The sequence below is a fragment of the Chiloscyllium plagiosum genome, unplaced genomic scaffold (genome assembly GCF_037043375.1).
Source record: "Chiloscyllium plagiosum isolate Xiang-an unplaced genomic scaffold, Cpla_swu_hap1 HiC_scaffold_15, whole genome shotgun sequence".
Lineage (NCBI taxonomy): Eukaryota > Metazoa > Chordata > Chondrichthyes > Orectolobiformes > Hemiscylliidae > Chiloscyllium > Chiloscyllium plagiosum.
The window spans coordinates 44,775,111-44,897,006 of NW_028270153.1; the positions used below are offsets into that span (position 1 = coordinate 44,775,111).

The window sequence follows — 121,896 nt, forward strand, 5'->3', positions numbered from 1 at the left end:
GCCCTTCTTCAAGAATGAGGAAAGTGTGCCAAGCAGGCTAAGATAAAAGGTAGGGAGGATGGACTTGGGGGAAGGCCGTTGGAAATGCGATAGGTGGAAGGAGGTTAAGATGAGGGTGATAGGCCGGAGTGGGGTTGGGGGCGGAGAGGTCAGGAAGAAGATTGCAGGTTAGGAAGGTGGTGCTGAGTTTGAGAGTTGGGACTGAGACAAGGTGGGGGAAGGGGAAATGAGGAAACTGGAGAAATCTGAGTTCATCCCTTGTGGTTGGAGGGTTCCTAGGCGGAAGATGAGGCGCTCTTCCTCCAGCCGTCGTGTTGCTATGGTCTGGCGATGGAGGAGTCCAAGGACCTGCATGTCCTTGGTGGAGTGGGAGTTGAAGTGTTGAGCCACGGAGTGGTTGAGTTGGTTGGTCCGGGTGCCCCAGAGGTGTTCTCTGAAACGTTCCGCAAGTAGGCGGCCTGTTTCCCCAATATAGAGGAGGCCACATCGGGTGCAGCGGATGCAGTAAATGATGTGTGTGGAGGTGCAGGTGAATTTGTGGCGGAAATGGAAGGATCCCTTGGGGCCTTGGAGGGAAGTAAAGGGGGAGGTGTGGGCGCAAGTTTTGCATTTCTTGCGGTTGCAGGGAAAGGTGCCGGGAGTTGAGGTTGGGTTGGTGGGGGGTGTGGACCTGACAAGGGAGTCATGGAGGGAGTGGTCTTTTTGGAACCCTGATAGGGGAGGGGAGGGAAATATATCCCTGGTGGTGGGGTCCGTTTGGAGGTGGCGGAAATGACAACAGATGATACGATGTATATGGAGGTTAGTGGGGAGGTAGGTGAGGACCAGTGGGGTTCTGTCCTGGTGGCGATTGTAGGGATGGGGCTTAACGGTGTAGGAGTGGGAAGTGGAGGAGATGCGGTGGAGAGCATCGTCGATCACGTCTGGGGGGAAATTGCGGTCTTTGAAGAAGGAGGCCATCTGGGTTGTTCGGTATTGGAACTGGTCCTCCTGGGAGCAGATGCGGCGGACACGAAGGAATTGGGAATACGGGATGGCATTTTTACAGGGGGCAGGGTGGGAGGAGGTGTCGTCTAGGTAGCTGTAGGATTCGGTCGGTTTATAGTAAATGTCCGTGTTGATTCAGTCGCCCGAGATAGAAATGGAGAGGTCGAGGAAGGGGAGGGAGGAGTCTGAGACAGTCCAGGTAAATTTGAGGTCGGGGTGGAAGGTGTTGGTAAAGTGGATGAACTGTTCAACCTTCTCGTGGGAGCACGAGGCTTGCAAGTATATTTCTGGAAGGTAGCAACAAATCTAGTAAACAGGATCTCAAAGGTAAAATCCCCCCACTCATTCCGGTACTGTGTAGAAAGTCAGAGGAAGTGAATGCATGGCTGACTGAATGAATGGTGCAGGAGGGAACCTTTTAGATCCCTTGGACAGTGGGGTCAGTTTTGAAGGAGATAAGACCCATGTACATTGGATGGGTCACACCTGCATGAACCAGTATTGTTGTGGGGAAAACTGCTTTCCCACTTATGCTCCACAGGCATGCACTTATACTCAACCCAGCATTAAACGTTGGCCCGGTCTGACTCTTCCCGTTTGCAGATTCAAAGTGTCTCTTACCCTGGCTCCTGTTCATAGCCTTTGACCAGAGCACCAGGAATAGGAGACCTTGCTTGCAGTGACAATTGTTGTGGGAAAAATCACCAGTTTTGGAGTCAGAATCAGGATTCAATGACAGAGTTTATTGTACAAAGAAACCGGAGCTCCAGGGAGAGAGAGAGAGAGAGATGTCCGGCAGCACGGCTGTCAGCTGCAAGCCTGCTCTTACCCTTGGAGCACATGTCATGATATTTTATACATTTCATGGCATAATGGTCCAAATATTGAGTCTTTGTTTATATAGCATGGTTTATATAGCATGGGCAGTAGACGTTACTGATGTGTATTTTCTCCCCCACCCGCCTTAAACTAATTATCTATGTTCTGTGTCTATTGTCCTGGTATTCTGTTGGCCTCAGGCTGTATCTGTGTGTGCTTTGCTGCACTTTTCCATGTAATGCTCAGCGGCCATCTTGTGTGCTCAGTGACCAACTTATGGCTCAGCAGCCATCTTGTGTCTCTGTGCCCCATGTCAGCATGCCCCATGACAACTCCCACTTCAGTATCAATTCCATTCTGGGTGACTCACAAGTTCTATTGGGGAGGGTTTAAGCTAATTCGGCAGAGGAACCTGAAGAAGGACGGATAAACAAGATGCACGAAGAAGAGCAAGGAGCAGATTAACACTGCATTAAAAAGTAGCAAAATCACCATATTCTTCCCAGGCTATAGTTTTACCTCTCATTTGAGAAAGACAACTGGTGATGGTTTAACCTGAGGGTCACCATGCCTCAGGCGAAGGGAGAAGTTGAGAAGGAGAGTCCTTCATGGTAACCTCAGCTGGTACTGAAATTGAACCCACTGTTGGAATCAGCTGCATTGCAAATTGACTGTCCAGCCCACTGAGCTAACCAACAATAGTAAGATGGAATTAAATAAAGTAATTTAGACTCAAAACATTAGCTTGCTTTCTCTCCAAGGATGCTATCTGATCCGTTGTGATTTCCAGCATTTTTTTGTTTTCAAATAAAGAATAATTGCACTAAGGCCAACATTTGGCTTACAATCCAGAGACATATGTGCAAAAGATATGGACATAATGAATTTCAGGTGTATACAGGCACAGGGGAAGATAATGTCATGACAATAATGGAGATCTGGCTCATAAAAGGGCAGCAGGTTCCTGGATGCAATGCTTTCAAGATAGTGGGGAAAGGGAAGAAATAATGGAGGAGAATGTACTGGAGAGAGAGGATATCCTGAAGAGGTCAAGGACAGAACCTGCTCAAGTAGAACCAAAAACAAAATAGGTACCATTGCATTACTGGAACACTTTATAGGCCACCAACTAGTGAGAAAGATAAAGAAGAGCAAATTTATGGAAATTACACAGAAGTAGGAAAACTATGGAGCTCATGCTAATAGGAGTTCTAAACCGAAAGATTAACTCTGTTACCCTTTCCACAGATATTGCCTAACTTGCTGAGTACTTCCAGCAGTTGCTGTTTTAATTTCAGATTTCCAGGATCTACAATGTCTTACTCTTGTACTAAATTGGAATGAAGATTGGTAGACAAATCTGTAATAGGCTACCTTGAAAGAAAACATTGTTTTGTTCCTGCCAAGGTACATTTTCAAGAAAGATAAAGCTAGGAAAGCTCCCTTGATAAAGAAGGAGTTAGGAGTAATGTGAATCAGAAAAAGGTAGCATACAACAGATTGAGAGATTGCCAAAGGCATAGGGTATAGACTGGACAAGTCTGTAGAGATCTGATAGAAGGCAGTGATTGATGAATTTTGAGTAAAGTAACAGTGATTGGTGGAGATTGACAAGGTCAGAATGATGTATGGATGGAAGAAGTTGCGGCCTGAGAGTTTTGGAAGAGTTTTAATTTAGCAAAGTGGTGCTTAGAGGGATTGCAAGCATACTTTTGGATTTCTCTGTCTTTCCCTTCACACCACTTGTCTTTCTGTTTTAGATTTGTCTTTGGACATCACCATTAAGCTACCAGAATGCAGTCTGTTGTTTTGTAACCTTGGTTTGTCCTGCGAAGCACTGAGAGGCTGCTTGCAATTGTTCTAGGAAATCATATCTTCAGTATTGTTTTGTCGAAGCAGCCCTGGCAAAGTTGTTGCTCCGATCCAATGGCCTGGACGTGGCTGTCAAATACGGCCAGCTTTATTCAATTCCAGTTTTCCGAAATTGAGATGAAAATTTGCCAGCTTGATTGTGAGCTGCTTTAGGAACTCCTCTTCTAGGTCGAGCTGCTTTTGGACTGAGACATTGATTCTCCTTTTTTTGGACTAGGCGTATTTCCATCACCAATTGAGTAAGTCATTGATCTACCCAGCAAGCATCAGTATCTTACATGGATCGAGTGATAGGCATCATTCTGATCTTTGATTCAAACAGTTACCTAATCCAGGGGTGCCAGTCCTTTCCAGATTCCACTACCTCGTGTAATGACCTGCTTGATTTGCTCAAACATCCGTGATTGAGTATAAGCCTGTTCAGTCACATGAAGACCCATGGCAGTAACTCACAACCCTGAGGAGGCATCATCCTCAAATTGAAGGTCAGCCACAATGGCTCAGGAAGCTAATGAAGGAAAGAGTATTGGAAGATTTGATTCATAATTCAAGAGTTGAGAGAAGTGAACACATGGGTTATATTGTGGAAGTGGAAGTAATTAAGATAACATTTCAATTAAATGTATTGAAGCTATGTGAATACACTGAACAGATATTTAGTGTACTACTTCTAAATAAATAAAGACTTCCTTTTATTTTAAATTTTGCATGCCCTCAGGACATCCCTCATTGTCAGTGAACTGTTCTGATATATAGTCACTCTGTAGTACAGGTACTGGGTGTTTAGCATGCAAGAGATTTCTCTATCGGTGATAAAACACTACCATGACTACATAATCAATGAATGAATCAATGTTAGCCTCATGTTTCTGATTTTATCATATATTACAGTAGCATTGATTTATTTTATTCAAATAAGATTTTAAATTTAATACAATGTTTTTCAAAATCCTCTTTCTCATTTGTTTATTTCACGATTGCCAGAAATTCAACTCTGCTAAGCTACCAATTTCATAAATGCTGAAGCCACAAAAATAGGTTCAGATTTTCCAGAGTTTATAGTGAAAGGCAATCTTCAAAAAATACTTTTGCTGCTTCCAAATTCCTAACAGACGTATTTATGGCAATCTGCTTTGAATTTTAAACATTGTCCCCGAAAAGTTAGCTTCTCTCCGCGTAGAATGAGCACATTCCAGATAGATGCTCATTTCACAAAACTATTTGAATTTAGCAAAAAAAAGCTGTCCCATTCTCTTCTCCACTGTTCTTTGATTCCTGATACCAGAAAAGAAACGTTTACAGAGGTATCACAGTGTCTTCTGACCTTTTAGAAAGCCTTATCTTAGAGGAGGTCATGCAGATACATCAAACTCTAAGCACTGACCTCTGATTGCCATCTCATCACAGGACTTCATTCACCAGCTGTGCATTACCAACATCTTGCTTCGACTTGTCACACAGCCTGACAAATGAGGCAGGATATCTCCACTAGCAAAACCGTCTCCAATTAAAGAAAGAGTTTTTATCCTGAGACTGAGAATGAAGATGGCCGGAGGTGGGATAGCTTTATTTCAAACATGAAAATATATGTTACAATTTGACTATGAGTTCCATTGCTGAAGAATCGGAGAGTTTGGAACCAATAGAATAGCAAAAACTGTATGAAGAACTCCTGTTTTACAGCTGGAAGACAGGCAGAAAACATATCAATTTAACAGAAAGATGTTGGAAAGGTCTCACTCATAAATTTATGGAGACCCTTATTTGAGACATCTTGAATTCCTCTTTAATATACTCACGAGGAGTGAAATTGTATTTGGAAGAGCCTCTAAAAATTAATTATCATTGACCATGGCCTTAGAATCCCTACAGTATAGAAAGAAGATATTAGGACCATCAAGTCCACACTGACCCTCTGAAGAGCATCCCACCCCAACACCAACCTGCCATCCTATCCTTGTTACCCCATATTGCTAATCCACTTAGCCTGCACATTCTGGACACCATAGGGCAATTTAGCATGGCCAATCCACCTACTCTACACATCTGTAGGCTGTGGGAGGAAAGTGGAGCACCGCGTGGAAACCCATGCAGATACAGGGAAAACATGCAAACTCCCCGCAGCTTTGTCAAATCAAAGTTTTTCAGTTGTTTTCAAATAAAGGTAAGCAAATGTGCCTTTTTCAACTTGCACTCTTGGTGTAGTAGAAGGAGCAGTGTGTTCCCTGACTCTGCAATCCAGGCAATGGCTCCCAAATTATCCAATGCGATCCTGATCTGGAAGTTATCTAAGAGCTGCTGAACGTTCTCTGTGACCAGGAATGAAACAGCTTATCCATTGAATTGCTATTAGGAATAGTTAATACACATCAGAGATACTATATCTCCTCCGTAGTGGTTTAGCTTTGCAAACCTTCTTCAGTTTACGTTGTCAATCATGCCTCACAAAATATAGCCCTTTGCTTTTTCACATATAGGACCTGGTTTTGAATCATTGAAATCTCCATGGAGAAATTGTAAACCAAAATAATCAAATTTACAGAATGATGCGCAAAGAAGAATTTACCAATAAGGTTATACTTTCTGTCATTTTTATTTTAAGACAAATCAGAGTAATGAAAATTAAACATGAATTAATAGACATTTGATAGTTAAAACATAAAAGTAGATTCCACTATAAAAAGCCAATACAACAAAGATACATCTTACATGGCCTGTAGCGTTCCTAACACTCACCACTCAAACATGAGACCTAATACTGACTTAGGTGCATAATATGCTGCTCTTGATTCACATGGGGTAGGTCAGGAGCCCTAACCAATAACAGCTCTACCTGTGAATTTCATAGCTATGATTATTATCAACTTCTCTAAAAACTCTCTTAACATTCTTGATGGAGTAGCTTTCCAGAGTTTCTTTTCAATTGACCAGCTAATAACACCCACTAAGTACATGGTTTGCCCACTTTTGGGAAAACACCCAGCTTTTCACACATATTTCCAGCCTTTAGATCTTTTTAATCAGCTCACCCACTGCCTCCAAGAACTCTTGACTCATTCTTTGCCAAACAGTAAAACTGAAACCTTCCTGAGAGTGATTTGTTTCTTTTCTTCCAGTCTAATTCTACTTCATAGTTATGCCTACATCTAATGTGCTGACCACCTTCCTCCTACACTCTGCTGCTTGTAGCTCTTCTTTTATGGTTCTGCAGCTCTCCTTTGTGTCTGCCAGCCGGACAACTTCTGGTCTTAATTTCCTTCCTTTTGTCACAGCTTCCAGGTCAAGGGTCACCAGGTCATGTGAACCAGCATTTCATATCATGCAAGAAAGATACAATTGATCCTTTCACAATTCTTGGAAACTCTTAAACATCCTTTTCAAACATTCTTAAAACAATTACAGATAGCACAAATATTCTAAACAAATCAAACATTTTCCCCACTGTACTACATCCAGGTCCAAAGTAATCAAATGAAGCAAGATCTCAGGTAAACATTTCCTCACTCTGACAACTGCAACAATTCTAAGGGAAACTGATTTAGCCAAGTTCAAGTATGTTTCTATAATAGCTGCAGAATGGATAATTTAGTTCCAACTTTGCAACCCCAGTCAGAATGGAAAATGGAACTAACGTCAAGGAATCACTAATTTATTGCAGTCAATAGAGAATGGGAGAAAGGTTTAAAGATTTTATTTTAATAAATGGGATTGATGGAACATGAAATGTTTTTTGCAAAGCAGCATCTGAGGAAGAAACCTATGGCAACAATCAAGTTACAAGCAGTGCACAAACATCACACCTTTATCAATACATCATAGCATTATTTCAGTTTCTTCATCAGAATTATTTTTCAACTGAGCTCACGTTAGCATTGTGATAGTGAAATCTCATCATTGATGAAAACAATCTGCTTGCAATATTCACCTGAGAAAGAAATCAACAGTATAGTGGAACACTGAAAGATGTGAGGTAGTTTGGCGGAGCAGTCAATTGGTGCTTCATTGCAGAATGCTGGTATGGTCTTCAATTTCACATATTGTCAACCTCCTTCAGGTTGTCAAGTGTGCCACAATTAAATGTCATGGGCTTTTCCTACAGTGAGACATTGTTCCTTGATTCCATTTTTGCTACTCACTTGTAACTCACAACAGGATCAAGAGCTACAGAGACTAAACGGGGATAAAGATGCTGATGCAATATTTTTATTAGTTAGAGGTGAATCTATTAGAAGACCTAGATTAGTCAAACATAGCCACATATTTAATCTTACCCCCGCCTTGGAAAATGTTCTTTAGGAAGGAATACATATAAAATTACTGAATGAAAACACATTGTGGCTATATGTGAAGATCAACATTTTTTCCTACTGACCTTAATTTGAGGCAATGCCATGTAAAATGCAAGATACGCTAATATCAGTGCGTTACTGCAAGCATAACATAGAAGCAGACATCACACACTACCAAAACTAATCCTAGACTATATTTGTGCTTCTGAATAAAATAAGATACAGTATTTACTTTGGATTAGGCCCAATGAACTATTATTGGAATTTTAGAAGTCTGCAAAATGTAATCAAAGTTCAATGTGCATAGACAGTTTGTCTGCAACAGCATGTGCAACTCTAATAGACTGGAGAAGTTCTAAAGTCATTCTCAACAGCGCAAAAATATTATTCACTTACTCCTCTGAAAAGGAGTCTGTTCAAAGGGCTGCCACCAGTTTGGGGGTCTGGATAAAAAATGTTTTGTCCTTTAATTTGTTGTGAGGTCAATGACCTCAACACCAGCTCAGTAGGAACCCAGGAGACAAGCTGCTGTCCTGGTGATCAGACCTAGTGGCTTGTACAATCAGTAACACAGTTTGAAGCTAATCCTTTCACTATTATGTGCTGGATGCATACTAAAGCAAAGCTGCATCCTTAACACTTCTATTAACATCAGCACTTATTATAAACAATGAGAAATGGACGTCAAGACTTTCATCTCAGTAGAAAGACACTGTAATCATTTTTCTTCCAAAATAATGCCTGCCCCACATAATACAGCAGCTGCTCTAATTTGTGTGTGGACCTACATTAGCAACAAACAACAAACTATTGTGTTGTACGAGGATTCCAAAACGTTCCAGTGTAAAAGTCTCACTGAATAAAAGCTGTGAATGAATTGACTCAACAATGCTGCTCAAGATCTAACAGATTCCTTTCAAGTATTCAGATGAAAACATTTGCTTCGGGATGAAAAGGATTAATGTAAATACAGCACTTAGCAATCTTAAAAAGTCACTGACATACCTAAGCAAACTACTAAATACATCCACTTGCACAACTAATTCATTAAAACTTTAATACCATACACAAACAATGAATTAATTGGGTTAGACAAAAGCCTATATCCAAGGTGTGTAAATAGATTAAATAATCAATCAATCTGAGATTTCACATAGGAATATGCAATTTCCGATTGCTCTGCTAAGGTGTAATATGATATCTAGGCCAACATTTATCAGAGCCAACAAGAGTCCAACTGCCAGGGTGAAAAGTTCTGGCTAAGCCTACTTCAACTGCAATGGGACTTGGGCAGTCGTTTACTATGCCAGCATGATGAGAATACAACTGTGGCATTGCACCTAAAAAACCATGTGTGTGGATTCTGGTGGCACTAGGGCCAGTCAGGCAGGCTCGGATATGGGATGGGGGGAGTAATGGGGAGGTGGAGAGTGGACATTGCCACCTGCAAGTGGTGCCATTGCTGCAAGAGCCGCCATTTTGTGTGGGAAACCCCTCCATAACTGTGGAGTGTCTGGGAAGGAGGCCTCTCATTCCAGATCCTGCTGGGAGACCACGAGGGTTCACTTGGTTATCTCTGCTCAGGGTGACAGGTTCAACCCAACATGCTCCCCCCTTCCCCACTGCTGGTAAAATGGATTCCTGGTGAGCAGTTGATCTGCTTGCTCGCTCACCTCTCACAAAATTACTTGGCAGTGAGAAGATGTAAGTTATCCCATCTCCACCTTGATATTTTGCCAGTCCTCCCATCTCCCAGACCTAATTTTTGCAGCTTCTGTCAAATATGGAATGTGTCACCGTTTTGTTTCTGCTTACTCTATTTCAACTACAAAATAAGTAACTTTGTTTTATCCCAGCCTTGAAACAACTTAAAATCCCCTTTGTCTTTTGCACTGGGCCCCAGGCTTCCTCAAAAACTGTAAAATGAAACATTTTCCAAACCCTTAACTTGAAGCATTAACTCTGTTTCTTTCTCCACAGATGCTGCCAGACATGCTGAGTTTTTCCAGGATGCTCTGTGCTTGTTTCAGGTTTCTAGCTTCTGTGTATTTTGACTTTAATTCCTTATATCAATTTTCCATCTTTTGTTTACCACACTTCCTTCCAGGTTTCAGGGAGTATGAAAAGAAAAGTCAGGGTAACTGAACACTGAGGTGTGCTTTGAAAGTAGAACCAATAATGATAATTCTGCTTTCCAAACTGACTTCAATCAGTTACTGTTCAGGTCTTTCTGCACTTGTGGTTTCCACTTCACTGGTGCAGTATTCCTTTTCCTAATGTATTTGTAAACTCATGTCACAAATAAGAAGGCTGAATATTGCAAGTGATTGGCATGCCAGGGATGGAATGCAAAAGGGTGTTAAGGTAAGGGATGGCAAGGATTGTCAAAGGGGCTTTGGAACAAGTCAAAAGAGATAATGGAAGGGGTGGGGAGGCAGATTGAGTGTGATGTGAAAACGTAGCGAATGGGATGGGATGGGGACAAGAAAGCATGTCACAATGAATCAAAGGCATCCCAGTATTTCTTGAACGCAACAAGAAACATTTAAATTACAATCTTTAAAATAAACATGTTTTGCTCCATAGCTTTATGCTCTCCAGTCTATATATTAGGAAGAACTGCTCATATAATTAATGAGTAAATTGGGGATGATTTTTATTACAGCATTTACTTCCAATCCCTGTGATGAAATGACACAGGTGGGGGGCGAGAGAGTAGCATGTCCATCTGAAGTAGGCAGGAACCAATGTACAATTGGAGAGGGTGCGCACTTGCCAGTCTCATAGATATTTTCTATTTGCCTTCCCTGTCTCTTTAGGGCCCCAGTGCTAGTTCAGCTAGTGAAGAAGATGTTAGCTTTCTAACTTTCTAGCACTGGCATCTCATCAAATGTATTTAACTGGTAGAGGATTGTATTGATTCTATTGGTCTCCTGCTTGATGGAATTAAATGCATAAAAATGATTCCATTATCTCAAGAAAGCTCTACAAATTGATATTGTTTGAAACCCTAAAGATTAGTACCTTATGTCTGTTCTTGTCTTTTGATCCTTAGAATGAGATTAAATTCCATAAAGCTTTCCTCAGGTTAATTGAATAAGTGCACCAAATTATCTTGAGTTACACTTTCCCACTTGTTCAGAAAATGTTTCTTTCTCTCATAAGGAAATGTTGATAATAGATAGGTACAACTGAGACAATCATGTATTGTCATGGTTACTATAATTTAGAAAGAGGTTGTGTGAAAGAACATTCATTTCACGCGTTAGAGAAAAAAAACTATGTTCTTCATTATGTGCTTGAAGATAAACCAGACTGCAAAATCACTATTTAAAGAGTTAAAAATTCAATATTGTAACAAGTCATATGACAATCAACTGGATTAAGAAATTCCACAGCATAAAGGGCTCGAGTCCTGTTCCCTTTCTCCTCACCACAGGAAGGATCTTAGGGCAGAGCAGAGGCTAATCAGCTCAGCAGGATACAGGACAGTGCCGTGACAGCTCAAGAACAAGCTGGAAAAATTCCTTCTCAGTATTTGTCTACACATGATGTATCCATTTCTGTTGAATGCCAGTATACAAGTAAAATGAAAAGGTTTGAATCTTTAAGAAATATTATCATTCCTCAAAGAATCCTTCAGATGGCTATCCATTCATCTCTAGGCTGCAAATCTTTTTGTTTGCTTAGTCAACCATGAACCTTCCTCTCACCAATATTTCAAGAAGATTTATTATTTCAGGAGAGCTTAAAAAAAAGAAAATCAGGTCGTCATACCTGTGATCAAAGGATCCGAAGACTTTTGGCAAAATTTTCAAGAAACTGCCGTGCAGTCACTAACTGAGACAGCAACAATTTCCCTGTCCCTCTAAGGACATAACCACTCTGTTCACTCTCTTGTTATCCCCACCAAGTTCCCAGTGTCCTTCCAAAAAATAAATATTTTGTGTTCTTACTAAAATGCTCAGGGGGATAAGTTGAATAGCAACCAAAAACCAGCAACTGGAGTTAATGACACATTATTAGCTAACTTCAATTCACGCAAACTTTGCTGTTTTGCTGAGCAGCATTGTAAGTGCTCATAAGATATAAAACTAACTTGCACAATTTAAGGCTAATATGCATTATTCAAAAGGGAGGTGGAGCAAGTCCTTGTATAAGTTGCTTGTGAACCGCAAAATGGCTGAAAGATGATACAATGCAGGAGTGAGCACGGTCCAAGGATGGAGCAGGAAAAAAGTGCTGTATCCACAAGGAATCAGGATGCCCTCGAAATAATACTTGGAGCCAAATTTCTTGAAAAACTACTGGACTCTGCCAATCAGCAAAATTATTCACCAGCCAGTGGTTATTTCAGAGGTTGCCTTCTAATTGGACATTTCTGAGCTTACCATCCAAATAGGGAAAGTGGGCTTGAGCAGAAACTGTTGACCAATCAGAGGGCCAGTAGCCCTGGATCCTTCAAAGTGCCCTTGGGAGGAGTGGTGACAGCTGAGGAAAATAGAAGATCATAAGTTCACTTCAAATAGAGATGTTCTTGGAGCTGTCAGTTAAGTATTTAGGAGACCTCTCCAATTGGAATGTAAATTACTCCAGCAGTGAGTTTTGGATGATCTATCCTCTTTGAAGGAAGGATTCTCTGCCTTAATGGACTGTCTAATGACTGCAGAAAGGATGCCTCTCCTTTCAGCTGGCAGTCTCTACATGGAGAGACTGAGGGTATATTCCATCGCCAGCACAGACCCAGTGGCTGTGACTAATTGTCTCTCATATGGGTCTTTACACTTCATTTGTCTCTGCCTCTGTTTGTTAGATGTTCATTTGCAACTGGGAAGTTCTGGGAATGTGTCAAAGATATCCCAAGGCAAATTCCTGCTATTTGCCACCCTCAGCTGCCCCCCACATCTCTGGGTTGGGAAGATTCAGCCCTTACTTGTTATGGTGGCAGGAATGAAGCACTTGGATGCAGTGTCACAAGAAGCTTCAGTGAGTTCACATGAATGAATAAGATTGATGAATCTTATTTGCCATCTTGAGAAGGCAAATCCTATCAACTGCCCGACTGGGCTCACACTCAGCACAATAGATCACACCCCATCAATCACTGACCAACAATCTTGACCGTAATGAGTAGTAGTGAACATTCAGAACTGCATTATAAACTCACACGCTTGGTGCAACAGCAGGTCGCAGGTCTCACATCTCACATACACTGTCAGCTGGTCAACCATGACAGCCATATCACCCAAATACACTCACTCCCTTGCAAACAAACTGACATAGGCTTGGAGACAGCAGGATCTAACAAAAAGGGAGCTAGTACATCCAAATGTCTTAATTTCAAAAGAGGAAATTGAAGAGGCCATTGTTGTGGCTATGGTCAATAGTGGGGTGAATATCTTAAAGGATTTTGACATCATCATTCACATACCCCATTTGCCCCACACTCAGTTATGATTTCAACGTGCAAACGTTGAGACCATTCATCTCATACTTACTCTACCAGCCATCCCTCTCCACACTATTATTCCTGTGCCTTTCTTCTTTGAAATATCTGAGAATTTCAACCTGGTCAGGCAGTGAGGAAGAACAAGAAGCCACAATGATGCACCATCATTTAAATTCACCCTCACAGCCATCAGCTCAGATACTGGCATTGTGAGTAATTTGGAAGATAGACTTGATGCAGGAACTGCACATGTTGAGATCATGGGCATTAGTGATCTGGAGCCAGGAGAGGGGTCAAGGAAAGCACAAGTGCCATTCATCAGAGGAGAATCAGAGAATTTGGGTTGCATTTCTTGATATCACAATTGGATGAGTGATTCATAGTTGGCTCAGCCTACATATTGCTCCAAAACTATTCTGTATATTTCTACAATGTTTCTAAGGTGGGTGACTTCTTCTAATGGTTCTCTCAATGTTTCCTTCTGGAGTCAGGACCACTTGATAGGTTTTAGTACCACAGATACTGATGACTCTGGTTAAGTGTCAATTTTTCCTGTGCAAATTGGAATGCTGAGTGGCAGTTTAACCACCAAGATTGTTCCAACTCATTCCAATCCTGTCTCATGCCCATTTCTGATGGAATCCCTAAGGAGAGGTCCACAGCAGTAAACTTGGATTGGTCAGGTTATGTCTGATCTGAACTGGTCTGGTTTACACAAGATATTCCATGCAAGCTAGTGAACTGCTTTTGATTTTGTTCCTTTATACATTAAAAGCTATACCATTATGTACTAATGTGGTGTGCCATCAGGCCAGTGTAGCTTTTAAAATCAGAAATGCCTATTATGCAGGAGGAGAAACACAAAAGTGAATTACATTTTTAAAACCTTAACTGAAAAAAAACCACGAATAACAAATATATTCAGTATTTTATACTATACATTAGGGAATCACTCAATTGTGTTTTGGCAGGGTGAAAGCTGAAGCATCACAATAATTCTACAATGCCCACAGAACTTCAACCATTGATTTGAAAGAGAAACACATTGACACACAGAGAGAGTAGACTAAGCAGTGGAGACTTGGGATGGATGCTCAGTTTTAAATGTACTGTCATTTTTCTTAGAAATTGACAGCATTGACACTATGATAGTATAATGTTATTATCTTTCATTCTCAGAGTTATGATGCACTCTTAACATGAAATTGTGGCACAATTAAATAAGATGAGATACTTGTTTATCTACCTTGTAATTATCTATTAGATTTGATGGTCCATGGCAAATAAGTAAACACGTGTTGTTGTAATAAGGAAATATTGTTTGTTTACTGAGTGGACCATTAAGTCAACTTGATCTTTGCCATTAATTGCAATGTTTTTATTTGGCAGTACATCTTTCTATTTGCTTGTGGTACTGTGTGTGACAAATAAACATTATGTAAGTTAATTACATAGAGTTATTACCAACCTGTATTAATCTGACCATTAATGAACACCATTTATGACACCAAAATACAAACTTCTTTCTTTGAGCTAAGCATGTTTCTTTTAAGGAATGAAACTACTGAACCAAACAAAATACAAAGCTAGACATTAAGTAAACCTGAATCTTTTGTCGCCATTATCAGAATGCTGTAAAATTGACTACTTTTATTGTGATAAAAAAGCAATCTTTTTGAAGTGCATTGCATCAGTAAAACTGTATTCTAGCTGAGTTGAATGGGACAAGCAGCATGATAATGACCTAAAGCATTAAAGTATGCTTGACTAGAAACTAAGAATTCTTCATTGTCACTTTGTAGTCACAGGGGTGTCCTTTACACACTGTGATTTTATTGCAGTTACTGAGCCAGAATGGCTTCAGACCAAAAGTCAAAATGCAGGCATGGAGCCACTTACAAGATGTAGTGTGAAAATCAAGTCTTACACCTGCACAGCCAAATGAAGGTGGATTGGAAAAGAGCCAAAGACAGCCTTATCTAACTAGAAAATGCCCAAAATATGTATTTCTAAAGCTAATCACCGGCGACTAATATAATTTTAATAAGTTGTCATATTATTTCAAAGTGGAATATTAATTCATAATTATGTTTTGCCGCATTTAGAATAAATAAAATGATCACACAAAATAATGAGAGGTAGAATTAATGGTTTTATTTACTCCTGTTTATCTTCCTTTGCTTCATGATATTAATGAATATAATTTGAAGAGGAAACTGAGAACTTATATGCTGAATGAAAAGTCTAAGAACAAATTGATACTTTTGGAGGAATCATACCCAAGTCAAAGTGACGTGAGGTATGGCGAGATTTGTAGCAAAATCAGACATGAGGTCCGTCAAGATCTAACACATTGTTGGGAGCATTTCACGCCATCTCTTTATGCTTTGTTGAACTCTGAAATGAGTTTCCCACTAAGCAGAAGCTAGTAGCTAAGTAAGGGGGATAACAGTCCTGATGAACAGTCACCGGACTCAAAACCCTGCTTTCTTCCAGTAGATGCTGCCAGACCTGCTGTTTTATTTTAATTAAGGGGGATTATAGTTTGTTAACACTGCTACTCACCTCATTAATATTCAGCTTCTAATCTTAACAAAATGGCCGGGTAAACTAGATGTCAAGAAATCTTGGCATGGAAGTCAGAACAGGTACCTGGAGACTTCAGCTCACAGATGGCTATGAACAGCACCACCCCAACAACCCCCGGATTTCTCAGCACCAAATAGCAGCTTAGGGTGCAAGCCATGGACCCAGCTGTATACACCCTCACTGGCATTGGACATCTGACTCCTCACAGCCGTCATGGAACCTCTACTATATACCAGAATTGAGGTGGCACAGGAATGAAGAAATTGTTTGTTATGCTTGCCTTTATTGGTCAATGCATTGAGTATAGGAGTAGGGACGTCATGTTGTGGCTGTGCAGGACATTAGTTAGGCCACTTTTGGAATATTGCTTTCAGTTCTGGTCTCCGTACTATAGGAAGGAAGTTGTAAAACTTGAAGGGGTTAAGAAAAGATATACAAGGATTTTGCTTGGTTGGAGGGTTTAAGCTAAAGGGGGAGGCTGAATAGGCTGAGGCTATTTTCCCTGGAGCATCGGAGTCTGAGGGGTGACCTTATAGAGGCTTATAAAATCATGAGGGGCATGAATAGGATAACCAAGGTCTTTTCTCCTGGGCAGGGGAGTCCAGAATTAGAGGGCATAGGTTTAAGGTGAGAGGGGAAAGGTAGCGTCCTAAGGGGCAACTTCTTTCACATAGAGAGTGGTGTGTGTATGGAATAAGTTGCCAGAGGAAGTGGTAGAGGTGGGTACAATTACAATATTTAAAAAGCACCTGGATAGGTGTACAAATAGGAAGGGTTTAGAGGAATATGAGCCAAATGCTGGGCAAATGGGGCTAGATTAATTTAAGATAGCTGGTTGGCGTGGACAAGTTGGTCTGTACATGCTGTACATCTCTATGACTCTATGACCTGCATTGAAAGGCTACAGCAAGGACACTTTGTAATCAGGGACAGATGCCCAACTGATGGATTGGACCAGGCTGCATCTCAGGGTGGCTCACTTGCTCTCTTAACACCTACCTGCATGGTCACAGCAACCAGGGTTTGTCCCCAGTTCTGAGTTCCATGTGGAGAATTCTCGATATCCAGGTTGTTCAGCTGTTAGATAGAAAGAGAAATACTAATGAAACAAGTTGCAGCATTCTTAAGGCACTTAATAAGCATTAATTCCCCCTCAATTAATTCATGCCCTTGCCTTGCCATGCCTATTAGTTTGTGCTTCAACCAGAGCTAACGGCAATCAGTACTGTCATATTTTCATGTTTTTTGTGCAGATACCCAGACAGGCTGCGGGTCATGCTTGGCAGTCAAACTCTGTTCAGGGAAATGTCTTGATGTGCTGCACAATGAGCATGTCAGTTTAACACCTATAGAATGTGCCAGCTGGCTGCATGTCAAAAACAATGCACATGTATGCAACTAATTGGCCATGGCAGAAAGTGGGTGGGGGTAGTCTTCAGTCCATTCAAGAGGAGGCCAGTATCGGTCACAGGATCACAGTGCAAACAATCAGAGGCTCAGTTCACATGGAGGCCATGGTCAGTTGACCACTTGGGATACTTACTGTCTCAGATATGTCTTACTGCAGTCCAGGGAGTGGGCAACAGGTTCTTCTGTGATGCCAGTAACAGCAAAGAGTGGAATTAGGTATCACCAGTTTCAGGCTTGCAAACACTGTAGTCAGGGATCTGTCAGATCAGTTGTTCACCAAAATCACCCTTAATTCTGGGGTAAATACAGTCCAGGGGGTCTGTCCTTCGATCATTACGGAGGATTCAAGGAGTGCCTGTAGGTGGAAAGGGGAGCTCACTGCCAAAGAAGGTGGGAGAGACAAACTTAGAAGGTAAAGCAAAAGCATTTATAAGTTCAAGGACAGTAATGGGTAATACTCAAGGTTAATGAAGAGGTATGTATGAACAGCATTAGAAGGCATGCTAGCTATGAAGAGGGTTTATTGACAGTGACCACCATTGTACCCTCCATAGGGGGTGCATAGAAGAATAGAAAGGGCATCATTGAGGTGTAATGTCAAGATTCAGGGGCACAGAGGATAGCTGAAAGTGATGTTCTCCATATGTGAGTGATGGATAGAAATGGGCAGTCAGGGTAGGGGAAGGTAAAAAGGGACAAAGAAGTTTTGGGGGGGATTATTGGTTTGAGGGGTAAAAATGCAGGATCCATGTCTCCTGCATGTTAGAACATTGAAGGGACAAATACATGAAGCTTGCACTTGCAAACTTCAGCTACATTCCATTTTCAAACTTTTCTTCATACATATGCATTGCATGCAGTGAACACACTTATCATCAAATGTTGGTCCAAAGGAGGGTTACACCATGCCATTGGTGCTAGTTAAATTACCATTGCTATCTCAGAAGTTAGCAGCAATAACTAAATTGGGGGTGAATGCTGGGCAAAAGTGCCCCACTACATGTGAAACTGTCAGGTGCACTGTGGGCCAAGGGGGGCATCTCTGCATTATGTGGCAAACATATATGCTAATGGTTTCTAATAAATGCAATGGAAAGTGGAATGGATGATGTAGGTCTGAGTTGGGAAGGGAGTCAGGGCACAGCAGGCACTCCCTTTTAGATACAATGTGTTGGGGACTCAGTTGGTGTAGCATCTTCACCAAGCTGGGTATATGCTGCAAACAGAATCAAGGTGAATCAGAGATTGGGGCTGTTAAAGATATGATTGTGCTGTTTAGAGCTGCCTCAGGGGTCCTCCAGTCCAATCCAGACAGTGTGTCACATCATCCTGGCATGCTGCGCTCTGCACAATTGGAGTAAGCAACAAGAGAATGCTGAGGAGCCAGAAGAAATGGGAAGAGGGAAAAACATTAGGAAAACCAGAGGAATGCCTCTTGAGCATCCCAGGCTTTAATTCTTCACCACTGGTTACCTTGCTTTCAGCCTTAAACTTTGGAATACACTTAATCCTGAAATTCTTCATCTCTCTAACTTGCTTTCATAATTTAAGATACACTATTAAACCTAGCACTTTGACCACGTTTATGCCCATTAGACCAAATACCTTCTTTAGTGGCTTAGTGTCATACCACGTTTTATAATATTCCTGTGAAGTATTTTGGGATATAAAATTTATATAGTACGTTATATGATAAAAGTTGTTCTTGGTTTAGGAACAGACACCGATCAGTACCATGGGGACTATAAAGCAGGAGAACAAGTCAATAGCTTCAGGAGAAACAAGGAGGAAAAATTGGAAACAAAAGAAAAAAGTGCAAGGATATTCTTTGGTTTAATGGAGAATAATTTCAAAAAGGTTGAGTAACTAAGGATATTTCCAAAGACCAATCAAATAAAGCAGGGACCAACCTATAAAAATAAATACATTTGATGAGTCTACCTTACTCTCATAACTTATTTTTCTTCCATGCTAAATATTTTTTCAATTTAACTTTTTGCTGCTTACTGTGAGCTCGTAATGGTTTTAAATGTAGGCCTAGTGTATAAAATTACTGAAGCAATATCAAGGGAAGGCTGTAATTTTCTCCCCTTAGAGTTATGTATATTGGCTTCCACTCTAAAATACTCTCAGGTTGTTACCTGTCAGTAATTCTTTCCACAAAGCAATGTAGAATCTACATTAACTTAATTTCAACGCAATCAGAACTAAACAGGAAGTGTAAACTCTATGCAAAATTGTCAGAAGTCTATTGAAATGATTGAATTAATCTGGTATCCCCTTAAAGACTACATAAACACCACAGTCTCTCATAGCAACAGACAAAAATAATCTCCTCACACAAAATGTGAACACAATTTGGAAAGAAATGGAGAAGAGGGAGCCATAAAAGTAGCTTTTGTTGAAGAGTGTTACGAGGTACAGGCAGCTTTGGCACATGTGTCTGCTGGGCTAAATTATCTGCTAACACAAATAATCACATTGCAGGGACCACACTGCTCTGGCGCCAGAGAAATGAGGGGGAGGACCAGTCATACTCTGCAATAGCAGGTGGCAACCCAACACTGGCCCACGCAGGATATGGAAGTGTGCTACAGAAAACATCAATGATCCCCTGTTTTACAAAGAAAAATAACTGAGTTGCCAATGATTGTAGTACATTTTGAAGGGATTTCTGAAGATTAGAATTTAAGATTTAATGCTACCAATGGTGTGCATACACTCATTTTTTTTTTAAAAAAAGACTTCTTTAAGTAAACCTTATCACTTGGTGTGTTGATCAGACAACCTGAAAAAGCATCCAAAGAACATCTGGCAAACAACCTGAAAAAACATAATAAATTTCACTTAATCTGGTGCCCAGGAGTTTTTTTCTTAAACAGCCATCATTGTTAGTTAAGTTCTTCATTAAGCCTTTTTAAGGGCTATAAAACCTGAAGAGGATTACATGGATTACTCTGTCTATCTGTCAAACCAATAGCTCAGTGACTTTTCATATCTATTATCATAAATCTGTCTTTGCTGGAAAAAGTAATTGAAAAGCTTGCTCATCATTTATTAGGATTCGCCAATTTAGAACAATAAAATTCTACGTTTTACAGTAAGTTCAAAGATTGGTCTAAAATGTAAAGTTGGTAAGTATGCAAGTAGCAAGCCCTTAGTCAGCATGTTAAAAACTGCAATGTACAATTAGTTACAGGGTTTCAACTTTCTGAAACAGTCCTGAGGCAGCTATAAGAAAGGTTATGCACTTCAATCAGAAGCTCTCAGGAGAGAACATTTCATTTATTTTAAAATACTCTAAAATATGGAAATGTCTAAACACATGTCAGGTAGCTCTCCTGGAGATACAATCACAAGGCACACAATGCTTAGTTTGCCCCTTGTAATATGAATACAGGCAAGACAGTTTTCTTTTTAAGAAATTGTAATGACTCTATGCGTAGGTATTGTATACATAAGCAATTTCTACCTACTTTTAGCATTTATCTTCTAGGAAAGATCAGAATTAACAATGGCATAGCACTGAGTGATAGAACAGAGAGTACCTTGGTCAGGAAGTGCCTATTATTGTACGTGGTACACATATGCTACTAATTGACAGACATAAACTTGCTTCAACATAAGCTTAAATTACAGAGTAACTTATTTTAATGTTTTTTAAAAAATGTTAGTTTGGTTCCTGTTGGTAAAACATATACTTATATAATCTGTGAACCTGAAAATTTTATATGTACTAGTAATTTGTCTGTGGTACTGCTTATAGTTAGTTGGTGAATATAAGGCTTTTATACACAAGATAACAATGGATTTGAAGAGAGATTTCAGAAACTCATTTCATAGAACCACCTACTGGAGAAAGCCACATTGCTGCAAGTATCTTTACTTCCAGAAATCCATTCATGGAGATTATATAGGTAGTTTCAAGACTAGGTATTAATATTACAAGTTGTGACAACATGAAATGTAGCTATACAACCGATCTTTAATAACAGAAGGAGGCAAACGAGCAGGAAAAAAAACAATAATCACTTGAATTATTTACATATAATATCATCATTGAAGTCACAAGCACAAACTTTTGAGTTGTTCAGTTTGAATTTTTATTTCAGCTGTGCTTCATGCTTTCCTGGTATTGCACAATACTAAATAATACATGCCTTTTAAGAATCAGTTTAGTATAGTGATTTAGCTCTCACTGAAGATTTTCTTTCATATTCAACACCAGCCCAAATGAATCATTATTAATATAACACATCATAAATAATTTTAATGAATTCATTCAAGTTTTGCGAGATGTTATATTCCTGTCAAAACTTAGTCATAAATTATATACTCATGTACTTTGCAGTGCTTTCAGACTATCATCAATTTGCTTGTGTTTCAAGATGAACTTTACAGTATGTGCCTTGAAAATTCTATTTTTGTGTTTTAATTGTTGTAATAAGCCTGAAAAGTTCTTGCTATTTAACAAAAATATGTAATTTATGAAATTGTTAAGAATGCCCTGCATTCTGTTCCTTGAGTCAAGTAGCCCACCTGCTTTTATCTTTGATATACATCACACTAAAACACTGACGGCACTGTAAACAACAGAATTTATGACATAATCCTCTCTGCAGTCTTCAGAATGGATGTGCCCAATACTCCTGAGTAAATAATGCACACAGTTCATTCCAGACTATACAAAGGCAGCAGTGACCCCTGCTGTCTAGAACCAACAATATTTAAAACTGTCAACTTCCACTGATTTGGAGCTGCCGGTGTTGGACTGGGGTGTACAAAGTTAAAAATCACACAACACCAAGTTATAGTCCAACAGGTTTAATTGGAAGCACTAGCTTTCGGAGCGACGCTCCTTCATCCTGATGAAGGAGCGTCGCTCCGAAAGCTAGTGTGCTTCTAATTAAACCTGTTGGACTATAACCTGGTGTTGTGTGATTTTTAACTTCCACTGAATTCAGCTTTGGTTTGAAATACTCAAGGAGTTCATTCAAAGAGATGAAATAAGTTGCAGGGTGATTTACTGATATGCCCTGTTGTAGCTATTTGGTTCAATAAGTTGTAATAAATTGTATTATTTTTCAAAACTTCCACCTCCAAGATGCTATTAAGAAATGTATTGATCTGTTGTCAAGATTAGCACTTAAATCCTAATTTCAATGCAAGGACTGTAACTATGGTGTAGTGAGAGATACCTGTCCTGCAAAGAATTTTAAAACTAAAATGGAGAACAAGGCACAGTAAAACAAAGCGTAGAAGGTTCTAAAACATACATAGGTTAATCAATGTTGTTAAAAGCTAACAAACTGCCCCATGCAAAAATAAAACTCCACTCAATTCTTGTTGTTTCTTGCTTCTTTCTATTGGTTGAATATTTCTTACTATTACCTGTTACATTGGTTAAATATTCCAGAGCTTTCTACTTTTTTACTTTCAGGTTCAGTTTCTTAGAACGTTTGGTCTGAAATTCACACAAAATTGGTAAAGTTTAATGTTGGCAAATTTCACAGAGCGTGAAACGTCCTTGAAACCTAGTGAGATTTCTCATGCTATTTCCCCAACTTACATTATTATCTGTGCACTACAGCTCAGTGATACCCACACGTTGTATCTTCCCTCTTACCACAGGTGGAAATGTTCAGTACAGCAGGACCTCCTGCTATTCCGGGTGCCATAAACATATTTAAAGTGTGTGTTGTGCAGCTGGTCAAGTGCTGTTGTCCTGAGTTTGCCTGCACAGTTTTTCTGAATTGTCTTGCAAATGACAATTAGAGGGAAATAGGCATCCAACCTTCCAAAATGGACCTGAAGGTCCCGGAGGCTGGGTTGGCGCAAAGGAGGGATGTACTCCTCCTCCAGGACTGGCAGGGGAGGCCATGCCACCAGATATGCCAGCTTGGTCTGAGGATGCCACCCAGGCCAAGCTATTTCCATAGTCTAGAGGAGCACTCAGCAATGCAGGAAGAAGCTCAATAACCATTTTCACATCACTGCCATCTTCTCTCTGCTACCTCACACTCACTGTTGGGATAGAATCTGAACAGTGATGAAATGTGTCACAGAATTGAGTAGGATGATCAGTGAGGTCCAGCTCAGCATTCAGACCACCCCATCTTTTATGCTTTTCCCAGTGGTGAGACAAATTTCTCTCTAGGCAGTGGCAAGTTCCCAATTGATGCTCATTATTGTTTGTTAAATGCCTTGTCATGAGATAGCTAATTTGCTACATGAATTTTCCAAATGTGATCTTACCAAACTCACCAAACAAACTAGCTATCAAGAAAACTCAGCATGGAAAACAGAGTGGGTTCTTGGTGAGTTGAACTCGCCACTTGTTTCAAAGGACTTCCATTCAGCTCCAGGCACCAATATGTCAGGGTACATACATCCCATGTTCATGAACATTGGCACCCGATACATGCCTGACTCTGAGAACTCTCATGGCACATCTCCAGTCCTCTTACAGGATAATTCTGCACTTTATTGATGCAATTTACTCACACTCATTTCTCAGATAATCAACCCTGAATGGCCTCTGCACTGACGACTTACTCACTCTGGGCATCTCAATATCTTTCTCACAACTGCTTCAGCACTAAGAGCTGTGCTAGCAAATTTCATCTCCCACAATCTTTCCCTGTCTCTCATTCCAGGGGATCACGGTGCACAACAGGGCAGACAGACCCAGAACGGATGGTGAGGTAATCAACATCTTGCTCCTCATCTCAAAGAGGAAAGGGTTCTAAATTGGAGAAAGGCCAAATTTTTTTTGTAAATATATTTATTAGCAATTTTTTTTAACTTTACAAACATATAAAATTATTGAAAAAACAATCAATCACAAATAACAGTATAATAAAAAGAAAAAAAACACAAATTACAACACAACTACTATCTACTAACTACTAATCTACTCTATAATACAAAGCAAACCCTAACACTGTGCAAAGCAACACCAACAAAAGAAAAAAAAGAAAAAAAACCCAAAAAAACCCCCACAAAATACAGAACAGCTACGCTCAGCGCAAGGCTCCCAAACAAAGGAACGGGAGCATTGTATACAGACCCGTATTAACTCGGAAGACCCCCTCCAGGGTCCAGGGCTTAACAAATCTAATCATCCTGGTTAAACAAACGCCCTAGTTAAGATAACTGACAAATCCATATCCAAATAACTCAAGTAGGGCTGCCATGTCTTATAAAAATTGTCTGTTGTGTGGTGCACTATGTTGTGAAAAAGTCCAAGGGAATGTGCTCCATAACTAACTTCTGCCATCCCAGCAAGCCTGGCGGGTTCTCAGACACCCAGTTCATCAGAATATTCTTCCGTGCACAGGGTGGAAGAATATTAATTAGTTTCTTCCCATGCCCGTCTAAAGATGGTAAATTCGGTAGACCTAAGAGGAGAGATATCGGGTCTACTTTGACTTCAGTCCTCAATACCCTCCCTATCTCTCCCGCTACAGTGCTCCAGTAAACACGGAGCCTGTGGCATGTCCAGAAGCAATGGGTAAGAGTACCTACACTTATTTTACATTTGGGGCACATTGAAGATGCCCCTTTTTTAAACTTCGCCAGACGGTCTGATGCCAGATGAGCCCTGTGCAGAACTTTTAACTGTGTAGCGCATATCCTGTTACAGATTGAGATCTTTCGAGTATTCTCCCATGTGTTCTCCCATGTTTCAGAAGAGATCTCCATTCCCAGCTCTTGCTCCCAGACCTCACATAACTGGTTAATATCCTACCAGGCCCTGCCACCCAGCAGGCGATAGAGGGCACTAACTGAAAGGGTGCTTGTGGAGCTTATAGGGCTTAGTGAGAAGCGTAGTCTTCTTCTGGATGAAATCCCTAACCTGAAAAAAATGGAAAAGGTCTCTGCTGGGCAACCCGTATTTGCGGCTCAGTTGCTCAAAAGACATCATAACCTCCCCCTCAAACAAGTCTCCCAAACTAGAAACTCCCTTCGCTGCCCATAGTTTGAACCCTGAGTCCATCATCCCTGGTCGGAACCCTGGCATGCCAACTATAGCGTAAGTGGCGAAGTCTTGGATAAACAACCTTCACTCTGATGCATCGTCCTCTATGCCTTGACTGTACTAATGACAATGGGGTTCCGGCAGTGGTCCATAACTGTCCTCATCTTATCCATGAACAATAGGTTAATAAGACGGCACTTTGCTTGGGAGGCCTCAATATCCAGCCATATTGAGTTTGGATCGTTACCTACACAATCACAGACATAGGACAGCAGGGAACTCAATTGATACCTTCTGATGTCTGGGAAATCAACTCCTCTCCCTTCTTGAGGCAACTGCAATTTAGTAAGTTCGATGAGGGGCCGCCCGCGATGCCAGACAAAGGAACCAAATCATCCCATAAGCTTCCGCAGCGTTGACCTGGGAAACATTATAGGGAGAAAGTGAGGGCTGCAGATGCTGGAGATCAGAGCTGAAAATGTGTTGCTGGAAAAGCGCAGCAGGTCAGGCAGCATCCAAGTAACAGGAGAATCGACGTTTCGGGCATAAGCCCTTCTTCAGAAACATTATAGGGAGCATACGCATGGGATAAAGCAAGCAAGGAAGAACATTCATCTTAATGAGAGATAATCGGCCTAGCCATGAAATTGGAAGAGCCTCCCATCTCTGGAGATCTCGCCTAATATTGTCGAGCAAATGAGCAAAGTTAGTCCGAAGTAACAGATCAAACTTGGGGGTAATAAAAATGCCTAGGTACCAGAATCCTGCCCGTGACCATTTAAAAGGGAACTTAGAGCCACCTTCAACTTCTGGCGCATCCTTAAGGTTCCCCAAAGGCATAGCCTCCGATTTTGCAAAGTTAATTTTATATCCTGAAATAGCCCCAAATGAATTGATACATTGTATCAAATGGGGTACAGAGGTCACCGGGTTCGATAAAAACAGAAGGACATCATCCACATACAGTGTAATCTTGTGTGCCCTCGAACCCACTTCCGGAGCGGTTATGTGGACGTTCTAACGAATGGCCTCTGCCAGCGGGTCTATCACCAATGTAAACAACAATGGTGAGAGGGGCAGCCCTGCCGACTACTCCTACCAATTGTAAAATTCCCAGACTTCACCCCGTTGGTAATGACCGCGGCCAGAAGGTGGCGGTATAAAACCTCCATCCACCTAGCAAAGACTCTACCCAATCTGAACTGTTCTAAGACATAAAAACGATACGACCATTCCACCTGGTCGAATGCTTTCTCTGCATCTAAGGAAATCACCAACCCCTGAATCGATCGTTGCTGACAAACTTGGACCACATTCAGCAACCTTTTAATATTATTAGAGCACCTATGGCCCCTTATAAAGCCTGTCTGGTCCTCTTTAATAATATGGGGCAACACCCTTTCCCATCTCAGCACCAGGATCTTGGACAGAATCTTGAAGTTTGAATTTAATAGAGAGATGGGCCTGTATGAAGCATAATCCTCAGGAACCTTCCCCTTCTTAAGAATTAAGGAAATATTAGCTTCTTTCAAAGATGGTGTTAGGCGTTCATGCATATAGGAGTGATTGTACATCTCCAACATCGGCCCTGACAGAATCCCTATAAACACCTTATAAAACTCACCTGGGAGACCATCAGGGCCAGCCGCTTTCCCACTCTGAAGTTGCCTAACTGCCTCCTCTATTTCCTGAACTGTCAAGGGGGCATTAAGGAGAGAGGCCTGTTCCAAGGTTACCCCTGAGAGGTCCAGGTTCTTAAAAAAGTCTCCATTATAGCCCTCCTGTCTTTGCAACCTTCAGACCGATACAATTCAGAGTGAAAGCTCCGAAAAGCCTCATTAATCTTTTTAGCATCGTACGTAAGGACCCTGGCCCTGTCTCTGATTGCAGTAATGGTTTGGGGAGCACGCTTTTTCCTAGTCAGGTATGCTAAATATTTCCCTGGCCTATCGCCATATTTGAACAGCCTCTGTCTAGCAAAAGCAAGTTCTTTCTTTGTGCTTTGTGTCAGTATTGAGGCAACCTGAAGGGCTGTGATCCACTGTAACTTAGTCACCGAAGGCCGCGCAAAATGTGCTGCCTCTGCGGCTTTCAACCACATCTCAAGTAGACGCTGCTGTTCCTCCTTCTGTCGTTTCCAGCTAGCCGAATAGGAAATAGCTAATCGCCTAACAAAGGCCTTAGCAATCTCCCATAGCATGGACGGACTACTAGCCGTGCCTGAGTTGATAGTCAAGAATTCCTGAGACTCCTTCAAAACGTATTCCACAAATTTGGAATCCTTAAGGAGAAAGGGGTCCAAACGCCAGTGCCGCAAACCTAGCCCTTCACTCTTGGCCTTAACCTCCAAATATACTGCCGCACGATCAGAGATAGCTATATTCCCAATTTTATAATCCATAATCGAATCCAGAAGGGCCGAGGGAGCCATAAAGAGGTCAATCCTCGTGTGACATTTATGTGGGTTTGAATAAAAGGTGAAGTCCCTGCCGGTAGGGTGAAAACACCTCCAAATATCCACCAGCCTCAACTCCTTGCATAAATCAACCACCTGCTTGGCCTGTGAAGAAATAGTTGGGGGCCCAGAAGGCATCCTGTCCACTGTTGGATCCAAAAGACAATTAAAATCTCCCCCCCTATAATAATGTGCCGTGTTCCAAAAGCAGTCAACTTCGAGAAAGCACTAATCAAAAATTTGAGGGGATGCGCCAAAGGACAGTAGACGTTTAAAATGCCATATTCCTCCCCATGTATCAGGGCTTTAAGTATCACAACCTTCCCTGCTCATCTTTCACCTGTTCTAATAATGTGAGCGGAAGATTTTTCTGGATAAATACCGCCACTCCCCTAATTTTAGTAGCAAAGCATGAAAAGAATACCCAGTTGTAATTTCAGGTGTTCCCCATCATCAAGATGGGTTTCCTGCAACAAAGCGATATCAACCCTTTCCCTCTTAAGGCTAGAAAGCACTTTTATTTCCTTTTAATAGGCAAATGACTTCCCTTAATGTTCCAGGTGCACCATTTAATAAGACACTTAGCGATATCCCCTTTCAGACACCCTTGAACCCCTTGGAGGGAGAACCCTGCTTACAAAGCGCCGAGCATAAGTAAATAAAGACTGATAGAATCAAAAAACTATATATACAAAATCTATTCTATCATAACTATAAAAAACTATTACTACCAAAAAACTACAAAGAAAACCAACTATAGAACCTTGAATGGAAGACTCTTCCCCCTGCCCATAGGGGGCTCTTACCCTACCCATCCCCTCCTTCACAGCTCCTTCAAACCTGGACTGTGCCCCAGCCTTAGGCCAGAAAAGAAAACAAGAAGATGATCCTTAAATCAAAAGACAAAGTCAGGATGAGCAGTCCACCCCATCCCTGGCTTCATGACACCCCTACTTGTGACTAAGAGAAGCATAACAAACAAAAAAACAGGGAGAGATACAACAAAGAACATCCACAAAATTTCTCATTAGAAAATCCAGTTATTAAAAAAAATAGGAACAACTTATTCCAAAGTCTTTTCCCCTCTTTCCAAAAAGGAAATTATTAGGGAGAAAGAAAGGAATAAAGAAAAGGAAGAGAAAACATGGGGGAAAATAGAAAAGAGAACAAGCATTATCCATATTCTTCAGGCCAATCCATCTATTTTAAAGTGTCCACAAAGATTTTAGCCTTTGTATAAACTGAGTCCTCATGGCTGAAACGAAGTACTGTGGGGTATCTCATGGAGTACTGGATGCCCAGGTTCCTCAGCCTCTTTTTAACTTCATCGAAGGACTTCCCCTTTTGGATTACAGCTGCTGAAAAATCCTGGAAAAATATGATTTTTGACCCCTTGTACAGGAGCACCTGCGGATCTTTTCCCAGGGATCTGGAAGCTTCTATGACTTTTTGCTTGTCCATATATGAGTGGAAGTGCACTAGGACTGGGCAGGGATGCTGCACCAGCCCTGACCTGTGCACTGTAACCCGATATGCCATTTCAATCTGCAGCCTGCTGGACTCGATGTGAAGGCCCAAAAACTTCAGCAGCCTGTTTTCAAAGAAATTAACTGGCTGCTCACCTTCCTCAACTTCAGGGAGCCCGACAATTCAGAGATTTTCGAGGTTGTCGATATGGTTTTGCAAGGCCCGCACCTCTCGCTCCAGCACCTGGATTCGACTGGATGAGGATTCCATTGCAGCTTCCGAGGCCTTAGTTCGACCCTCCACCCTCTTCAGCCTCTCCCCGAGGCCCTGGATCTCCTGCTTGTGCTTCTGCAGTATGGATGCAATAGGTTGCACCTGGGCATGAATCTCCCCACGGATTTCCTCAATCGCAGCGGCATCTTTCAAGGTAAGTCTCTCCATCGCTGCAGCCAATTCCTGTGAGTCTGTCGGGTCCCTGGGCGGTTCAGGAGAGGCTGCTGCTGCTGCAGTCTCTGGTGTTGTAGGTGTTGCAGGAGAGTGTCCTCCCTGCTGCTGTTTGCTTGCTCCTTTTCCCTTTGGCATCCTTCCTACTCCCAAATATTAACAAATGTGTGTTCTGTAAGGTTTTAAACTAATATTTCCCCCACATAAGTTGGCCAGGGATGGCAAAAAACACCGGTATGCCTTGGCTGTTAGGCAGAGCTGTCCACAGTAGTCCTACAGAACCGCCGCCATCTTGCCGAGTCTGAAAGGCCAATTTTGACGGTAGTAGGCAAGAACGTTCGAAAGCTGACTGGGGGCAGATGTTCACAGGTAAAGGGATGGCTGAAAAATGGGAAGCCTTCAGAAATGAGATAATGAGAATCCAGAGAAAATATATTCCTGACAGGGTGAAAGGGAAGGCTGGTAGGTATAGGGAATACTGGATGACTAAAGAAATTGAGGGTTTGGTTAAGAAAAAGAAGGAAGCATATTAGATTAGACTACATTACTTACAGTGTGGAAACAGGCCCTTCGGCCCAACAAGTCCACACTGATCCGCCGAAGCGCGATCCACCCCCCTACATTTACATCTACCCCGGGTCTCTGGCATCTGTGAGGCAGCAGTGCTAACCGCTGTGCCACCGTGCTGCCCACATGTTAGGTATAAACGGGATAGATCGAGTGAATTCTTAGAAGAGTATAAAGACAGTAGCAGTATACTTGAGAGAGAAATCAGGAGGGCAGAAAGGGAACATGAGATAGCTTTGGCAAATAGAATTAAGGAGAATCCAAAGGGTTTTTACACATACATTAAGGACAAACGGTAACTAGGGAAAGAATTGGGCCCCTCAAAGATCAGCAAAGTGGCTTTTGTATGGAGTCGCAGAAAACGGAGGAGATATTAAATGAGTATTTTGCATCAGTATATACTGTGAAAAAGGATATGGAAATTATAGATTTTAGGGAAATAGATGGTGACACCTTGAAAAATGTCCATATTACAGATGGGAAGTGCTGGATGTCTTGATCAGGTGTACCCTAGAACTCTGTGGGAAGCTAGAGAAGTGATTGCTGGGCCTCTTACTGAGATATTTGTATCACTGATAGTCACAGGTGAGGTGCCGGAAGACTGGAGGTTGGCTAATGTGGTGCCACTGTTTAAGAAGGATGGTAAGGACAAGCCAGGGAACTATACACCAGTGCGCCTGACGTCGGTGGTGGGCACGTTGTTGGAGGGAATCCTGAGGGACAGGATGTACGTGTATTTGGAAAGGCAAGGACTGATTAGGGATAGTCAACATGGCTTTGTGCATGGGAAATCATGTCTCACAAACTTGATTGAGATTTTTGAAGTAACAAAGAGGGTTGATGAGGGCAGAGCGGTAGATGTGATCCATATGGACTTCAGTAAGGCGTTCGACAAGGTTCCCCAAGGGAGACTGATTAGCAACGTTAGATCTCACGGAATACAGGGAGAACTAACCATTTGGGTACAAAACTGGCTCAAAGGTACAAGACAGAGGGTGATGGTGGAGGGTTGTTTTTCAGACTGGAGGCCTGTGACCAGTTGAGTGCCACAAGGATCGGTGCTGGGTCCTATACTTTTTCTCATTTACATAAATAACTTGGATGCGAGCATAAGAGGTACAGTTAGTAAGTTTGCAGATGACACCAAAATTGGAGGTGTAGTGGACCGTGAAGAGGGTTACCTCAGATTACAACAGGAGCTTGATCAGATGGGCCAATGGGCAGATGGAGTTTAATTCAGATAAATGCAAGGTGCTGCATTTTGAGAAAGCAAATCTTAGCAGGACTTATACACTTAATGGATGCTGAAAGAGCACAGCAGTTCAGGCACCATCTGAGGAGCAGTAAAATCGATGTTTTGGGCAAAAGCCCTGCATCAGGAATACAGGAAGAGTGCCTGAAGGGTGGAGAGATAAGTGAGAGGAGAGTGGGGTTGGGGAGAAAGTAGCATAGAGTACAATAGGTGAGTGGGGGAGGGGATGAAGGTGATAGGTCAGGGGGGGAAGCTGGAGTGGATAGGTGGAAAAGAAGATAGGCAGGTAGGACAAGTCATGGGGACAGTGCTGAGCTGGAAGTTTGGAACTGGGGTGAGGTGGGGAAGGGGAAATGAGGAAACTGTTGAAGTCCATATCGATGCCCTGCAATTGAAGTGTTCCGAGGCGGAAGATGAGGCGTTCTTCCTCCAGGTGTCTGGTGGTGAGGGAGCGGCAGTGAAGGAGGGCCAGGACCTCCATGTCCTCGGCAGAGTGGGAGGGGAGTTGAAATGTTGGGCCATAGGGCGGTGTGGTTGATTGGTGCGGGTGTCACGGAGATGTTCCCTAAAGCCCTCCAATGCAGCTCATCCACATCCTGCACCTCTGCCCTCAGACCCCAGCCCTCCAACCATAACAAGGACAGAATGCCCCTGGTGCTCACCTTCCACCCTACCAACCTTCGCATAAACCAAATCATCTGCTGACATTTCCGCCACCTCCAAACAGACCCCGCCACCAGAGATATATTCCTTTCCCCACCCCTTTCCGCCTTCCGCAAAGATCGTTCCCTCCGTGACTACCTGGTCAGGTCCACGCCCCCCTACAACCCACCTTCCCATCCTGGCACCTTCCCCTGCCACCACAGGAATTGCAAAACCTGCACCCACACCTCCTCCCTCACCTCCATCCAAGGCCCTAAAGGAGCCTTCCACATCCATCAAAGTTTTACCTGCACATCCATCAATATCATTTATTGTATCCGTTGCTCCCGATGCGGTCTCCTCTACGTTGGGGAGACTGGACGCCTCCTAGCAGAGCGCTTTAGGGAACATCTCCGGGACACCCGCACCAATCAACCACACAACCCTGTGGTCCAACATTTCAACTCCCCATCCCACTTTGCCGAGGATATGGAAGTCCTGGGCCTCCTTCACTGCTGCTCCCGCACCACCAGATGCCTGGAGGAAGAATGCCTCATCTTCCACCTCGGAACACTTCAACCCCAGGGCATCAATATGGACTTCAACAGTTTCCTCATTTCCCCTTCCCCCACCACACCCCAGTTCCAAACTTCCAGCTCAGCACTGTCCCCTTGACTTGTCCTACCTGCCTAGCTTCTTTTCCACCAACCCACTCCACCCTCCTCCCCGACCTATCACCTTCATCCCCTCCCCCACTCACCTATTGTACTCTATGTTACTTTCTCCCCACCCCCACCCTCCTCTCACTTATCTCTCCACCCTTCAGGCACTCTGCCTGTATTCCGAAACGTCAATTTTACTGCTCCTCGGATGGTGCCTGAACTGCTGTGCTCTTCCAGCACCACTAATCCAGAATCTGGTTTCCAGCATCTGCAGTCATTGTTTTTACCTTATACACTTAATGGCAAAGTCCTCGGGAGTGTTGCTGAACAAAGAGACCTTGGATTGCAGGTTCATAGTCCTTGAAAGTGGAGTCGCAGGTAGATAGTGAAGAAGGCGTTTGGTATTCTTTCCTTTATTGGTCAGAGTATTGAGTAGGGGGGTTGAGAGGTCATGTTGCGGCTGTACAGGACATTGGTTAGGCCACTGTTGGAATATTCCTATCGGAAAGATGTTGTGAAACTTGAAAGGGTTCAGAAAAGATTTACAAGAATGTTGCCAGGGTTGGAGGATTTGAGCTAAAGGGAGAGGCTGAACAAGCTGGAGCTGTTTTCCCTGGAGCGTCGGAGGCTAAGGGGTGACCTTATAGAGGTTTACAAAATTATGAGGGGCATGGATAGGGTAAATAGACAAACTCTTTTCCCTGGGATCGGGGAGTCCAGAACTAGAGGGCATAGGTTTAGGGTGAGAGGGGAAAGATATAAAAGAGACCTAAGGGGCATCCTTTTCACGCAGAGGGTGGTATGTGTATGGAATGAGCTGCCAGAGGATGTGGTGGAGGCTGGTACAATTGCAACATTTAAGAGATTTTTGGATGGGTATATGAATAGGAAGTGTTTGGAGGGATATGGGCTGGATACTGGCAGGTGGTACTAGATTGGGTTGGGATATCTGGTCGGCATGGACGGGTTGGACTGTAGGGTCTGTTTCCATGCTGTACATCTCTATGACTCTATGACTTTATCTTGGCCCTGGCTGATGTCAATATCCTCATGTCCTCGCAACCAAGTATAAAGGTTCATTGGCCTTGAAACATTTCGCTTTCCACAGATGCTGCCTGATGAGTTCCTCCAGTACTTTCCATTTTTAAGATTTCCAGCATCCACAGTCCTTTGTTTTATATATAAGTCATTGTCCATTGCTGTGCTGTTCTCCCATTAACATCATTGTGATTGGATTCTTAGCTGGTCCAAACTTCTACCCCTTACTTGTGATGTATTCTCTCTTTTCATTCCTGCAGGTGCCAATGGAATCTGCACAGTCTCCACCATCAAGAGGGTGGGCCCACAATATTTTCTCCCCTACAGGTTGGGTGCTGGAGCCCTGAGTTACCTGCTCTGATTTTCATGTCGTGAATTGTCACTAAATGGTTTCTATCTGACAGGTGGGAGAATGGAGAACTGCACATAAATGAGGCAAGATTAATTAATAATGAGATGTCAATGGATGCATATAGACCTCTCAGCCATCATTAGTGAGATTTTTATCTCACCATTCAAAACCTGGTTAGAGAATTGTACCTTATACTCCTGACGTCAAGAATCACATTACTGCCTCTCACATGATTTTCCCAGCTTTCTTGCCATTGTTCAGGGGCTGGGAAGATTCTGCCCTTTATAGCTCTAAATAATTCTAATAATTAAGAGAACTATATACACTTTTGAAGGTATTAAGAGGCATAAACCACAAACAGAACTGTATGCGCTGAATGCTTTGCATACAAATAAGTCCCCAAAGATTTTTCAAAAGTACGTTTCATTTGTTACAATTATGTGATATATGGGTCATACCTTAGCTCTTTTAGCTTTATGGTAGGAGACAAAGGGTGTTGGTGGAGAGTTATTTTTTGAACTGTAAGCCTGTGACCAGTGATGTTGCACAGGGACAGTACTAGGTCCACTTTTAGTTGTCATTTTTATCCATGATTTGGATAAGAATGTAGGAAGCATGGTTAGTAAATTTGTGGATGACGCCAAAATTAGTAGTACATTGGACAGTGAAGAAGATTATTTAACATTATGAAGAGATCTTGATCAATTGGACCAATAGGCTGAGGAGTGGCAGATGGAGTTTAATTTGGATAATTGCCAGGTATTGTATTTTGGTAAAACAAACAAGAGCAGGACTTATACAATTAATGGTAGAACCCTAAGTAGTGTTGTAGAACAGAGACACCTAGGGTTCAGCTACATACTTCATTGAAACTTGCGTGACACGTAAACAGAGTGGTTAAGAAGGCATTTCATATGCTTGTTTTCATTGCTCAGCCCTTTGAGTATATGAGTTGGGATGTTATGTTGAGGTTGTATAGAACGTTGGTGAGGCTTCTTCTGGAGTACTGTGTCCACTTCTGGTCGCCCTGTTATAAGAAAGATATTATTAAATTAGAGAGGGCTCAGAAAAGATTTACCAGGTTGTTGCCAAGAATGGAGGGTTTGAGTTGAGGAGAGGTTGGAAATGCTGGAACATTTTCACTGGAATGAAGGAGGTTGAGGAGTGACCTTACAGAGGTTAATAAAACCATGATGGGCATAGATAAGGTGAATAGCACAGGTCTTTTTCGTTGGGTGGGGCAAGTTCAAAACTAGGGGCATATTTTTAAAGTGAGAGGAGAAAGATTTAAAAAGGACATGAGGGACACTTTTTTACACAGGGAGTGGTTAGTCTGTGGAATCAACAGCCAGAGGAAGTGATGGATGCAGGTATAGTTACAATGTTTAAAAGACATTTGGATAAGTACGTGAATAAGAAAGGTTTGGAGGGCTATAGACCAAATGAAGTCAGGTGGGACTAGTTTACTTTGGGAAAATGGCAGCGTGGACTAGTTGGACCAAAGGGTCTGTTTCCATGCAGTATGATCTATGATTGTGCCTTTAAATTTAGTATATAAAAGGCTCATGTGAGCTGTGCTACAGTTTATCTGAAGGTGAGTCTGGGTGGGATGCTCTTCAGAGAGTTGGTGTGAACTTGCTGGACCGAATGGACTATTTCCAAACTGTAGGGATTCTATGATCTATGAAAGTCAAAATGACAAGTTTGTAAGCAGTTAAAATGGTGCTGAGGGGTTCTTGTGGTACAGTGTTAGTGTCCGTACTTCTGAGCCAGAAGACCTGGGTTCAAGTCCCATGCTCCAGTAACATCTTTGCAACAGGTTGATTAAAATATTAAAGTGGGCTGGAAGGGTTAAATCAAAGGTTATCAGAGGTAGATGGGAACGTGAAACCCAAAAAGATTAGACATGATCTTACTTATAATACAAAGTAATGAATATATTATGTTGCTGCACAAATGGCTTGTTTTTCTTAATTAAATAATGGCCCAGATTTTGTTTCTGCAGCGAAGAGATGCTGCATGATGCTACTCTTGAACAAGATTTGGAGATGGGGTGTACAAAGTTAAAAATCACACAACACCAGGTTATAGTCCAACAGGTTTAATTAGAAGCACACTAGCTTTCGGAGCGATGCTCCTTCATCAGGTGATAGTTCCCAACTTTAGAGCCTGATTCCATCCTTCCTTGTTTTTTATCCAATCCCGTTATGACATAGAAGAAACTCAAAGAACTATAGATGCTGGAAATCAGAAACAAAAACAAACTGCTGGAAAAACTGCTCAGCAAGTCTGAAGAAGGGTCACCAGATCTGATACATTAACACTGCTTTTTCTCCACAAATGCCACCTGCTACATTTTTCCAGCAATTTTGTTTTTGTTTCTGTTACAACATTAGTTGCTCCTGAGCACAGCCAAACCTCATGATCGGTTTAAGTATCCAGTTTTTTCTAGTTGCTATCAGTTCTGATGAAGCATTGCCAGACTCGAAATGGTAACTCTGTTTTCTTCCCAAAGGTGCTGCCAGACCTGCTGAGTTTTGGTAGCAATTTCTATTTCTGTTTCATATTTCTAGCATCCACAGTTCTTGGTTTTATATTTGTAAAATATACTTGTTTTCTTTCACTTACAAATATTAGATAATATGAAATAAATTGTTGGGGAATATGCATTTAAGGTTGAAATATAAACTTTAAAACTTAAAGGCTAAGTTCGACAGACTTTTGTTTACAAGGGAGTCAACTATATGGGAGGCAGATGGGAAGGTGACATGAAGGCCACATTCAGAACATCAATGGTTTTATGAAGTGGGAGAGCAGGCTAATGGATCTATTTCTTATGTTCTTAAAATATAGAATACTTTGAATATTTTATCATGATGGAAGTGTTGATATTCCCCAAATATCCAAATATTACATCTGGAGATGTACTTCAGGTGTAGTTATGCAGTAACAGCGTCGATAGATTTTTAATGGCATACCAACAAAACATAACCTTTCAGGAATTTGTTTAATAGTTGTATCACAGTGTAAAGATCAGTTCAAGTTAATTCTATTTGATTATAGTGCATTCTGACCTCATTGTACGCTGTAGAGACGTATAGAATCAATTTCAGCAACTTTTGGATTTGAGTGTTTAACTGTGTATTTTATAACGATCCCAGATGATGGTAATACTGAGCAAGTCAGAGCGAGACCTGGCTTGATCAGCCATAAGTTTTAAATCTGCTGTTTATATACTGTGGTGGTTTACTGATCATATTCATGAAAAGCTGCTAAAATACTTCTCATGAAAGAACATCAAACCTTATTACACACAAAAGGAAAAACTATTGTACAGTATATGAATGATATGATACAGCTTTATTCTGTATATCAGAAATCAAGATTCAACCATTTTACCATCAAAAGCATCCTGGCAGCTACTCACACCTCAGGGTTCACCCTTCCAGTTAAAAAAAAGTTGACACAGATTGAATTAGTTTCTTTTAAGCAAACTTATGATTTCACAATATTGGTTCTTTATTTAAGGGACTTAGGAAGGGATATTAATAAAGCTGATAAAATACTTCTTGACGTGGTAAGGTCCCGGGGAATGTTGCTGAACAAAGAGACCTTGGAGTGCAGGTTCATAGCTCCTTGAAAGTAGAATCACAGGTAGATAGGGTAGTGAAGAAGGCATTTGGTATGCTTTCTTTTATTAGTCAGAGTATTGAGTACAGGAGTTGGGACATCATGTTGTGGCTGTACAGGACATTGGTTAGGCCACTTTTGGAATATTGTGTGCAATTCTGGTCTCCTTCCTATTGGAAGGATGTTGTGAAACTTGAAAGGATGCTGTCAGGGTTGGAGGATTTGATCTATAGGGAGAGGTTGAATACGCTAGGGTTGTTTGCGCTGGAATGTTGGAGGCTGAGGGGTGACCTTATAAAGGTTTATATAAATCATGAGGGGCATGGAAAGACAAAGTCTTTTCCCTAGGGTGGGGGGAGTCCAGAACTAGAGGGCATAGGTTTAGGGTGAGAGGGGAAAGATATAAAAGAGACCCAAGGGGCAACTTTTTAACACAGAGGGTGGTACGTGTATGGAGCTGGTACAATTGCAACATTTAAGAGGCATTTGGATGGGTATATGAATAGGAAGGGTTTGGAGGGATATGAGCCAGGTGCTGGCAGGTGGGACTAGATTGGGTTGGGATATCTGGTTGGCATGGACGAGTTGGACCAAAGGGTCTGTTTCCATGCTGTACATCTCTATGACTCTATGAGTAGTGGAGAAGGCATTAAATGCTGTATGGTCTACTTCAGCTTCTACTTCATAAATGTCTGTGCCACCAAGTCTGGGTTAGAGAAAGACTCTTCACTGTGAAAGTCAATCAAAAGATTGCAGATTATCAGGCTGAGAAAAGAAAAGGAATAAACTAAGATTCTCTTTGGACTGATTCTGGAAATGTTGCATATTTCCATGAAAGACTATGTTAATCTGTTGTATATATTTACTTTCCTAACTTAAGCATTTTAGAACCATTGTTCTTAGTTTTAGGAATGAGAGCTTTGAATGTAAGATAAATAGAAACATCTGATTGAGAAAATGGCAAACAATTCACCAGTTGTCTCTCTCAACTTTTTCATTCTTCTCATAACTTGCCTTTCAACTCATTTTTGTGCTGGTACAAACTTGTCTAAAATACATTTGCTTCCACCCTTCAAGCCATTAATATATATTGTCAATGGTTGTTGTCCCGTCACTGATCCCTGTGGAATTCCAAAATAGAAAAAATAACCCTTATATCCACTTGTTGTTTCTAGCCCATTAGACAATTCTCTATCCACACCAACACTGCTTTTGCTGTTTGAATTCATGTATCGCTGGACATTGGAGTGCGTCTCAGAAAATTAACAAATAGTGAAATTCACAACTGATCTTGGAGAAACGTGTTTGGGAGAGGTCACAGCACAGAAACAGGTAAGTAAATAGTTATAAGTATAGCCTTGCTGTAAATCTACAAAAGTGAGTACAGTGGGTTCTTTCTTGATTATATGTTTATTGAGATATGTCTCTTGATTAAACTTAAAAATATCAGCCACAAGTTTTAAGTTAGCCTGGAGCTGTGTTTTGTAGAGGAATAAGACGGTGCAATTTTCTGGTTCTGAAATTACAAGAAGCAAAAATGGCCCTTAGTAGGGAAAGTTTACATGTTACTGAGGACTATACCTGCAATATAATCCTTAGTACCATTGGTTACGAATCCTATCAGATCGAATGGATTAATTGGAGCAACAATTAGAGGCAATGAGAAACTTACAACAACATGGGGGTGTGATGGATAGCAGTTATAGGAAGGGAGAAAAACTGCAGATCCAGTCACATAGATGGGTTAACTCCAGGAAAGGTAAGAGAGGTAGTCAGGTAATGCAGGAGTCTTCTGTGGCTATCCCCATTTCAAACAAGTATGCTGTTTTAAAAAATGGAGGGGATGATGGATTCTCGGAGGAATGTAGCATGAACAGCCAAGTTTCTGGTATCAAGACTGGCTCTAATGCAATGAGGAATATGTCAGATTCCAAGAGATCAATTGTGCAGGGTACTCTCTAGTCTGAGGCGCAGACAGACGTTTCTGTGGCCAGCAGTGAAAAATCAGAATGGTGTGTTGCCTCCCTGGTGCCAGGATCAAGGGTGTCTTAGAGAGGGTGAAGAATGTTCTCACAGGGGGATGGACCAGTAGGAGATAATTGTACACATTGGAACCAATGACATAGGAAGGAAAAAGGATGAGATTCTGAAGGGAGATTAGAGAGAGTTAGGCAGGAATTTAAAAAGGAAATCCTCAACAGTAGTAATATCTGGATTACTCCAGTGCTACGAGCTACTGAAGATTGGAATAGGAGGATAGTGTAGATAAATGAATGGCTGAGGAGCTGGTTTATTTGAGAAGGATTCACATTTTTGTATCATTGGGATCTCTTCTGGGATAGAAGTGACCTGTACAAGAAGGACAGTTTGCACCTAAATTGGAAGGGGACTAATATACTGGCAGGGAAATTTACAAGAGCTGCTCAGGAGGATTTAAACTCGTAAGGGGGGTGGGACCCAGGGAGATAGTGAGGAAAGAGAGCAATCTGAGACTGGTACAGTTGAGAAAAGAAGCAAGTCAAAGAGTCAGGGACAAAGTAGAGAACAAGGTAGGACTGATAAATTAAACTGCATTTATTTCAATGCAAGAGGTCTACAGGGAAGGTAGATGAACTCAGGGCATGGTTAGGAACATGGGACTGGGATATCATTGCAATTACGGAAACGTGGCTCAGGGATGGACAGGACTGGCAGCTTAATGTTCCAGGATATGAATACGACAGGAAGGACAGAAAAGAGGCAAGAGAGGAGACGGAGTGGTGTTTTTGATAAGGGATAGCATTGCAGCTGTACTGAGAGTGGATATTCCTGGAAATAAATCCAGGGAAGTTATTTGGGTGGAACTGAGAAATAAGAAAATGATGATCAACTTATTGGGATTGTATTATAGACTCCCTAATAGACAGCGGGAAATTGAGAAACAAATTTGTAAGGAGATCTCAGTTATCTGTAAGAATAATATGGTGGTTATGGTAGGGAATTTTAACTTTCCAAACATAGACTGGGACTGCCATAGTGTTAAGGGCTGAGTTGGAGAGAAATTTGTTAAGTGTGTACAAGAAAATTTTCTGATTCAGGGTGTGGATGTACCAACTACAGAAGGTGCAAAACTTGACCTACTCTTGGGAAATAAGGCAGGGCAGGTGACTGAGGTGACAGTGTGGGAGCACTTTGGGGTCAACCACCATAATTCTATTAGTTTTAAAAATAGTGATGGAAAAGGATAGACGAGATCTAAAAGTTGAAGTTCTAAATTGGAGAAAGGCCAATTTTAACAGTATTAGGCAAGAACTTTCAAAAGCTGATTGGGGGCAGATGTTCACAGGTAAAGGGATGCCTGAAAAATGGGAAGCCTTCAGAAATGACATAACAAGAGTGCAGAGACATTATATTCCTTCAAGGCTGAAAGGAAAGGCGGGTAGATGTAGTGAATGCTGGATAACTAAAGAAATTGAGGATTAAGAAAAAGAAGGAAGTATATGACAGGTATAGACAAGATAGATCAAATGAGTTCTTCGAAGTGTATAAAGGCAGTAGGATTATACTTAAGAGGGAAATCAGGAGGGCAAAAAGGGGACATGAGATAGCTTTGGCAAATAGAGTTAAGGAGAATCCAAAGGGTTTTTACAAATACAGAAAGGACAACTAGGGAGAGAATAGAGCCACTCAAAGATTAGATTACTTACAGTGTGGAAACAGGCCCTTCGGCCCAACAAGTCCACACCAACCCGCCGAAGTGCACCCACCCAGACCCATTCCCCTACACTTCCCCCGGAACCTAACACTATAGGCAATTTAGCATGGCCAATTCACCTATCTGCACATTTTTTTGGACTGTGGGAGGAAACTGGAGCACCCGGAGGAAACCCACGCAGACACGGGGAGAATGTGCAAACTCCACACAGTCGTCGCCAGAGGTGGGAATTGAACCCGGGTGTCTGGCGCTGTGAAGCAGCAGTGCTAACCACTGTGCCACCATGCCGCCTTTTTGTGGAGGCGCAGGACATGGGGCAGATACTAAACGAGTATTTTGCATTAGTATTTACTGTGGAAAGGGACATAGAAGATATAGAATGTCGGGAAATAGATGGTGATATCTTGAAAAATGTCCAATATATAGAGAAGGCTGTGCTGGATGTCTTGAAATGCATAAAAGTGGATAAATCCCCAGGACCTGCTCAGGTGTACCCTAGAACTCTGTGGGAAGCTAGGGAAGTGATTGCTAGGCCCCTAGCTGAGATATTTGTATTGTCAATAGTCACAGGTGAGATGCCAGAAGACTGCAGGTTGGCTAACATGGTACCACTACTTAAGAAAGATGGTAAGGACAAGCCAGGGAACTAGAGACTGGTGAGCCTAATGTCAGTGGTGGGCAAGTTGTTGGAGGGAATCCTGAGGGACAGGATGTACATGTATTTGGAAAGGCAAGGATTAATTAGGGATAGTCAACATGACTTTGTGCATGGGAAATCATGTCTCACGAATTTGATTTGAAGACGTAACAAAGAGGATCGATGAAGGCATAGTGGTACACGTGATGTATACGACCTTCAGTAAGGTGTTTATAGAGTCATAGAGATGTACAGCATGGAAACAGACCTTTCGGTCCAACCTGACCATGCTGACCAGGTATCCAATCCCAATCTAGTCCCACCTGCCAGCACCTGGCCCATATCCCTCCAAACCCTTCCTATTCATATACCCATCCAAATGTCTCTTAAATTTGCAATTGTACCAGCCTCGACCACATCCTCTGGCAGCTCATTCCATACACGTAGCACCCTCTGCGTGAAAAAGATGCCCCTTAGGTCTCTTTTATATCTTTCCCCTCTCACTCTAAACCTATGCCCTTTAGTTCTGGACTCCCTGATCCCAGGGAAAAGACTTTGTCTATTTATCCTATCCATGTCCCTCATAATTTTGTAAACCTCGATAAGGTCACCCCTCAGCCTCCGACCCTCCAGGGAAAACAGCCCCAGCTTGTTCAGCCTCTCCACATAGCTCAAATCCTCCCACCCTGGCAACATCCTTGTAAATGTTTTCTGAACCCTTTCAAGTTTCACAACATTTTTCTGATAGGAAGGAGACCAGAATTGCACGCAATGTTCCAACAGTGGCCTAATCAATGTCCTGTACAGCCGCAACATGACCTCACAACTCCTGTACTCAATACTCTGACCAATAAAAGAAAGCATTCAAAAAACCTTCTTCAGTATTCTACCTACCTGCGACTCTACTTTCAAGGAACTGTGAACCTGCACTCCAAGGTCTCTTTGTTCAGCAACACTTCCTAGGACTTTACCATTAAGTGTATAAGTCCGGCTAAGATTTGCTTTCCCAAAGTGCAGCACCTCTCATTTATCTGAATTAAACTCCATCTGCCACTTCTCAGCCCACTGGCCCATCTGATCCAGATCCTGTTGTAATCTGAGGTAACCCTCTTCGCTGTCCACTACACCCCCAATTTTGGTGTCATCTGCAAACTTATGCTCGCATCCAAATTATTTATGTAAATGACAAAAAGTAGAGGACCCGGCACCGATCCTTGTGGCACTCCACTGGTCACAGGCCTCCAGTCTGAAAAACAACCCTCAACCACCACTCTCTATCTTCTACCTTTGAGCCAGTTCTGTATCCAAATGGCTACTTCTCCCTGTATTCCATGAGATCTAACCTTGCTAATCAGTCTCCCATGGGGAACCTTGTCGAACGCCTTACTGAAGTCCATATAGATCACATCTACCGCTCTGCCCTCATCAACCTTTGTTACTTCTTCAAAAAACTCAATCAAGTTTGTGAGACATGATTTCCCACGCACAAAGCCATGTTGACTGTCCCGAATCAGTCCTTGCCTTTCCAAATACATGTACATCCTGTCCCTCAGGATTCCCTCCAACAACTTGCCCACCACTGAGGTCAGGCGCACTGGTCTATAGTTCCCTGGCTTGTCTTTACCGCCTTTCTTAAACAGTGGCACCACGTTTGCCAACCTCCAGTCTTCAGGCACCTCACCTGTGACTATCGATGATACAAATATCTCAGCAAGAGGCCCAGCAATCACTTCTCTAGCTTCCCACAGAGTTCTCAGGTACACCTGATCAGGTCCTGGGGATTTATCCACCTTTCACCATTTGAAGACATCCAGCACTTCCTTCTCTGTAATCTGGACATTTTGCAAGACGTCACCATCTATTTCCCTACATGCTTTACCTTCCATATCCTTTTCCACAGTAAATACTGATGCAAAATATTCATTTAGTATCTCCCCCATTTTCTATGGCTCCACACAAAGGCTATCTTGCTGATCTTTGAGGATCCCTATTCTCTCCCTAGTTACCCTTTTGTCCTTAATATAATTGTAAAACCCTTTGGATTCTCCTTAATTCTATTTGCCAAAGCTATCTCATGTCCCTGTTTTGCCCTCCTGATTTCCCTCTTAAGTACACTCCTACTTGCTTTATACTCTTCTAAGAATTCACTCAATCTATCCTGACATATGCTTCCTTCTTTTTCTTAACCAAACACTCAATTTCTTTAGTCATCTAGCATTCCCTAGACCTACCAGCCTTCCCTTTCACCCGAACAGGAATATACTTTCTCTGGTTTCTTGTTATCTCATTCCTGAAGGCTTCCCATTTTTCAGCCGTCCCTTTACCTGCGAACATCTTCCTCCAATCAGCTTTCGAATGTTTTTGCCTAACACCGTCAAAATTGGCCTTCCTCCAATTTAGAACTTCAACTTTTAGATCTGGTCTATCCTTTTCCATCACTATTTTAAAACGAATAGAATTATGGTCGCTGGCCCCAAAGTGCTCCCACACTGACACCTCAGTCACCTGCCCTACCTTATTTCCCAAGAGTAGGTCAAGTTTTGCACCTTCTCTAGTAGGTACATCCATATACTGTATCAGAAAATTGTCTTGTACGCACTTAAGAAATTTCTCTCCACCTTAACCTTTAACACTATGGCAGTCCTAGTCGATGTTTGGAAAGTTAAAATCCCCTACCATAACTACCTTATTATTCTTACAGATAGCTGAGATCTCCTTACAAGTTTGTTTCTCAATTTCCCTCTGACTATTAAGGGGTCTATAATGCAATCCCAGTAAAGTGATCATCCCTTTCTTATTTCTCAGTTCCACCCAAATAACTTTCCTGGATGTATTTCCGGGAATATCCTCCCTTAGCACAGCTGTAATGCTATCCCTGATCAAAAATGCCACTCCCACTCATCTCTTGCCTCCCTTTCTATCCTTCCTGGAGCATTTGTATCCTGGAACATTAAGCTGCCAGTCCTGCCCATCCCTGAACCATGTTTCTGTAATTGCTATGATATCCCAGTCCCATGTTCCTAACCATGCCCTGAGTTCATTAGCCTTGGGACACTGGTTAGCAAGGTTAGATCTCATGAACTACAGGAAGAACTAGCCATTTGGATACAGAATTGGCTTGAAGGTAGAAGACAGGAGGTGGTGATAGAGGGTTGTTTTTCAAACTGGAGGCCTGTGACCATTGGAGTGCTACAAAGATCAGTGCTGGGTCCACTACTTTTCATCATTTATATAAATGATTTGGATGTGAGCATAAGAGGTATAGTAAGTATGTTTACAGATGACACCAAAATTGGGGGTGTAGTGGACAGCAAAGAAGATTACTTCAGATTACAATGTTATCTTGATCAGGTGGGCCAATGGGAGAGGAGTGACAGATGGGAGTTTAATTTAAATAAATGTGAGGTGCTGCATTTTGGGAAAGCAAATCTTAGGACTTCTACATTTAATGGTAAGGTCCAAGGGAGTGTTGCTGAATAAACAGACCTTGGAGTGCAGGTTCATAGCTCCTTGAAAGTAGAGTCACAGGTAGATAGGATAGTGAAGAACGCGTTTGGTATGCTTTCCTTCATTGGTCAGAGTATTGAGTACTGGGGTTGGGAGGTCATGTTGCGGCCATACAGGACATTGGATAGGTAACTTTTGGGATATTGTGTGCAATTCTGGTCTCCTTCCTATCGGAAAGATGTTGTGAAACTTGAAAGGATTCAGAAATGATTTACAAGGATGTTACCAGGATTGGAGGATTTGAGCTATATGGAGAAGTGAAGAAGTAACAAAGAGGATTGATGAGGGCAGAGCAGTAGATGTGATCTATACGGACTTCAGTAAGGCGTTCGACAAGATTCCTCATGGGAGACTGGTGAGCAAGGTTAGATCTCACGGAATAAAGGGAGAACTAGCCATTTGGATACAGAACTGGCTCAAAGGTAGAAGACAGAGCGTGGTGGTGGAGGATTGTTTTTTCAGACTGGAGGCCTGTGACCAGTAGAGTGCCACAAGGATCGGTGCCGGGTCCTCTACTTTTTGTCATTTATATAAATAATTTGGATGCAAGCATAAGAGGTATAGTTAGTAAATTTGCAGATGACACCAAAATTGGAGGTGTAGTGGACAGCAAAGAAGTTTACCTCAGATTACAACAGGAGCTTGGTCAGGCGGGCCAAGAAGTGGCAGATGGAGTTTAATTTAGATAAATGAGAGGTGCCGCATTTTGGGAAAGCAAATCTTAGCAGGACTTATACACTTAATGGTAAGGTCTTCGAGAGTGTTCCTGAACAAAGAGACCTTGGAATGTTGGTTCAGAGCTCCTTGAAAGTGGAGTCGCAGGTAGATAGGATAGTGAAGGTGGTGTTTGGTATGCTTTCGTTTATTTGTCAGAGTATTGAGTACAGGAGTTGTGAGGTCATGTTGCAGCTATACAGGATATTGGTTGGGCCACTGTTGTAATATTGCGTCCAATTCTGGTCTCCTTCCTATCGGAAAGATGTTGTGAAACTTGAAAGGGATCAGAAAACATTTACAAGGATGTTGCCAGGGTTGGAGGATTTGAGCTATGTGGAGAGGCTGAACAGGCTGGGGCTGTTTTCGCTGGAGCATCGGAGGCTGAGGGGTAACTTTCTGGAGTTTTATGAAATTATGAGCGGCATGGATAAGATAAATAGACAAAGTCTTTTCCCGGAGGTCAGTGAGTCCAGAACTAGAGGGCATAGATTTAGGGTGAGAGGGGAAAGATATAAAAGAGACCTACGGGGCAACTTTTTCACTCAGAGGGTGGTACGTGTATGGAATGAGCTGCCAGAGAAAGTGGAGGCTAGTACAATAGCAACATTTAAAATGCATTTAGATGAGTATATGAATAGAAAGGGAATGGAGGGATATGGGCCAGGTGCTGGCAGTTGGGACTAGATTGGGTTGGGATATCTGGTTGGCATGGACAGGTCTGTTTCCCTGCTGTACATCTCTATGAATAGGTTGGGGCTGTTGTTCCTGCAGCGTCGGTGGCTGAGGGGTGACCTTATAGAAGTTTATAAATTCATGAGGGGCATAGATTGTCTATTTATCCTAAGTCTTTTCCCTAGAGTGGGGGAGTCCAAAACTAGAGGGCATAGGTTTCAGGTGGGGAGGGAAAGATATAAAATAGACCTTGAGGGGCAACGTTTTCATGCAGTGGGTGGTACATGTATGGAATGAGCTGCCAGAGGAAGTGGTGAAGGCTAGTACAATTGCAACATTTAAAAGGCATCTGGATGGGTATATGAATAGAAAGGGTTTAGAGGGATATGGTTGTGGCAAGTGGGACTAGATTAGGTTGGGATATCTGGTCTGTCTGGACGAGTTGGACTGAAAGGTTTGTTTCCGTGCTGTACATCTCAATGACTCTATACCTGCAACACCATGGGCTCCTATCTTATGCCTTAAGATTTTGTAAGGTTCCTTGTCAAATGCCTTCTGGAAGTCCAATGCAACACATGCTATCCACTTTGGTTGAGACTTCCTTGAAAAACTCAAATTTGTCAGACGCAATTTCCCTTTCATGTAGCTATGTTAACTCTGCTTGATTTGATTATCATTTTCCAAATTCGCTGCATCTACTTCCTTAATAATTGATTCCAACATTTTCTAACAATAGGTGTTAGGCTAATTGGCCTATAATTGCCCACTTTATGCCTTCTTCCTTTTTTGAAGAGGGGTGTCACATCAGCAGTTTTGCAATTCTCTGGTACTTCTCCAGAATCCAAGCATTTTTGGAAAGTTACAACTAATGCATCTACTATCGTTGTAGTTGTTTCTTTTAGAATCCAAGGATACAAGCCATCAAGGCCAGGAGACTTAACTGCCTTCATCCCCATTGGTTTAGTAATTCCACCCCACATTCTTTGTTACTGTTGGGATGTTCAAAGTTCACTATAAAAAACTGATACAAAATATTTGTTTAATTCCTCCGCCGTTTCCTTAAATCCTCATACTGTCTCCCCAGATAATATAACTTTCATCAGTAACATTGCTGAAAATGAAGTTCAAGCAAGAATTGTGGAATTTAAAAGTATTACTGCCTGTGGTCCAGAAAAATTACATGAGAAATCTCAAACATTTACTTAATTCAAATACTACTGTTCTTGCTAATTTTTAAAAAGTCTATGGATTAAAACATCTCTAATTCTAGACATGTTCAAGGTATGTAGGATGGCTTTAATTCAAAGTCAGAAGATTTGGTCTTTCTCAGAAGTATTGTTAATTGAAGGCCTATTATAATGTGCTCTGCTTTATTGCATCTGTTTGCCAAAATGAAGGCTGTAATATTGGCAAAAGCAATTAGAATTAAACCAAGACAGAAAAATGTTGTAGCAGAAACATCTGGATGTAATGAAAGTGTTATAATCCTGCAAAATTGGTTAAGGGATACACAATGAAATAAGACAAGCATTGTACAGGCAGTCCCCAAGTTGCAAATAGGTTCTGTTCTTGAGTCCATTTGCAAGTCTAAACACAACGTAAGACAATATAAAATAACTATTTGTAAGGAAGGCAACATTTGTATGTCGGATCTTTAAAATTAATATTAATATACCCATGTATAGGATAGCATTACTAACTCAAATGTTCGTAAATCAGGAACCCCTGTATTTGTTGATATGTAAAAGGTCTTTGACACTATTGATCACAAATTGATCTTTAAGCTTTGATGAAAATTAAGTTGTTTGTTACAAATTTAGTCGAAATTTATGGAGTGATGTCATAACAGGTACTGAATGCGGCAATAATAAAGCAGGAGAACGTTTCAGAGAACACCTCTGGGACACCCGCACCAACCAACCCAACCGCCCCGTGGCTGAATACTTTAACTCCCACTCCGTCAAGGACATGCAGGTCCTTGGCCTCCTCCATCGCCAGACCATGGCAACATGACACCTGGAGGAAGAGCACCTCATCTTCAGCCTAGGAACCCTCCAACCACAAGGGATGAATTCAGATTTCTCCAGCTTTCTCATTTCCCCTCCCCCAACCTTCTTGACCTGCAATCTTCTTCCTGACCTCTCTGTCCCCACCCCCCTCCGGCCTATCACCCTCATCTTAACCTCCTTCCACCGTATCGTATCCCATCGTATTCCCAACGCCCCTCCCCCAAGTCCCTCCTCCCTACCTTTTATCTTAGCCTGCTTGGCACACCCTCCTCATTCCTGAAGAAGGGCTTATGCCCGAAACGTCGATTCTCCTGTTCCTTTGATGCTGCCTGACCTGCTGCGCTTTTCCAGCAACACATTTTTAAGCAACAATAAAGCCGGGCCAATTTCAATTTGTAATGGAGTTAAATAGGGTTATCCTCTATCTCCACTATTATTCAATGCTGTTATTGATAAATTGTAAAATTCTCCAGAGGAAAAGAATGGTGATTAAAATCTATTTTTGTAGATTAAGAAACTGTACAGCCCTTGTTCTTGCGGATGATATTGCTTTAGTAAATTATTCATATGCTGATATGAGTAAAATTCCTATCAAAAATAGGCCTGGAAATTAATATTAAAAAGACTGCTGTGTTTTATATAAGTAGCAAAAACATATCCTTTCATTATAGTTACCAGGAAAAGTGGCACTTTAATCACTCAGAATTGGACGATCAGCCAGGTGAATTTGAAAAATATGTCAAGATCTGTATTGATGCCTGGGCAGGAGGGTTTAAACACCTAACTAGAAAAGTAACAAAATTGCAAAATTTGTTTGATAATTTGATATTAGAAACAAACCAGTTGTTAGAAATTTTGAAATCATGTAGGATTGTAAAATTCTATTACCATTAAATTCCAGAACACACTTTATAAATTGAATAGTATTTAAAAAAGAGTAATGAATATGCTCCATTGTCATGATGAAATCACTGATGGCTATCTCCATACAACAAATAGAAAAAGTGGTTTAGAACTTGGAAAGCTCAAATCCTGTTGCAATAATTAAGAAATTGGAGGTTATGAATTAATAATCACACCGCATCTTTAAAACTTAATTCATTTACAGTGATGTGATAAGATTCGGCACTTTACAAACTTGAAAATCCTACAGCAGATCTGAAAAATGACATAGGAGCAGTAACAACTATTGAAGTGATGAGTATGCTCAGAGCACGATTCAAATGTTTAGTCAAGAGAGATTATCATAATTCTATTAGTTTTAAAATATGGAAAAGGATAGACCTGATCTAAAGGTTAAAGTTTTAAACTGGATTAAAGCCAATTTTGATGATATTAGGCAAGAACTTGATTGGGAGAGGCTATTTGCAGGTAATGGGGTGGTTGGAAAATGGGAGGCCTTCAAAAATGAGATAATGAAATTCCAGACACAGTAGTTCTTGTTAGTGTGAAAGGCAAGGCTGATAAGGTGTAGGAAACACTGGATGACTAGAGAAATTAAAACTCTGGTCAAGAAAAAGGCACATGTCAGGTATAGTGAATCTCTTGAGGAATAGAAGGGCAGTAGGAGTACACTCAAGGAGGAAATTAGGTGGGCTAAAAAGGGGACATGAAATAGGTTTGGCAAAGAGGGTTAAGGAGAACCCAAAGAGGTTCTACAAATACATTGAGTAACTAGGCAGAGAATAGGGCCTCTAAATATCAACAAGGCAGTCTATGTGTGGAATCGCAGGAGATGGGTGAGATACTAAGTTGATATTTTGCCTCAATATATACTGTGGAGAATGGTATGGAAGTTAGAGAACATGGAGAAATAAAGTGTTATCTTGAAAAGTGTCCATATGACAGAGGAGGAGCTGGATGTCTTAACACGCATAAAGGTGGATAAATCCCCGTCACCTGATCAGGTATATCCCACATCTTTGTGGGAAGCTAGGAATATGATTGTTGTGCCCCTTGCTGACATTTTTTTTAAATCAATAGCCAGAGCACTGGAGGGTGGCTAACATGGTACCATTATTTAAGAAAGGTGTAAGGAACAGCCAGGAAACTATAGACCAGTGAGCCTGACATGGTTGGTGGGCAACTTGTTGGACAGAATCCTGAGGGACAGGATTTACACTTATTTGGAAAGGCAAGGACCGATTACGATACTCAACATGGCCACAGCGTAGATTTATAATTCTTTTTAGCACACAGCTCTATCCCACTTTAATTAAAACATAATTCACTAGGTCAAATGAGGGAGTCACTTACAAGGTTTTCCTCAGTGAAAGATAAAAGGAATTTTATTACTTACTGATCCACCAAAAACAGATATTAAATTTAAAAAGGAGAGAGTGTCCAGTACAAAAGTGAAGATCAAGAACAGGCAATGTTCTTTAAAAAAATCCTTATGAGTCCTTGACATTTTACATTTAAGCTACCATCATGATCATTTAACTGATGTGCTTATCATCAGCAGTGGTGAAATTTGTAGATATCCTTCATTCCTTGGTAAATTTGCTTTATCACATAACATTGTCTTTCAAGAGGCTGGAATGATAGATGGACAACAATCTTTCTAGTTCTGCTAATTGAAATCTGTACTTTTCTCCTTTGTCCTGAAAGCTGGGGCCCAAAATATACATATTGCATGTGTCTATGCCTAGTTTCACTATATGTTTCCAAGCTGCATAATTTGCTGCTGACTTTCATCCCAATATGTGAAATCTCCAGACAGGTGTGAAGTAAATAGCAAGTGCAGCCCCGAGTTAACCGTGCCTTTTTTATCACAAGGTTAATTCCAATTCAAATTAGTTGTTTATTCTTGCGTTCATCATCTTTACTCAATCTGGTTAGATGGCCAGTAGAATTATTCTGAGCCAGTGTTATTCCTTATTAAAAATCGTTTTGGTCCATGAAATATCATGTTTTATAAATCAGATGATGGAAGTCAAAAATCAAGTAATTTTGTACTACCATCATAACACACCCTGCTCTTAATCCAAATTATATGTCCCAAACTTAATTTTATTACCTACATAATGGTTTGATTCTAATTTATGCCACCTGTTTTTTTACTTTCTACTTTAATACCCTTTGCTCAATGTAGATGATATCGTAGAGTCTAATTGATTGAAAAAAGTTTTCCTGCTCCTTGGCCTGGATAACAAATTCAAATGTCTCCATTAACAAGCCTGGTAGAAGTCTGTGCAACTTTGTGGGAAGTGAAGATCAAAACCTATCAATTCACCACTTTCAGGAAAATCCAATCCATCATCTTCAATTCAGTTCCAAAATGGTTGCCTTACATTTCCAGAATTTAAAATGGTACTCCCAGCAATTATATATGTAATAACTCTTAATTAGGAATTTTAATGCTTCACATCTTAAGATTCAAAATGCACAAAATAGCATGCTGCACAAGAATATCTAATGATAATTTTCAAACATGGTGGTTTTGTACAGCTTTCATATTTTGTTGGAACAATAGTCATCAAATTTCATGTCAACGACTACATTTTTTTTGTTCAAGTATGTTACTACTTTAATTTAAAAAAACTTCTTCCCCTTGTGATTTGAAAAGATAGTTGCTCTGTAAGGGACCTTACCTCACTCCACCCTATTCAAACCTGTTGATAGGAAGTGTGTAAAATAACTGACGATCATTCTCTCTTTCCTAAGTAATCTACTTTCGTTATTTGAATCATACAATATGCAACAAATATTTAGACATCTTCCAGGGATAATAGAACCTCTTTTGACATGCTCAAACATCAATTTATCTGTTTAAACCACCAATTACATAATCCAACAGAATTTTGGTATAAGTATTATCTTCATTTGCACTTGTGCACCATCTGTTTGGGGATTTCATACTGGGCCCAATTATCATCAAGGATGCAGTACATACCCTTAATCCCTCTGCAGCCAGCTAGATATGATCTGTATACTCATTCCTATTGTATGACAATGGTGACCTGATATAAATTATATGAATTATGCTAGCTTTAAGAATACTTTTCTGTTCCTACACAGAAACACCACAATAATATTATTCTGTGTATGCCATGAAATTATTGCTTAAAGGCCCTGATAGCCCTGTGTGAGCCAATGAAATTCTGCAGGTTGAGAAGATCTGCCACCTCATAAAAGTTCTCTTTTTGTATTACAGCCTCCTTTGCATAGAGGAATTGATGACTTGTTCCCAGAGTACAAGATGCTCAGTTGCTTTTTGCTTTAATGGGATAAAAAAAAGGACAGCTTCATCAAATGTTGCTTAATGGTTTAGTGGGCTGAAAAATGGACCACTTGATCAAACATCACCTTCAATAGTTTGTAAGAATCTGTGTTAACAAGTTCATATGATAACCTTAAAAGATGTGAATAGAATTATTTTGCCCCCTATTAGAATCTACCTGGAAATCAGGAGGAAGGAAGGAGATGAAATATTACCATGGCTGACTCCATAGTGCAGCATGAAATGCTAACAAGTTTCCTCTGTCATCTTTACAAAGATCTGACGACTCAGCTTGTCAGAAGTGGGTGTCATGCACCAGAATTGCAAATACAGATAGTTCTCCTACAATCCCACATTTGTGTAGCAGTGAAACCTCACTAATAGAAAATCACTTAATAGAAAATAATGGCACCTATGGGAAAAGTGAAGTTAGAGGCAGACCAGCAAAAAAAACACTCAAGATCGCTCAAAAATCACCCAAACATCTAACACAAAGAATAGCTAGCCTGAAGGTATAAATCATATTTATCAACAAAACAAATAAATTTAACAGAACATTTTTAAAATATTGTTAACGCAGGGACAGAGGGTCATCATGGTGTGTAAGGTAGACTTCTTCATTCCTGTTAAGCGAGCTATATCACATTCTCTAAAACGCTTTATAATTCCTAGCTTCTCTTCCAGTGTTACAGCCTTTCTTTTGTGTTCACCCCCCACAATTTTATCACCACGACACTTTTTGCTAACATTCTTATCACTATACCCCAGCATTTTTTCCAAAGGGATAATCTAACAATAGCGTACCTTTCATAGGAAGTTGCTGTTTCTTTCACAGAAAGCTGCTGTTCAGCATCTGACATCAGCGCTTGCGCAGAATGAAGCACGCAAAACGATCACTGCTGGAATCGCGCTATTATGAACATAAGTAAGTGTTCTCAAAAATACCGTCCCTTAATTCCTCAGCAACGTTTTAAGCAAATTGTGCTGCTTGGACACGCATTATCCAAGAACTACCTGTATGCCATGCACACTCTCCTCATTCACCTAGCCCTTCCCACCAATGCATTCATTACCATTTTAATATCCAATTCCCGTGCTGAACAATGTGGTCACTGCTATCAGCATGCTGAAGGAAACATTGTCTCATAAGTAGATCAACAGCATTCAGTAGCAAATAGCATATCAAAGGTGATGCATAAACTTTGTATAAAGCTTAACAAAAAGAAATACAAAGCTACACTGACATGCTAAGCACACAGCTTGTTGGTATATAGCTACATTAATAATTAATAGCTAAATTATTAATTTGTTGAGCTTGGGCTAAGAGTATGATAACCATCATATGTATTGACAGTGAAGTATAATACATATGTACAACATGCAAGGCATTCAATTAGTGTACAGTATGCAAAGGGACATTGCTGTTTTGAAATAGATTTGTTGAATTTTTAATAGTTACCTGACATCATTGAGGAAAAGAAAGAATTGCTATACTTCTTGATCATTTTAAAACAATACACAGAGTATTTTTAAAAAGGGTGAAAACAACAGTGTTAACATTTAGAATAAAAGGGAAGTGCAGGCATAGGATCAGAATTTTTATGTTTGTTACTCTAATTTTACTTTTTCCAGAGCTGCCATTTGACAGAATTCCTGAGCTCGCAATGTTCCTTGTCTCAAAAAATGGAATCACAAACACAATCACAAAAGATCAGTCAAAACTCCAGAATATGTAATAAAAATAAAATTGGACTTCTGTCACTTTAACAAATGTCCCAATAAAATTACAGCTTAAGTTACATGGTATAGCACCTTTGTTATAAAACAGCACATGCTCCAACATACTGCAAGATACCTACAAGTTAAAATGAAAAACAATGTACATAGCAGACACTTCCTGTCCAACATCTGATGTATCAAACTCTGTTCTTAAATATTTGTATCATGCCAGTATTATGCAAATTTGTGCCAGACTTTGGTTGATTAGATCCAATCGTGTACTCATTAAACAGCAAATCAGAAATATTAAAAGTATGAAACAATGAAGCAAATTATTCCAAAGCATTAGGTAATTGTAGCAATCTTACTGTTATTGCTAACTGAAGTCAGCCGGTTAGACGAGGATTGAACTGGAGTTAGGGAGCCCACGTTAGCTTTTAAAAGGTATTTTTATCAATTCCCAGTTCTCTCCTTATATCATGCTAGCTTTAAGAAATGATAGCGGCTACTCTCACTACCAATACTGTAATGCTTTTAAAGAATAAAATTGAAATCATTTTTATTTTTGTACTTCATGTTTTATGGCTATAAATGAGATAATACAGGTAGAAGATAAATAATAGAATTTACTTACAGATTTTCAATTTAAAAGAAACCAAAAATGCAGTTATTTAAAGGAGGATCAATACATCTCCCACGGTAGACAGAGATATGGGTCAGATCACAAAGCACTGAGGCAGGGTAAGGAGTATGGACCTGGAGAGCAGAACAGTTTGAAATAATGGAATCTGGAAGCAATAACACAAATAATCTTGATCTATGATGCATCCTCATTTGTTTGAGCCAATAACAAGATGAGCCTAAAATGCCTAAGATGGCTGACAAAAACTTAACAGAAAAAAATCTGTACTACGGCTGGAACATCCTCCTCGATTTACCTGACCATTATATCCCAGCCCCCCCCATCCCAAAAAACAAAAGATGTGGCTGGCATCATGTCAATTAAAAAACAGGAACTGATTTTTCTTTTAACACTGCGGTATACAGTGTTTTAACAAGGCAGCAACAGAGTCTAACTGAGTAGAGAACAAGGTTGAGGAGGTTGATAACCAACTTTTATCTCTCAGGAGTATTTTAAATTAGGCCTGGCTGCTTGAACAGATTCTAGCAGATTCAACAATATTCTAAATTTTGAAAGCGATTTAAGGAAAAGGAATTTATGTTGAACATCCTTACGTCAGTATGCAACATCAGAATATGTTCTGACTATTTACCATCCAACACCAGCTGAAATACAACTTGACCAGGCACAACAGTTGACAAGTAAATTTTTTTTGCCTGGGTTGAAATGCAAGGGCATAATACACAAGTGTCAAGAAAACCACCAACCAGACCAATCTAGACAGGTTTGCTGGTCAGGAGACCAGAATGTACACATTGCTCTACCCTAAATACGTACAAAATGTTAATTGGTTACTCAATCCAGGGTCATTATATTTTTGGCTACTTTCAATGTTTGACTGCAAGTCAAAAATGATGAATTGCTGTTTTATCTTCAGATATAGTTGCTTATTTTACATCAGTTCCAATATACTTCAAAGAATAAATGTTATTTATATGGTTGCCTTTTTCACCTGGAAATCAGTCAAAGTTTAGTTTCAGTCTTGTTGATCAGCCGAAACAAGTTGAGGTAAACATTTTACATGTTATGATCATGCTACATCATCAAGGGTATCAGGTAGTTAGGAAAGTGGATTTGAGGTCACAATCAGATCAACTACAATCTTATAAAATGGCAGGGCAAGCTAAGGAGTTATATGGTCTACTTATGCTCCTAATTCATGTGTTTATACATTTTCATGTGTATGGAAGAAAATTATATCAATTATCAAGATAGGAACATATAGATTTCACTGTCACTATTTATTGCTTACTGTCCCATGCAATTAGAACGTGTAGCTAGCCCAAAGCCCAAACCTGCCTAACACAAGCACACGTCAATTTTAATTTGTAGAGTTTTGATAGCACAAGGTTTTGGTAGCTGGAGTGCACTACAAGGAATCAGTTCATTTACCTAGATATGGGACAGAAAATTCAATCAATATCAAAGGAAAATTAAGGATCACCAAGAGCTGCTCGTAATGCTGAATCCAAGAAAAATGAAAAAGATAATATGCTGTAACCGAATTTTAGGAGTATATTTTGATGTAACATTGCAACATTTGCAATTTATACCCTTAACCTTTTTAAGGGAGATTATCAATTAATACCTAACCAAAAGCAGCTTAGGTTGTGGATTCATGCCCACTGAGTAGCAGATTGTGATTTTACAGAATAATTTTACATTGAACCACTGTAACAGAGTCTTAGCCTATCTGTTGGATTGAAGTCCCAGAGTTACACAAAAATTGTTCGAACGCACTATATTGCCTTGTTCTATAAGAATACTTGCATCTGTGGCTACTGTAGATAAAATTCCAATACATAGAAAACAGCCCACACATATCCAAAAAATAATTTCTAGTACAACTGCCACAAGTGTATTACAAGACACTAGTATTCAGTCCGCTGATGTACATGTAAAAGCTTATGACAAATTTATAAAGAGAATGTTTTTCTAACCTGCATTTTATATGCACTTTTATATTTTAGATGCAGTCAAAGCTATTATATTTACAATTTAGCTTAAATATAATCCATGTCTTACCCATAATGCACAATTTTAATATTTCATAATCAGGCTGACACAATAAAAGGCTATTAATAGAATACCATTAAGTTATGTTAAATTCTTTAATTTCCGAGACTGTTATATCCATACATCTAATATCTTAAACATTTTTCAACAAAATAGGCTTTTAATGGAAACAATGGTTGTTTAAGAGTTGTGGTGATACCCGCTGCTTTAAAATGTGGCTTTGTACAAACATGAATGTCAAAAAAGTCCTGGACACACCAAATAGTTATACACGTAGCTTGCATCCACATTACAGCAAACTAAGGTTAGTGGTCCAAAATACATCAGCCTTGTTCAGCATTTACTAGAGACAGCACAAAGGAAAAGTTGGCTCTGAAAGCAAGATAAATCCCATTGGCAGATGAAGACCAGAAAACAATACTGCACTGATCATTCCATCCTTTGTGTTTAGACTCTAATAAATAGCCCTGAGCTTTAATACTATTGCGAAGGGACAATAATTTAAAGGCCAAACCTGCAGCAAGTGTCTGTGTGATGTGCATATTCACAGCTTTAGCTAAATGTGCCACACTGGTCTCAACAGTACTAATTTCAATAGATAATTCCTGACAACAAAGATTCTACTGTGTAGACAGTGGTTACGCGCAAGATTATTTGTGTTATCATACAACTTTTGTCCAACAAAAACAATTAGTATTGGCTTACATTTACAGTATTAAGATTAATTGCTTTTTAATGGGAATTTTTTTTTCCAGTACTTTGAGATCTACAAGATGCGCCTAGAAAAAAAATACTACAGTGGAGAATGAAGTAAGCTTGAATAGAGAGAGGTTAAATTCCAGATTAATTGCTGTAACTTTGTCCTTCTGGGGGCTGAGCAAGTTTTCCATTTTCTTTACACATCATTTGACGCCGAAGTTCCGTCAGGACAGCTTTGATACTATATGAATTCTGCCACTTAGCTAGGACTGATATGCTTTTTGGATCCACCTAGGAAAGATGCAAATACAAATTACACAACTATCTGCTACGATACTTTTATACCTTTTTAATTTAAACACAGATAATTAAGTGAATTAGGTAATTACTTCATCAATTTAAACAATTAGATTTCCACACATGTACATTATATATAATATACCATAAAGCATATACTTGACCCTCCTTATTATGAGCAAAGATCTATGAACTAATTCTTACCATTGGCATTTACAGTATACATGGGGACTAATTATTTTAACAGGTACTGCACAAAATACATTTAAACCTGAAAAAATCCTCCGTTATTCACATTCAACTGGTACATAATGCTACACTAATAGTTAAAGATACATGTAAACTAACTGTCAAGATAAAACAACAAAAGCTAAATAAAATGCTTGGAGCAAAATGAGAAATTAAAAGATTTTGCATACATAAGGCACATTTGTAGCCTAAACAGAAAGGATCGATTTCCTCCCAGTTATAATGTTCTACTACTAAGAATTGCTCCATCTTGTGGCATAAACCTGACTCAATTTAAGCCATTTGGGTTGGGTGAGGTTAGGTCATGTTAGGGGAATGTCAAGAATGGCCAGCTCTCGAACCAAATCTGATATATACTCCTGTGGGAGATATCCAAGGAATTACCATGTTGCTAGTTACCTTTTATCTATTTAACTAGGTTTAATGCAACAGTACTAAATGTGGAATAAATAAGAAGTCAATTGCTAAACTAGAAATCAAGAACAAACAGTTTTCACAGACAACTTTTAAAAACTTATGCCACTTTTAAAGTTACTGTGTGCACAGCCAAACACATGAACTGTTCTGGAGAATGAAATATCCTTCAATATAGGAGAGCATGGATTCCAAAGCAATTGCCGTAACTTTGCCCTTCTGGGACATCATTTCTCTTTTCAAAGAACTGACCCCATTTTGGACAACAGTTGCACTGGCAATGGCTAGATTCAGTACTGAAGTACAAAATTCGAACTAAACTATGCAGAATTTTCTCCTCCGAAAGGGTGTGGATTTAGGTTTTTATTATTGAAATTTATAACATTTTTGTTAGGCAAGGACATCAAATGACATTGTCAAAGATGTGTAAATTGAACTGGAAGATTTGGTTTCAGAAATTTTGTCACCATACTAGGTAACATCATCAGTGAGTGTCTAGATGAAGCACTTGTGGTATGGCCCGCTTTTTGTGTGCTTAGGGTTCCTTGGATTGGTGACATCATTTCCTGTGGTGATGTCATTTCCTGTTCTTTTTCTCAGGGGGTGGTAAATGGGATCCAAGTCAATGTGTTTGTTGATAGAGTTCCAATTTTGAATAACATGCTTGTAGGAATTCTCACGTGTGTCTCTGTTTGGCTTGTCCGAGGATAGATGTTTTGTTCCAATCCAAGTGGTGTCCTTCCCCATCTGTACGGAAAGACATGAGTGAGAATGGGTCATGTCTTCTTGTGGCTAGTTGATGTTCATGTATCCTTGTAGCTAGTTTTCTGCCAGTTTGTCTAATGTAGTGTTTCTTACAGTTCTTGCAAGGTATTTTGTAAATGACATTAGGTTTGCTTGTTGCCTGTATAGGGTCTTTCAAGTTCATTAGTGTGTTAGTGGGTTTGTGGGCTACCATGATGCCAAGAGGTCTGAGTCGTCTGGCAGTCATTTCCGAGATGTCTTTGGCATAGGGGAGAGTGGCTAGAGTTTCTGGATGTGCTTTGTCTGCTTGTTTGGGTTTGTTGCTGAGAAATGGGCAGATTGTGTTCGTTGGGTACCTGTTCTTTTTGAACACACTGTACAGGTGATTTTCCTCTGCTCTTCCATAGTTCCTTTGTGCTGTAGCGTTTGGTGGCTTGTTGAAATAGCGTTCTAATGGAGCTTCGTTTGTGTGTGTTGGGATGATTGCTTCTGTCGTTCAGTATTTGTCCAAATATATTGTATTCCTGTAGACACTGGCTTGAAGTTCCCATTGGCTGTTCGCTCTACTATGACATCTAGGAATGGCAGTTTGTCACCATACTAGGTAACATCATCATGATCACTCTAACTAGTATCTCTACATGCAGGTGAAGGAAGGACACCACTTCGACTGAGACAACACATCCATCCTAGGACAAGTCAAACAGAGACACACACGAGAATTCCTAGAAGCATGGCATTCCAACTGGATTGACTTGGATCCCATTTACTACCCCCAGAGAAAAAGAACAGGAAATGATGTCACCAACCTAAGGAAACCTAAACACAAATAAAAAGCGGGTCATTCCACCAGTGCTTCATCTGGAGGCTCACTGATGATGTTACTTAGTATGGTGATGAAATGTCTGAAATCAAACCTTCCAGCTCAGCTAGCAAACCCACATCCAGAACCTCAACATGAGCTACAAATCTTCTTAAAACTCACTAATGTGTATATTGAGTTAAGGGTATAAAACACCATGACCTAACAATGTCAGAACAGGTTCAATGCACTGAATAGCCGACAGCTATTCTTGTGAATGTATCAACTGCTATATGACACGAAAACAGGTTTGATGGGTGAAGTGGCCACCTTGTGTTTTGCAATGGCTTATGGAACATAACCAAGAACTAACTTGAGGTAACATTTGCAAGCTTCTTGGTCTCTTAAGGTTCTGCAAGTGACTAAGCCAGTGTGTACTGTACTTATTTTTATGATGGTATGCTTGTGCTTCATACGGAAAAAAAATTAATGAAAATGTCTCAACAAAAACTAAGCCATATGACAGGTCCTCAACTTCTCTAATCACCTCAAAGAAAGTAATCGCTGCACCACTGTGGCAGTGTAACAATGAGACCTCAGAAAAGTTAGTCAAACTAATGGGATTCAGAAACAAGCACGGCAATCGATAGTGGCAAATATAAACTTACCGTTCCATTGGAATTATTTACTCCATTCATATTTATTTTTGTTACAAATCTAACATGTGGAGCTACCTCTGGATATCTAGGACCACAGTCTATTTTAAGGCTGTATATTCGGTTTTCATAAATTGTCTGTAAAAAGAAGAGGGGTCATTTAGCAATATTATTTAATAAACCAAACATTCAAATTTTAAAAGCAAGATACTACTGCAGACACTGGAAATCTTAAATAAAGATAAATTGCTGGAAATAATCAGCAGGTCTGGCAGCATCTGTGGACAGCAAAAGAGCTATTGTTTTAAGTTGAATATAATACTACTTCAGAACCTGAGGGTAAGGCTGTTCAAGGCAAGAGGGGTAGAAAGAACAAAAGGGATGGCCTGGATTAGGGCAGAGGCCAGGAGAGATAAAATTTAAAGATATGGTGCAACCAAAAGGCAAACGGAGTGGCAATGGTCACAGCAATATGACAAAGCATTTGTCCAAAATGAGTCTAAATACCACAATGAACAACTCTGTTTGACAGCAAAAATATAAAAAAAGACTCAAACTAGCGCATGGCAAACAAAAAATAAAAATGGGGGCATAGTTCACGATCTGAAATTGTTGAACTCATTTTTAAGTCCAGAGGGCTGTAATTGGCCAAATTAGAAGGGAGATGCTGTTTCTTGAGCCTGCATTGAGTGACACTGCAGTGGGCTCAGCACAGAAATTAAAGCCTGGGAGTCAGCTGCTGAACTAAAATGGCAAACAACCAGAAGAATGGGTCACGTTTTCAGATTGAGTGGAGATGTCTTTCTCAAATTCTCAGCAGAAAATACTGAGTACACTCAGATCAGGCATCACCTGCGGAAAGAGAAAGAGAGCTTTTTCAATCTGATGAAAGGTCATCAACCTGAAATATTAACTATTTCTCTCTCTGTAGATGTTTCCTTGATCTCGATCAATATATTCTTTTTCATTTTTGGATTTCTAGGAACTAATTTGATCATTCTTTACAGCATTGTGTTAATCATATATCCATGGACAAAAATCACTCAAATTTCATGCAGAAATGCAAAATTAAACAAAAAGACTAACAGCATTGTTGACCTAAACCTCAAATGGACTATAAATCAAAAGTGAGGTATTGCTGTTTCAATTACACAACTTTCTTGTTTGAAGTACAAAGTTCCAGAGATTTACTAAACCTCTGGAAATGTATTCACCTTGAAGTGGCAAATATTTCTTCAAGTATCGGGGCTAAGGCAGCAAATTATAGCAACATAATTCAAATACTTCCACGAGTTTAGAAAGTTGAAGGCAATCTAATTGAGGTTGTTAAAATGATTAAAACATATGACAGTTCCTCTATATCTAACTGATTTAGTGGGTCACGATCTGAAAAGTAGAGCTATTTATTAGTGAAACCAGGAAGCACTTTTTTTTTTTACAAAGAGCAAGTGGAAAACTGAACTCATTCCTCAAGTGACTGTATATTCAGGATCAACTGATCAGTAAATTTGTGTTAGATAGAAGCACGAATGGATATGGAATAAAAACTAGTTAATGGTGTATGAGAAAATTACTCGACAGGATTATGCTTATAATCCTATATCCAAATTCTGCAGCTCTAACATGTCTTTCAATCCAAACTATGGCACTTAAGGTTATATGTAAACCTTAGTAATGTAAGCTTGCACAGTTGCCTGTAACTGTGTGAAACTGAGCTGAGCTAGTCAAATCTAGTACATCACTGACAACGTGTCTGGAATGTAGTAGATGAGGAACTAATGTCAGATGCTAGGCAGAATGGTATATAATCAGAAGGCATGGCCATGGGAGTCCTGAACATTGACTCTGGATTTCATAAGGCCTCATGGCAGCAGGGCAAGCATTTGGTCGAGAAACCTCTTGCTGATTACCATCTACTGCCTTGCCGTTGTTTTATGCTGAATACTGCTTGGAAGAAGCTCTAAGGATGGCAAGGGCACAGAACGTATTCTGGGCAGAGACCTTTCATGTCCCAAAGAGCGACTTGGTGGGTACGACAATTGACTGAAGTGGTCAAGTCCTGAAGGATATAGCTACCATGCAAAAACACCCACATGACTTCCTCTTCACTAATCCATCATAGATGCACCAATGCACTCACACCACGGACAACATCCACAGTATTATGTCTCATTATCATGCTAAACAGGATAGATTGAGAATAGATCTTCTGCACATTCCTGAGGCACCTTGCGCCATCAGCAGAACTGTATGGCACAAGCTGTAACCCAGATCAAGAAAACAATGGGAAGCATTGAAATAGACATTTCAAAAAGTTCAACAAAATATACGTTACATGAAAAACAAAAATTAAGATACACATGCAGTTTACTTAAGATGGGGAGTGAGACCGAGAGGTATAGGTGCATTGTTCCTTGAAAGTGGAGTTGCAGATAGACAGGATGGTGAAGGCAGCTTTTAGCATGCTTGCCTTCTGTTGTCAGAGCACTGAGTATAGCAGTTGAGATGTCACACTGTGACTGTACAGAGCATTGGTGAAGCTGCTTTTAGTATACTGCATCCAATTCTATAGGAAGCATGTTATTAAACTTACAGGGTGCAGAAAAGATTTACAAGTACGTTGCCACAACTAAAGGGTTTGAGTTATTGGGAGAGGCAGAAGAGCCTGGGGCTTTTTTTACCCTGGACCATCAGAGACTGAGGGTTGATCATATACCGGTTTATAAGGTCATGGGGGACATGGAAAGGGTGAATAATCAAAGTATTTTTCCTCAAGGGGGCAAGTCCAAAACTAGAGGGCATAGGTTTAAGGTGAGAAAGGAAAGATTTAACAAGCGTACAGTGGGTAACTTTTTCATACGGGGGTGGTGCGTTCATGGAACGAGTTGCCAGACAATATCTAAAAGGTGTCTGGATGGATAAATGAATAGGGAGAGTTTAGAGGGATATGGGCTAAATGCTGGCAAATGGGATTAGGTCAGATTGGGATGTCTGGTTAGCGTGGATGAGTTGGACCAAAGGGTCTGTTTCCATGTTATTTGATTCTGACTTTATGATGCTGATGGATGTCAGCCTAAGTTTCAAAAACATGTCCAAAAAAGGTCAACTTATATGCCAAGTGTAAACGTGTAAAGCCAACACTACTGTTATCTTTGTTGTTTGTACATCAAGCAGAGTTTGCTTAACATGGGCATCTTAAAAACTCCACCATATCTTCATTACAGAGTCTACGGTCCTTGACTGATTTCTTGCAGCCAGTAGTTGTACAGGTACAGCAACATTAATTTGAAAATTTTACAGACTATGAATGGAAGTACATCTTGAAAAGTGAGCTCAAGTTATATGCTGTGTATAAGTGAAAACATGAGTTTTGAGGCTGAAGAAATCGGTTCATCTTGTACGTCACAATCTAAGGTACTAGGGAAATCAAGGAAAGTAGTAGTTTAAAAGAGGTGGCTTGTAATGTTGCAAAGCATATCAGTAAGCCTAAAGATTGGAGTGTTTCACTTGGATTGGATCGATAACAATTGACATTCAAACCCAAGTTGAGAGTTTGGTGCTGCAAAGCAAGTTGGTCAGGCAGCATCCGAGAAGCAGAAAAATGGACTTTTCGGGCATGAACCCTTCAACAGGCACTGATGAGGGGCTTATGCCCGAAACATCGATCCTCTTACTCCTCGGATGCTGCCTAATCTGCTGTGCTTTTCCAGCACCATACTCTTGACTCTAATCTCCAGCATCTACAGTCCTCACTTTCTCCAAGGTGATTCAAATCCAAGTGCTAGGCTTGATCTTCTCCAATGAGAGAGTCTTCAACAATCTCACATTTACATTAAGTGGTACTGATATTGCTAACTTCCCCATTAGTAAACAGAAACCTGACTTGACCAGCCATATAAACACCATGGCTACAACAACAAATTAAAGGTTGTGCATCAAACACTAATTCCTTCCAAGATCAAGATCTGCACATCATCTACAAGAACCTTTGCAGCAAGGTAAAGGACATGAGAGTGGTGGCGGAGGGTTGTTTTTCAGACTGGAGGCCTGTGACCAGTGGAGTGCCACAAGGATCGGTGCTGGGTCCACTACGTTTCATCATTTATATAAATGATTTGGACGTGAGCATAAGAGGTATAGTTAGTAAGTTTGCTGATGACACCAAAATTGGAGATGTCCTGGTCAGTGAAGAAGGTTACCTCAGATTACATTGGGATCTTGATCAGATGGGCCAAGAAGTGGCAGATGGAGTTTAATTTAGATAAATGTGAGGTGCTGCATTTTGGTAAAGCAAATCTTAGCAGGACTTACACACTTAATGGTAAGGTCCAAGTGAGTATTATTGAACAAAGAGACCTTGGAATGCAGGTTCATAATCCTTGAAAGTAGAGTCATAGGTAGATAGGATAGTGATAAAGACATTTGATATGTTTTCTTTAGTGGTCAGAGTACTGAGTACAGGAGTTGGGAGGTCATGTTGCCTGTACAGGACATTGGCTAGGCCACTGTTGGAATATTACATGCAATTCTGGTTTCCTTCCTATCGGAAAGATGTTGTGAAACTTAAAAGGGTTCAGAAAAGATTTACAATCACGTTGCCAAGGTTGGAGGATTTGAGCTGTTTTCCCTGGAACGTCGAAGGCTGAGGGTGACCTTACAGAGGTTTATAAAATCATGAGGGGCATGAATAGGATAAATAGACAAAGTCTTTTCCCTGGGGAGGAGTTCAGAACTAGAGGGCATAGGTTAGGGTGAGAGGGGAAAGATATAAAAAGAGACCTAAGGGGCAACTTTTTCACGCAGATGATGGTATGTGTATGGAATGAGCTGCTAGAGGAAGTGGTGAAAGCTAGTACAATTGCAATATTTAAAAGGCATCTGGATGGGTATATGAATAGGAAGGGTTTGGAGTGATATGTACCAGGTGCTAGCAGGTGGGACTAGATTGGGTTGGGATATTTAGTTGAAATGGATGAGTTGGACCGAAGGGTCTGTTTCCATGCTGTACATCTCTGACTCGATAACTTGTCAGGGTTTTGTCAAAGCACCTTTCAAATGCATAACCTCAATCTTAAAGAATAAGACCAGCAAGTACATGGAAGCACCATAATCTCCAAGTCACACATCATCCTGACTTGAAAATAGATCACTACTCGTAGTTGTTTGGTATTACTGAACTTGAAAACAAAAACAGTGTGACATACAAGTTAAGAACTATTGAATTTTTAAAAATAATATATTAAACACAAGGTTATGCTATTTTTTATTTCTAAACATATAGGTAGAAGATCCTTAATCCAAAATGCTCGGGACCAGCTGTTTTTGGAATTCGGAATTTTTGGTTTTCAGAATAAGTGACAGTTTAATGGTGAAATTTTTAAAAAGCTTACCGGAGGAGCAGACTTCTAAGTAAGAATGTGCTTGGCCACGCCCCCACACGTTATATCTAAGTGACACGCATAGAGTGGGTGTCGACTTGCGGGCATTCACAGAGAAACCTCAGGCCTGTCGGTGCTTGGCCACGCCCCCCCACGTTGCATCTGAGTGATACGCATCCAGTGGGTGTCAACTTGGGTTAACTGTTTGCTTGCCAAACAACCTTGTTAATGAGAAAAAAACTTCACAAAAAACCTTTGGATTTCGGAGCTTTTCAATTTGTGGATGCTCGGATAAAGGATCCTCTATTTGTACTAATAATGCTAAAGTGAGACACGGTGTGACGACTGAATGGGTGTTTATGCAAGAGTAAGCAAACAGATAATAAGTACTAATTTATGCCACACTTTGACTCTGCATTTGGTTTGAAGTATGCAAATTTCTTTCATTTATTAAATCTGATCTGCTCATGCTGCTACTTTGCTTTGATAGATGACCATACCATAAGCAGCACCAGTTTTAAAACATGCTGCACTATAAACACACTTCAGCATTTGTAGTGTCACAACACAATTAACACCACCACTAAACATGTAATAAATCTCTGTGACCATGGACTCTCTGAAAGTAAGTTGTTTGTCCTTGTGCATAGTTTCAATTTTGGTGTGCTTTTATCCCCAATCAAACATGAAGAGTAATTTGCTGAGTTTAAACCGCTCTACTCCCACTATCAAGCAAAAACACTGAATCCTTGAAATCACACCGAGCTGATCGAATACACACAAATTGCAGGATTCCAAATGATGTCTCTAATCTTCACGTCATGTAAGGCTTCAAGGCCAACCTGCATATATATATATCAGTACATAACAAAAGGATTGGAATAGTTATCCTGAATAAGTGTCAATGTATCAACAAAATACACGCCATTTTTCAGGAAAGGTCTAAATTTGTATCTGTTGGACATACTATTCAATATGACCTGGCAGATTTTTTCAAAAGCTTAAAAAAAATACTTGTTGGACTTATTCAAGAACACAAGCTACTGGGTTTTAGATATGATAGGTTCTGTCCTCACAGATCACTGCATCTGCATACAAAAATAATGTCCCTTTATATCATATCTGTGACTGTTTCTGCACAATATAAACTGGTCATTTTTTGGTCTCTCGGGGGACATGGACATTGCTAGCTAACCAGTATTTTTATTGTCTGTCCCAAGCCGCTCTTGAGAAAGTGGCCTTCTTCAGTTGGTGCAGTCCACATGCCGAAACCTGCCCAAAACCGATTGTAGCAATTTGCCAATTTTCTTCATTGTCACTGGGGCAAAATCCTGTAATTCTGTTCCTAAGAGCATTGTAGGTAAACCATTGGCATGTGGACAGGTTTAAAATTACTAGCTCACTGATGTTTCCAAAATGCACACAGTCCACAATTGCAGTAGTTCTAACTGGTGGCTCACCATAACCGTGTCAAGTGTAATTTGGAATGTGCAAGAAACACTGGCCTTGCCAGCAATGTGCATATTCTGTGAACAAAAATAAGTACTGGTAGCCAAGATCAAATTGAACATCAAAGTTTCAGGGGGGGTTGAATGACTTATTTCTGCATCCAAAGGAACTGCAAACAAAATTATTCTTTTCAATACTCAGGATCTGCATTTCCAAACACTCACTTAAACCTGTTAAACTATCCCATTAATCCAAAAATGCCAACATCCTGGGGATCAAACATTAAATTAGTATCACTGTAATTATGACTTTCCATTGTTAAAACCATACTTACCCTTGGAGGTCCAATAATCATTCCTGTCCACCTTGTCAGTGTCATATCTTCATCGTCTTCAAGTCCCCAACTTACTGTCCCATCACTTGCTCCCTTCTGGCCGTCTTCTAGCTCTTCCAAAAGGCGAAAATTGCGTGGAACTGTTACAGCTGCAACAAATAAAATAAGCTTAAACTACAACACAATTAACTGTAAGGACACCAAATTATTCCCATTTGACTGAGTTATAATACTTTAAAAATGAGTCAAATGGATCACCATACAACATTAAAAAATTGTTACTAAACACAGGTCAGTGTCACATTCATTGCGATGATTCAACAATTTAAGCTAGCTCAGGTAGGCAAAGGAGGGAATTAAAGTTAGTGAGACAAATTTAGGTTTAGATAGCATATGCAAAAATTGTTTTAAGTATTTTTCTTGTTCTTTAGAAGGATGTCATCAGAGTCACCTATAAATATTTCCTAGTTATATATTTTGAGTACTTAAGTATTAGGGAATGATAATACCTGATAACTTTAATTAACATGAATTGACTTTATAACAAATCAATAGCACTGGAGAAAAGATTTGAAGTTTCAGCATCTATTTTATCATTGTGATCTCCAATCTGTCTAAATACCAATTACTGACTTAGAATACATATGTTAAAATATTAAAAGATTGATAGAAATTGAACATGATAGCTTTTGTTATTTACATACATTGCTTATATATTTTTTTAAAACTTAGAATTATTATGCACTTTTCACAACCACCTGACATCTCAAAACACTTTACAGCCAATTCACTGTTATAACAGCCAAGTGTGCACAGCAAACTCCCACAAACAGCAATGTGCTAATGGCAAGATAAACTATTTTTAATATTCGCTGAAGAATAAGTATTGGCCATTTACACTTAAGATTATATTTGTCAAATTCATTGTTACTGAAGGATAAAAAGAATACATTTAATATATGTTGTCATCTCTCACCAAATTTTACTTCTGAATATTTACCCAATATAATTAACTAGTCAATTTTGTTTTGAATATTAAACATTGTCATAATCTCTAAATTGTTTTGAGTTAAATTATATTCAGAAGTGGGAACAGCACACCTGAAAGCTCCCCTCCATGCCACACTAAATCCTGATCTGGAACTATATTGCAGTTCCTTCAATATTGCTGCGTCAAAATCCTGGAACTCCCTAAAATCAGCGTGCTTGTACATACCACATGAATTACAATACTCAACGAAGGGAATTCTGTACCACTTTCTAAAGAGTAATTAGAGATATGCAATGGCTGCCATGCTAGTGACACCAACATATCCTGAACAAATTAAAAAAAAAGGCAGATCCTGGGGAATCTGGGGGCCCGCCTCTTTTAATTTTTCATATTAGGTAGATCAGAGTTTGTACAGACATGTGACTTTGCACATTTAAAATCTGTGATACTAGTATTTAAATCATTCTAAAACAAAAGTAGCAAGAAAGTGAAGGTGCATAACTTTATTACTGTAGATTTCCATGCTACAGTGCTGTCTTACTACTTAATCGCAAAACAAAGGAAATACTGCAAAACCAGATGAAATGCAGACCTGTAATAAAAAGTAATTTACTTCCTGCAATTATCTTATCACACTGAACGTAAACAAAATAACTTACCTTTGACAAAGTGCAATATTTTCAATAAAACTAATGCAACAGTTGAAGATACTAATTAACATCTTTCAGGTTAAAGTACAATGAATTTTGAAACAAAAATACAAACGTTTTTCTGCCTTCCATCCTGTATAGGGGTACATTCTACTAAGATAAAATCAATGATACAACTTTGTTTCATCTACCTGACCTATTTAGGGTTAAAAGGTGGTGATTAATGATTTTGCTTTTTAAAATATAATCAAACAGATGCTGAAGCACCTATCTTTAGTTAATATAGTCACTAAGAGGTTGACAATAAATAGGAAGAGTGAAACATAATACTGAAGTGATTCAGTAGTTGTGAAAAGATCAAAATTAGTTGCTTCAATCCAATGACAATTTTTTGTTTACCTCAATAACTCCTTTAACATCAACACCTTCCCAATATGCCTTAAAAGAGTCTTAAAAACAAGGTTATACCAAGTGCATTGTTACAGTTTTGTAGGATCTGTTAGCTCATATACATCAACATCAAACCTCTGCAATAAAGTATTGCTATTGCGGGAGATGTGAAATCAAGACAAATTGTTCAGAGTTTACATTCAGACCAACTTTCAAAACCTATTGGATATGCAACATTAACTCTGCTTCCGCACAGATGTCCACAGACAAACAGACTTTCTCCAGCACTTTCTGTTTACTTTGCATCCGAGCTAGACATTTACATTGGAGAAACTGAGGAGTCAGGACCCAACAACAGATCAATGAGGAAAGAAGCATTAAGAAAGATACTGGCAGCAACATTTTGAATAAATTGATGTATAATATTAGGTGGTAAAGAGAGAAGTATTGAAACTGGAGTCTGAAGTTGAAAAAACACATTTGATCATTTCTACCAGAGAATGTATGAAGATGATGCTAAAAGTAAAGCGTTTTTTGATGGCGAAGGTACAAGAAATATACTTGGTTTACATTTGAATAGAACAATATATTTGAGAACAGTCTGTTATAAACTTAGCTAGCGCCAAAGGCAGAACCAGCTGCAAGGGCAGAGTTTGTGTCGGTCTAAAAATAATGGCTTCAGTATTTGTTACGTTTATATGAAGAAAAAGGAAGTTTTTCTAATGCTACATGACAGATATGCAAGTCTGACAACACAGATTTAATGGAGGGAGAGAAATTGTAGTGGGGCGAAGAGAGGCATTAGCATACCTGTGGAAACTAATCCCTTGCTTCCAGGTGATACCACTAAATTGGTAAATGAATAAGGAAGTTGAAGGAGACAAACTTTTGGGGGGTGCCTCTAAAGACAATAGTGTTGGAGCAGGAAGAGAAGCTTTTGCAGGCAATTATTTTCCAATGACTCAACAGGGAAGAAAAGTCCCACAAAGATGGAAAAGTAAAATAAAATGTTAAAAAAGCCTACTAAAGTCAATCATGTACTCAACTGCAGAGGGGTCAAAGGAAAAATGCACCTTATCACACAGAATATATTTGTTGAGTCCAAAATGGAACTTCAATTGTCAGCAATTCAGTTGCACTGAAGTTAATGTAAGGCAGCAGAATCACAGGTCTGTGATTCTTGAGAATCTATTTCAATTCTTTATAACTGGAAAGCAAATTTTATGCTCAGTTATTTGATACAAGGCAGTACAGTGTGTTTTTTTTCAATTTGTTCATGGGACATTAGCATTCCTGCTGGGCCAATATTTATTGTACAACTCTACTATCCTTGAAAAGGTGGAGGTGTTGCAGACCATGTGCAGGTCAATCCACAATGCCATTTGGGAGGGAATTCCAGAATTTTGTCCCAACACCATTAATGGAACGGGCAATATATTTCCAAGTCAAGACATCGAGTGGCTTGGAGAGCAAGTTGTAGGCAAAGGCATTTTCACATGCTTCTCGATTGTACAGGTTGTGTGTTTGAAAAATGTTGGTGAAGGATCTTTGGTGAATTTCTGAAGTACATCCCGTAGCTGGCACACACTACTGCTCTTTAGCATTGGTGGCAGAGGGAATGGATGTTTGAGAATGTGGTGCCAATCAAGTGGGCTGCTTTTCCCTGGATGGTGTCAAGTTTTTCAAGTGTTATTGGAGCTATACTCATCCAAGTAAGTGGGGAGTGTTCCAGCACACTCCTAATGTGCCTTGTAGATGACGGACAGACTTTGGGGAGTCGGATGGTGAGTTAGTTGGTGCAGTAATCCTAACCTCTGGCCTGCTTGTGTATTTATACAGCTAGTCTAGTTCAGTTTCTGGTTAATGGTAACCACCAGGATGTTAATAGTTGGAGGTTCAATAGGGTTAGATGATGATACCATGTAATCACGAGGTGGTGGTCAGAATCTCTCTTATTGGAAATTTAGGGGCAGCACAGTGACTTGCACTGCTGCCTCACAGTACCAGGGTCCCAGGTTCAATTCCAGCTTCGGGTGACTGTCTGTGTGGAGTTTTCATATTCTCCCTGTGTCTGTGTGGGTTTCCTCCGGGTGCTCCGATTTCCTCCCACAGTCCAAAGACGTGCAGGTCAGGTGAATTGGCCATGCTAAATTGCCCCATAGTGTTAGGTCAATTAGTCAGAGGGAGGTGGGTCTGGGTGGGTTGCTTTTCGGAGGGTTGGTTGGACTGGTTGGGCCGAATGGCCTGTTTCCTCACTGTAGGGAATCTAATCTAATCTAATCTAATCAAATAGTCATGACTTGGCATTTGTGTGACATGAACATTACTTGCCACTTGTCAGCCCAAGTCTGGATAATATCCAGGTCTTGTTGCATTTGCACATGGACTTCAATATCTGAGGGGTCACGAATTATGTTCAATATTGTGCAATCATCAAACATTTCCACTTCTGACCTTATGATAGAGAGGAGGTCATTGATGAAGTGGTTAAACATGGTTGGGCCTAAGAAGCTAGCCTGTCGAACTCTTGCAGAGATGTTCAGGAGCTGAGATGAATGACCTCCAACAACCACAATCATGTATGTGTCAGGTATGACTACAAACAGCAGAAAGTTTTTCCTCATTCTCAATGACTGCGGATTTGCTAGGGCTCCTTGATGTCACATTTGGTCAAATACAGCCTGATGTCAAGGGCAGTCACTCTCACCTCACCTCTGGAATTTAGCTCTTTTGTTTACTTTTGCACCAAGGCTGTAATGAGGTCAGGAGTTGAGTGCTTGGCAGAACACAAACTGAACAGTCAGCATGTTATGACTGAGCAGGTGCTGCTCAAAAGTAATGCCGTTGGCATCTTCCATCACTTTTCTGATGATTTAGAGTCAACTGATGGGTGATAATTGGGTTGAATTTGCCTTTTTGTCATACATGGGCAATTTTCTACATCATCAGGTTGATGCGAGTGTTGATTGTGTACTGGAACAACTTGGCAGAAGTCCTCAGTACCATTGCCAGAATGTTGTCAAGGTCTACACCTTTTGCAGAAATGAATGCCTCCAACCATTTCTTGATATCATATAGAGTGAACCGAATTTGCTGAAGACTGACAATTGTGATGCTAGCAACCTCTGGAGGAGGCTGAGATGATCATTCACTTGGTACTTCTGTCTAAAACTATTATAAATGCGTTGGGCTCTCTCATCAGGGGATGGGGACATTTGTTCTAGATGGGAATTGTCTGCTACCTGGCAGCATGCATCTTTCTTGCTATATATCAGCCCAACCCTGAATGTTTTCCAGGTTTGCTACATTTAAGCATAAACTAGTTCAGTGTCAGAGATGTTATGAATGGTGCTGAACACTGTGCATCTCCACTTCTGACCATATGATGGAGAGGTCATTTCCAAAGCAACTGTAAACTATTGGGCCTATGACACAACTCTATGAAATTGCTGCAATGATGGTCTATTTAAGAAGTATTAATCTATATATGTAGTTTTTTGTGGTAAAAACTCAAATAAATATGCAATTATTTTCTATGAATATCTAATTATTTTCTGTAGGATTGCACAACATCTTGTAGAGATGGAAACAATGTATAATGCTGACAAAGCAGTTTCAAATGAGTAGAGAAATGAATATTACCACAGTTGACATCTGCACAGAGTAAATCAGAGTATTCTGTTCATTAAGTACTAAAGTTTTTAATTTGAACTTTTATTTTTTCTTTCACAATTGCAGTACATTGTCTCTCTCACTCTGATGAGAGAGCAGCTCTATGGCTTGGTAATATTATAGCAACTTTACCTTTAATCAAACATTAAATGTAGCTGCCTTCCATTTCAGCCTGTCATTATTTAATCCATTCACAGAAAACTGAAGAAACGTTGAAGTATGAAGCTTTCTATAATTTTAGAAAATAGTCAAAATCTGAGAGAACATACAAGTTAATTTTAAAAGTTTAGGATTATATTGAATCTCAGTCGCTTACATATTGTCAAGTTAGCTCGGCGATTGGTTGTCACCTCTAAACTAAAAGTAGCCTTGGGACATTAAACAAAAAGAAAAAGGCATTAAAACATTCAAGACATATTTATACCCCCTTTAGTATCAATCAGAAGTGTTTCCTGCTTTGCAACAATGCTAAATCTAATAGTAATACCTAGACATAACTTGTAACACTCCAGGACCTATTGATTTTAGACACAGCCTATAGATTCCATAATATTTTTCAAATAATTCCTTTTTTAAGAAGTTGAGTTATTCTCTAGTTTATTGACTCTCCTCTGCATACAGTATATATCAATGCCAAAATAATTTCCACAGGCTCAGAATGAGTTTGGAATTATTTGGCTGAATGAGGACTCTAATACTTAGAGTAAATTGATACCAATTTACATGGACAGTTATTTCTGTGGAATGAATACGCCAATAAATCAGTGTTGATATCCTACACCACAAATATTCCCCAGCACAAAATGTCAAAGTATATTCCACCAATTTGCTTTAAAATCTTGATTTCAGCTTTACAAAGAGAGCTATTATAGCAACATTAATTCTGATTTGTGTTTTTCCTGAGAGTTCAGGTTCACTGAATGCATTGTTACATCATTTTAAATTGAATTTATTACTCATCTGATTTATTTGTTTAGATAAATAATCAAACCTTAATGTGTTCGTGCATAGCTCTAGTGCCACAGAGCATCTCAAAAAAGAAGACATTTGTTGATTAACGTAACAGGAAATGCAAAACCAGTTAGAGACTTCAGAATAAGATTGACACCTTGAAAAAAAGATATTGAATCATCAAATTATATGTACATGAGCCTAATTTTCTACAGAGATTTCTTCTGCCCTTTTCATATTTGTGTAGCAACCGTACCAACTCTCTTGCATCAGTGCCCCAAAGTTGTCCCTTAAAGACTAAACAGAATAACATCAATTTAAGGAGTATTTCCAAGTGTCAGGATCATGCAAATAAAAGCACTTGGCATGCACCACAGATACACTGTCCATGCAAACACTGCTACCTCATTGGACAATACCAATAACGTGTCCAAACAATGCTAACTTTAAGATTCTTCAATCAATGAAGAAAACAAATCTACTTGCAATTCAGTACACTTTTAGCTTGCATTTGCATGGCAATTAGAAAGCCAATTCAGCATGGGGCCATCTAAAAAGGATGCAAGATCCATGTGCATACAGCAAGCAATAGGATGAATCTTAAATGCTTACTAAGGTCCTAGGGAGTGTTGCTGCACAAAGAGACCTTGGAGTGCAGGTTCATAGCTCCTTCAAAGTGGAGTTGCAGGTAGATTGGGTAGTGAAGAAGGCGTTTGGTATGCTTTCCTTTATTGGTCAGAGTATTGAGTACAGGAGTTGGGAGGTCATGTTGCGGTTGTACAAAACGTCAGTTAGGTCACTTTTGGCATATTGCATGCAATTCTGGTCTCCTTCCTATCGGAAGAATGTTGTGAAACTTGAAAGGGTTCAGAAAAGATTTACAAGGATGTTGCCTTGTAAGGTTTGAGCTATAGGGAGAGATTGAATAGGCTGGGGCTGTTTCCCCTGGAGCGTTGGAGGCTTATAGAGGTTTATAAAATCATGAGGGGCATGGATAGGGTAAATAGACAAAGTCTTTTCCCTGGAGTGGGAGAGTCCAGAACTAGAGGGCATAGGTTTACGGTGAGAGGGGAAAAATATAAAAGAAACCGAAGGGGCAAGCTTTTCACCTAGAGGGTGGTGCATGTATGGAATGAGCTGCCAGAGGAAGTGATGGAGGCTGGTATAATTGCAACATTTAAAATGCATCTAAATGGGTATATGAATAGCAAAGGTTTGGAGGGATATGGACCGTATGCTGGCAGGTGGGACTAGATTGGGTTGGGATATCTGGTTGGCATGGATGGGTTGGACCGAAGGGTCTGTTTCTGTGCTGTACATCTCTATGACTCTATGATTCTAAATGCAGAGGCTAAACTAAAAAGGATGCACGATCCATGTGTAAACAGCAAGCATTAGGATGAATCTTAAACCTGACTTAAGAACGCTTACTGAGAAATGCAGTGGCTAAACTAGGAACTACGAGAAATATTTAATTCAATTTTTAAATATTTACAGAAAGAAAAATAGAGCTGAAAAATGTGTTGCTGGAAAAGCACAGCAGGTCAGGCAGCATCCAAGGAGCAGGAAAATCGACGTTTCGGGCATAAGCCCTTCTTCAGGATCCTGAAGAAGGGCTTATGCCTGAACCGTCGATTCTCCTGCTCCTTTGATGCTGCCTGACCTGCTGCGTTTTTTCCAGCAACACATTTTTCAGCTCTGATCTCCAGCATCTGCAGTCCTCACTTTCCCCCAGAAAGAAAAACAGAGTCAGCTAGTAAGGTTGATGAGACTAGAGACAAAAAGAAAATGTAGCTTTGAATAATATTTCCAAAAGTGTTTAACATTTAAAATTGAAAAGTAATTAGAAGGAATCAAATACCTCACTAATAAAATGTAAATTTAGTGAAAGAAAATGTTTGCATAATTATGATCTGCCATGCTATTAAAACTTAATTTATGGAATTTTTCTGTCAAGTCGCATCACAAGTCCCACAACTACATATCCACCATCTATTTTAATATCATGTGACGAAGTATTACAGTAGTGTAACATAGCCTATGAAGGAACAGCTCAAATCGGATAATATCCAATGTTTCGTATTTAACAGTGCATGTGCAGATGTTAGAGGTTGCTGTCAAAGTTAATCCGTAACAAAAATATGCAAAGATTCAGGTTATTGCTAAAATAGATTTCATAACTGCAATATCCTTTATTGCCTGAACGTTAGAAAACATGTTTCTTTTACATTGCAGTAGATTTAAGACTTAAGAAAATACTTCACAAACTGTTTAATGAGAGATAGCACTGCTCAGTTTTATAGTCTGCTCAAGTAGATTAACCTTTGCCTCAGAGAGCCAACTCAAATTCAACATGGGGATCTAATGAAGTGCTTCAATTTCAGATTTTGAAACTTGAAGGCAATTATATATACATCATAACATCACTTGCAGGTAATGGAAAAAACTAACCAAATATTTACAAACAGAACCATCATTAATAACCAAGTATGCCGCTCAATTAATCAGCAGTGAAGGAATCTTCTAATCATTGCTTTGCTGTCTTTCATTCTGTGCCTCAAATCATTTAAGTAATTCTTCAACTGACAGGATCTGAAGACTGAGAATGAATGCAAGAAAATGTAACAACAGCTGGAACATGACTAGGGTAGCAAAAGAGGGTGCTTTGAGAAAGCAGAGAAAGTGGGTGAAATGTAAAGAAAACTGAGATTAGCAAAAAAATATAAGGGACAGAGCAATCAGAGGAAAGCAGCAAAAAGGGAACTATAGGACAGCGCTCTCAATAGAAATAGATGACTGATGGTTGTTTAACCTGAGGATCACTACAGATTGGTTGATCCAACCCAGTTTTGAAAGCCACAAATGAATTATCTCTGCCAGACACTTAGGCAAAGGGTTCCAGATCCTAAATACCCACTGTGAGAAGTGTATTATTTTACTTTTGGTCCTTTTGCAACGTCAACATTTTGACTTCTACTTCTCAACTCAAAGGAAACTATTTCCCTCCATCCATTGTCTTGACTCCTTGATTTTGAGCATAACCATCAAATCTCCTCAACCTATTCTCTTGTAAGGAGAAGAATAGAACAAAATAGAATGGTAATTTATTATCTCTTGTATTTTGACAAAAATACAGTGAAAAAGAGATCCAAGCTTCTCCAGTCTATCCATGATGGAAAGAATGATCTTTCCAGAATCCCCTAAAGCATTCATCTCCTTTCTGAAGTGCACTGCCCAGAATTAGATACAATACTCCAGTTAAAGCAAAATCATCAGAACTACCTTTTTTTTTTATGCTAATACTTATGAAACCCAGGATTCCAAAGGCTTTTTCTAACCATTCTCTCAACCTGCCGACCACTTAGAAATGTGTGTCTCTGTTCCTGTACCTCTTTTGGAATTGTCTCTTTTAGTGATACCAGCTCTCCTTGTTCTCTGCCAAAGTACATCACTTAATGCTCCCTCGCATTCAATTTATGGGTTTCACTTTATGTATACTTGAAATCCACCACTAATCTTCTCACAGTTCACAAGGGCAATTAGTGATGAGTAATAAATGTTGCTCTTGTCAGCAACTCTCAAATCCCATTAAAGATCAAGACAGACAATGCCTCCAAGTTTTGTCATATTCAAATTTTAAAGTTATATCCAGTACACCCTAGTCATTAACATAGACCAAAGTGCTGACTCCCAGGGAACAACAATGTATACAATCCTCTAGTTCAAAAACACCTTTTTGTTTAAACCGTTAATCTATTTCCTGTCACTCAGTCAACTTCATATCGATGCCACCACTGTTCCTTTAATTCTATGGATCTCAACCTTGCTGATAGCCCATCAAACGACACATCACCAAATGCCTTTGGAAGTCCATATACATCACCAACTGTGTTACGCTCATCTCTGCTTCAAATGATTTAACCAATTACCTTTAACAAATCTCTGCAGGTTTCCTTAATTAATCCATACTTGCCCAAATGACTTAATTTTTGTCCCAGATTGTAGTTTGCAAAGTGCTGGTTCTTTAAAAGCCAGCTGCCTCGAGGTAAGGAGGAAGGCTAGAATGTATAGGCTAGTTTGCTGTTTCTAAGAATTCTGTGACAGAATGTAAGTAGTGTTTGGAAATGCTTGTCATCAATTTGGAAAGTCATGGTGATTCATATGAACCAGAGAACAATACTGAAGAACAGTTTGATATGACTGATGCATCACCATTCAACAAGTAATGGCAACTCAGTGTGTGGCATTATCATTTGTCAGTGGGAGAACATTTTTACAAATCAGATTTGGCACCGCAAGTGTACATCTAAATATTACTTACATGTTATGAGGGTTTCTGCCTCAACCAACCTTACAGGAAATCAACTCCAGATTCCCATCACCTTTTCACACATCCCCTCTAAACCTCCTGCATCTTAGCTTAAATGCATGCCCCCAATCATTGATCCTTTCAAGGAGAAATATCTCTTTCTGCCTAGCCTATGGCCACTCATAATTTTATATGATTTCAATCATGTTCCCCATAGTCACATCTGCTCCAAAGAAAACAATCCCAGTCTTTCCAGTCTCTCTTCACAATTAAAACTCTCCAACTTAGGCAAAATTCTAGTAAATCTTCTCTCCATTATAGTGGCCTTCACAGTCGAACAGCTTGCTATCATTCACCAAGTAAACCTATGCAGGGTGGCATAGTGGCTGAGTGGTTAGCACTGCTGCCTCTCAGAGCCAGAGACCCAGGTTTGGTTCCAGCCCCAGGTGACTGTCCGTGTGGAATTTGCACATTCTCTCTGTCTGCATGGGTTTCCTCCAGGTGCTCAGGTTTCCTCACACAGTCCAAAGATGTGCAGGTTAGGTGGCTTAGCCATGCCAAATTGCTCTGCAGTGTCCAGGAATGTGCAGCCTACATGGGTCAGCCATGATAAACGTGCAGATAAGATGGGAGCTAGAGTCTGTGTGGAGGCAATTAGCCAAATGGCTTCTTCCCACTCTGTAGGGATTCTACGATTCTAAAAAATAAGAATGGTTGTTTAGGCGGTATAGTGGAGTACAGAAAACAAAACAGCAAATTGGATGATGATGATGATGATGATGAGAGGGTGGGGATGCTAGATTTCCATTAAGTCTATAATGCTGAGTGGATTCAAAAGTTTATTTTTCAACAGCACTGTTAGTTCTCATTCAATTAAACATGATGAGAGCAGGCTCTGACTTGCTTTTACCGGCATGTGGCAGCAACTTGCTGTGGGTAGTGAGCTGTTCCTATCGATAATAGAGAGGAGGTTGCCCCTTAACCTTGAATATTAGGTTTCAGGCTCTAGTTATGAGGAGTTTGGGATTGTAGATCAAGCTACAAGTAAGATCGTTGCACACTGAGCTTCAACCTACTTGACTAATAAGGAGCATTCCAAACATATGGTGTGTATTTATCCAATAAACAGAACCTGTGTTTTTTTTAAACCTACAGCATTTTATGTTAGGGGAAGAGCAGGAAAGGTAAGCAACCTGCATCAGGGAGTCAGCATCACTGAGAGAAGCGGGCAACTTGATGACCCTCTCAGAGAGGCAGACAGATGGATGGTGGGCCCAAGTGGGGCACAGGCATAAAACTAAGATTTTTCTCACCTATATGTAAGTAGCAGCAAGGTTAAAATAAAAACAGAGTCCATATTCTATTTAGTTAAGGTATTTCTGAGGAGCTCAAGTCCATAATTTACACATGCTGCACTCTGTGGGAAATTCTAGATGCTCCTAGCACTTTTGCTGACCATGTGTCCAGCTGAATCTATTGAACTCTTTTTAAAGATCGAGCAGCACCTGAGAACACTACCGTGCTGAGGAGTATGGAGATAGCCAGTTTCAGGACATGGTCACCCATAGCATAAGAAAAGTCAGACAGAAAGGGAATGGATGATTGCCAGTCAAAAGAGGAGCAGGCATATAAGGAAGGAGTCCCCTAAGTGCATTTCACTTGCAATCTGTTTTTTGACCTTGGATCACCATGAGTGATGGTTACTCTTTGGAAACCAGCCAGAGCCAAGGCCACAGCACTATGGGTGGTACAGTTGCTCAGGATTGGTGCAAAAGAAGTGTGGAAGAGCAATAGTAGTATGGTTTCTGTTAGTGGAAGTAGTGGACAGGTGCTTTGGTGGCTGTAAATATGGTTCCAGGACAGAGTGCTCATTAGTATGACTCTAGGGTCAAGGGATGATATAGAAGAGCTGCAGGGTATTCTGAAGTTGGAGGGTCAATAGTTAGAGGTTATGGTCTATATTGGGAACAATGAAACAGGAAGAAATTAGATCCTGTAAGCAGGTTTTACAGAATTAATCAGAAAATGAAAAGCAAAACTTCAAAGTTAGTCAACTCCAAATTACTCCTGGTGCCATGGGTAGGAAGAATAGAAAGATACAGCAGATGAATGTTTGACAGGAGGGATGGCACAAAAGGGAAGCTTTAGATTCCTGAGGTATTGAGAGCTTTTCTGGGGAGAGATGTTACATGTACAGTGGGAAGCCTTCAAAAATGAGACAATGAGCGCCCAGAGAAAGTATATTCCTGTTAGGGCGAAAGGAAAGGCTGGTAGGTATGAGGAATGCTGGATGCCTAAAGAAATTGAGGGTTTGGTTAAGAAAAAGATATAGACAGGATAGATCGAGTGAATCTTTAGAAGAGTATAAAGGCAGTAGGAGTATACTTAGGAGAGATCAGGAGGGCAAAAAGGGGACATGAGATGGCTTTGGCAAACAGAGTTAAGGACAAAAGGGTAACGAGGGAGAGAACAGGACCCCTCAAAGATCAGCAAGGCGGCCTTAGTGTGGAGCCGCAGGAGATGGAACAGATATTAAACGAGTATTTTGCATCAGTAGTTACTGTGGAAAAGGACATGGAAGATATAGAATGTAGGGAAATAGATGGTGGTACCTTGAAAAATGTCCATATTACAGAGGACGAAATGCTGGATGTCTTGAAATGCATAAAAGTGGATAAATCCCCAGGACAAGATCAGGGGTACCCTAGAACTCTGTGGGAAGCTAGGGAAGTGATTGCGGGGCCTCTTGCTGAAATATTTGTATCATCGATAGTCACATATGACATGCCAGAAGACTGGAGGTTGGCTAACATGGTGCCACTGTTTAAGAAGGGTGGTAAGGAAAAGCCAGTGAACAATAGACCAGTGAGCCTGACATCGGTGGTGAGCAATTTGTTGGAGGGAATCCTGAGGGACAGGATGTACATGTATTTGGAAAGGCAAGGACTGATTAGGAATAGTTAACATGGCTTCATGCATGGGAAATCATGTCTCACAAACTTGATTGAGTTTTTTTGAAGAAGTAACAAAGAGGATTATGAGGGCAGAGCAGTAGATGTGATCTATATGGACTTCAGTAAGGCGTTCGACAAGGTTCCCCATGGGAGACTGGTGAGCAAGGTTAGATCTCATGGAATAAAGGGAGAACTAGCCATTTGGATTCAGAACGGACTCGAAGGTAGAAGACAGAGTGTGGTAGTGGAGGGTTGTTTTTCAGACTGGAGGCCTGTGACTAGTGGAGTGCCACAAGGATCGGTGCTGGGTCCACTACTTTTCATCATTCATTTAAATGATTTTGGATGTAGGTTTGCTTGCTGACCTGGAAGGTTCATTTCCAGACGTTCCGCTACCCTACTAGGTAACATCTCCAGTGGGCCTCAGGCAAAGCAATGCTGAAAATTCTTGCTTTCTATTTATGTTTGGGTTTCTTTGGGTTGGTGATGTCATTTTCTGTGGTGATGTTATTTCCTGTGAAGTCACTTCCTGTTCTTTTTCTGAGGGGGTGGAAGATGGATCTAACTCAATGTATTTGTTGATATTCTCAAAACTCGCTAATATAAATGATTTTGATGGGGGCATGAGAGGTATAGTTAGTAAGTTTGCTGATGACACCAACATTGGAAGTGTAGTGGACAGTGAAGAAGGTTACCTCAGATTACAACGGGATCTTGATCAGGTGGGCCAATGGGCTGAGAAGTGGCAGTGGAGTTTAATTTAGATAAATGTGAGGTGCAGAATTTTGGTAAAGCAAATCTTAGCAGGACTTATACACTTAATGGTAAGGTCCTAGGGAATGTTGCTGAACAAAGAGACCTTGGAGTGCAGGTTCATAGCTCCTTGAAAGTGGAGTTGCAGGTAGTTAAGATAGTGAAGAAGGTGTTTGGTATGCTTTCCTTTATTGGTCAGAGTATTGAGTACAGGATTTGGGAGGTCATCTTGCGGCTGTACAGGCCATTGGTTCGGCCACTGTTGGAATATTGTGTGCAATTCTGGTCTCTTTCCTATCGGAAAGATGTTGTGAAACTTGAAAGGGTTCAGAAAAGATTTACAAGGATGTTGCCAGGGTTGGAGGATTTGATTTATAAGGAAAGGTTGAATAGGCTTTGGCTGTTTTCTCTGGAGCGTCGGAGGCTGAGGGGTGACCTGATGGAGGTTTACAAAATTATGAGGGTTATGGATAGGATAAATAGACAAAGTATTTTCCCTGGGGTGGGGGACTCCAGAACTAGAGGGTGTAGGTTTAAGGTGGGAGGGGAAAGATATGAGAGAGACCTAAGGGGCAACTTTTTCACGCAGAGGGTGGTACGTGTATGGAATGAGCTGCTAGAGGAAGTGGTGGAGGCTAGTACAATTGCAACATTTGGAAGGCATCTGGATGGGTATATGAATAGGAAGGGTTTGGAGGGATATGAGCCAGATGCTGGCACGTGGGACTAGATTGGGTTGGGATAGCTGGTTGGCATGGATGAGTTGGACCGAAGGGTCTGCTTCCATGCTGTACATCTCTAAGACTATGAGTCTACACATTGGGACAAGTTACATCTGAAAACAACTGGACAGGTACAACATCCCACAATGGAGATTTGCTCATGCTTTTGGGGCAGTTTAAACATGATTGGCACGGGATGGGTTCCTAATGAGTCATTCAGAGGGGAGAGAAGCTGATATGTAATTAGAAATCAAAATCTGAGTGAGCGTGTCTGGAAGGCAAAAGAAACAGTTGAGACAAGAAAGAAGTTTAGTTTGTAAGGCTAAATGAAATCTAAACCTGAATAAGAAGATAGGTGGGCTAAGGACACAGATGGGCACTTGGGAGTATAATACCATAGCTAGAACTGAGACCTGGCTGAAAGACAAGCAGGTTTGACAGTTCAACTTTCTTTGTTAATGGGTATTTAGTCTAATGTCATTGGTGGGGAAGTTATTAGAAAGAATTGATTGATAAAACTGCACTTGGAGATACAAGAATTAATCAGATATTATCAGCATGGATTTGTTATGGTAAGACAATGATTAGCAAATTTGAACAAATTGCTTTGAGGTTGTAATTAGGAGTGTTGATGAGGGTAAGGCATTTGACACAATCTACATGGACTTGAGAAAACACTTTGATAAGGTTTGGAAACTGGTTAAGAAGTAACAACCCATGTGACTGAAGGCAAAGTAACATATTGGGTCCAAAATCGGCTGAGTGGCAAAGGTTGATGGTAGAGGGTTATTTTCGTGACCGTAAGTCTATTTCTAGGAGGCTTCTGCAGTTTTGGTCCAAGGATCCTTGTTGTTTATCATGTACATTAATGATTTGGACTTAAATGTAGGGATAGTATCAGTAAGTTCACAGATCACAAAATTCGTAGAGTATAGGGAGGAGGATAGCTCACTAGTAAGAAAAGGATATCAACAAATTGGTCAACTGAGCAGAGAAATGGCAAATGGAATTCACCCCTGAATAATGAGAGAAAGTGTGCCTGCACAGCAAGCAATTACATTGTGAACGGCTGCACCTATTGAAGTACTGAAATTCAGAGGGACCTTGGTGTGCACATTCACAAATACCTGAAGGTAGCAGAGTGATTTGTTTAAAAAATGCATATGGGATACTTTATTTGTTGAGACAGTACAAGAGTGAGGACTTTATGCTAGAATTGTAAAAAGGTCCCAACTGGAGTATTGTATACAGTTCTGGTCAGTACATTATAGGAAGGATGTGACAGCTCTTTACATGTTCCAAAGGAAATTTTCACAGGTGCTGCCTGGGTTGGAGGAAAATTTGGATAGGCCGAGGTTGTTTTCCTTGGATGAGCAAAGATTGAGAGCAGACTTGATAGAGATGCATAAGATTACAAGGGCATAGATGGGGTATCGATAGCAAGGCACGAGTAGAGTGGTCAATAACCAGGGAACATAATCTTTTAGCTCTTATCTTAAATCTAAGAGGAGAGTTGAAGTGAGATTTTTTTGCTCAAATGGAGGAGGAATCTGGAACACACTGCCTGAAAGGATGGCTTGAGACAGAAATTCCTGTACATTTAAGCAGTATTCAGATATTGACTTGTATTGTCACAGTTATGGGAAAGTGAAATTAGTAGAGTCAGGTCTTTATGGACTAGCACAGATATGATGGGCTACACAGCCAACTCCTTCTGTATTATAAACATCTATGAGCCTGTGTGAATGGAATTTACAGGCTGTCTGAATAGCTCTCTGATATAGGTTTTAGTCTCAGCCATAACTTTCAAAAACCCAAGTTTATTTTGTTTCAACATTTAATAAATCACTAATGATTCTTTACTCACTTATGCATTTATTCAACGGTTCTATGACTTAAAATACCTAGAAAATCAAACGAAAATGCTGATGAAATTTATATGTAGGCTGGTAAGCAATTTGTAACAGGAATCTCAAGACCATGTCTGACCATATCACTTAGCCAGTTAACAATAAATATTTAAAATGGCACAGCTTAATGCAGATCAACGGAGTTTTTGTTTTCCTTAGGAAGGTGCATCTTCAACACTTGGGCAAATAAAACTGAATGTTAAGTCCTGGGCTAATCAACCCCAAACCAGCAAATCCAAATAGGTTGAAAATTATTAAGTTGATCACAGTAGCTGACAACTACTGTGCAGAAAGGGTTTAATTTGTATTACCAAATGTGGTTTAAAAAATGCTTGTATCACATCATAAGCAGCATGCAAATTCCTCTAATAAGATTGACTGTCTCACTTTTTACATGTGTTTCCGGTCTCTCACTCAGTTTCATAGCTGAGTTGGTTGACAAAGAATTCAACCACAGGTGCGTGCCAATACAAGTGCCTTATCAAGTAAGAAATATCAGATGCAATCAAATATTACCAGTTGTATACTTTCCTGTTGTTATTAAAACATTTATTTCCAAAAGAACTGTTATACAAGTTTTTTTCTTTCACTATACATTGGTATTCATGGACAAAAGTGATTCTACAAAAAAATGTTTCAGACACCATTGAGACCACACCTTTGCTGACCTCAAAATGGCTTCTTCAGTTTTAAACTTCCCTGCTAAGTTTGCCTTTGCTCTGAAAGTATCCACTAAAAATCACCTGCCAATGGGTTTGGAGATGAGGTGGGACTTCTCTTAGGTCTGTTATCATTGATCAGCTGCTGGAAAATTGACAAACTATCTTTGTGAAATCACTTAAAAATACTTCAGTTGGCCCAAATCACTTAAGAGCTAATTAAGTGTGTGGATGATTACATGAATGGGACGAGTTTAGAGGGATATGAACCAAATACTTGCAAAATGGGACTAGATTAATTTAGGATATCTTGTTGGTATTGAACGAATTGGACCGAAAGGTCTGTTTCCGTGTTGTACAAGTTTATGACTCTGACTCTATGTGGTAAACAGTTTTTTTAAACCACAGGAGTAGCCCACAAACAGCGCTAAGGCAAATAACCTGAGGTTTTGTCTTTTCTAGGTGCTGGCTGAGGGATGAATGTTGCCTATGATCTTTTATTTCCATTTAAGGCACAAAGCAAACCTTCAAAAGACAGCTCCTCCAACAACACAACTCTGCCTCACTACTGCATTGAAGTATCTGCCTTGATTATGCACTCGAGTCTTCAGAATGGACTTTAAACCCATGGCCTTCTAACTTTCACACTATCAATGAGTCAAATCTGGCATTATAAAAATCAATCGTTACTGTAAATGCAAGTAATGAAATAGAATAAAGTACCACAAAGACTGACCTAACTATACGAAGAACATCAAACATTTTACTGAGATTGGGATCCAGTGCATGGATACATAAAACATTAAACTTTTCAAATTAAGAGGGCTGAAGAACTAAGCTTGTCCTTCAGCAGGATATATAAATTTAGCTACTATGCAACTTGGGTATGGAATGCATACTGCTGGTTCAGGACCCCAAGGAGCTAATTTTAACTCATCAGCCAGAACAACTAACAGGGAGTATGTTACAAAGTTAAAACAGAATTCAGCTGACCTTATCAGTCTTATAACATGACACAAACCATTTTTCCTTTTACAGAATGTAAGTAAAGGACTACACCTGTCAGATGCAAGTCTGTTCTGTTGTTCAGTTGGAGTATGACAGACCTGTATCTCAACCTCAAGTAATGACCCAGATCCTAACAACACTTAGAGTAATTTTCTAAAAGCAAAAATCCCTTTGCCATTTGATTTTACTCCTCCTTTGCCAGACTGCCAGCTTCCTCAGATCATCAGATATTATTCCAAATACAAAACAATGAAGAGCATATTTACAATACACTTTAAACAGAAGCCGACAGAGCAGAAGGGAAAGCAAACTGGAACATCTGCAGAAATCTTGCACATTTGATGAAGTAGAGGAGCCTATGAAAACCAAGAGAAATTGAATTTTATTTTAAAACAGAAACCATTTACTAAACTAAGAAGAAACAAAAAGACTAGAAATGACAGTAAAATAAAACAAAGTGTGGATGCTGGAAATCTGAAACAAAAACTCAGCAGGTCTGGCAGCGTCTGTGGAAGGAAAGCAGAACTAATGTTTCAGGTCTGGTGACCGTTCTGCAGAACTGATGGAAGCTAGGAAAAAGTGTCGAAGACAGGGGACGGGGAAGGAAAAGAGAGGGAAAAAGAAAGAGACGGAAAAGAGGAGTATGTGGTATGTGGAGACAGAGCACAGAGAGAGAAAAAGAGAGGAGAGGGGGAGGGGGAAAGAGGGAGAATGACAGTCACCGGGATGGATGATAGAATGGCAGGGAGAAAGAAAAAAGTAGACTAGTAGATGAAAATGGGTTATCTATGCTAAACTAGAATTCAATAACTTTAAAGCCTAAACACCTTCATGTCCTTGACCCACCCACATAATCCAGGTCCTGTCATGACTGGACTGCTTCCACACCACAACCAGGGAGTAGTGTGTGGAATTAACAGATAGCGAGACAGTTCAATGTCAATGAAAAGTGTCTCTACCTCTGGTCACTCTAGCTCTGAAACATTAAAATAATTTGCTATATAACAAGGGGTAAAAATGTCTAAATTGTCTTATACACTATAGTGATGTCAGGGAGCCCGATATTGACAACCTAAAGGTTGAAAAGGAAGCCCCATGGACACTGGTCCAGTACAACGTACTTGTTATCTGCGAGGACTTTCAGAAAGATTGCAGAGCAGATAGCCACAACACAGCCAAAGGCACGGTGTCTCAGAATTGTTCCAAGATGAGGGGATCTAGTGAAAGAGCAGAATAGAAATTTGGTAACAATAGGAGATTCTATAATTAAGGAGTAGGATTAACTTGTGACCTCAAAGGTGTGATGCCAGGTAAAGGATATCTTAAGGCAACTGCAGAATAATTTGAAGTGGGAGGGGTGAATATTCCTTACAAAAGACATTAATATCAGCATTTGGATAGGATGGGCCTCTACTGTTCAGACAATGTCCATCTGATCCAGAAAAAGGATCTGCTTTTGTTTAGTACATTTCACAACCAATGCACACTTTGTAGTGATTTATAGAAAATGAGGTGCTTTCAAGGTACTAACACAAGAAATGCAGCAGCCAATTTGCACACAGCAAGCTTTCAAAAAGTGGCAACGTGACAAGGATCAGTTTTTTTTTGCAACAGTAAAAATTGACTAGAACACCTTTGATCACTCCCAATTCTCCTCAAAATACTGGAGTGAAGTGTTTTAGATCCATGCGAAGGTCAAATCAGGCCTGAAAGATGATACCTTTAAATAGTCGTAGAAAACAGTTTAAACAGTGGTTAAGTGGCAGAAATATTAAATAAGTTTTGTTTTAGTATTGACCAGGGGCACAGATCAGATTGGCATACTGACTGATGCAATTAAAAATAAAATAATTGCACACAAAATAGTGGAGATAGTTGTTCGGATTTGAAATTGCTGTCCAAGAGGGCGGGGGAAGATTAGTAAAGGCAGATTTCATAGGAGGTTTCAAAAAATGTTGGGTACGTATTTCAAAGTGATGAATTTAAAGGGGGGGCGGTGTGGTGGTGGTCGAAAGAAACTGTTTTTACCCAGGAATGGTGTAAATGTAGAATGCACTACCACACAGTGGTTGACATAAATAACATTTCAACATTTAAGGAGAGGCTAGATAATTAAGAGAGTAAGGAGGAGGATGATTATAGTCAGAGTTAGATAAGGAAAGATAGAAATAGCCTTAAGTGGAGCAAAAATGTCATCATGGATTAGTTAGGAAGAATGGCCTATTCCATATTATATTCTGCACTTGTACATGTGATTACATCCGAAATTGATGCTTATTCAATGTCAAGGGGGTTTATGAAAGATGAAACAACTGTTATGGACCAGACCAAGCCGCCTCAAGATATATTAACAAGCCTAGGCCCTAACATTTTATTATTTTAAAGGTAAGTGTAAGGAGTTACATTGCAGATGTGTTTCGATTGGTCGAGCGACTCAAGTTTAAGCAAAACACACTTTATTTTGACACTACAAATAAAATACAGACAAAAAAAAAGAACTTAACCAAAACTCTGTTGAAATGCTTAACAAAGTATGTAAATTAACTACTATTAATTAACTGGTCCAATATAGTAACATCCGATAAACACACCCTTGGCACAGGCAAATTCAGTAAAATAGTTTGTCTCACATGCAATTCTAGCAGCAGGAAAATAACGTCAGCTTTTAGCTTTAACAGAGGGAAAAATAAGAGCTTCCACATCCAGTTTCAAGACCCCAGAAACTGCTGAAAGTCAGAACTAAAAACCCTGGTTCTGTGGGAGCTTGATCTGACCGATTTCACGCTGCTTCTGTTGTTCTTTCAAAATAAACCTCAAAGGCCTAAAAAGCTAGTAACTTTGCTGGCTTCAAGCATACCACTCAGCACCTGTCTCAACATTTCTTCATTTAAAACCAGGACAAAACACACCTCTTAAAGCCATAATACTGTCATACCTCCCCTCAAAAAACACTAATGTAAAAAGATAGCTTTATTTTTAAAAACCTTTAGCTTTACACTATTAGTACACTAAAATACATATACATTACACTGACTAAGCATGTAAACATTCACTACTACAGTCAATTTCAGTTAGTTTTGTTCTGTCACCAAACAGGACTTTAAACTTCTGAGTTGGGGGGTGGGGGGGGGGGGGGGGGGGGGGGGGGAAGGGAAAGTGAAAGCGACAGGGAGTATGGAGTTAAATGGAAAGATAAGCGGCAGGATAGCATATGTGCAGGCAGATTTAAACTTGAGGCAGACTGGGAATGCAGCAGAAAGGAAGGATAACTTAGGACATCTTATGACTTCCAATATCTCTAATGATAAGAAAGTTAGCATTAAGGCACTTTACCTGAATGCTCGTAGCATTCATAACAAAGCAGACGAACTAATGGCACAGATCATCGTGAATGATTATGATGTGGTAGGCATCACAGAGACGTGGTTACAGGGGGGTCAGGACTGGCAGTTAAACATACAAGAGTTTTCAACTTAGCGAAAAGACAGGGAGGTGGGCAGAGGAGGCGGGGTTGCCTTGTTAGTTAAGAACAAAATTAAATCTATGGTGTTGAATGACATAGCGTCGGATGATGTGGAGTCTGTGTGGGTGGAATTGAGGAACCACAAAGGCAAAAAAAACATAGTGGGAGTTATGTACAGACCTCCTAACAGTGGTCAGAACCAGGGGCCCAAAATGTACCAGGAAATAGAGAAGGCATGTCAGAAAGGCAAGGTCACAGTTATCATGGGAGACTTCAACATGCAGGTGGACTGGGTAAATAATGTTGCCAGTGGATCCAAAGAAAGGGAATTCATGGAATGCTTACAGGATGGCTTTTTGGAACAGCTTGTCATGGAGCCCACAAGGGAGCAGGCTATTCTGGACCTCGTGCTATGTAATGAACCAGACTTTATAAAAAATCTTAAAGTAAGAGAACACTTAGGAAGCAGCAATCATAATATGGTAGAGTTCAGTATGCAGTCTGAAAGAGAGAAGTCAAAATCGGATGTAATGGTGTTACAGTTAAATAAAGGTAATTATGAGGGCATGAGAGAGGAACTGACGAAAATAGACTGGAAGCAGAGCCTAGCAGGGAAGACAGTAGAGCAAAAATGGCAGGAGTTTGTGGGTAAAATTGAGGACACTGTACAGAGGTTCATCCCCAAGAAGAGAAAGATTATCCGGGGAGGGATTAGACAGCCATTGCTGACAAAGGAAGTCAGGAAATCTTTCAAAGAAAAAGAGAGAGCCTATAAAGTGGCCAAGAGCACTGGGAAATCAGAGGATTGGGAAGGCTACAAAAACAAACAGAGGATAACAAAGAGAGAAATAAGGAAGGAGAGGATCAAATATGAAGGTAGGCTAGCCAGTAATATTAGAAATGATAGTAAAAGTTTCTTTCAATACATAAGAAACAAACGACAGGCAAGCGTAGACATTGGGCCACTTCAAACTGATGCTGGAAACCTAGTGATGGGATATAAGGAAACAGCAGGAGAACTTAATAAGTACTTTGCGTCAGTCTTCACAGTGGAAGACATGAGTAATATCCCAACAATTAAAGGGAGTCAGGGGGCTGAGTTGAGTATGGTTGCCATTACAAAAGAGAAAGTGCTAGAAAAGCTAAAAGGTCTTAAAATTGATAAATCTCCTGGTCCTGATGGGTTACATCTTAGAGTTCTGAGGGAGGTGGCTGAGGAAATAGCGGAGGCGTTGGTTGAGATCTTTCAAAAGTCACTGGAGTCAGGGAAAGTCCCGGATGATTGGAAGATCGCTGTTGTAACCCCCTTGTTCAAGAAAGGATCAAGACAAAAGATGGAAAATTATAGGCCAAATAGCCTAACCTTGATTGTTGGTAAAATTCTAGAATCCATCATTAAGGATGAGGTTTCTAAATTCTTGGAAGAGCATGGTCGGATTAGAACAAGTCAACATGGATTTAGTAAGGGGAGGTCGTGCCTGACAAACCTGTTGGAGTTCTTTGAAGAGGTGACAAGTAGGTTAGACCGGGGAAACCCAGTGGATGTGGTCTACCTAGATTCCCAAAAGGCCTTTGATAAGGTGACACACGGGAGGCTGCTGAGCAAGGTGAGGGCCCATAGTGTTCGAGGTGAGCTACTAGTATGGATTGAGGATTGGCTGTCTGACAGAAGGCAGAGAGTTGGGATAAAAGGTTCTTTTTCGGAATGGCAGCCGGTGACAAGCGGTGTCCCGCAGGGTTCAGTATTGGGACCACAGCTGTTCACATTATATATTAATGATCTGGATGAAGGGACTGGGGGCATTCTAGCGAGGTTTGCTGATGATACAAAGTTAGGTGGACAGGCAGGTAGTACTGAGGAAGTGGGGGGGCTGCGGAAGGATCTAGACAATTTGGAGGAGTGGTCCAGGAAATGGCTGATGGAATTCAATGTAAGCAAATGCGAGGTCTTGCATTTTGGAAAAAAGAATACAAGCATGGACTACTTTCTAAACGGTGAGAAAATTCATAAAGCCAAAGTACAGAGGGATCTGGGAGTGCTAGTCGAGGATTCTCTAAAGGTAGACATGCAGGTTGAATCCGTGATTAAGAAATCGAATGCAATGTTGTCAATTATCTCAAGAGGGTTGGAATATAAAAGCACTGTTGTGCTACTGAGACTTTATAAAGCTCTAGTTAGGCCCCATTTGGAGTACTGTGTCCAGTTTTGGTCCCCACACCTCAGGAAGGACATACTGGCACTGGAACATGTCCAGCGGAGATTCACACGGATGGTCCCTGGAATGACAGGTCTAAATATGAGGAACGGCTGAGGATACTGGGATTGTATTCGTTGGAGTTTAGAAGATTAAGGGGAGACTTAATAGATTTAATAGAGATGTACAAAATAATACATGGCTTGGAAAAGGTGGATGCTAGGAAATTGTTTCAGTTAGACGAGGAATGACAGGTCTAACATATGAGGAACGGCTGAGGATCCTGGGATTGTATTCATTGGAGTTCAGAAGATTAAGGGGAGATCTAATAGAAACTTACAAGATAATACATGGCTTGGAGAGGGTGGACGCTAGGAAATTGTTCCCGTTAGGCAAGGAGACGAGGACCTGTGAACACAGCCTTAGAATTAGAGGGGGTTAATTCAGAACAGAAATGCGGAGACATTTCTTCAGCCAGAGAGTGGTGGGCCTGTGGAATTCATTGCCACAGAGTGCAGTGGAGGCTGGGACGCTAAATATCTTCAAGGCAGAAATTGATAAATTCTTGATGTCACAAGGAATTAAGGGCTACGGGGAAAATGCGGGTGAGTGGAGTTGAATTGCTCATCAGCCATGATTGAATGGCGGAGTGGACTCGATGGGCCGAATGGCCTTACTTCCGCTCCTATGTCTTATGGTCTTATTTCAGTCTTCCTTCATCAAGGCAACACACTGGCAATTGTATTCTCTTCTCTACCCATGTGAAAAGTTTTCAAGTTAAATGGCTGCAATAATAAGTTCCATCTAAACAGCCTGGGAATTTTATCCTTAATTTTTTTCCAAAAGCTTTAAGGGGTTATGATCAATATATACAATTATCTCATGTATGTCAGTGGCAATGTAAATGTTGAAATGTTGCAATGTCAACACTAATCTAAAGGTTGATGATTATTCAATTTTCTGGAAAAATACCCAATAGGTCTTTATATCATCTTGTCATCTTCTGGCAAGTGTACAGCACTGACACCCTGAGAATGCGTATAGGGTATTAGCAGGCAAAGAAAGAGGTAAGTTCTGAGTTTTGTAAAACAAGACGTTCAGCTGAGCATGACTCAGATCAGATAAGAATGTGCAGGGGTGCTGGAGGCAATGGTAATGGGTTAACAAGGTGGAAAAGCATTCATTATGTAGAGCCACTTAACAATATTGGAAGCATTCAGTATGTAAGGTCAGTTAAACAAGCTGAAAAGTATTCATTATGTGAAGCCAGTTAAAAACATTCATTGTATAACACCAGATGGCTTAATCTTTGCTATTGATACTCGCTGATTATAACGGTCACCCAATCAATACATATGTTGCCTTATCAGGATGCTTCTCCCTGTAAAATGACTATATAATTCATTAAGAAACTGCTCTTCCAGAGAAGAACAAGAACTCATGTCCCTGTACACATGGATGATCGTTCTCTCTCTCTCCAGGGTCTGGAATTAAGATGAAGGAGGTAAAACTATACTGTGCCTCTGAGTGTTTTGTTTCGACTGAGGGGGTAAACGGGATGACAGAATAGTTTGCATGTTTAAGTGTGGTTAAAACCAAGTCAGTGATTAACACAGCTTTCAGGTGTCAAATGCCTTCTGACACCCCTCCGTCCATAGAAATTTTCTGCACTTCAACAAGTCAGTCAGCAGAGCAACCACACTACTAAACATCAGTGCACACTTCCAATAGAAACTATTCAGTCCAGGAATCATTGTACTTCCCTTTTCAATGGTATGGGAAACTCCCCATAACTTTTGTTTTCATATCCCATGGAGCATTTGTCCATGTCCAATAACATGGCACAGGAACATGACTTGGGCTTTTGCAAACTCATTGTTAATCAGGCCAGGTTTATCCTCAAGCCTGTTTCCTTAAGTTGATCGAACAATTCCAATAGATGCACCTAATGTTCCTTCCATGTGTAACGAAAAATCACCAGATCATCGATGTATACTACACAATTAGGTAATCCAAAATAACCTTTTTCGTCTGTAAACTGTGGCTAGTGCGTCTTTCATACCAAATGGCATGACTTTAAACTGGTACAGTCCATTCAGCATCACAAAAACTAAAACTTCCTTTGCTCTTTCAGGTAAGGGTACCTGCCAGTGAGAAAGTGTATATGGTATGAGCAGGTAGGGAGAGTTAAGTTTTGGGTTGTGTGAGACAAAGGCTCAGCTAGTATGACTTGGATCAGATATGAACTTGCAGTAAACAATGAGGTGCTGGAGGCAAGGGTAGCGGGGGTTGACAAGGTAAAAAAGCATTCCTTATGTAAAGCAATTTAACAAGATGAAAAAGTAGTCATTATGTAAAGTCAGTTAACAAGGTGAAAAACTTTCATTATGTAATGTCAGTTAACAAGGTTAAGAACATCCATTGTATAATACCAGATGGCTTAATCTTTACTCTTGATGCTCGCTGATTGCAACCGTCACCCAATCAATATAGACATTGCCTTATCTGGAAGCTGCTCCCTGTAAGTGACTATATAGTTCCTTAAGAATCTGCTGTTCGAGAGAAGACTGAGAACCCATGTCTCTGTGCACATGAGCAATCGTTCTCTCTCTCTCTCTCTCCAGTGCCCGGAATAAAGATGAAGGAGGTAAAGCCATACTGTGACTCTGAGTGTTTGCTTCAACTGATAGGGGATAGGGAAATGGGATGACAACAGTATCCTCTAAGGAAGTCCTAATTTGAAGTACAAGTTGCTTATCCCACCTTCTCAATACATTCTTCCAAACATACATTAGGATATGAATCAGACCTTGTAACTGCACTGACTTTGTGATAGCCCACGTATAATCATTGTATATCAGCTGGGTTTGGCATCATTACTATGGGCAAGCTCCACTGGCTACAACTCATTTCGATTATATGGCCTTTGAGCATGCATTCAATCTCTTTGTGAACCTATGCCAACTTTAGAGGGTTAAGTTGATAAGGATGTTGCTTCTTTCTATTTGGCATTATCAAATAATTCACTTCACTCAATTTCCTTTTGATTTGATAAGATCCACTAAACTTTGCGTCTTAAAAGTTCACCCTCCACTGTGAGTAACACTAATACTTCATCTCCACTAGCAAAATTATGAAGTTTTGATTTCTTGTCTGCTTCCTGTTTTATCACATGCTGTGCTGCTTTCAAATGCTGTCTAGTCAATTCATCCACTCTATTTCATCTTTCTTTAAAATCTGACACATAATCCAAAGATATGGTCTCTGAACTACCAATTTCATTTTAATTAATTTCAGTGGTCCTCTCACCTCAATCCCAAAACCTAATTCAAATGGACTCAATTCAGTTGATTCATTAGATGCAACCCTAATCACAAAAAAAACAACTGGAATTACTTTATCCCAATCCTCTGGATAGTCATGACTATAGGCCCTCAGCATGGTCTTTAAAGTTTGACTTATGAACCAACTCAATCATCTGCCATTTCTGTTGCTACTCTTGCAGTCTTTGTTCTTTCACGTGTTCTCCAATTCAGGAAGTGAATTTTTGAACTCTTCCAAAATAATTGTCGAAAAGTGTAATATGTCTGATCTATTTTCCATGGACTAAAATTACTTTTTGATCCTTTCAAACTCTATGTTCATTTGACCACGTCCCCTCCTCAGATTCCTAAAACATTGCCCAAAGGCTTCTGGTACTAGCTCATATAGATTTAAGATGGTATTTTATCTTCATTGTACTGTCCAAATATGTCGTGCGGGAATGATGCAAATACCTTATTAGCTCTAGCTATCAACTTTATTTGAACAATAATACCCACATGGTCACCGGCCATTTCATTTGTTTAGCCACTTTCTCAAATGAAATAAGAAAGTCTTCTACATCCTTCTTGTGAAACTTTGGCAACGCTTGGATATATTTAACCAGTCCCGACCAGGCCTTTGACTATGATGCAATTACCTCCACCATTTTAAGTCAACTTCAGTCGAGTTTTCAGTTCCAACCTCTGAAATTCAAAAACTCTTTCACCCCTTCTGTTTTCAATCATAATTCAAATTGTTTCATTTCCTTTTCATGCTCAAGCTGCTTCATTTGTGATTGAATTGTAATCATTTCCAATTATTCCAAAGGCATATCCAGCAATCGCATATGTTGCACTATTGCTGCAATTAGAGTCAGAGTCATAGAGATGTACAGCATGGAAACAGACCCTTCGGTCCAACTCGTCCATGGCGACCAGATATCCCAACCCAATCTAGTACCACCTGCCAGCACACTGCCCATATCCCTCCAAACCCTTTCTATTCATATATCCATCCAAATGCCTCTTAAATGTTGCAATTGTACCAGCCTCCACCACTTCCTCTGGCAGCTCATTCCATACACATACCACCCTCTGTGTAAAGAAGTTGCCCCTTAGGTCTCTTTTATATCTTTCCCTTCTCACCCTAAACCTATGCCCTCTCGTGCTGGACTCCCTGACCCCAGGGAAAAGACTTTGCCTATTTACCCTATCCATGCCCCTCATCATTTTGTAAACCTCCATAAGGTCCCCCCTCAGCCTTTGACGCTCCAGGGAAAACAGTCCCAGTCCCAGTCTGTTCAGCCTCTCTCTGAAGCTCAAATCCTCCAACCCTGGCAATATCCTTGTAAATCTTTCCTGAACCCTTACAAGTTTCACAGCATCTTTCCGATAGGAAGGAGACCAGAACTGCACGCAATATTCCAACAGTGGCCTAACCAATGTCCTGTACAGCCTCAACATGACCTCCCAACTCCTGTACTCAATACTCTGACCAATAAAAGAAAGCATACCAAACGCCTTCTTCACTATCCCATATATCTGGGACTCTACTTTCAAGGAGCTATGAACCTGCACTCCAAGGTCTCTTTGTTCAGCAACACTCCCTAGGACCTTACCATTAAGTTTTTAAATCCTGCTAAGATTTGCTTTCCCAAAATGCAGCACCTCACATTTACCTGAATTAAACTCCATCTGCCACTTCTCAGCCCATTGGCCCATCTGGTCCAGATCCTGTTGTAATCTGAGGTAACCCTCTTCGCTGTCCACTACACCTCCAATTTTGGTGTCATCTGCAAACTTACTAACTGAACCTCTTATGCTCTCATCCAAATCATTTATGTAAATGACAAAAAAGTAGAGGACCCAGCACCGATCCTTGTGGCACTCCACTGGTCACAGGCCTCCAGCGTGAAAAACAACCCTCCACCACCACCCTCTGTCTCCTACCTTTGAACCAGTTTTGTATTCAAATGGCTAGTTCTCCCTGTATTCTGTGAGATCTAACTTTGCTAATCAGTCTCCCATGGGAAACACTGTTGAATGCCTTTCTGAAGTCCATATAGATTACCTCCCCTTCTCACATGAACAAAAGCAATCCCAACTTAAGCTTGTTAATTTCAACAGCTTTGCCTTGCTTACTTTGTACAAAACTGCCAAAATTATTTCTTCCACATCCACGAAACTCTTAGTGAAAGAGCCATTGTTACACAAGGCACACCCTATTTAAATCAACCGAATGCAACACCTGAAAAGAGAACACCAACCCTGTCAGCCTTTGTGTCCAATAATTCTAAACCTAACCTGGAATCAGATTCTGATCCTGACAAGAGCCCCCAGTGTGGTGCGATCCAGACCAAACCTACTGAAAACATGTTAACATAACCTAGGCCTTAACTTTTTCTTATTTTCAAGTTTACGCGTTGCATCCCAGTTACAATTCATTTAAGCAAAACACACTTTGGTTTGATACTACAGTTAAAATACAGACAAAGTTAAAAAAGAATTAGCTGTAAATACTGAAATGCTTAACAAAATTTTATACATACGCTACTATTAAATAACTTCCAATATAATAACATTCCATTACACACAAAGGAAAATTCAGTTAAATAGATTGTCTCACATGCAATTCTAGCAGCAGGAAGAGAATGCCAGCATTTAGCTGTAAAAGGGAGAAATAAGACCTTCCACATCCAGCTTCAAGATGCCAGCAAATGCTGAAAGCTAAAACATGGTTCTGTGGGAGCTTGATCCCATCCATTCAACTGCTTCTATTGTTCCAACTTTGAAAATAAATCATGGCCACAAAAGCTGTTTACTTTATTGACTTTGAGCACACAACCTGACACCTCTGTCTCATACTTTCTTCACAAAACAGAAGAACAAAATGCACCTCTTAAAGGCATAGTATTGTCACATAACCCAGAGCTTTTTTCACCCTGCTGTCCTGGAATTATAGGATCACTATCTTTACATTTAGTTGAATTCAAACCACAAGCATGTCAAATTTGCAATGTCAAGATTTGGAGAGGAAGTAATTGAATCTATAGGGAGCACCAGGAACATTAAAAATTAATTAGGTACAATATACAAATGGACATAGTAGTGAAAAACACAACTATTGCTTATATAAAAGTAAAGACACAAAATAATTAAGTCTCAGACTCTCATGAATGAGAGCAGAATAAACAACTTAAAGCTGAGAAAATTCTAGACCTTTCAATTTATATAGCAACCAAATAGTATGCTGATTTTTAAAAACCAAACATTAAAGTTTAAGGAGGACAAAGTTCTAATCTGGTTAGGCCCAAATAATACGTTTAAAATAAGGTCTTAAAAACGGAGGTTTCCAGAATATAAAACAGACCCATTAGCATCTATGTGAACAAAACTGGATAAAGAACTTCTACAATGGAATCTATTATTTCCGATTACCAGATAATGGCAGATGTAAGCGTTTCAGCAAGTTTTGAATTTTCTTTGATATTTAGGATTTGCAATTTTTTCTTTTCGTATGTCTTGAATTCCACAGTATCAGAGAATTATTGGAACAGAGAAGGCAGTATCCTGAAATACAAAACTGATCTCCAGTTTTAATAGATTGAGGTGTGTGCAAGACTTGTAAAACATGGATTTTCGCTGACTTGAAAGGAAGAAACTGAGGAAGAACTAGAAAGATATAAAAGTAAGTAAATGCAATGGAAATTTGCAGCACAGGAAGTGTCAAAGGAGGTCATGCATTTATGCCAGCTAAAGAACAATCCAATAATCTAACACACTGTCCATTCTCTGAGCACTGCTAGGTTTTTCTCCCCATCAAATATTTAGACCCTTTTTAAAAAAAATTGATTACAGACAGTTTCCAATAAGACATCCCATGTTCCATCTCAGATCTGAGCAAACCAAATCTCCCTTTGTATGGTCATTAATATACATGGAGTTAAAGAGAACAGAAAGAGTTTTATCAATTTTCTGATGGAAGTCCCTTATAATTCTGAGCACCTTCATCAGATCTGCTTAGTTTTCCCTGCTTTAGTGATGGGAAATACCACTATATTAACTGATATGACTTATCTCAATATTCATCTTCATATGCCGATTTACCTATTCTTACCTTAGCATCCTTCTTCAACTAACCCAAGCCAGATGCAATAGCTTGACTGCAACCCAAGCAATTTTTGCATAAGTTTAGCATGACTTCTTTGCTTTGATACTCTTTCATAAATAGGGGCATCTACAATTCAAACTTTTAATAATTCAAAGCTTTAAACAAGTGTTAACTTATCCTACTTTAAAAATCTGTCCATATCAATTGCCGACTGCTTTAAAGTTTTATAATTTAATGTACAATCACTTCTCTTATTCTTTGTCTCAAAATGCGTCACCTTCAATTCCTTACATTGAATTTCATCTGGCATCTCTCTGTCCAACCTGTTTTCTACTAAAGCTGCTTGATCATCTCTGACTAACAGTTGACACGGTATCCCTAAAAGGGCTCAATGTTGATTCCAGAAAGATATGTCTAAGCCCTCAAATGTTCTATTCATCTAATCTTCTGACTATCTTACTATCCTTGTTTTCACATCCCCTTTAACATCATTCTTAGGTGGGAGCCACAACTTTCTGGAAATATATACACACATTCACTGCAATCTATCAATACTATTAATTATTGCTACACAGCTATTCTTCTTAAAAGAACGATTCATTTTGTCTAGAATAATTATGTCTAGGGTGGGTACTGAGATTGTAGATGTGAGTTAATTTTTCAAAATTCACTAGACTCTGAAAAAGTTTCATTATCAGAAGGAAAACTGCAAATATAACACCTATAGGAACGAAGGTAGAAAACAGGAAACTATAGCTTGATGTCTGTCATTAAAAAGCGTTAGAATAAACTTTACTAAGGTTACAGCCAGACACTTCGAAAAACAATGCAATCGAAAAGAGTTAGCCTGATTTGAGAGAAATCACATTTAATCAATTTAGAAAACAGGACAGCACAGGAATAGGCCCTTCAGTCCACAGGTCTATGCCAATTATGATGCCATTCTAAACTAATCCCATTTGCCTGCACATTGACGAGATCCCTCTATTCACTGCCTGTTCATGTTTCTATCTAAATGCTTCTTAAACATTGCTAATATATCTGCTTCTACCACCTCAGCAGGCAGCACATTTTAGGCACCTACCACCCTCTGCATAAAAAGCCGACGTTGCACATCTCCTTTAAACTTGCTGCTTCTCAAATTAAACCTATGCCTATTTCTATCCTGGGGAAAAGACTCAGTCTCTTCCTTACCCATGCCTCTCAGTTTTATATACTATTTGGTCACCCCTCAGCCTCCGATGCTCTAGTGAAAACAATCCATGTTTGTCCAATTTCTCCTTATAGATAATACACTCTAATCCAGGCAACGTCTGAAAAACTTCTTCTGCACTCTCTCCAAAACATCCATATCCTTCCTACAGTGTGGCAAACAGAACTGCACACAATACTCCAAATCTGGTCTAACTAAATTACTAAAATGGTGGACTGACAGTAGTGTGGATCTTGCAGCTGCTCCTGAAATTGTAGGCTTTTTTATACATTTATATCAAGATGTCTTACAGTTACTACATTTCAGTAGAATCAGATTTTTCAATTCACTTTTGATTCTTTAAGAGTCAAAAAGTATATTTTTTTAAAGCAGAATTGTGTTCGCAGAATTTTTTGGAAAGGCTTACATCTCTTACTTCTCGATTTCTTACACTTATTCGATTCAGTACTATAAGATTTTTATTTTAATTCATTTTTGGTTCTTTTATAGTCAAATACCCAAAAAAATGCATGTGACTTTTTTCAAACCGTGTTTTGTTAACAAACCTGTTGGAGAGGCCTACCACATGGATAGCTCACTTTTTATTCTCTAAAATTGTACATGTAGAAGAGTTTTTTTTAACATCGCTAAATAGATGTTTGTTTTACATTGAGGATTTTTTGAAAACATCACTAAAGAGTTTTTTTAAATCGCAGAGGAGAGTTTATTTTTAAACGGAGTTGTGTTTACGGAGCTTTTGGAGAGGCCTACATGTCGATGGCTCTGGAGAGTTTTTTTTATATCTTAGAAGATTGAAAGTTGCCTGCTAGATCACTTGAGGAGTCATGTTTTAATTTCAATTGTTAAGCTAAGTAACTCATTTTATTTAAGATTCATATACTTGGTTTTGTTTTATTTTTTACAGTTTAAGAGTAATTATTTGGGTAGGGAAAGGAAGTTTATTTTAGAGGTCATTCTGCAATGAATTGTTTTGTTAACAAATTCACTACAACGCGATGGACAAATTGGGGATGCTGTTTCTAAAACACAACTTTTAAAACTTGCGCTGGCTGTAATACGATTACATCACCAACACTTTAAGCCGTTTCTAAAGCGTGATTTTTCTATAACACAGGGTTGCATTAAAACACAACCATCACGTTACAGAAGACCTACCTGTATATATAAGGTGCTATTGTAAGCGGTTTCTTTTTCGGCTTAACATCATTGAAGGCATACAAAAGACAGAGTTAGATGGCTCGTAGATTTAGAGAAGTGATTACACAGCAGGATCAGTCAATTAGATGGGTGACTGTCGGGAAAGGAAAAAAGGCAGTTCAGAAGCGAACGTGTGACTATTCCCCTCTCGAATAGTAATGCAGTTTGGGGTACTGATGAAAAGAATAGTCTCAGAGGAAAATAGAAGATGCAGTCAGATCTTGTACAATAAGAATGAATCATATATTAGATAGGGTTTGACAAAATTTAAAAGAATAATTGTTATAGGAGACTGTTCTGTCAAGCACACAGAAGGTTCTGCAGCAGTGAACATGAATCTAGGATAGTACATTGCTTTCCTCGTGTCAGGATTAAGGACATTAAAAAACGTTTGAAGCATATTGCGAAAAGAGGAGAGTGAGAAACCATAAATTGTTCTACACATTGGTAGGAATGACAGTTAAGAAAAAGACTAAGGCTTTACAGAGTGAATATAAGAGATTACGTAGAAGATTAAAACACAGAACCTCACAAATAGTAATTTCTGGTTTACTCTCTGAGCCAAGCTTGAATGAGGGAAAGAATAAAAGGTTAAAGAAGATAATCAATGGCTGAAGAGGTGGTGTAATGTTCAGGGATTCAAGTTCTTTGATCATTGCGTTCTCTTCTGGGACAGAAAATACTTATTCAAAAAGTGAGAATTTCACCTGTACTAGAAAGGGACCAATATCCTAGTGGAAATATTTGCTAATTCAAGAAGCGAGAGGGTAAACTATTAGGATCCCTCCACTACCCCTCTCTAAGTAGCAGAGTAAATAAAAGATAGATGAGGATGGTGTTGAATCTGAAAAGAACAATTAGAAAATACAAGAACATGTCAGAGAACAAAGTAATTCTTAAGAATTAAACTTCGCATTTATTTTAATGCAAAAGGATCTTACAGGTAAGGCTGATGGATTGGGACATCAAACCTATTACAGAAACTTAGCTGAGGATGGACGGGACTGGCAGCTCAATGCTCTGGGTTTCAGATGTTATAGGAACAATAGAAAAAGAGACAAAAGAGGAGGGAGAGTGCCATTTTTGAATAAGGATAACATTACTGTTGTAACTAGAGAAGATATTTCAGAAAAATCACCTGAAAAACATGAGTTCAAATTAGAAATAAAAAGGAATGATCACATAAGAGATTGTACTATAAACACCCCTCCGCTGACAGTCAGAGGGGATCTGAGGAACACATATGTAGAGAGATCTCAGAAATAAGAAAGAATAATAAGATTGTAATAGGTGATTTTAATTTTCCAAACATTGACTGAGACTACCATACTGTGAAAGGTTTGGATGGTGAAGAATTTGTTAAATGTGTTCAAGAAAATATGTAAATATTCCTACTAGAGAAGGAGCAAAACTTGATCTTCTCTTTCATATTAAGACAGGGCAAATGACTGGAGTAATAGTAGGGGAACACTTTGAATCTCGTGATCATAATTCTATTTGTTACAAAATAATTATGGGAAAAAATAAGCCTTCCATAAAAATTTAAATTTTAATGGCATGAGACAAGGACTTTCAAAAATTGATAGGAGTAGACTATGTGCAAGTAAAGAGACATCTGATAAATGGGAGGCTTTCAAAAGTATGAGAACAAGAGGTCAGAGTCATTATGTTCCTGTCAGAGTGAAAGGAAGAGTGTGTGGTGCTGGAAAAGCACAGCAGGTCAGGCAGCATCAGAGGAGCAGGAGAGTCAACATTTCAGACAAAAGCCCTTCATCAGGAATTCTTGCTGAAGGGCTTTTGCCCGAAACGTCAACTCTCCTGCTCATCGGATGCTGCCTGACCTGCTGTGCTTTTTCATCACCAAACTCTTGATTCTAATTTCAAGCATCTGCAGTCCTCACTTTCGCCTAGAGTGAAAGGTAAGGCTGGTAGGATTAGAGAACAATGAATAAAAACATTGAGTTTCTAGTCAAGAATTTTTTAAAAATTGTATATTAGATATTGATAACTGTGGTCAAATAAATCTCTTGAACAGTACAGAGTGAATGCATTATATAGCATATAGTATGCAACCTTCTGAAGAGGAAGATCAGGAGGGCTAAGACAAAATGAGATGCCCTTCGCAAATAAGATTAAGGACAATCCAAGGAGATTCTGTAAGTACATTAAGAACAAAAGAGCAACAAGACAGAAGGGTCCCTAAAAGATCAAAGAGGTCACCCTTGTGTGTTGAACCTCAAGAGATGGGAGAGATATTAAATCAATATTTCATGTCAGTTTCTACTCGGCAGAAAGAAATGGAGGCTACAGAACTCAGGGAAATAAATATTGATGATTTGAAAACATTTCATATTACAGAAGATGAAGTGTTGGAGGTCTTAGAAAACAAAGGTGGATACATTTCTCATATCTAATCTAGTCTCAAACTGTTGTGAGAAGTTAGGGTGTCTTGCAGAAATATTGGTATCATCTACAACTATGGGCGAGGTGCCTGATGACTGGGGATTATCTGATGTTAAGAAGGAGAAGCCTGGGAACTACAGGCATATGAGTCTGACTTGAGAGGTGTGCATATTGTTGGAAATTAGATTAGATTTCATATAATATGGAAACAGGCCATTTGGCCCAAAAGGTCCACACCAATCCTCCAAACAGTAATCCACCCAGACCCATTTCCCTACCCTGTATTTACCCCCGACTACTGTACCTAGCACTATGAGCAATATAGCATGGTCAGTTCACCTAACCTGCACATCTTTGGATTACGGGAGAAAACCGGAGCATCTGGCCAGACCACACAGACGCAGGAGAACGTGCAAACTCCACACAGACTGTCACCCGAAGCGGAAATCGAATCTGGGTCTCTGGCGCTGTGAGGCAGCAGTGCTAACCAATGAGCCACCACGCCGCCCCACAGTTTATATGCATTGGGAGAAGCAAGAAATGATGAGCGATTATTAGCATGGTTTTGAGAAGGGAAATCATATCTCACAAACATGATTTGAGTTTTCTGAGGAAATAACCAAGTTGATTGATGAACACAGAGCAATAGAATTGTTTACTTGGACTTTAGTAAAGCCTTTGACAAGGTTACACATGATAGTCTAATTAATAAAGTTAGATCACGTGGGATTCAGGACAAGCTTACCAAGTGGGTACAAAATTGGTTTAACTGCAAGAGACACAGTGATGGTGGAGGGTTGTTCTTCGAACTGAAGGCCTGTGATCAGTGATATTCCACATCAATCGGTGCTGGGTCCAACTTTGCCATTTATATAAATGATTTAGATGAAAATATAGAAGGCGTGGTTGGCAAGTTTGCTGATGTCACCAAAATTGGTTAAAAATCACACAACACCAGGTTATAGTCCAACAGGTTTAATTGGAAGCACAGTAGCTTTCAGAGCACTGCTCCTTCATCAGGTGCCCACAACCAATTAAACCTGTTGGACTATAACCTGGTGTTGTGTGATTTTTAACCAATTTTGGTGTCATCAGCAAACTTGCCAACCATGCCTTCTATATTTTCATCTAAATCATTTATATAAATGGCAAACAAAGTTGGACCCAGCACCTCCAAATCATGACCAAAATTGGTGGTATAGTGGACAGTGATTGCAGAGAGATCTTTATCAATTGGTTCAATGGGCTGAAGAGTGGCAAATGGAGATTAATACCAATAAGTGCAAGGTTATGCACTGTAGTAAAACATACAAGGACAGGACTTATACAATTTAAAGTAGGGCTTTGGGTAGTGTTGTAGAACAGAGACATCTAGGAGTTTGGACACATAATTCTTTGAACTTTGTGTCACATACAGATAGGGTGGTGAAAAAAAGTGTTTAGCATGCTTGCCTTCATTGTTCAGACCTTTTGAGTATAGAAGTTGCAATGTTATATTGAAGTTGTACAAGGCATGGGTGAGACCTCTTCTGGATTACTTTGTCCAGTTCTGGTTACCTTGTTATGGAAGTATATCAATAAGCTGGAGAGTGTTCAGAAGACATTTACCAGGAATGGAGGGTTTGAATTAAGGAGAGGCTGGGACTTTTTTCACTGTAGAGTAGGAGGTTGAGGGATGATCTTATAGGGGTTTATAAAATCATGAGGGGTACAGATAAGGGTGGCACATCAGCTCAGTGTTAGCACTGCTGCCTCACAGTGCCAGAGACCCAGGGTCAATTCCATCCTCAGCTGACGTTGTGTGGAGTTTGCATGTACTCCCCAAGTGCTCTGGTTTCCCCCAGATGCTCCAGTTTCTTCCCACAATTCAAAGGTGTGCAAGTTAGATGAATTGGCCATGTTAAGTTACCCATAGTGTTCAGGGATGTGTAGATTCAGTGCGTTAGCCATGGAAAATGCAGTTATAGGGTAGGATGCTCTTCTGAGGGCTACTGTGGACTCATTAGGCAGAAAGGCCTGTTGCCACACTGTAGCTGTTCTATGAATAAGGTGAATGGCAGGTGTCTTTTGCCTAGTGTGGAAGATTTCCAGACTAGAAGGCATATTTTTCAGGAGAAAGGAGAAAGATTAAAAAAGAAGACATTTTCACTGGAGTTTAGAAGAGTGAGGGGTGACAAGATCCTGGATGGTCTTGACAAAGTTGATGTAGAAATTGTGTTTCCTTTGGCGGGCAAAATCAAAATTAGTAGTCACACTGTTAGGATAGAAATGAATAAGACTTCTTTGACTAGAGTTGAAGCACTTTGGTACACTGTCTCAGGTGGTGGTGAAAACAGAGAATTTGAATCTCAAGATGGAAGGAGATAGATTTTTATGTAATGAAATCAAAAATCATTGGAAGTAGATGGTAATATGGAATTCAAAACACAAGCAGATAAGCCATGAACTTATTGAATGAAGGAACAGTCAGGTTTGGCTGAATTGCCTAATTCTGCTCAAAATTCCTACATTTGTAACTTGTTTCTAGCTATTTAAGTTATTCAATCTTTCCTTCCTTCTTAAATATGAACGTAACCTAAGTTAGCAACCTAAGTTAGCAACCCTCCAAAGGAGATGGGGAAGTACATATCTATCAATAGTGAAAGAGTGCTAGGGAAATTAATGGTGCTGGAAATCACTGGCTTAGGATCTGACGGGAAGCATCCTGGGATACTGAAAGTAGTAGCTAGAGATAATGGACGGACTGGTAGTTATCTTGTAGGAATCCTTAGATTCTGGAAAAATTACAGAGGATTGGAAAACTACCAGTGTAACATTCATTTAGAAAGGGAAGGAGACAAACAGATAACTACAACCCAGTTAGATTACTGTTTGTTGTTGAGAAAATGTTACGAGTTGAAAAGGGTCCTAAGGGTCAGCCTCACAAAAGGTGGTGCATGTATGGAATGAGCTGCCAGAGGAAGTATTGGAGGCTGGTACAATTATAACATTTAAAAGGCATCTGGAAGGGCATATGAATAGGAAGGGTTTAGAGGGATATAGGCCAAGTGCTGGCAAATGGGACAAGATTAATTTAGGATATCTGGTTGGCATGGACAAGTTGGACTGAAGGGTCTGCTTCCATGCTGTACATCTCTATGACTGTAAAGGAAGTAACAGCGTAGCATTTAAAATTAATAATTTGAGCAAGCTGAGTCAATGTGGCTTCATAAGGTGAAAATCAAGCCTGACAAATTTGCTTGAATTCTTTGAAGTAACAAGCAGGATGGATAAAGGGGAAAACAGTGTATGTAATATTTAAATTTTCAGAAATCATTTGATAAAGTTTCATACATTACCCAATACAAGAACTCGTGATATTGGAGGTAGTATGTTGACAATAAAGGGCTGGCTAACTAACAGAACACAGAATTGAGATATTGCGGGGTGGGCATTTTCAGGATGGCAATCTATAACTTGTGGAGTGCCACAGAAATTACTGCTGAAGCCACTATTATTTCCAATATATATTAATAACTTGGATAAAGAAACTGAATGTAGTTTGGGGGCCCTCGATTTATGAAAATCCAACTTATAAGGGGCATAATTTTACAGACCCGACATATGATCATTTCTTGAATGGTCCTGTATTGTGTTCCAACTTACGTACGGAGTTCAGAACAGAACCTGTTCACAACCTGGAGACTACCTGTATAGCCAAGTTGTATGTGATACAAAAATAAGTGGGAAGACAAGTGGTAAAGATTGTAGAGTCCACACAGGAACATAGGCAGGTTAAGTGCATAGGCAAAACTTGGCAGATGGAATATATAGTGGGAAAATGAGAAATTATGCTCTTTGGCAGGAAGAATAGAGGAACCAACTATTGTTTAAATGGAGAAAGGCTGTTGAAAGCTACAGAATAATGGGATTTTAGAGTCCTTGTCCAAGATTCACATGAATACCTAGGTTCAGCAAGTTAATAAAGTAAGTGGAATGTTAGCCTTTATTTCAAACAGAATGGAGTACAAACGTAGGAGGCTTTGCTAAAATCATAAGCATTAATCAGAGAATAACTGGAATACTGAGACATTTTGGTTCCCTCATTGAGGGATGTGAGGAAATATACTGGGATTGGTCCCCGCATCGAGGGAAATTTACTGGGATGGGAAGACGTTTAGGGAAAGTTCACTAGGCTGATACGAGGTACGGAGGAGCTGTTTTATGAGGACAAGTTGGGCTTGTATTCATTGGAATTTAGAATGAGACACCACCTTATTGAAACAAAAGATTCTTAAGGAACTTGACAGGGTAGATACAGAAATGTTGTTTCCCCTACGACCACAGAACATAATTTCTTTATAAGTGGTCATACATTTAAGACAGATTAGGAGAAATTTCATCTCTCAGAGGGTAGTGTATCTGTGGAATTCCTTACTGGAGAGAGATGTTGAGGCAGGATTGTTCAATGTGTTCAAGGCTGAGATAGATTTTAAATCAATAAATGATTCAAGGGTTATAGAGAAAAGTCAAAGTGAAGTTGAGAATTCGGATCACCAGAAACAGATCGTACTCAATGGGCTGAATGGCCTACTTCTGTTCCTGTCTTACGATTGTACAAATTCCAAACTCAAAAAACATCTGAAACATGGAGGTTGAAGTTTCTGCTAACTCTTCACCATTCCAGGATGCATGTCATATATCCTTTCCCTCTTTGAAGTCCACCATCGATTCTTTATCCAATAGCAAACTTTCCTGTCTCATACCTTCACATTTCAACTGTCACAATCTTCTCTGAAAACTAAGTCTTCCACGACTTCATTGAGGCAAATGTTTTCATTATTAATTGACATAGTTGTTAAACCATGTGAATTTGTACTCATATCACACAGAAAATAAAAACAATTAGAAATTCAACTGCAATATTGGAAAAAGATTCTGGGTGTTTACTGCAACTTGTGCCACTCCCACTGTAGTGCACTACAAAACCTGTCCGGTTATAGGCATTATTTTACTATACATGATTTGAGTTTTAAAGCCACAACCTTCCAGTAGACATAAATCAAACTGAAATCAAGCGAACGTAAAGATACATTTCAAATGGCAGGCTTAAATCGAGGCACTGAGCAGTAATCTGACACTGAAGGTTCCCAACACAGCTCTAACAAATGTTGTGGAACAGGCCACCCCTGGCAGTCTCACAATAGCTGAGAGAAAATCCCCTTGCGCCTGGATTAGACAGAATGACAATGAGTGAAATTGGCACCACATATATTAATTAAACGTGAAACATCCAAAAAAATTGTTAAAGTAGTGAAGTGGAGGTGGAAGGAAGCGGGACACTGGCGTTCGTAGGTGCGGACCAAAACCCAGAAAAAGGAGAAAAAGCGGCGCAGCCTCAGCCTCACCCTCAGGAGAGAGACCGAGACCAGGTCAGGACGGCAGCGGCAGTATCGCAGCCTGGCCACTGGCCCAGGTGAACCAAGACCGATAAACCGTGATGGCACCCCACTGACCAACAACACCCGCACAGGTTCAATTTCCGATGATAAAGGCGCTTTCCCCCCCGCCAAGCTGACTAATCCGGTAGGCCGGCTTCCTGCCTGGGCGGCAGGGCTCCCAGTTCCCTCAATGCCCTCCATTTCCGCCCAAACAAACCGCGCAGGCTCTGGGTCCCTGGGGGAAAGGGGGGTAACTGTGCTGCAGCTGTTCCCCAACCTCACTCCCCTCCGCCTTAGGGCCCTTCTCCAGGAACCAGCGACTCAGTCAACAGCAGAGAGAGAGGAGAGCGCACGGGGATTTGGGGGGGAGGCCCCTTCCACCCTCCCGCCGGGCTCGGGCTCGGCCCCTCCCCGAGTGGGGTCTGTGGGAAGCGAAGCGGAAAGGCACAGGCTTCCCCCACCCCCCCGGACTCACTCTTGCTCCCGGTGGTCGCCATCTTGTGTCGCTACCGGTCGCTGCTGACCTCCGCCGGTCGTGACGTCACTAAACGCGGGAACTACCCACAGGGGCGCGCCCCGCGGGCACGACGACGTCACGACGCACCGCCGCGCCCCTCCATCCCACCCCCCCCACCCAAACCTCGGGAGCGCGCCCTCCCATTCTCAACCCCAACACGGGAACGCGCGCGTCTGTTTCCATCCCACCAAATGTGTGCGCGCCTAGTGCCCACTCTCCCACCCCTCCCGGGGGCCGCGCCCACTGCACACTCTCCCCCTCCCGGGGGCCGCGCCCACTGGACACTCTCCACCCCCGGGGGCGCGCTTTCTGCCCGCTCCGCCCCTTCCCGAATGCGCGCTCACTGTCCGTTCCCACTCCTGGGTGCGCGCTCACTGCCCACTCCCATCTCCCGAATGCGCGCTCTTTCTTCCGGGTGCGCGTCCACTGGCCGCAGCCTCGCCGCGTGCCTGTAGCTCCAGGCTTTCCTCCGACAATTACCTCGGTGTTTCCAAGTAATATGACCCTCGAGGAATTGCAAAGTTTTCCGAAGCCGATCCGCCACATTCATTTGTGCCTGTCCAAACGTTATTTACAAGCATTCAAAAGCTTTTTGTTTTGTTTTGCAAGGAGAAGCGTCAGGCACGGCAGCACGCTAGCAATATGCATGCAGCTCGTTCATTCTCAGCAAACAGGAACAAGAAGTAAAAGATAGGATTTGTAATGTTCTACTACGATATCCAACATGCCCTGTTTTTGTTTCACAAACATGGCCAGCACATGCTCTTTCTCGATCACCCTTTGCTCAAACGTACTAACCTTTTAGTTTTACATTCTGGTGGTGATTATTTGGCGTGGAGTGACCACAAATTTGCATTTGCCATTTAAGGTACGAATGGGTTTGCAAATTTAAAAAGAGAAAATTTAGCTTGCTTTCTTTTTGTGAATATTTCAAATGTTTGACAGCTGAAGGCAGAATTGAGTATTCCTGCAGGACTTAAGATTTAATGTGACTCTGGACCCATAGTAATGTGGTTGACTTTTAAGTACCATCTGAAATGGACGAGCAAGCTATTCAATGGCATCATCTGTTAAAAAGTAATGAAAAAAAGGAGTTACCTGAGCCATCTTTCACTTAATTTGGAGGTCTAAGGTGGACCATGTCTGCAGGGACTCCATGTACAAACTGGGGGGTCGGAGAACATACCCAATGCTACCCTCATCCTGATGGCCACCTTGGTGTATGGCTGCATCATCCTCTCTGTAAACCCTTGCTATTCAAGCACCAAGTGCCAGTACTTACTGAGGTTAGATCTGTCCTCGGTGTTGCAAAGGATGGAACTGGCCTTGTTGCCACAGAACACTCCAATAAGTTGGACCATTCCAAATCATCTTTCCTTCATTGAGAAATTTGCAAAGTAAAATACCTTTGACCACAAGTCAGGAAGTGGACAGCATGTAGAGTCCTTGAGACCCTAAAGGAAAAGGTGGAACCTACCACAAGGCTCCCTGGGCAGTTTGTCAAAGTCATTTGGCAGAATGCCTCATCACCTCAACTTTCCAACAAGCACCAAGACATCATTTGGCTAGTGGTGAGAAGGGGACAATCTATGGGATCCTTCTTGTATGCCCAGTCTGTCTGCGCTTCTGAGCTGCTGAGGAGGGGTTGAGAATATCACACTTTGCAAAGGAAGTCCGGAGAAAGATGCAAAGGTTTTTGTTGAGGTTTGTCCTGAGCAGCTCTGTGACATAGAACTCTGTTCCCCAGGACACAAACCGAGACAAACATCAACTGTATCTGGAGGACTATCAACTCTGTGAAAGATTCTCTTTGGTCTACCTGAAATAAGGAGTTGACCCCCACTGAATGTTCCAGACTAGCAGAGGTCCAGGATTATGCGCTGAGGGATACACTAAAGCTTGGGGCAGCTGCTGCCAAGGCACAGTGGAGAAAGACCACTGTCTGAGTTAAATTGGGGTCCATTTACTTATCAGACCATGTAATTATGTAATGCATGTAGATAGTTTTGTAGGTGTAAGAGATGTCTTTGGTTTGTTGAATGGAGTCAATCTCCAATGTTTTTGTTTCTTTGATATTCAACTATACAGAACCGAAATGCATTTGTGACTATGCATATACATCAAGATTTTTTTATGAATAAAGTATATTTTTGAAATTTAAAAAAAGTGAAAACAGCTGGATAATTTACATTAAGAAACAACAACAGAAAACTCAGCCTTGTTGACTCTGCAAAGTCCTCTTTACTAATAATAAAGGGCTAGTACCAACATTGGGAGAACTGTTTCATACCCTAGCTCAGCAACAGCCTGACATGTATGATCGTGTGAGCAAGACAGACCCAAAAGATATGCCACCATCAAGTCTCATGGCATCAGATCAGACATTGGCAAGGATACCCCATGCTGATTACCATGTATCGCCACCTTCCGCGGCTGATGAATTAATAGTTCTCTATATTGAACACCACTAGGAGGTAGCACTAAGAGAGGCAAAGGTGCAGAATGTATTCTGGGTGGGGGGCTCCAATGTCCATCATCAAGAGTGTCTCAGCGGCATCACTACTGACCAAGCAGGTTAAGTCCAAAAGACATTGCTATTGGAATGGGTCTGTGGCAGATGGTGAAAGAACCAACAAGAGGGGAAAACAGGTTTGACTTCATTCTCACAAATCTGCCAGTAGCTAATGCATCTATCCATGACAGGTGTAATAAGAGTGACCAGCACACAGTCCTTGTGGAGACAAAGTCCCATCATCATATTGAGGATATCCTATGTTATATGACACTAGTAATGTTCTAAATGGGACAGACTTCAAATAGATTGAATAACTCAAGACTGCATATCCATGAGACATTAGTTTATATAATTTATATAATAGTAGCAGCAAAACTTTACTCCAACACAATCTACAGTCTCATGACCCAGTATATCCCCCACTCTTTACCACTACTAACAAGATAAGGGAAAATGTTGAAGAAGCTCAGTAGAGTCATAGAGATATACAGCATGGAAACAGACCCTTTGGTCCAACCCATCCATGCCGACCAGATATCCCAACCCAATCTATCCCCACCTGGCCCATATCCCTCCAAACCCTTCCTATTCATATACCCATCCAAATGCCTCTTAAATGTTGCAATAGTACCAGCCTCCACCATATCCTCTGGCAGCTCATTCCATACACGTACCACCCTCTGCGTGAAAAAGTTGCCCCTTAGGTCTCTTTTATATCTTTCCCTTTTGCCCTAAACCTATGCCCTCTAGTTCTGGACTCCCCAATGCCAGGGAAAAGACTTATCCTATCCATACATCTCATAATTTTGTAAACCTGTATAAGGTCATCCCTCAGCCTCCGATGCTCCAGGGAAAACAGCCTCAGCCTGTTCAGCCTATCCTTATAGTTCAAATCCTCCAACCCTGACCATATATGCTAACCTAATCTAGACCCGTTTGTCAGCACTTGGCCCAGATCCCTCTCAACCCTTCTTGTTCATATACCCATTCAGATGCCTCTTAAATGTTGTAATTGTATAACTTAGCTTTCTGTTCACTCTGTGCACCTTATTATGCCCATGTTTCCTCCATCTGCTGGACTGCCCTAGTATTCCGTCTATATCTGACTGAACCTTCCTCCTGACTTGATATCTACTTTGTGTCCCATCCCCTGGCAAACCAATTAAAAACCTTCCCAACAGCACAAGCAAACCTCCGAGCAAGGATATTGGACTCACTCCAGTTCAAGTGTTACCCGTCCAGTTTGTACAGGTCACATCTACCCCAGAAGCTGTCCTAAAGATCCAAAAGTCTGAAACCGTCCTTCCTACATGATCGCTTTAGCCATGTATTCTTCTGACCAATCTTTCTATTTCTGTACTCAATGGAGCATGGTACTAGAACAAATCCAGAGATTACAACATTAGTAGTCTTCCTCTTTAATCTATTACCTAGTCTCTAATTTCCTCTTAGACAACTTCTTTTTCTTTTATACATGTCGTTGGTACCAACATGTACTCTGACTGCTAGCTATTCATCCTCCCCCATCAGTATTTCATGCAGCCACTCTGATATATCCCTGACCCTAGCCCCAGGGAGGCAGCACAACATTTAAGCATCTTGTTTACTACCACAGAACTGACTATCAGTTCGCCTTGCAATTGAGTCCTCTATCTCTAAAGTTCTTCCAGTCTTTTTCCTCCCCTGCTGTGCAGCAGAGCCAACTGTGGTGCCATCCTAACTCGGCTGTTGCTGCTCACCCTGAGAGGCCCATCTCCCCAGTTTCTAACACAGTGTATCTGTTTGGGAGGGAACTGACCTCAGAGGACTCCTGCACTGCCTACCAGTCTTCCAGGTGGTTAGCAAATGCTTCTCTGCCTGTGTATCACTTATTGGTGGTGTGACCAGCTCACTAAACGTGCTATCTACAGCATCCTCATTCTCATGGATGCTCTATAGTGAGTCCATCTGCAAGTCCAATTGCTCCATCCGGCCAATCAGGAGCTGTACCTGAGCACCCTTCCTGTATGTGTAGTCACCATGGATACTGGATATATATAGCGGGAGAAGGAGTCCAAGGAGTTGAGTTCTCCTGCCATGTCAAACTTTATCAACTGCACACAATAAACAAGGAACCAATTACTGAACCTTACTCACTACTCACCAAATCAGAGTTCTCTCTCTCTCTCTATTCCTAACAAACTACAAACCACAAAAATAGGCACTGGACACTCTCTACTCCTCCAGGCATTACTCACTCAGACTCCGAAGCTGATTCCCCAGCAGCCAGTCCTCTTGCCCTATGTCACTTTTTGCATTATGACATCACCTCCAGAGTTCAGCCTCAGGATTCCACCCTCTCCGACTGAGCTCCACCCTCTCCGACTGAGCTCCACCCGCTCCGACTGAGCTCGATCCACTCCGACTGAGCTCGATCAGCTCCGACTGAGCTTGATCCACTCCTCTCCCGCTCTGACTGAGCTCGATCAGCTCCGACTGAGCTCGATCCACTCCTCTCCCGCTCCGACTGAGCTCGATCAGCTCCCCTCCCGCTCCGACTGAGCTCGATCAGCTCCCCTCCCGCTCCGACTGAGCTCGATCAGCTCCCCTCCCGCTCCGACTGAGCTCGATCCACTCCTCTCCCGCTCCGACTGAGCTCGATCAGCTCCACTCCCGCTCCGACTGAGCTCGATCAGCTCCCCTCCCGCTCCGACTGAGCTCGATCAGCTCCCCTCCCGCTCCGACTGAGCTCGATCAGCTCCCCTCCCGCTCCGACTGAGCTCGATCCGCTTCTCTCCCGCTCTGACTGAGCTCGATCTGCTCCGACTGAGCTCGATCTGCTCCTTTCCTGCTTCTGCTGTTGCTCTGACTGAGCTTTGTCTGGGCTCCAGTCTTCAGGTTTTTATTTGGAGTCTCTGCTGCTGCCACTCACCCCAGAGTTAGCTCCATTCTTATCACTGCTCTAACCGAGCTGATAATGAAACAATATTTCACACCATTCGCAATTACTCAAATAGTGAAGCAAACATAGAGCAGTCTAGCACAGGAACAAGCCCTTTGGCCCACCATGTCTGCTGATCACAACACCATTCTAAATTAATCCCATCTTTCAGCACAGGGTTCATATCCCTCTATTCTCTGCCTGTTCATATGTCTGGCTGAATGCTTCTTAAATATTGTTATCGTAACAAGCTTGTAGATGGTGGGTGGCATGGTAGCTCAGTGGTTAGCACTACTGTCTTACAGAGCCAGGGACCTGGGTTCAATTCCAGCCTCAGGCAACTGTCTATTTGGGTTTCCTCTGGGTGCTCTGGTTTCCTTCCACAATCCAAAAGATGTGCAGGCCAGGTGGATTGGCCAAGCTAAATTGCCCCATAGTGTCAGGCACATTAGTCAGAGGGAAATGGAACTGGATGGGTTACTCTTCAGAGGGTCTGTGTGGACTGGTGGGACCGAATGGCCTGTTTCCACACTTTAGGAAATCTAGCCTAACCGTTTCTATCATTTCCAGGCACCCACCACCCTCTGTGTTAAAAAAAAAACTTGCTTTGCACATGTCTTTTCAACATTCTCCCCTTCACTTTAAACCTACACTCCCTAGAATGTGACATTTCTACCCTGGGAGCCCTTGCCAAATGTGGCAAGATTTGCATAATAACCAGGTTTGGACTGGCAAGTAGCCAGTACTGTTTATGCCACAAGTATCAGGCAATGATCATCTTCAACAGAAGAGAATCTAACCATTGCCTATTGGCATTCAGTGGGATTACTTTCACTGATCCTCACTGTCAACATCTTGAGGTTAATGTTGATCATCAGTTGAACTGGACTTGCCATTTAAATGTCTACAAGAGCAGGTCAGATGCTAGTAATCCTCCAGCGAGTAACTCTGCTCATGAGACCGCAATACCTGTTAACCATGTATAAGGCACAGTTCAGGAGTGTGATGGAATACTCCCTACTTGCCTGGATAAGGACAGCTCCAACAACACTCAAGAAGCTTGACATCATTTTGGGCCGAGTATTCTGTCCACCCCCTCCAGCACTGATACTCATTAGCTACAAATTAGACTAGATTAAAATAACTACAGTGCGGAAACTGGCAATTCGGCCCAACAAGCCCATACAGACCCTCCGAAGTGTAACCCACCCCGACCCATTCCCCTACCCTATATTTACTAATGCACCTAACACAATAGACAATTTAACTTGGCCAATTCATCTAACATGTACATCTTTGGATTGTGGGAGGAAACCAGAGCACCCAAAGGAAACCCATGCAGATGTGGGGAGAATGTGCAAACTCCACACAGACAGTTGCCCAAGGCTGAAATTGAACCCAGTTCGCTGATGCTGTGAGGCAGCAGTGCTAACCATCGAGCCACCTTGCTGCCCATAGATGCCCTGCAGTAATTCACCCAGGCTCCTTAGACAGTATCTTCCAAATCCACAACCACTCAACTAGAGGGACAGGTGAAGCAGGTACAAGCGAATACTACAACCTGCAAGTTCCTGTCCAAGCTGCTCACCACCCTGCCTTCGAAATACATTGCTGTTTCTTCAGTGTTGCTGCGCCAAAATTCTGGAACATCCTCCCTAATGGCATTGTCGGTCCACCTACACCAAACGGACTGCAGTCAGTCAAAAAGGCAGCTCATCACAACCTTCTTAAGGGCAACTAGAGTTGGACAATAAATTCTGGCCCAGCTGGAAGTAGCACGTTTCCACAAATGAAAAGAAATGTACACATGGAAGCAAAGAAGAAAGCTGAGATATTGAATAAATATCAAGGAAATGATATCCAGTCCAAGGCTAATGAGGTAATTAGTATCTGTTTACCCATCCACATTTCCGAAGAGTTGGGAAGTTTGGTCTATGCTTATGCTCCCACTCTTCCCATTTATCAGGTATATTAGAAGGATTTATCGGCTGACAATCAACCTGTTCAGCAATGTTAAAAAGCATACCTTCCATGGCCAGTCAGTTCTCATGTGGTTCTCAAAACTTGTCCTTCTGGCCCAGGGGAAAAGACACCACCACTGCACCACAAAACAACGTAGCACACCAGAAAGATTTAAAATCGATAAAGAAGTCAGTATTAGATATGCTGTTTATACTTAAAGTTGACAAAACACGCGGAACAAATGAGATACATCAAAGGATACTGCGGCAACAAAATATGGAAATTTTAAATTAACTAATCATTATTTTCCAATCTTCTCTAGGCACAGTCGGTGTCAGAGGACTGGAACATTGCAAATATAGAGAAAAGTCCAGTAACCACAGGCTATTCAGCCTAATTTTAGTTATGGCGATCTTTTAGAAACAATAAGTCAGAACAAAGTTTGTCACAAAATAAGGAAAGGCAGTGTGATTTTCAAGGGAAAACCATGTTTAACTGACTTGCTGGATTTTTCTGAAGTAACCGAGATGGTTAATGAGGGTATGCAGTTGATCTCGTGTGCATAGACTTCTGAAAGGCATTTGATAGTGTTGCACGACAGAGCAATATTATGACTCTGGAAGTCTTACAATAACATATAAAATAAGGAGTACAACTCTTAGAGGCGAGGAGGAGCAGAATAACCAGTGTGCAAATATTATGATCCCAGCTGATGCACCTGCTGAACAGGCCAGATCCTGAAATGAAATCTGGCTTGGTACATCATTTTAAAATTAATTTAACATATGGATCTTTCACTAAATGGATGCAAATTTCATTTTAACAGTGAAACATTTTTAATACACAAAATAATAAAAAATAAGCAGTCTATATAAAAGTTTGAAATTTTCAAAACAAGTGAATCAGAATCCCATTTATTCCCTAAAACCACTTTACCATCAATAAAGAAATTCAGAGTAATTTCCCTTCCCAATCAAGTATCTAAGTTGAACTTTACTGCTTCTGAGTTTCAGTTCTGTGATTAGCAAAGCCTTTTTCTTTGCGTCTCACAACCAAGATCTTGGACACCCTCAGTACTGAATAACAAATGCAGGTTTCCAACCAAACACTCCTGGAATTTTACATAAACCATACTTTTTTACGGAGATAACTGGTTTGCTTAACTGCTCTCAACAAAGCACTTTTTCTAGAAGAAACAATAATTGTATTTGAATTCAGTCAGGGCCCCTTTAAACTGCCTGGAAACCCAAGCCAATATCTATCAACTGTTTTCTTTCTCCTGTCGTAAACCCTTACAATATAAACAAACATCATTAACACTCCAGGAGATACAGATTTTAAAGTCATGGTTCTGGAAAGACTGACCTCATTATTTTTTAAACCACTCACAAAAACAGAACATAGTCAAATGCCTTTAAAGTACAAACTCTTAAAATAGAGATATATTGATTCTAAACCTTCCATCACAATGTACATAAGTTATTGAACATAAGAGCAGGGTGAGTAATAAAGCATTCAACATCCTAGTGATAAATCTTTAGAATTCTCTACTCCAGAGGGCTAACGAAACTTAAGTCATTAAGTTCAAAACCTCTGTCTTCTCCTTAATGGGGACATGTAATAGTTTGGGAATAAGGCATGTAGGTAGATGATTGGTCAGAGTCTAAACTGACAGACCAGGTTTGTGGAACTGAATTATCTACTCCTGCTCCTGTGTTTCTAGCAAACAGGAGCAAGGAGGTGATATTGAACTTGAATAAGCCAAGGAGAATAAGGCCAATTTCTCTAATCTTTCTTTGTATCCAAAATCTTTTATTTCTGGTATCATTCTAGCGAGTCTGCTTTGCACTCTCTCCAGGACTTTAACATTGTTCCTTAAATAAGGTGCCCAGATCTGAACACAATATTCCAAAAGTATTCTGACCAATGATTGTTGAGGTTTAGCATTGCTTACATTTCATTCTTGTACAAAAAAAACTTCTATTCTTGACCTTTCTCTTGCGCAGTTGCCAGGAATTAGTGTATACTCTACTTTGCTTTCAAGATTGATACAGACTTCAAGGTTTACAAAGTTCCTCTCTAGTCATTCCTGATTTGATTTATTGTAGTCACATGTACCTAAGTACAGTGAAAACGTACAGTGCGAGCAGTACAGGCAGATCATAGTAAGCAAGGACATAGAGCATAAAGTGCTTAGAGTGACACATACAAAGTACACTGCATAAAAGGTGTGCAAAGATCAACTCATTAGAAGTTAGAAAGTCCATTTAGCAGTCTAATAACAGCAGGGAAGAAGCTGTTCTTGAACATGTTAGTGTTCAAGCTTCTGTATCTTAACCTTAAGACCAGCTAAAATATGCCTTACAGTACTATCAATGCTCCTGTTGTAGCCCCTTTTTACAAAATCTTAATTGCCAATGCAATGTCAAAACCATATATTAGTCATCCTCCATTGTCCCAGAGGTGGTGATTAATCTTTGAGCTGTAGTCTTCTCTTCATCTGCCATCATACATTCTAATCATTTTCATGAACTGTGTTTCATAGTTTTAATTTTAGTCAGAGCTCATCTTTATTCTGTCTTATGCCACTGGTCTGAATCTATGCTTGTTGTCCCTACAGCCATGACAAATCATCTCTCGCCACAGAAGTTTCACCAGCATTCACCATGTTAGTATTAAAAGCAAAACCCTTGCAAAAAGATTTTAATTAAAAATATAAACAGCAACAACATCCCTCATCTGATAAGGGAAAAAAATAAACCACTGGACAATTTACATTTGATCAATTTATTTTTCAATTTTATTTCACAAGTTATAAAATTACATGTCTTCCATACATGTCACATTTATAATTCCTACAAGCTAATAGTGAGCAGAATACACAAATTCAGGATTAGGTTTTTGTAG

At 40.4% G+C, this 121,896-nt stretch overlaps 1 protein-coding gene across 2 annotated transcripts; it reads right to left on the minus strand.

Annotated features, from left to right (window-relative positions):
* Nucleotides 1–55,074: 55,074 nt before the first annotated feature.
* On the minus strand, nt 55,075–111,667 carry LOC122560067 (ubiquitin-conjugating enzyme E2 variant 1-like). Of its 2 annotated transcripts, none has more exons than XM_087994930.1 (4): nt 111,551–111,667; nt 68,803–68,951; nt 61,654–61,779; nt 55,075–58,770 (listed from the first exon to the last, which is right to left on the minus strand). In XM_087994930.1, exons 1-4 carry the CDS (start codon nt 111,570–111,572, stop codon nt 58,624–58,626), a joined length of 444 nt encoding a protein of 147 aa, XP_087851056.1. In that variant the 5' UTR covers nt 111,573–111,667; the 3' UTR covers nt 55,075–58,623. The 2 variants fall into 2 exon arrangements, with proteins under 2 accessions (XP_087851056.1, XP_087851057.1); XM_087994931.1 differs by lacking the exon at nt 111,551–111,667 and adding an exon at nt 88,893–88,988.
* Nucleotides 111,668–121,896: the final 10,229 nt, after the last annotated feature.

Bases quoted from the DNA above. Each gene is read 5' to 3' on its own strand.
- LOC122560067 (XM_087994930.1), bottom strand. From the start codon at position 111,572: ATGGCGACCACCGGGAGCAAGA. The intron at 68,952-111,550 runs GTGAGTCCGGGG...TATTTGTTGCAG, and splicing joins GGCGACCACCGGGAGCAAGA to CTGTAACAGTTCCACGCAAT. The intron at 61,780-68,802 runs GTAAGTATGGTT...TTCTTTTTACAG, and splicing joins TGATTATTGGACCTCCAAGG to ACAATTTATGAAAACCGAAT.